At 42.7% G+C, this 142,869-nt stretch overlaps 9 protein-coding genes across 12 annotated transcripts; 5 read left to right on the plus strand and 4 right to left on the minus strand.

Moving 5' to 3' along the window:
• Positions 1-4,328: 4,328 nt before the first annotated feature.
• Positions 4,329-5,233, minus strand: gemin7 (gem (nuclear organelle) associated protein 7). Of its 2 annotated transcripts, none has more exons than XM_036525399.1 (2): positions 5,172-5,233; positions 4,329-4,851 (listed from the first exon to the last, which is right to left on the minus strand). In XM_036525399.1, the coding sequence occupies exon 2, from the start codon at positions 4,838-4,840 to the stop codon at positions 4,454-4,456; it is 387 nt and encodes a 128-aa protein (XP_036381292.1). In that variant the 5' UTR covers positions 4,841-4,851; positions 5,172-5,233; the 3' UTR covers positions 4,329-4,453. The 2 variants fall into 2 exon arrangements, with proteins under 2 accessions (XP_036381292.1, XP_036381293.1); XM_036525400.1 differs by having other exon boundaries at positions 5,153-5,212.
• Positions 4,498-17,700, plus strand: LOC118775462 (potassium channel subfamily K member 13). Its single transcript, XM_036525398.1, has 3 exons — positions 4,498-4,522; positions 12,400-12,714; positions 16,661-17,700. The coding sequence occupies exons 1-3, from the start codon at positions 4,498-4,500 to the stop codon at positions 17,698-17,700; spliced, it is 1,380 nt and encodes a 459-aa protein (XP_036381291.1).
• Positions 17,701-22,756: 5,056 nt separating this feature from the next.
• LOC118774084 (calmodulin-1) lies at positions 22,757-31,732 on the plus strand. The gene is made up of 6 exons (XM_036523208.1): positions 22,757-23,054; positions 25,628-25,658; positions 27,473-27,616; positions 28,441-28,547; positions 29,641-29,776; positions 30,070-31,732. The coding sequence occupies exons 1-6, from the start codon at positions 23,052-23,054 to the stop codon at positions 30,096-30,098; spliced, it is 450 nt and encodes a 149-aa protein (XP_036379101.1). The 5' UTR covers positions 22,757-23,051; the 3' UTR covers positions 30,099-31,732.
• A 3,517-nt stretch (positions 31,733-35,249) lies between these two features.
• On the minus strand, positions 35,250-46,443 carry LOC118775265 (prostacyclin receptor-like). Of its 2 annotated transcripts, XM_036525088.1 has the most exons (3): positions 45,003-46,443; positions 42,893-42,982; positions 35,250-36,377 (listed from the first exon to the last, which is right to left on the minus strand). In XM_036525088.1, the coding sequence occupies exons 1-3, from the start codon at positions 45,777-45,779 to the stop codon at positions 36,117-36,119; spliced, it is 1,128 nt and encodes a 375-aa protein (XP_036380981.1). In that variant the 5' UTR covers positions 45,780-46,443; the 3' UTR covers positions 35,250-36,116. The 2 variants fall into 2 exon arrangements, with proteins under 2 accessions (XP_036380981.1, XP_036380982.1); XM_036525089.1 differs by lacking the exon at positions 42,893-42,982.
• Positions 46,444-52,103: 5,660 nt separating this feature from the next.
• Positions 52,104-61,253, minus strand: ppm1nb (protein phosphatase, Mg2+/Mn2+ dependent, 1Nb (putative)). Its single transcript, XM_036525842.1, has 6 exons — positions 60,487-61,253; positions 59,183-59,754; positions 55,941-56,058; positions 54,688-54,802; positions 53,138-53,201; positions 52,104-52,883 (listed from the first exon to the last, which is right to left on the minus strand). Exons 1-6 carry the CDS (start codon positions 60,875-60,877, stop codon positions 52,854-52,856), a joined length of 1,290 nt encoding a protein of 429 aa, XP_036381735.1. The 5' UTR covers positions 60,878-61,253; the 3' UTR covers positions 52,104-52,853.
• Positions 61,254-64,210: 2,957 nt separating this feature from the next.
• On the plus strand, positions 64,211-73,264 carry LOC118775222 (reticulon-2-like). Of its 2 annotated transcripts, none has more exons than XM_036525021.1 (7): positions 64,211-64,575; positions 67,449-67,656; positions 67,784-67,922; positions 68,491-68,560; positions 68,998-69,044; positions 70,420-70,478; positions 71,551-73,264. In XM_036525021.1, the coding sequence occupies exons 2-7, from the start codon at positions 67,451-67,453 to the stop codon at positions 71,645-71,647; spliced, it is 618 nt and encodes a 205-aa protein (XP_036380914.1). In that variant the 5' UTR covers positions 64,211-64,575; positions 67,449-67,450; the 3' UTR covers positions 71,648-73,264. The 2 variants fall into 2 exon arrangements, with proteins under 2 accessions (XP_036380914.1, XP_036380913.1); XM_036525020.1 differs by having other exon boundaries at positions 64,213-64,267.
• Positions 73,265-75,001: 1,737 nt separating this feature from the next.
• Positions 75,002-81,522, plus strand: LOC118775221 (rho-related GTP-binding protein RhoU-like). The gene is made up of 3 exons (XM_036525018.1): positions 75,002-75,433; positions 76,662-76,720; positions 79,012-81,522. The coding sequence occupies exons 1-3, from the start codon at positions 75,217-75,219 to the stop codon at positions 79,465-79,467; spliced, it is 732 nt and encodes a 243-aa protein (XP_036380911.1). The 5' UTR covers positions 75,002-75,216; the 3' UTR covers positions 79,468-81,522.
• A 24,884-nt stretch (positions 81,523-106,406) lies between these two features.
• LOC118774734 (ras-related protein Rab-4B-like) lies at positions 106,407-115,152 on the plus strand. Its single transcript, XM_036524199.1, has 8 exons — positions 106,407-106,606; positions 111,706-111,786; positions 112,534-112,648; positions 112,885-112,947; positions 113,232-113,386; positions 114,400-114,495; positions 114,670-114,800; positions 114,898-115,152. Exons 1-7 carry the CDS (start codon positions 106,591-106,593, stop codon positions 114,783-114,785), a joined length of 642 nt encoding a protein of 213 aa, XP_036380092.1. The 5' UTR covers positions 106,407-106,590; the 3' UTR covers positions 114,786-114,800; positions 114,898-115,152.
• A 3,798-nt stretch (positions 115,153-118,950) lies between these two features.
• LOC118775377 (AP-2 complex subunit sigma) lies at positions 118,951-126,204 on the minus strand. The gene is made up of 5 exons (XM_036525274.1): positions 126,035-126,204; positions 124,066-124,215; positions 123,089-123,202; positions 121,767-121,826; positions 118,951-120,610 (listed from the first exon to the last, which is right to left on the minus strand). The coding sequence occupies exons 1-5, from the start codon at positions 126,035-126,037 to the stop codon at positions 120,509-120,511; spliced, it is 429 nt and encodes a 142-aa protein (XP_036381167.1). The 5' UTR covers positions 126,038-126,204; the 3' UTR covers positions 118,951-120,508.
• Between the last annotated feature and the right edge of the window lie 16,665 nt (positions 126,205-142,869).

Raw genomic sequence — 142,869 nt, forward strand, 5'->3', positions numbered from 1 at the left:
ACAGCCTGAATGATGCCATGCCACTGTAACAGCTTTATGACTCACTGCCACCTTGCAGGAGGGCTATCAAAGAAAACAGCAGGCTTTGAAAGTGACTTTGATGCCTTTTCCTCTGTCTGTTTCATTACCTGCCTGTAACAGACCAGGCACTGTGGTGTTAAGGCCACCAGCCACACAGAGAGCAGCACCTGCCTCCACCTGCACAGGCATGGCTCAGAATGATGTCACCACAAATCCACTGGTTTGATTGGTTCCTTTTCCTCCATGCCAAGTTAGCTGTTAAACCGATGCAGGAGGTCACTGGAGGTTCCAGAACAAAATGGGACAATTCAACTGAGAGCTCGGAAGAACAGAAGCTGACACACACAGGTGTCCTTAACCCACAAATCCGCATTTATCTCCCAGCTGCGAATCGTCTTTCCCCTACGCGAGCAATCCAGAAGTCTTGGCCGAAACACCCACAGCCTAAAGGATAAAGCATTCATAGGGACTGTTTCACACTGCTTTGTCCACATTTCGGATATCAATGATAGAGGTCATGTGGGACAGGGCAACCCACCTCTACTCCTTTCATATGACCCTGGGGGAACAGTGCCTGATGATCATGAACAGAACTGAGGATCATGGCAGTCTTGTCCAAAAACACCCCTCCACAACCAAAGAGTTAATGACACTATAATATTACTTCCTTTCAGATCTTTAACTGCCACACTATTACATTACAAAATGTATATGCTCAACACTTTATGACATCCAGGTTTCTTTAAAAGACATACATGTATTTTCCATCTGAATATTTATGGTAACCAGCCATACTGGTCTGCTCTCCAGGATATCAGAGTCCCACTCAGGACTTGAAAATGCAACCTTCTGGTGGCAAGCCAAGTCCCTAAACAACTTTACTACACATTTACGTCTGGTGACTGAAAATGAGTGACTGAAATGAGCAATGGTAAGGCAAGACAAGTGCTGCAAAATGGCACAGCTTATCAAATTTGTTTCACGTCTGAACTCATCCACTTTATATGACCCCTGTGCAGTCCAATCTTATATGCCCATCATTTGGCAGTTATGCACAAGCAGTGGAAACGGATGATTGGCCATGCAGAAGACGTTCACATCCAATTGGCTGTGACTTCAGCTTTCTCACATTTCTGTCATTTGAAACGTGGCAGTCACATTCAATGAAAACACTTCTGTTCACTTTTCTATAGTATATAAAATGACATTAAGCAATTCCATGAAAAAAGAAACAAAAAAAGAACCCTTAACAATGGTCTCCACTGGATGTTATGACAAGTCTGCTGTTCTTGGAGACGTCTTGGCACCCATCGTGGCCCTCCGCTTATCGGCGTCGACATTCGAGCGATGGAATTGCAATGGAATTGCATAACATCTAGCATTCGGAGACGGCCCCCATTAACTCCGGTGGCTTTACAATCGCTGGAGAGCCTCCAACATTCCCCACGGGGCGAGTCGAGCAGACCTGGACGCGGCCGGTGACTCAGTCTCCCTCTCCCCGCCATCACAATAGCGCCATTCCAGTAAACACCGCGGGACGAAGCGGGACCCCCCACTCCCGCGGAGACGCAAAACAGCCCGGCGGAAGGCAGAAAGACGACTGGCTTCTGTTGGCGCGGTCGCAAAGCCAAACAGGCGGGCTGTGACAGCTGGAAGGGCCGGGCGATACGGGGCTGAGACAGGGCAAATAAAACAACAGTCCGCCTTCCCTCTGCGTCTAGTGGGGCCGCATTCCACCGTGGGTAAAATAACAAGATGCTTCTCGGGTCAATCACTCTCCAAAAAAGAAAAGAGTCTCCTCCTGCGGTGATGGAAACTAAGAAAGAATTTCTTCAGGCTAATTTAAGGCACAGTGGATGAGACCACAGGTAACAAGGGTGAAACTGACCACTTGCTATCTGTCTGTGCCTCATACTTGCAAACAAAAGGTATTGGCTATTTCTGCCCTTAGTAACTGATCCTGGATCAGAACCAAATATGCCGGGATCAGTACTGAAGGCGATCTAGGATCAGCAGACAGTACCTTGGGCAAAAAAGCACCAGTCCGATACACCTCCATAGGTCCCTGGTGTGAGTGTGGAAAGAGGGCTGCCTCAGGCTGAAACGCACTAATCCGGTCTGGGTTGGGGCAGCTCTGCAGCGCCAGTTGTGGGACAGCGAGCCATTGTGTCGGAGGACAAGGCCACATGGATATAATGGCAGCTCTTTTAACCTCATCTTTCATCTCTGCCAGAGCTCACACCCTGTATGACGGGTCAGTATATAAGCTAAGGAAGACAGACTGTTCCCTGCTTTCCTCTGCCTCGAAGGAGGGGGCCAGACACTCATCAGCTCTTTCTGAATAAACTGCCAGAGCCGTATTTCAGTGACAACGAATCAGACAATGCAGAAAATCTGCCTCTATCACTTGGGTAGATTCAGACAGCTCACAAACCCATTAATTTACAGAAAGCAATATTTAAGGTGACTTCAGTGTTGTGCTGCTTAGGGATTATTACCCTGCTATGGGAGAAATCCCCGAGTCCTCATGGACTACCCCAGACTCGTCCCCAAATCTTGTTCACGCATGATTATGGCATGGACACACTTTGTGAAAACTGTGAAAACTTTGAGTAACACAGATTGGTTTTTCATGAATCATCGATGATTCTGATCACTTTATCAGCAGACTCAAATGCTCCCCGAAGACTAGTCTATTCAAAAAACAATGGCCTTTTTAAATTTAAAAACACAGTTTCAGGACAATATGTACTATAAACACTTTTTATGACAACCAAACCAACAAAATATTTTAACAAGTCAAAAATATTGCCAAACACACTCCATACGCTTTGAATGTCCTTCACAATGGGGTCAAAATCACAACATTAAAAAACACCATGTTGAAAATACAAACAGCAAAATTCATTTCAAGATTCGCTCTTTGGTCTGATAGGCTATGCAGTATATACAGACGGTGGTATCTTTCTGCAGAGAATTTAGATGGAGAAAAAGGTGTGATAAAAAGCATCCTTGTGTATGAAGATTTTTCTCCAAGTCATAACAGACACTTCCCTGTGCTTGACAGGAAGCGAGAGGTCCACAAACAGGAAGCAGAGGAATGTGCTTCCTGTTGGCCTGGACTGGCAGCAGACATAGCAGATTCTTCATGCCACTATGACACCTAGCACCCCCCACCCCCCCGCCTCTCTCTCTCTCTCTTTCTTTCTCTTTCGCAAACACACCCCTGGGGAGGATGTTTTTCCACTGGAGTCAGAGGCAGACTGCCAGGAAAAAAATTAACAAAAGAGAATCACTTTGAACAAAAAGACAAGAGGCGACACCAGAAAAACTGAGAAACTAGCACACTGCAGAGCAAAAGGGCCCTTGCTGTTTCACAGCCCTCCTCGTACTGAACCTCCCATTAATTACACCCTTTCTACTTATTGTTCTCTATTAGTAAGAGATGCATTATGGAGGCAAATGCCTTGATAACAACAACAGTGATAATAATACCACCACTGATGTGTAACTCTGAAGCAGCTGACCTGCTCACCCCCAAGGGTTCAGACACAGCAGATTTCAAATTTACTGGGCCAGCTTTATAATCTGTACTCGGCTATCAGGTGTTACAGTTTCCTTTTCTCTACATACTCACGAACGGCAAGTTCAAATGCAAGTTCTCCCAGCTTACTTCGGTAACACTGCTGAATGAAATGGGGCCCAGTTCCTTGGCAACTGCAAATTCCCAAAAAGACTCAGACCATTTTGCTTATTTGAATCTGTTCTTCCAATTCAGAGGAAACAAAAAAGACTGTCCTTGGCGTACACATGTTAATTCTACCTGTTTACCTCGCCATTTCCATCCAGACCATCCTTTCCAGAAAACAACTCTTTGCTGCTCAGTGCATTTTCTTTTCTTCAAAGACTGTGACGAGCGTTTGGCACCACCTAGTGGCAAAGACTGGCAAATGCGATAGTTGCATTTCTGCCCTCTAAATTTTACTGCTGTTTGCAACCTGGATGGTGTTAGTTAGGTGAAATCTTTAATTGCAACTTTAAGTGGCTAATGATATGATTTCGGTTATGTAATAAGTATAATACAAAAATGTCAACGTATCTACAGAAATAAACAGTTACTCAAATAGTTACTGAACTGAGTGGATGGAACATGTCCGTTGGAGATTCACGCCCAGTCTGCTTCAAGCAGATGACATGTAGCGAAATGGCAAGCAGCTGACATTAAATTAAATGCCGCCCGAACAAGTTAACCCACTAGCTAGCCAGCTGGCAAGAGCAACGTCACGTCTACAGTGTTTGGTAGCAGATTAGTTTATTTTAGTTTAGTACTTTATATTTACAAGAACATTTAACATTTCACAGCCTTCGAACTAGCCAACTCTCTGACCATAGAAAATGTTATTATAGCTATACAACAGACCGAAAAGACATTTCAAAGTTCCAATGAGTATGAAATCACATCTGGGCAACGGATCAATGCTTCCTTCTGTACGCCTAACGGAGTTTGTAGATCTGACACCTGGAAATTAAGCACGTCGATGTCTGAGGCTCCAAACGTGGCTTTCACCTGCACCCTCTCGAACATGTTGAACTGGACTTGTTTTTGGGACATCGCTAGGAGGCTCCTCAGGTAGCGCTCTCGCAGAAACGAGCGTGCACGCTGCTCCTCCCGTAGCACATCAGTGTCTGTTCGCGACTCAGAAGAAGCTGAAATTGTCGTTGGACAAAGAGCGATGTACCGAGGGGAGTTTGGGTCGAAGCCGCGGCTGTTGGGATCTGGTCCGCGGGGTAAGCGTAGCACGGAAACGGGCATCCTCATGGTCGCCGTCTCTGCATAGATAACCAGAAAAGGGACAATCAACTAAATCTGATTGCAAGCAAATCAATTAGCCACAGAGGTTGAGCGCTATTTGTCAAAAGTAACGTTAAACGAAATGGTTCCAAAATTCAGGACAGCTAGCATTATGAAGCATAGAACACTGGCATGTCAACTAGTTAGCTAAATTAGCCAGATTTAAAATTTAGCAAATAAACTTAACTAGGCAATGAACATACATAGCAAGTAGGCTAAACTGTAAAAAAAAATACAATTGCGCACTATAGCTGATTGAAGATGAAATAAATTACGAACAAACAACAATTAACTTTACTTAGCGAGCTCCAACAGAGGAAAAAAACTCAAACGTTGGACGGTGTCTCATCAAAATTCTTCCGCCTCTACAGAAGTGAACTTCAACTCAATGCTTAGTTCCCCCTCATAAAATGTGGCGTGAGCATGCAGCCTTTAGTGCCCTCTAGCGATTTATGTGCAGAAATGCTAGGCAGTCATACACCATAGAAAAGGCACGTTGCAGCTAATTAGTATTGGCAGTGCCAGTAAATAAATTGACTATTTACGTTAGATTACGTTGTGAACGTGTGCAGTAGCTCGCCACATTATGATGTAGCTGCCTAGCTGTCTGCCTTCCTTAATGTGGCAAGTTCAAGTACATAGTGATCTCTCACTTTATAATGCAATCGTGTTTGGTTTTTGTGTCATGTACAAGACAAATGCCCTGGCTTGTCTAATCTACAGTCACCAGACAGGACTAGCCCTCCTTCGGACTGCTTAATAGATGCAATCCTCTATTTACATAGCCTACATTATATTATCAGTTTAAAGGGCTGCACATATAGTGAAGGAATTCAGAGAAACACCTTGCTCAAGGATATTACTCCAAACATGGCCCCATATGGCATCTGAACCTGCAGGCTGGATCAGAAAGGCAGGCAGTGACAGCTACCATACCCAAAATTCATTTTCATTTTTTCTGGCCTTGATGTATGGGGTACTTGTGTGATTATGCACTCCTGCCTTCCCTCAGTTTTCTCATTAAATTCCCTTGTATGTTTTAGCAGGGCCTTACGACAGAGCGTTCTGGTTTCCCCTACCATCAAGTTGTTTTCTTAGTCATTTCTCACTTACATTGAAATCAAACCCTAATTATTTTAATGATCTGATTAGTTTATCTGGCTAATTACCTGGACTATGGAAGTTACAGAGTCACATTATGGTATAATGACAGAATGCGTAATACCAAAATGGGTTCAGCTGATTCCCATGAAGTCTGACTGCAGACAGGCAGGTCTGTCCACAAATGCAGTCACACCCAAAGCAATCTTGTCCAAGTGATGTCATTAACTTAAATCCTAAGTCTAATCCTGGCCTAAACACCAACCCTATCCTGCCTTATCCTAACTGATTTTGTAGAGACAGGCTAGAGGGACATCACATCTGTGGAAATGCTCCCTTTGACGAAATTACCTTTCTGGACAGATATGCTGGTATGATCTGCAGCCAGCACCCCCTATACTCTCACAACATTAGCAATAAGTTCATAGGTCACTTGTTCCCTTTATTGCAGTTCAGTGTTTTATATTGAATGATAAATGTCAGATGAGTACATGTCTTACCCACCAGACAGACCAGAACAGTTCTCACGGCAGTATTATTTCAGCACATGATCATGTGAGCGCTCTCCCTCCTTGGATGTCAGTCAGGTGTCCTTGCTGTGCGGGTTCAGCACCACTTTCTTGGGGACAGCAGCCCTGCCCGTCGCACGCACCGGTGCTGACAATTCCACTTTGACTCTCAAGAGTGACATCTATAGATAAGTAAAGGAACTGCAACTGCAAAATTTGGATCTGACCAGGGCTGGTAGGTAGAAAATCAAAGGTGGGACATAAATGCAGAAAAATGTAGAGTTTAGGCAAATTTGTCATAAGAGTAAGAATAAAGTAATTATTACCTAATTATTACTGACTATTAATAATGAATAATTTAATTTGCAACCTCGAAAGTTCTCATAATTTGTCAGCTGTTTAGGAGATCCTGTGAGATAGTTGTGGGCTCCAGTGGAAAAACATTGTATATGTAATGTGAGATTGGGTAGATTGGTTACCTTAGTCACTGTCTGTCACATATGCCTCTGAGAAGAGCTGGAGAAAGACAGAAAAAGGGAAAAATTCTCAATTCTGATTGGATTGTGGGTCAGAAAGTTCATCCTATCACAATCAAGTGGTGACCCAAGGCTGGAAGAAGAATCTATGATGTAGTTAACCAAAGTAACATGGGGTAACCCTTTCCTGATAAAGAAGCATGTAACCTACACTATGTATCTGTCAGCTGGACAGGCTAGTATTTATCTTCCATTTACTATTTACATGAGGAGAAATCCAGTTTGTACATAAAACTGGATCAAACACCACTAGAGTGATATAAATATGTGTTGAATATTAACAGAAACACCTCTTTGACCTGACCAGCCCAGTTAATTATTTAAAAAAGCATGGAAACTCAGCAATCAGTCAGATTGGGTCATAGATGACGACAAGACAAACCACAAATGTTCGCAGGTAGAAAAAGAACAGAACAGTTCTTGGGGAGGGCAAGGGTGGAAAGAGGACGGCTCATTGATTCAGCCACAGTCGACATGCTAATTAGCAGAGAGCACCTGGGATGAACTGCATCATTCAGACTTAAGATCCCGGAACCTTTGTCAACTTCAAAGACGTTGCACATGTTGACCCCTCATCATTGCAGCGAGACTGCCTGCATCCAAAAATACCACCGTCTGCGCCTTATCTTGTCCTGCACATGACCAACTCATACCACGTGGTTTTGTATCTTTTCATCCCGTGGAGATTTCGGAGGGATATCCGCAGGTGGGAAAACAAATGTTATTTACCTCAATGCTCGGCCTCTCTCTCCAGCAGCTGAGCTCTCCGACCTGCAGTCATTATGAACCCAACAAGAGGAAGGAACTGCCCTCATCCACACAGTTCACACACTGGGGGCAAAGAAGATTAAAGGCAGGAGAAGACAAGAAGGGGAGAACAAAGCTCTTCTATCTGTTATGCAGTGGAGGCAAAGAAAGCTTCTCAATTACAGTGTGTGTTGAAAGAGTTTTACCTCAGTTGTAACTTCAAACAAAATGAACATGAGAATGTGCACAAAGCAATATCAACAGCTCAGAACTTATATACAGAGAGAGAGAGAATGTGAGGGGAAGATGTAGGCCTCCCAATTAAGACGCAGGCTTCAGATGAGTTCCAAATGAGTCAGTAAGAAAAGTGCTTGAGTTGGATGATGAGACAACTAGCTAATATGGCTGAAGAACTATTGGAAGACATCTTTTATTTTTAATTTAAATCATCCCAGAGTTAAAGTGATTTAGAAATGAACCAGTTTATAATAACATCAAAAGCAACTACAAAAAACCTAATAATAAGTCTTGATCTTGTTGTGACATGTGGTCTACCAGACTCTGGTCTAACATTGACAGATTGCTGATAACTTGGTATTTAATGTCTTTACAGGTTAGAAACTTCTGCCTGTTAACACCCCAGATAGTGAGCAACAGTACACTCTCTGAGTGAAAACTCTGATACATCATTGGGAAGAAGGTGCTACTCACAGAGTTGCATTTCAGTAATATGGCCATTTTTGGATCACCACAGTTAAAGACAATAAACATAAAGAATTATGACAAATTACAGGCACTGTGCACACCAGGTGCCCGAGATATGCTGGTATAGGCACACCTGCCAGGCTTGGGAAGGTAAAGCTATGCTCACACTCTAAGGGCTGCCAGGTCAGAGCTGGACTTAGTGATAAAATGCAAAAAGCACAAAGTGGAAAGTGACATTTACATCCCTAAAGAGAAAATGTGCACTGTTTTTTTAGTTCCCCCATTCTCCAGGGACCATATTAAGCTGGTTCCTACTGGATGCCCAGAAGCTATCTGTCACAGCCTGAGGGAATAATACATCTCATTCATTACTCTAAAACTTTGCCATCTCATACAAAACTTTTTGACACTACCGTTTTATTGGAAGGATTTTTAAAATTATTTTTACTCTTTCCTATTATCTATTTTACATCTGCCAGACGTTTGTCATTCCAATAAGGTCATTTATATTGATGTGAATTTGGAGAGAGAGAGAGACAGTTATTCTGGCCTCTGTCATGAGAGTGGTAACAAAGCTTCCAAAAAGCACATCTGTCATTCCTAGAAGCACTGCATGGATACCCTTTAATAGCTCATCTCCCTCCATGTGGCCTCAAACAGAGCTCTCTGGCTTTTAAACAGGATGGGGAGTAAGTCCTGCCATAACGCCTGTCTCCATAGGCCATCAGTAATTCTCTCTGTGCTCTGCTGAGAGTGTGAGGTGAGACAGGCTGCAGAGTGCTGATTACAGGTTAGAGGATAAAGACTGACTCTCCCACTTCCCTTGCGTGCTGCTACAATCAGGGTCTGCATACACAAAGACACACACACACACACGCAGACACACACGCACGTTCAAACGCGCATACACACACGCGGACATGCACAAGTACACATACGCATGTCCAATCGCACACAAATGTGCACACACAAATCAATAAGAACAGTTCATAAATTGTTCATGGTAGCAATTACAGAGAGGCAGAAACTTCAATCACTTGCCATTACAGTTTGCTATAGATTTGGTTTAATAAAAGTGCCACCCTGTGTTTTGATGTTGCCTGCGTTCATCTTTATTCATTGGATCTGCGCCCCGCAACTCAAAACGAAAAATGAATATGTAAGTGACATCAAAAGAGAGGAGTCCTGGATGTCAAAATTAAACAGGCAGGAGCTGATTGCTTTTTACACACGACCGCGACAAGCCACCAACCTCCCCGTTCCCACCCCCCACCTTTTCTTCTCTGCCCATAATTGGATGGACAAGTGCTCCTGGCTCCAGCGCAATTGACACAAACAAGGGATCTCACTGGCGAAACGGGAGGGTGAGTAACCGTAGGCAGTGGAGGACCCGAAAGGGACACGGCCAACCCACCTGCAGCTCCCCATTTTCCTCTGGAGTTAATCCTTCTCATTTACTTGGACAAAGGAACAAAAGGCACGCAGCACCTTTAAAAACACAGGTATGTTATTGTTTGTTTCATTTGTTTTTTTTTGTCCGAGAAATTATGCTTCTAATTTCTGGAGTTTTGAAGATGCTGCTGCATCAGAGATCAGATGCTAAAGTCTGTATTTCCAAATGCATTTGCATAGGAGATAAGTATCACTTATAGTTGACTTATTACTTGTGAATTTATGTCAAAGTTTATGAACTTAAGGTACTGAATTAATCAGTGAATGGAATCATTTCCCAAAGTCTTGTTCTGAAATACACGTAATTGCGATTATGAAATAAAAATATCATATTCATGTTGTCAATTTTGTGTAGAAGGGGAAGTTAATTTTGGGATTTCATCATTTCTTCATTTGAACAAGGCTTTGCATTACAGACGTTAAGAGCTAAGACTTTATTTTCTTCACAATGTGCTGATGGCTTGTAACTTCACATGTCTCCATTATTATGAAACCCGTTTTATAAAATATTATATTAAATAAAAAAAAAATGAATTATTAAATTACATAAGTAAAATTATCGTGAAATAATTACTGCACCAACAATCATAAATATTTAGGACAGAGACACTTGACATATGCACCCAGACTAATTGGACAAAAATATATATAAAGTTGTATAATAAGAGGCATTTGCCTGTACATGTAGGTACTGTAAGCTCTAAGACGGGAAACACAATCAGGTGAATGGAAATTCATTTGTTCGGTAGCATCAAGCACTGTGCCTTCCAACAGCGTGAGCAGATGTTGACATTTGAGACCTTTATTAACATACAGGTTTCTACAGAATGGAAAAACAACATTTACACATGCCCGGATGCACACTGAGAAGCTGATTCAGTGTTTAGCGTATCCGAAAACTAGTCAATGGCCAGAATGGGACCGAACACTCCCGCCACACAGAGGTCGTTTCCGTGTTTGTTAGTCGCTCACTGACAACAGGGTCGGACCACTGCTCATGTAATTACGTATGTAATCCTAAAAAATCAGTTTTTAAGATATTCTGCTCTATCCATCTATTTGTGCTTCTGTTTTTACATGTATATATTTTTCATGAGTGCACATTATGAATATAAGTGTATTTGCTTTCTGAAAAGGCAGTTGAGTATATGACAGTTTGTTACATTTACATTTCTTTATTTGGCAGACACTTTTATCCAAAGCGACTTACAAGTAAGTTAGAGTACAACACAAGCAAAAAACCGTAAGGAGTCAGTCAAACACAGTTAAGTTCCTCTTGTTGTAATAATGTGCCCCAAAAGTTACATTTTTCTTTTCACAGGCATGACTAAAGCAGCCAGAGGGTCATGCTTGTTTAAGCAGCGCAGCAAGGAGTATATTGGAATGATATGGTTCCTGCCGTCTCTGGTGTGAGCAAGGAATGGAGTATGGCAAGTAAATTAAATAGCAAAGACCTTCATGCAACTGGACTGAACCCCTCAGTCAGACCACAACAGCAGCACTGACTGTGAGGGCACACTGCTGGATATCTGAAACCGAAGCAGACCACCGCTAGCTGCCCCTGGTAACAGTGACAGTATGAATGGTTTTCCAGCAATAATGAGCCTACAAGCATTCGGATGCCACGGTGCTTTGCGTGTGGTGAGCTTTGTTTGTAGTTGATCAGGAGGGCAACACTTTCAGTGACAAGGACCATGTGTAGGTTAGTCAAAAGGTTAATGCTGAAGACGGGTGACCTCACAGTGACCGTGGCTCTGTAACATGGGACACAACGTGCCTTTTTGGCTCCACGGAGAGCGCTGCATGAGCACCCACTGGACCGCTTGTGGTCACGGTCACGTTCATAGTCACGTAACCTCTGCAGCCTCTGGCCCTAATTCAGATAACCACAACCTTCAGAATTCCAAGTCCTCTTCAAACTGCTCCCTGCCATTCACTTCGCTCTGGTCATGGTGAATCTCATTCTGATGTCCCACAGAAGCAAGCTGGAGAGAACAGCACATGGTGCTGCCCACTGCTGATCAGGCTCTGCCGGGTCATTTTTGGTTTGGAATGAACAAGACATCCTCTGTTCTTACATTTCCAACCATTGGCTAATTGCGTGGATTTTTTCCACTCATCAATTTCTTTTTGATTTGCACCTTATTTTATAAACGCTCATCTCATTTCATGCATGTGTGTACGTGTTTGCATTGCTTCACATGTATGTCATGCTCTCACCATTTGTGTGGCGCCCCCCCCCCTGTGGTTATGAATATAATTAATTATTTTATTTTTTCAGTTTGCACTTGGAATTATTTCATAAACATATAATTTCATGCTTTTGTGTGTTTGTATTTCTTCCTGTGTATGTGACACGTCGCCGCTTGTGTGGCGCCCCCTTGTGGTTGTGACTGTGCATTTGTTCCCACCCTGGTACCTTGGGGAGCCCTGATGGCACGCAGGCGAGGTGCTGGTGGTGGCAGTGATGCCTGTTGCTGCTCCTCGCTGCGCCTGAACGAGGATAACGCCCGCTTCTGCCTGCTGGCGGCACTCATTCTCCTGTACCTGCTGTGCGGCGCGGCCGTCTTCTCGGCCTTGGAGCACCCTTCCGAACTGCGGGCGCGGAGGCACTGGGACGAGAGGCTGGGAAACTTCACCCGGCAGCACCAGGTCAGCCTGCAGGCCCTGCGCACCCTTCTGCGGCAGTACGAGGAGGCCAACACAGCAGGCATCCGTGTGGACACCCTGCGGCCCCGTTGGGACTTCTCCGGGGCCTTCTACTTCGTCGGCACGGTGGTCTCCACCATCGGTGAGCGGGGGGAGTGCCTCATCTCCCAGGCTCCTTTCTTCAGGACTGGGCTCAGACTTTGTGGAAAGCAGAGGCTCAAATTTAACAAAGGGCACAGCTCAGCAAACGCTGATCGATCAGAAATTGGCACTTTTGACTTTAGGACCAAAAATGCAGGGGGTCAAACTTCCCTAACACCCCCCCAGCCAACCCCATCACTCCCATGCCCTGTCACGTACATGCCTGCCCTCTCTCATACTTCTTTGGCAGCATTTTGGGATAGGCACAACTGAGTCTGACTATTGGTTTTGGGTGAAAAAAACAGTTTGGCCTAACAGATGAATGTCAAAGGCAAGGCTGGGTGCAACAGGTGGCGAGGGAGTGACTGGAGTCCTGCCCTTTGTGAAGCACACCTTTCATGTTACTTTCATGTCACTGAGCTCAGGTGTAGTCAAAAGGGAGAGGCAGGGACACACAGGCAAGGGAAGGCATTAATGTATTAATTAATTCGAGGAGCAGGGAGTACAATGGATAAGATAATATGTTCATCTCCAATTCTGCCTTTATTAGCAAAAGAGGCCTCGGAGAAACAATCATCATGTCTCTCCTTTTCTCTCATCGACTTTCTCTCCTTCATCTTTTCCTACCTTTTCATTTTTTATGTCCATGTTTTATTTACTCTTATTGTCATTCAATATTCAGTGCTGTCTTGAGACTGAAAAGGAATAACTAAGCAAGTAATAATTAACTGTTTACTGGAAACTATATACATAAAAGAGAGTGAAGACAAAAAGGATATAGAGAAATAAGGATAAAGTTGGCAACCATAGAGGGAAAAGATCTTCAGCATCCTGTTCAGTTCAACATATATCCATACGAAAGTAACAGATATCCTATTGTCCAACAATCTGAATTTTGTAAGGATAAAGGCTACATCACACACACACACGCACACACACACACACACACACACACACACATACTTTTTGATTTATTACTTTGATTCTCATAGTTTTTCTGTTATTTGTTTAACAATTTAACAAGATTTATTATGAAATAGTGTGCCGTATGTCATTTTATTGCTGCCCACACTATAATAGTCTGAATTCAAGACAAAAACCATATGCAGAGACTGTCAGAGTTCAACTTCACATCTTTTTTAAATGTGTTTTTGGCAGCTGTGCATTTCATCTCCATCTGTTGTCAGCAGTCCAAAAAAGTTTTCTTGCCTCTCTGGCTGTGAGCGATTAACTGACCGTCTTGCATACTATGTTCTCTAACTACTAATCCTCTGTTTTCACCCCCACATTATTTGTGTAATCATTTGTTGGTCACATGAAACTCTGGCTCACTATAAAAACCGATGCGAGGGAAACTTTCCTTTTTATGAAGAAAACAGATTGCTGTGCACTTCTCCTTCACACAACTGTTAACATGCTCTGTAGAAGTATGCCAGCCTCCCCTGAAGTGCCACAAGCAGGTGCAGCCTTGGCTATGGGAGTTTTTATCTTTTCACTTTAAATACATAAGAGCCATTTTGAATTTAGCAGAAATGTTGATGGTGAAAACTTCAAATTGAACAATTAATCAATGAGTTGGGCTTGACTGTCTTGGATACAATTGCCACGTAACAGTAGAGGTCATATTAGACTGATGCATATGGGTGGGAATGTTGCAAAAAAGCCATTTTTAACTATTAAAGAGCAGGGCTTTGTAAGAAGTATCTTTGCTTACCAGTCATGTGTTTGGCCAGACAGCGCGTCTGGTGACAAACCGTGCTGTGAAGAAAGACCAAACAATCAAAAGCGGTGGGTGATTCATCCGCTCAATCGGCGCAGTCAGGGGCGGGCCACGCATGCTTATCTCATTTAAGCACCTGGTCGTAACCCTACTTTCATAAGGCTGTCTGAACGAGGCAGGCGCCTGACGCACAACTGGTAAGAGAGGCTTCACAGACAAGGGCTGGCGGGTGCTCAGCACTGAGAAGGAGGCGTGACGGGGTTGCATCGCGCCGGTCTGGCTGTGCTGCAGTAAGTAATAGTGGGGATGCGGAGTGACATCCAAACTGCCGCTGGAGGAAGGCGCGGCCCTCTTCACACACAGCGGGCACACTTCCGTAATTAGTGGATATGTTCCAGTTGACCCCTCTGGGCCAATCACAGATGGGTCCATGCCATAGGGGAAGAGCAATACATCCCATGCAATGTGTTTCCATGGATACATGCATCCGTTACCGTCTCTGTTCCAATGCAGTCCACTTGATGCATAATTACCAAAAATAACATTTTAAATTATTATGGATATCCTCATGAGCATTTAAAATGATAAATCAGGTAATATGTATAAACACACAATGGGCAATGTTAAGCTTTTTCAATGACATAGACCCAGGATGACATAGACTGCAAGATTATGTACTGGTCATGTGCATTATGTTATGTTATGTTATGTCTGTTTTACCATTTCTTACTGTGATAAGTAGAAAATACTTTCATTTGAACCACATGAACCTAAGTTTTAAAAAGCATACCTCCTGATTTTTAAATTAATGATAGCCTGGATGGAGGCCACATACACACTGTCACGTATTTTGGTTTCCTCAACCTTTACAGTTCTGCATTAGTTGCTGTATCTTCTTCTTCAGTATGATTTAATCAGAGCCATTGATTTTCCCCCAGAAAACTGGCTTACCTGAAAACAGATAAACATGAATGCATGATTTTTTGAAAATTTTGATGTAAAGCTATCAGATGCAGCAGTGCCTGCTACTTGAAGTTTGACATGCTATGGATAACTGCATCTAATTTTTTGAGTGTTCCCACCTGCCTTCATTTGACTCAGCCTGCATTATAGAGATATTCTGAGATAGGACACATCTTTACTGATGTAACCTATTAAGCTGGCAGTTTGGAGATGAATGAGATAACATTTTATTCATTTATTAATGTGAGTATAATGGGCAGTCAGGTACAAGCTGTAGGTGTTGAGAGAGCAAGAGAAAAATAAAGAGAGAGTGAGTAATTATTATTGAGTACGGTGGAGTAATTATCAGACTGAATGGTCAAAAATGCTTGACCTTGAACTTTAATTTACATCATTTATTGAAGTAATATTGGTCATTCTACTGTGGAGCTAAGGATCTCATTCATGTTTCTCATATCAGATAATCAACTCTTTTGAAGTTGCTTCTTGGTCCTATTGGTATTATAGCACTCTATTCTACCAGTTATAACACGGCAAAGGATAGCAGATATATCCCTCAGTGTGAAGAATACCACCATTTAAGTCTGTATGAATTATGCTGTAAGCATATGTCACCCTATGGCAGCCTTAATGATAGCTAGGCAAACAAAGATATAACTGAGGCATTTATGAAAGCTGGCTAATTTCATTTTGATTGAAAAAGACTTGTGGCTTTTATCTTCATGCACAATGCTAACTTGTCTGTGCCCAGATGGGGGTATGCAATCAGAGCAGGATTTCAGAAGTGAATAGTAGCCTCTACAATCAAACCGACCTAATTATAGTTTTGTCTTATGTTACACCTTGTTAATCCTTCTTTCACTATTTTATTTAGAACTGACTCTGCTAAAGTAGCCAACTATGCCCTTGAATGTGCTGTTTTGTCATTTGCCAGAAACATACACATTAACCTCTTTTCCACCATCTCAACTCACTCAACTTGCACAGTAACGTTCCAGATAGAAGTTTCAGGGAATCATACCTAAAGCTGATTTGATTATTGTTCGCTCAGCTCACAGCATTTAGCAGATGCACTCTGAACTGAAATTCCCTTTCTCTTTGATTTATTCTTCTTTCGGTTTTCTTCACCTGCAACAGCACAGTTCATGATATAAATGTTTCCCTGTACCACTGTTTAATGTGGCAGGGACATCATATCTATTTTGATGGGGCTTTTGTAAAAAGGTTTCCTTTGATTTTATTGTAATCCTTCTCTCCCTACCAGGATTCGGAATGACGACCCCAGCCACCAATGGCGGTAAGATCTTCCTCATCTTCTACGGCCTGATAGGCTGCGCGGCCACCATCCTCTTCTTCAACCTCTTCCTGGAGCGCATCATCACCATGCTGGCCTACATCATGCGCTGGTGCCACGAGAGGCAGGTGCGACGCAGCGGGGCGGGGCCGGGGGAGGCGGAGCCGAGGCGGGAGGAGGACAGCCTGGAGGAGTGGAAGCCTTCGGTGTACTACGTGATGCTGATCCTCGGGGCGGCGGCCCTGCTGATCGCCTGCAGCGCCTCCGCCCTCTACTCCACCATGGAGGACTGGGGCTACTTCGAGTCGCTCTACTTCTGCTTCGTGGCCTTCAGCACCATCGGCTTCGGCGACCTGGTGAGCAGCCAGCGGGAGCGCTACGCGGCACAGGAGGCCTACCGGCTGGGCAACTGCCTCTTCATCCTCACCGGCGTCTGCTGCATCTACTCCCTCTTCAACGTCATCTCCATCGTCATCAAGCAAACACTCAACTGGATCCTGGGGAAGCTGGACTGCAGGCGGCACCCCTGCCCCTGCCCCTGCCCCGGCCCGTGCCCGTGCCTGCCCCCACGGAGGCACCGGCGGCTCTGCTGCTGCTGCCCCTGCCTCCCCAGCAAACGGTCGCGCCACCAGCTGCACCCCCTGCCGGGCCAGCGCCGGCTCCAGCACCACAGCCGCAACGCCGTGCAGCCCGCGCCCCTCCCAGACTCGCTCGGCAAGCACCGCCGTGCTGACGTCTCCATGGAGACAGTGTGCGACAGCGAGACGGACGCCGGGGGCGGGGCCGATGCTGTCTATGGCGCCGGGCGCCGTCTCTCGGGAGAGATGATCTCGGTCAAGGACTTCATGGCCACCAACAAAGTGTCGCTGGCCATCCTGCAGAAACAGCTGTCTGAGACAGCTCACGGGGGTCCCCGGCAGAGCCATGTCCGCCACAATGGCTTCTCCGGTGGAGTGGGGGCCTTTGCCATCATGAACAACCGTCTGCAGGAGACCAGTGTGGATAGGTAGCTACACACCCTACAAAGTCCTCTCAAGACTCCACATATGATTGTCTGTTGTCTGTTTCAGGCTCCAGACAGTGAAATAGGAGCATTACATAAATAGAGTTTCAGAATAAATTCTTACTTTCACAATGATCATATCCTGCAAGCACAAATTTTTGCTCTGTATATCTTCACCCGATTTAAGGAGGGTGAAATGGACTCATGCAGGATCCATTTTTATGTTGATATATAAAATGTAACGAATATGAAGACTAACTTGAGTGCTGCTAAATGTTCCTACATCTGATTAAAGGCACTTTTCTCTCTGGCCTAGTGGTGTAAGTGGTAAATGGAAAGCAGTCTTGTAAGACCAAAACTGGTGTGGAATAAGGAATCTCTTGTGATTTGGAATGACCTTAGCTGCAAACAGCAGAGCCAACTAGCTGGTCAACAGTTGGTTCAGTTGGTCAGTTATTTCAGCAATATTGCACGTTTAACTGAAGAGGTCCATTCTGATGGTTTTGAACCAGCTTTGCTCAGTCAGAACTCAGTCATTGTTTTTGTCTGTCTGTCAAATAGTTTAATGTGGTTACAAGGCAAACAGCTGACACCTGGATAAAAAAAAAAACTTCTGAAAGATAAGATTCAGCCAACTCCTGAAATAGACCTACAGGTGTATTTGCCAAAAACAAACATAAAAAGCCCTTTCTGCAGTGAAAGAAAATAAGTATGCTGTGATAATAAATAAGAATATCATGCTTTTTAATTCATTGTAGTTTTAGAAGGCTGTTGTCTGCGTGTTGAATAGAGTTGCTTGCCTTTTAAGATAATGGTCTGTTATTAATCATGTAATTTATTTTCTGTATATATATATATATATCAATCCAACAAAGAAAAAAATATTTTCATAGTCACTGTCAATACGGTTGTGTTTGCTGTTCGTTTGCTTTAACTTGTGATAATATTACAATCATTTAAAACACCAGCACAGTTTAACCTCATCTGTGTTATTCTGCAATGAAACAGATTCTATAAAGTAGAAATAAAATCATTGTTACTTAATCTACAAGCCTTTACATGTCAGTAATTATTGCAGTGAGGGGTGAGATTTCCCTTCTTTTTATCGCAAATGTGCACAAAAAAATAAATACAAAATAAAAAGCTTCACAAGGGTTTGCTGTCAGTGTCATAACCTTTTTCTGCCAGACAACCGAAGCCTGTATGTCACTGCCTCTGCATATCTGCAGATATCATTTCTCCAGACAAGGCATGATCTGAGATTGCAAAGTATACCAGGCATGCCTGATTTTCAGACCTTCATGAAGGAGAGCGTACTTGAATGTTTGAATATTCTTCAGCTGAGCGATTATAATGAATCGGATCGTTTCAATTGCATATTGCTCCATTGTATCCGTCTGCAAGAGTGTCCGAGTTGCTGAAGTGATTGGCTCTTAGGGTACGCAATCAGACAGCGCTCTGAAGAGCGTGCTTCAGAGGCACTTGAAGGAAACATGCTGATTGTGAGAGTTTTACATATGCTGCCCTAACACTGTGAGGAAAAACTGGGGAGAGAGGAAGGGGTCACATCCATAACTACTGAATCAAATGACTGGCTAAATTCAGCAATGATATACAGCAATGATATTCCTCCCCTTCTGTTGGGAACATTTACTGTGGTTTCTTTGTAAGTCATCCCATGGCAAATCAAGCACGGTCCTCTATGTACATTCTCTTCAAATCTGGTGTCTTTTAGGTTGAATATCTTACATTGTGGTTCAAAGCACACAAGCAGGCAGGCAAACCTCACTAGGATTTTTTCTTGCCAGTTCGGTGTCCGGAAAGAATTTATTTTACCGGACAAATTTGAAGGCCTAATGTACACCAGGTTGATGAAAGAACCTCAATATTAGCCACTAAAATGTAGGCTATTACGAAACATCTGTAACCTATAACATGAGTAGCCTGTTTAAAAAAAGTCTAGGCCTACATGGCGTTAAATGTAGGCTATAGGCTACCAGGTAACATTTTATTTTCTCCTTTTTTTCATTGCGGCAAATTCCTCTGCTGCCGACTTTAAATCAAACGTGTCCATTGCAGCTTGCAACGCACATAAGCTGCATCCGATTTGGCAGAGAGAAGCCCCTCTCTGCTGGCACGCTTGACGTGGGCAAAACAGAGGCAATTTTAGCCAGTGTAGCCCAATCGGGGTACAGCTCGCCGAACTCATAAATAAGCACGTTTTGCTCTTGCTGTCAAAACGCAAATGTCCTGTTTAGGGATAGCCTAATTTTTAATTTATCTTTTTTTTTTTCTTGGGAATTTCACAGTACATTTGCGTACAGGGCAGTAGAGAATAGATCTCACTCCCACTTGTTTGGTTCAGCTTTTATTTAAAACCTAATAAATGCAACTTAGCAACTAATCAAGGACTTCAATCAAGCACCTCTTAAGTATAAAAAAAATTATTCCAACTGAGAATATTTCAGTCGCTTACCCCTGTGCAGGCAGTGTATAGACATATCTTGAGTGTAAAACCTGGAAGGACAACACCACCTCTTGGAGAGTAAGGATCATTACATTTAGAGATAAGAAAATCTGCTGTGCATATGTGTTTTGGCTGATTTTTAATCATTCCTGATCTTGCTTGCAGATTGCTAATTTAGGTTCATTAATGTCTAGGTTCATTTCAAGGCAATTATTGATCCCGATAATTAACATTATATGTTGCAAGGTGAATTTTTTTCTTCCGGTGAAATTTTAATCAACATTTTCCAAAATGGTCAAATTGACTATTGGAAGTGAAAGATCACCTGAAATTGAGCAAATAATTTTGTTCAATTTGTCATTTGAAACACAGGTTCAAAGTACTCATACAATTTAAAAATAGTTACTTAAGGACAATTCTCTTGCATTAATAAAAGTTTCATAACTGACGTTTTGGGGGATGGGAAATTCCAGTATGATATGCCTGCTCTGCACCAATCCTAACCAGTAAATCATGTATTTGTACAGCCTGCTAACCTCTCCTTCCTGTTGCATCAGCTGTTTGTGCATCCCACCTCCTCCCCTTTCATCCCTTCCTGCTCCTCTCCTCTCACCTGCAGGTCTTCGTACTGGACAGTATTCAAGGATCTTCTTTCTGGCTTTGACCTTCTCCCTGCTTGGAACCAGGGTTCTGTAGTCCTTGTCCTATGGCCAAGACTGGCCCTTTTTGCTCCAGAATCCAAGGGTGGCGGGACTCTCAATGCTGTCCTACAGCTGGGTTTATGTGCTTGCCTCCCTGGAGGACCGCACAATCAAGTCAAACCAAAGATCCCAGCAGACCTGCTTGCCATTTATTTTAATGCTGTACCTTTCCACTAATAAATACCCTTACATTTATTTCAGTCATCCTGGCCCCTTGATCTGAAAATCCATATTCAGAAACTGGAAAACATCCCAACCTGCGTGATAAGGTGAATAACCTCATCAGAACAGTCTATTAACCTTATTTGGCCACAGTTATATCTGAGAGGTGTGAGGCTTTAAAATTCAGACATATCATTCCTGAGAAACCATTTCTCTTTACAGAATGAGCGGTATTGATACTCAGTCATAGACACACATTTGCCCATGGAAACATTCACACTTAAAGATTAAGGACCCACAATATCACCAGTATGATATTTTAATATAATCCAAAATCAAAGGGTGACAAATTCATAAATCATCCAAAAAATGAACCTCAGTCATACCGGTAAAGGGCAATTTTGAATTTTCAGTACGACAATATTCAGATTAAGATGGGCACTCACATTTAAGAGGGCATGTCTTATTCATCTTTCAACAGCAAGGTATTCACATGGAGTACCGGGGTAGGTGACTTCTGAAACATGCAATGACAAGCAATGAAAAAAAGATGATATAGACTAAACGTCAAAGGACCACATGGCCCTTGTGGACACACTGTTTCAGACTCCTTCTATCCTTACCTTAAATCACTATTTTTGTGAGATCTTAACTCTTGCCCATAAGTGTCATCTTTACAGATGGCCGTCCAACCACAATCTGTGGACTAGTGGTAGTCTACAAGCTCCAGTAAAAGAGTACAGGGATATATACATACAGAAATGATAAAAAAGACACCTTAGATATTCTTCTGTTGGTAAATATACCAGTGATTGAGTACAACGTGTAACTAAGAAGAACCTCTCGATAAGGGAAAGTCTAAAACTTTTAATTCAAATTGTAGTAAAATACTGAATTTTTCAAACTGGCTCTTCTTGATGCCTCTTTTTTTTTTTACCACAAAATATTTATACACTAGCATGTGTCATATATACACAAACAGTAGGTTTGTGCAATGTTTTACTGTGTAAAGATAAGTTTAATTATTTAAAGTATTTTGATATTTCCCCATCTATCGTATAATTGTTGATATTATTTCTGATGTTAACAACATTAACATACCATTAATAAATACATTTCTGAAGTACACTTTTGCGTTTCTCACTCAATAGGGCAGAAGACACAAGGACATACCTGCAAATATAATAAAATTTCGAGTATACGTAAGCCTAAAATACAATTTAGAAAATAATTACAAAAGTAAGTAACTGGCTAGTTACAACTTAATCGCGCGTCAATGTGCTGCAATAGTTAAACCCAATTTTGACGCATTGCAGGTAACAACTAGCCAATTACCGACGCCGTTTCTCTTTCTCTAGCTTATCCGAACCAATAAGAACGAGTGTTGCATTTCCGCCGCAAAGGACTGTCTTCCTTTGTGCAAGAACTTAAAGTTGGCACTGGGGAAACCGGCTGTTTTGCCTTTTAATTAAGTGGAGACAAGTATTTTGTAAGTCTCTCTCCCACGCGTTTCTTGCATATATTGTAAAATAATTCATTAAAACAGAGAACAGAGAACCTCTCCGCAGTATATCAATAGCTAAAGTAGCTTACATATGTTCGTACGTAGTGCTCCACTGCGCTTTTGGCGTAGAAATGGTGGTGTTAAGTAAAACAAGCTTTTTGCGCACTCTGCAGTATCTCTACGCCCGGCGTGCAAATAGTGCAAGCTGTCTGTTTTATTATTGCTGAGCAGTGGAGCAATTTCAATAAAAGCGGTGCTAAGTCAATGATGCGTAAATAAATTGTTGTATGCTGGCGCACTTACGGGCTGCAGTTTCTGAAAGGATAGGTTCATGTGAGGTAAATGATGTCACGGGGCGGAGGGACATAGTACAAATGATGGTACGTGGGGAGTGAAGAGAACGAGAGTTCCCGGGTAACTTTGTATTAGCTACGGTAACTTAGAGCACCTGTAATAATCGCATAGAACCGGCTGTTTCCCCAGTGCACCGTTGTCAAGGCTTTCAAAGACACAACAGACATAAAATGGTGAGTGTAACGCATGTAAGTTATATGATCAGCCATTTTAGGTTATAGCTATAGATTCTACAAAATAAATGATAACATGTCGTTTGGGCGACAGGTTGAAATTCAGAGCATGTCTGATTTGCATCAGATGGCACCTAACATTATCCAGTTAAGCGGTGATGTTTTGGTGTGTTAACTGAAATATACTACGTAACGTAAACATAGTAGCTAGATAACGTTAGCAAACAAACATTAGCTGTTAAGTGACGTTTTATAGACGATAACTAGCGTGCAGTTAGCTTGCTCGCTTGCTGCCATATTCTCCATTAGCTTGTGGTTGTATGGAGAAGCGCTTGTTATATGGCGTGCTAGCCAGCTAACGTTAATTCTTACGTAACGTCAAGTAGCTAGTTGCTAGTTGACAGGTAAGTGAAGAGGAAACGATTCAAACACAGGAGATGAATCTGACAGCTCCCTTTTCCCTTGTGTTAGCTGCTAACGTTAGCTATGTACTGTAACTAACGTTGCAGTAGCCAGCTAGCTGTCACACACGCAGTTTTTGTAGGTTCAGAGTGCGGAAGGGGCGGGGGTGGGGGGAATTTATATTTTCAATGCAGCTGGATAGCTTGCCTTGGGTCGGTAGCTCTTTATCTGGCTGACGGTTCATAGCTATATTAGGTAGATAACACTATGGTCATTTCTTCTGTTGAACTTGCCACTTTATGTACTAGAGAGCAAGGTATACGTAACTCCTTAGCTGCTCCAGCTAGATGTAGATGTATGCGATTTTCTTGATCGGTTGAAGATGTGAACTAGCTAACCAGCGACATAACGTGTTGGGGGCGTAGCGAATGTGGTTTAAAAATAGACAACCTGTGCCATCTTGTACATATCCATACATTAGCCGAGACTGTCACTGTGGCCAAGAAATAGCAAGCTGGCTAGCCAGCTAGCTATAATTTTCTGGTGTTTCATTACACGGGGATTGTGTTACTGGCTAGCTGGTTGTGAAGCTAGCTAATGCCTTTAATGATGGGAGCAAATGTAAGATAGCAGTAAATAAACGATGAATGCAGAGGATGCCCTAAATGTTACAGCCAGAAATTCATTTGTTTCAGTTAGCCTGCCAGCTAATTATTAAGGTAATTTGAGTTAACATGTCCGCTTGCTAGCCTTTTCTGTCTACTTAGCGTGGCTGTATTACTCTGTTGCACGTTAGCAAATTAGCTTGATGTGTTGCAAGCCGGCGAGAGTTGAGATGTGCAACAAGATTATATTCTGGGATTTACTTATAACACGTAAACAATAATAGTAGCCACAGCACACGCTATGGGCTAGCTAACTCGGCATGGCTCCGAATCCTTTGCCCGTCGTCTTGTGATGCAGTGTTCCGTCAACATTTGATGCTTTGCAGCCGACAGATGTGGAAGATTCGGTGATGTTGCGTATTGCAGCAGACGGCTGCGGTGCAGCTCGTTGTTCGTGAATGATCTCTCACCCCCTCCCCTCGCATTGAACCAAATCATGGCTGCTGCAGTCGGTTGGCACTCGGAGCCGCAGTACACGCGTACCAGCTGAACGCGAACAAAACTGCCGGTACCGTGTTCAGTTTTAAATAACTCATGGCTTACCTACTGACACCCGTTGTATTAAAATACTTAAGTTTGTGATTTTGTTGTTGTTGTTTAATGAGCTTTGACCACCACTAAGTCTGAATGCAGGATGATCTTGCAGATACTGATTATATAGTGACTTGCACGACTAGTTGTAATGATTTTCTGAAAATACAAATCATATATGATATAATATATAGCTATAGCACGTTTATTGGGGAGGCGCTTTGGAAGTAACTTGGACATTTTTAAATTAGGGCGACCCCGTTAACTGTCTCATCCATTGTTGATTCTGCAGCGTGTGATTTGTGCTGCAGACACAACATTAACCGCTGCCCTGGATATTAAACTAAGGCCAGACAGCACAAATCCTCAGGTTGAACCATGCGACAAGCATGGTAATCTCTTGCACTGCTAATGTACAGTGTCCCAGGTCCTCTGCCTTAATCTGGACATTGAAAGGTGCCTGTTCAACCTGGAGATTCTCCCATGAGTTCTTAGTGCAGTCTAGATTGTAGAAGCGATCCTAATTTCTGCCTTGTAAAATTGAAGTCATTTTGCGACAGTTGGGAATAGGTTCTTGCTACATTAATTAAAGTAAAAATAGTCATTAGGTGTTTAAAGTATGTGGAACACTTTTTTGTATATGTATATGAAACTTTTAGTATATTAAATTGCTTTTAATCATTTCCACAGAATAATTTGCAAAGAAAACAAATGTGTACATCTTCTGTCACCTCCTCAAGCAATATGTTTACGATCATGTTCCTACAGTCCTGCTGATATCATTCTAGTTACTTCAGTAGAAGCATCTGTAGGTCTTTTATCACACCTTTCGTTTCTGGAGTGCGTGTGAGTGTGACGGTGTGTTCCGCAGGTGTGCTTGGCTGCTGTCTAGGGCCTTAGTGTTGACTCTAGCTGCCTATCTGACTGCCAGCAAAGTCTGTCCTTGAACTGTTTCCTGTTCCCTTGTTTCTTCAGGCAGACCAGCTGACAGAAGAGCAGATCGCCGGTAAGTATCCTCTCACCCTGTGAAATTGCTTCTGCAGCATGTATTGAAGGTTTGGTTTCTTTGCGAGTTGTTTTCTCTGAAAAACACACAAAAACAAGAAACATCTCCTCATCTCAAAGTAACAGAGGAAATACCATTGCAAATTGTATAGAAAAAACAATGACTTTTATTTGAATGCCCATTCAGTGAAACCCAGAGAAGCGTTGGGTGGATGTAGGACAGGATATTCCTCTTGTGGGGGGCATGGACCCTCAGGGGCAATATACACAAAGTGTATTTGTGTGTCAAGACAATGCACTCACACTCAGTGGGACGTATCACTGCTCCATGCGTCCTGCCACCTTATTACATTTAATGAGCACAGCACAAAAACAGACTTCCGTTTTCTTGTACCATTGTTGTATTCTTCAAGAGTTTTTGAGCCATGTGTTGCTCATCCAACTGCCAGAGAAAATGTGTACGCATTACTGTTTTGCACACAACCACAAAATACCAGCTTAGAATGAATGCGAGGCGATCAAAGCAAATACCTCTGATGGCCGCCACAGTTTTGGGCTGGCTCGCTGATTGATGTTGAGGAGATCCGTTTGTAATGACATTAAGCAACATTTGTTGCAGCTTACAAAGAGGACATTGTCATACAGTAACCACCCATCCTCCATTTAAAACCATGTTCACTGAACAGTGTCAGCAGTGAAACACTTTGCACGGTGAGTTTTGGTGGCATTTTATCTTCCCTTCACATGTAAAACTTTAAAGGTTATCACCATACAGATGAATTCGTACTTGTTTTACCTTTTTTTCCTTGATAACCAAATTAAGTATGACACTTGCATTCCTTGTGCATTGAGGCCTGCTTGGAGCCTCTGCCAGCAACAGTCACAGAAAGAACTTGGTGTGGTTGCTGTAAGTTCTAAGCATAACATGTGATAAGCATGTGATTGCTATGCCCAATGTAGGCACATTAACCCTACAAACCCTACATTTCCATTGCCATTTCCAACCCTACTTTCATGACCAGATGTGTAACTCCTGCATTCCCTCTGTCCTCCATATAGGATTTTCCAGTGCTGCCTATGCATGCTCTATTAGACCCCACGCCTTTTAGAATGCTCATAATGAGCCAGCAAGTCAAAGCAAAGCAAACCAGCTGAAGCTCCAGCAAGACAGACAGACTTCCATGTTACGTGCACTGAGCTGACTGTCTGGCCCAAATGAGGAGGATCTGTGTTGAAATAAGAGGTGGTTGTAGGAGCAGAGCTATAAAGCTGGACGAAAGCCGTCCTCCAGCTGCGCTTCCCACCCCTTTCAGTTCATTATTGAGTAAAATGGCTGAACTCGAGGATTTGCTCATGTTGTTTTATTAGCCTGTGCTGTTTGCACCAGGAAAGGAAAGTTAAGGGCAATTTCAGTTTCTTGGTCATTTTTGGCTCCTGTTAGGAATTCATGAATGGTGTCCTGTTGATACTACCCAGAGGTGGAAAACCCCGGCTTCAGAAAGTAAAAGTCCTGCCACGTATTTATTCCACCCATGCACTACACCAGCTGAATTTAATTAGCACAACTCTTCAGCCAGGTAGAGGAGCTAATTAGTGAAATCACCTTGTTTAGTGAATGGCTAGAACAAATACATGGTAGGACTTTTACTTTCTGAAGCCGGGGTTTTCCACCTCTGATACTACCTCTGAATAAGTCAGTCTTCACTGGCAGCTTTAAGTGCTGCTCCCAGGTGTTGAATTAAGACCCATTCAAGTGGAAGTACCCCACAACCATGTCATCAATGGGCTTTTTTTTTTTTTTTTTTTTTGCTACAGAATTCAAGGAGGCCTTCTCGCTGTTTGACAAGGATGGCGATGGGACCATCACCACCAAGGAGCTGGGCACTGTCATGCGCTCTCTGGGCCAGAACCCCACAGAGGCGGAGCTACAGGACATGATCAACGAGGTGGATGCTGACGGTGAGGGCTCGGGTCCGGCCACCTGTTGTTCATTACCTCAGCACAGGGTGTACATGTGAACGTACCAGGTGACCGTAGCTGGCACTAAACGATGCCCCTTCCCCCCCAACGCCCCTCTGAGGTCAAACTGCAGAGCAGCAAGTATCAGTGCCTTGTTTGTTTCTTAAGCTCCGAGAACGTTTTTAAAAAACAGACAGAAAGTTATACATGCTAGGTGGCTAGCCATGACTGTTATTCTTGGCCAAGTGAGAGATGATAAAATGTTTTGGCAGGAATAAAGCTGTGGCATTTACAGTTAGGTGGGGAAGCGCTTTGGATTACACACTGCATGAACTCATCCTGGCTTCAGAACAATTATGGCAAATAAACAGTGGATCAGAGACCTTAATTCACACTTTAATGCAGGCACCTGAAAGTCTTGCATGGTTCAGCTGGCTTTAGACATGAAATGTAATATAAAGTAGAAGTTGGAAAATCCTAAATGCCCTTAATATTGTATAATAATTCTAAATGGGCCTAGGCAGATTTTCCTGCTGCCTGGAGGAGTGTGTGGCTTAGAGAAACTTGCTTGGAGACCCAGAGGGCTTTAGGGCATAGAGCATTCTGCTTTGCTAGTTACGTGCAGCTAAATGCTAGCTAAATTTGATTCTGTTGACATGTTTTTTAGCGGTCAGTTGGCCTGTAACCGGGGTGTGATTTGCTTAGGGGTTCAGGTGTAGCCTCACAGAGTTAGGGTGTGCACCATGTCCTTTCCAGTCATCCTTTCCAAGCATCAGCATGTGGATTGTAGTGCAGTGTTGTATTGACATACATCTTCTACACAGGCAATGGAACTATCGACTTCCCGGAGTTCCTGACCATGATGGCGAGAAAGATGAAGGACACGGACAGCGAAGAAGAGATCAGAGAAGCCTTCAGAGTCTTTGACAAGGTGAGGGTGCCCACAGCAGGTAATGGGAAGGGGTCAAGAGTTCCTTTTTTTTGTTTTGCTTTTTTGCATACGTCTGAAAGCAGCTGGTTTCCATGCTGTCTGTGTTCTTTTTGTTGTCCTTCTTTGAGGTTGGATCAGTTGAAAACATGGGGGACCGCTTCTCTCTTCTCCTTTAGCACCACCTTTGTTACACTCTTACTGCAGGCCAGCCGTTTTAGAAAACATGGCTCATGTGAAAGGGCTTTCTTTACAGTGAATAAACCAAGGACACTACAGGTTTCTGACTCTGTGGTAGTAGTAGCCAGCGAGTGATTCACTGGATGGGGACCTGTTGTGTTGGCTGTGTTCCGTAGTTTATGCAGCCCTCACTAACATTATCCCTGTTGAGGCAAATCGAACGCCCCTGGGAATGTTTGAGTGATGGTCAAGATCCAGCTGATTATCCAGTACTGCCGGCCAGCGTGGTAGCTGCAGCACCAGGGCAGTGTTGTGGTCATAGTACTGGCCAGGTCAGAGGCACCCCCCTCCTGTCACAGCCGGATAGCTGCTAATCTGATAACTGCTAACTCTGTTGAGCTGGTCTCACACGTCCCGATCGGTAGGCCCTCCTGGATAAAGTGACTTCAGTTAATCCCCAGGTCACTCCATAAAAGGAAAGTTGAATGTTTTTTTAGGGCATTCTGTAAATTGAGAACGTTAAGAATAGGTGTGGCTTGGGATAGACCTAAAATTGGTTTAAAAAAAGAAGCCAAAATGAGGAAAAGTTTTATATGCCTATATCTTTATATTTATGTGACTGTTCCAGTGTTATCTTCTTAAATTTACAAGTAAACAAGTACAGCAGAATGAGCAGCAAACAACTACTTGAAAAGCAACACTAGTAATCTAGTCTCAAAGACAGTTAAGATAAACTAATACAAATCATCAGCAAACTACTAAATGTAAGTACAAATTCATTTGAACATTTTACTCTTATTTCTTTTTTTAATGCAGCATAAGTCTGCAGTCCATGAATGCATGTTGAATAGCCACATGTTTCGTTTGATCGGTAGTACTGAAGGAGCTTGCAACTCAACCCACCTGCTTCCTACAGGATGGAAATGGCTACATCAGTGCTGCAGAGCTGCGTCACGTCATGACCAACCTGGGGGAGAAGCTGACGGACGAGGAGGTGGACGAGATGATCCGCGAGGCCGACATCGACGGGGACGGCCAGGTCAACTACGAAGGTGAGCTCCTGTGTTCCTTTGATTTCCAGTGCAACATCCGTCTGTCCATCCACGTGCATGTCTTCTGGCACCAAAATCCAAGGGAAATAAAAGTCAAAGATCTTTGATTGATTTAAAGTCTTTTTTTCTGAAGTAGGCTAGTTTTGTGTTGAAAATGCTTGCTGACTGTACGTAAGAGGGTAAACCATGATGAATAACGAGGATTGTCTCTGTGATCCCACAGTACGACTGCATACTTGCATCCACCTGTTCTGTGCCCAAATGGTTACTCTGTTTTCTTTGTTCTTTTGCAGAGTTCGTGCAAATGATGACTGCAAAGTGAAGCGTTTTTTTTCCCTCTTTTCTTATGTTGCCTGTTCTCCTTCAATCACTCTGTCTATTAAGAAAATCGAAACAACCAAAACAAAAAAAGCTACAAAAAAAAATCATAAATGTTACAATTCTGTAAATGTGGTTTCAAATTCAAACTACTTCTGAGGCATCTGTCAACAAAAAAACAACAAAAAATGCAGAACAGTCCTAAGAGGAGTGAACTGACAAAGCTTAGCTGCATGAGATCTTTATTCCTGGATAAACCCATCTTTCCCAGATGGCGGATGAATTTGGAGAAATTTGAGGGAGGGTGGGGGAATTGCAAAAGCCAAAAAAAGAGACAGAAATCAATGACGGATGCAATTTTTGTTTTTCTTCGTCTACAAGAGCGGCTTTTCATCCACGCCTTTTCTGTTGGTAACCATTTAACCGTACAGCTTGCAAGAAGCGGCGCTGTTTCAAGCAAATGACAAAAACAATCTTGCATGTACCTTTTCTGGCGGTTTAATGTCGTTACAGTGAGAGGTCCTGATCCTGCGGTTGAGTGGAAAGCCTGGATTGTGAAACAGACAGGAGTTACTAGCATAACTATCTGTACAACCTGTACAGTTTTACTGAGGTTTGGCACAACCCAGACAGAGTACAGATCCGGTAGGGTTATGGGTTCGATGCCTTGTGTGCTTGAGGAGGGTGTGATGTGAAAAGAAAAGAAAACACTTCTTGTAATAAACTTTACAGCAAACCTTTCTTTTTTTTTAGTTCCTTCATGGATATTTTTCTTAACCAAGTTGCAGCATCAGTCCAGAGCCGGAGTGTTCTTGTTCTCTAAAACGTATAGTTTGAAATGGTTTACAGAGACCTGAAGTTGGAGAGAGCATTGCTGTAAATGTCTGATCATAAAACAAAATCAGGACACAAATGTTAAGCTTTTTAGAGGTGCAACAAAAAAAAAATCAACTTGTAAATTTAGTGCATTGCCTAACATTAGCGTGATAGTATGGCTTGTGACTTTATCCTTTTGGTTTTAACATGTGCCATAATCATGAGCCTCAACTTTTTTTTTGCAAGATGACTTTTAGTCAATAGCTAAATACTATAAATATATATAATACACATATATTTGCACTTTTGTGTACAAGAAAATGATTGACAATGTTCTGATCAAGAAGAAAAACCAAATTTGCTGTTGCTGCTGCTGTTTCGGTCGCGGTGTTGTGGTTTGTCGGATCCTCATGTCGCGTTACCAGTGCTGCACAGGTTGCTCCATGCTCTGCTTACAGCACATCTGAACAGTTCCACCTTCTGGGGATTTAAAGAATAAAGCAGAAAGAAAAACTAAATTTATGGACTTCCTCTGAGGTTTTTTTTTTTTTTTAATTTGTTAGGTTTTCAAGCATTTCTTTTCAGTGTTTAAAAGGAGTTGGTTTATGAAGAAATGAATTCTATGAAGCTCTTAACGTCATGATTCTTAGCTCAGTGTCCTTAAGGGGGTTAGATGTACAGAAAGAGGGGGGAGGGGGGAGGAGAAAAGGACCTGATTGGTTGGTAGCTAAAATCTGTGGAAGTTAATGTCCAAACTAATGTCCAAACTGTGAAATATCAATGTTTTCCAATAAAAAAAAATTAATAAAATTTACTACCTGATCACGGTCTTATCTGCCTGAATTTAAAATACAGTCATGTATATATTGGCATGCAATATATGGTAGTATATACATGGTATGTAAAAGATGCATTGTTATATTAAATAAAATATCAAATGGTTGTTTTTTCTGCTTGGGTGTATTTGAATACATTGAATGTGTGTGCTGAAACGCTCTTCTGTGCCCAGTGTTCAGCTGAGTGGACTCTCCTGTTACTCCATGTTGTTGGATGGCTTGATGACCAAGTCTCCAAACCTTGAGCATTGGATGGGTCACATGTGTGGGTCTTAGTGCAAAGGAGCTATCCTGGGCAGCTGGGTCTATATTTGGCGACTCAGACTTTTGCTGAAGACTGAGCTGGGGTAATCCTTGTTAGCAGTTTTGAAGCAGCCCGTACCTGGCCTCTGCCTCTTCTTTTCCGTATAGATGGTGACGGGCAGGGATTGGCTATAGAGAGGGGCACATAGAACAAATGATTCCAGCCAACAAACTGGGAAACCACAAAAGTTTGGGTGAATTCACAGTGAAGCGTCTGGAGTGTGCCGTGGAAGATGGCAAATGGGAAACCCGTTTGTCATCATTGTGGGCTTTGTGGTGTCACACAGACAAGTCAAGTCTTGTGAAAAAAACCACCTCTCATGGGAAATGATGTTATCCATGAGATGTATGGGGAAGGTGTTGTTTTTGAGTCTACCTGTACCTGGGTCACATAAGTCTCATACATAGCTTGAGAAGCATTCTAGCCCAGTGCATTAACTTCATTTTAGCAAAAGGTTATGGGTTTAAATCAGATGTGATGCTACTGTGATGTTGACCCTTATTAATATTACCATTGGAATATAATTATAATATGGTTTTAATTGATTTGGGAGAGAAGAGCGTTCACCATCTTAATACATGTACCCAACTCTACCTTTACTCAGTTACAATATAACCTGGATACAGCATTTTTTCCTGCTGTTACAAAGTGCCACATACCAAGCCCTTCTCCTATCGGTTTTATCTAGCATATTCCTCCTTTTCTCTCAAGCTCCGCCTCTCCTCTCCACTTCCTGGACTTGTTCTGAGAACCACGTGTGCTCCCTTTCCCGGAGTGCAGACAAAAAGAACAACGTGTTCCTGTACCAGACATTGTGTTTTGCATATACATTTATAGCATCGCACAAATTCTTAAGTGTGAAATTCTTCTGTGTGTTATGATGCCTACTAATAGCAAAAATACATTGCGTTACTTTTATAGCTTGATGCAGGCCACTCTTTAACACGAGTTGTCCTTCATACTGTGCACATGCCAGTTATTATTTCTTGTGATTGCTTAGTACAGTTCTGGCCAACAAACTTTAAATATCTGTTGCTCATCCTGATTCTCTGGTAACCCAGCATGCTGAGTTATAAATCTGAACACTTGATGGTGCTGTATCACCAGACTGAACAATATTGAGTCCTTTTTGTGGTTCTCTCTTTCCTTTTGAAAGCCCCATGATCTCCCCATTTTTAACTGTCCCTGTATTGGAGTCCAATATAACCATCGCTCAATCTAGACTGTTCTGCAGTGCAGAGCAGTTAAGGATGAACACACAAGGGCACATTATGTGAGTGCATTTTACTAATGTATTTGTTGGTTCGAACAATTATGTTTGTGTAGGTGTAATAGATTTGATGCTGAGTGCTTGTCACGCAAGGTGAATGCAATCAGTGCAATGCGCTCTGCACAGAAGCTAGCCCAGAGGTTATGAACCTGTTATAGCAGCACTTACAAGAGGAATACAGCACTTTTACTGGGCCGGATTTGTCATCAGCTCCAGAAGACAGTCCTTGGGTTCGTGTGACTGTAACTGACCGCAGCTCTGTGAGGCATCTGTTTTTGCTGAGGGGCTCCATCAGCAGAGCACGGCAGCGAAGGTAACGGGCCCGCTGCCATATCTGAGGTTATGAGCTGTCGATCGAGAGACCTCAGACACTCGTGGTTTGAGATGACTATCACCCACATTTTGTAGCCCCGTGTCTGCGTGCGATGTCTGATCATCACACCACACCCCCAACAGCCGTCACTCTGCCTTCCAATGACGACCCGAGAAGGTCGAAAAGGGAGAGCAGCCTGCTTCACATGTATAGGTTTATTCCTACAATTGCATTACTAGCTTGCAGTGTGCCATCTGAAAAGTGAGTCTTGTTCTAACAAGAGCCCCCCCCCCCAACCACTTCATCTGGGGTCCAAAGCACACACACTAGGCTGCTGCTAAGCAAAATGTGTATGTTAAGATACATCTACATCCACTTTGTGGGGGTGTGACTGTGCAGGAAACCCCCAACCTCAGCCTCCCACGGCAGAGACTACCCACCATTACCCAGATCCGTTCACTTGTAGAGTCAGCACACTCACAAACACATCCTGTGCTGTTATGCTTCATGTGTGGGTAGGCAGTGGGGCTCTGATCAGCACGCAGGGCCTGCTGTGTGTGGATGGTGGTCAAGGTTCGTTTGAAAGACTGTTTTATCCAAGAGAAAACCCCTCGACCTTTTCCACAATGCCTCCCTGCGTGTGTCATTTTGTGGAACATGAGAGACCTTGAGAAAATACACAGAAGTATTTGTTGCACAAACATGTTTTCCCGTACTGCAGGTGAAGTGGTAATTTGATTTAAATGATGATGCAACTGACTGAAATAATCATCGCTTCTGAAGTGTTTCAGTGGAGCGTGGGGGCACCTATGCTGATTTTTATTCTCTCAGTTAATATGTTTTTTGGATATCACACCTCCCTCAAACATTTAATGAGTACATATGTAAAAATAACTCCGCCAGTCAAAGTATTAATATCAATTTGACACCCACTCACAACTCACATTTTAGGCGACATTGCCGTACACCTTCTGAAGAGGGAAAAATTCCAAATGAATGCTACTCATTATCTCCTCTGGTCTTTCTATTGTGCTACCAGCTAATGATTCTCTCGTGAAAGCAAGTGCTCAGATGAATCAGGAGCTTGACTTCTTCCATCTGTGTGGTGTGAGGAATTCAGAGAATAAACATGCTAACTTTAACATCTTACCTCAAACCTGAATATCAATAATCAATCAGCCAACCAAGCATGTATTGCAATTGGGGTAGGAAGATGGTGTGTTAGGAAAGTGCATTTGCACTGAAAACAGCAGCATGCTAATATAGCTAATTAAATCTGCATAGTGTTTCTAATTTTTATTAACTACTCAATTAAATGATCCAAGCAGAGTTCTTGAAGTCAGTGAGATCCTATAATGAAAAAAGATAAGAACAAAGATAGTATGGATTCAAGAATTAAAAGTAGCAGACAAAATGAATTATAAAATAGATGACAACAATAAGAAAGAATACTTACAAATAAAAGAACGATACATAACCCAAAGATGACAGCATTTGTTCAGAATATCAACTATGAAAACATTAATTATCACAAGTCAATAGGAACAGGGTTTGATAACTATCTTTGTTAGTAGTCTCATAACATAATTTTGAAGGATGATATCAATTTGGGAGCATGTAGTCATGTAGTATACCAGAACAGAATAGAAGTGCGCTGGGTAATATTGTTTGGACATAACTGTGTAAAACTCTTATTCTTCCTTTTGGATATAGTAGTCATTTTATATCTGACTTCACAATCACATTTTCAATAATTAACAACAAATTTGCAAACAACTATTGGATTTTATGGTGGATATTCTGTGCCATCATAAACTAATTTGCCTATTGTATTGAATGCTAGGTTCTCAGTTCATCTATTAATGCCAGACAGTAGGAAGCTTGTGAATGCTGTCACACGATAAGGTTGTCATTCAAAGATGGAGAATAGTGGTCAACTGACTGGAGTAAAATGTGGATGGAGCAAGTTAATGAGTCAGTTATGCAGGTCCACTGTATGTGCAGTACATCCAAATGAAGCACAGTCCAAAATCTGCCCCTATGTGCAGTATGAATATCCAGCTGGTTAGTCTGTGTGCAGGGGACTTATGGTTGGTCAACAGGACTACTTATGTCACTTGATTGATGACTCCTCCTTATGAATGAGACACATGAGTGGGGATGCCGTCAAGCGCTCATCTTCCTTGGCACCCTGGTCTGACCTGTAGGCATAACTGTCCCATTGGAGCACGCACAGATGCAAATATCAGTGCCTGTCCCTTTCCAGCATAGGATTGTTCCATGGGGCTATCCGAAAAACTGCAGTTCTTCTCTACACAAGTTGGGTGTATACTATATTAAGTCCGAATGGTGAAACACTGGGTTCCTCGTGCATGCAATTGCTGGTGGTGATCAATCTGATTGTGTGATGTAGCGTTTGGATGGAAACAAATGGCAGAAACACCTCCGGCCGCTCTGGCGCCAGGGTTTGCCTACCCCCCGCCTTACGATCCCAGCTCTCCCAAAGGGAGGATGGTAGAGGTGAAGATCTGGCCGGTATTGAGGGGCATGGATGAGGGTGGGTCGGATGGGGCTCTGGGACCACGGAGGCAGCAGCGAAGCAGGGAGTGGAGGCGCTGGAAGACAACCTTGCGGAAGATGATGAAGACCCAGGGGTCCAGGATGGGGTTGAGAGAGAAGAAGCGCAAGGCCAAGAGCATCTTCTGGTCATTGGCTGGCAAGATGGCACAGACAAAGCCACAGACCTGAGACAGACAGAGACGTAGTGTGAGAATAAGTCTAACACCTAGACACATGCCACGTGAGATATAAGTAAGAGGGAAGGGGTTGATAGTGTTATTACTCGGGTATATTGATAAAGGACACACATATGCATACTATGTAGTTTTGATTGGGGAAAAAGATTTCAGAGAAAGATTTGCAGTGCAAAGCACTTTTACACTGTTACAGAGGAACGAAAAAGACTGTAGCAACTATGAACCAAATTTGCCAGAGAAGGTCTGAAAATAAGAGCAGGACGCCAGAGGAATTTTACAGACACGAGAAAGGAGCTGTTTTACAGAACGCAGTGAAAAATCTGTTCACATACAACTTCATTACAGCAAACAGGAAGTGCAAGGTGCTCAGCTTATCATTGATCTAGCACTGAGCAACCTGGCAGTTCTGCTTTATGTGCTTCACCAAGGGTGCCTTCATAAATTGCTTGGTGGTAGGGCAGCAGTGCGGAGTAGTGGTAAGAGCAGGGCTTGCTGTGTAGATGCTGCCAGCTTGAAGTCCCCTTCGGAGCACTGTTGTTGTACCCTTGGGGATGGTACTTAACCTGAACTGCCTCAGGAAAAATCTAGCTGTAGAAATACAGAACATGTGAGACTGTTATCTGTGTAAGCTGCTCTAGATAAAAGCATCTGCTAAGCATATGTAATAACAGTGAGCTATGACCCTGAATAAAACTAAACATACTACGCCATACAACGGAGGCAGGTGAGGAGTTAAATAAAGGAATCAGACCTAAATTAGCATGTCAGATTCAATCACGCTTTTCACATCTATATACGTGCTATGATTTGCACCATCAAAGAAGAGGAACGTACAGCTGAGCTGTGCCTTCTGTCAGGCAGTATATCACATGCATAGCTAATACAGTTTGTCTGTAAAGATCGGTGGCTTTCCAGTGGCTGTGCATTTGGATGGGAGTTCAACATTGAGATGGTCTGTTTGTTTACTCTTGTCTGAGACATGGAAGAGATATCAGCCTAAGGCCTGCCGGAGGGAGGGTAAACAGCCCAGTGGCGAGACAGTCTCCAAGCAACTTTAAATTCTCCTGACATTCAGTCTTCAGGAAGTAAAGAAGAGATGGGGAGATACAATTCCTGGCATCTTTAAACCATACCAACACTGAAAACTGAAGGGAAGAGGGATGAACTCAGATGGTTTTTTTAATTTTAATTAGGTAAATCAGGTGGTTGAAGTGCCTATCAGGAAGTAACACCCACAGGAAGTAGTTAATTTGTTCAGTTGCAGCATTGTGGAGATCTTTTATGTGCCACACAGACCAAACCGAAGGTACAAACTCCTTAAAAGGAAATATATTCAGCACCATCCATTCGCAGATGAATGCATTAATGTATTGTCCAAGTTGAATGCGAGGTCTAAAGCACGTGCCTCAGTGGAACATCTCGAAAGAGCTGGTGGGATGAAAACTTACTTTGCCCTGCTTGCATTTTTCTGAAATAGAGGGTGATTTCCTGTTTTTACTTTCACAGTAATTTAACAGTACTGTTTTCAATTGATTTTTATCATTAGTTCATTTTTTTTAATTCAGCTGGCTGTAGCGAAATTTCATTTATACATATATATATCTTGATGACTCATGCTGATGCATACTCTTGTTAGTAAAATGTAGAAAATTACTTTAATGGAGTTATGTCCTTTTATTTTCCCTTCACTAAGGAAGTGTTACAGAGTCTAACAACAAACACACACACACACATTCACGCGCACACACGCACACACACACACACTCACTCAAGGCCGTGGTTGTTGAAATGCGTGGGAGGCAGATTGTGCGAGACATGGCAGCTTCATCATATTTCAAATTTCAAAATGTCTTTCTGCCTCTTCTTATCTGTCACATCTGTCACTTGCTCTCCCTGAGATCTACCTTCCCTGCCAGTCACCGCAGTTATAGATATGCTTCCCTGACCCCCCCCCCAGCAAACCCCTTCCCCCCACCAGTGGTTGCTGAAATTCATTGATTGTCTTATGAAGCCAGTCTGTATGACACATAGATGTCACAATTCACTGTGCAAAAGTAGTGAACAACCCCCCTAGAATGGGGAGCACTTTGGAGGGAAAGGCAGAGGTACAGTAGGTAGGAGAGGTTGTATGACGGTGTGTAGCCAGTAGCAACTTCCTAGGAAATCTGAAGGTCTTTAGGGTAAAGAAGCTACTTTGCTTGTTCAATACTGGTGTTAGTTTGTTCTCCCATATTGGCTACATGTCAATAGAATACTATTTCTTTTTTACAAATGTGAAAAAAAGGTATATTAACTGGTGAACAAAGTTTAATTACTGATTTTGTTACTCATTTTGTGTTGTTTTGGTCTACCCTAAGGAAAATTTCCTTTGTCTCAGTTCAGTTTCAGTTCCCATTACCCAAACCATTCCTAGGCTAGTCGTAGATTTAATAATTAGGTGAAATGCAGCATTTCTGATGATAGAGATGATAGAGGAGGAACATTCAATGAACCAAAGATGTGGTGTTTGTAAATAATGCAGTAAGGCTTGCTGCCTGCCTGCAAAAGAGCAACCATGTGCTGCACATATTGTGCCACCCTTGTGTTTTTGTTTTGTTCCCAGAGATTTGATTATTAGAGTTCTAAACAAGATGGCGCAGGTTCCAAACAAGATGGCGCCACTGATGGCAGCCTCGGTACAATGCTCTCTAGTACTTTCTTTGTTTTTGTTTATTCTCTGTGTGTTTGGTTATTCAAACCCGACTACTTTCACTAGAGAAGAACTGCTTAACATTAGGCAGTTCACTCCAGATAGTTTTTCACCAGTTTTCACAAACCCAGAAAGTTTTTTGGAGATCTTAGTTGGAAGAACAGCAGCTCTCTGGGGGACATGGAGGAGACGTATAATCTGTATATTGCTTGTATATTGTGGATTGTCTGTAAATAAAATGTACATTGTCTGTATTTTGTCTGTATCACAGAGACACCAACGACCGGAACCAAATTCCTTGTGTGTGCTAACATACTCGGCCAATAAATCTGATTCTGATTCTGATTCTGATCTGATAATGCTGAGGGTTGTTCATATTTCCTTGTCCTGTATACTTTTATTATAACACATTGATATGATTCAATCATATTAACATTTGCCTTCGGCTGGTAATTCCTACTAAGATGGAGAGTAAAACGAAACCCCTGTTAATTATTACATCTGCATGCATGGTGGTATAGTTCTGTGTGGGGGTTGGGTTTACTGATGACATAATGGACAAAAAAAGTGGAACAACCTTTGGAAGCAAACCAGCTGATGATTTGGTTTAAATATGATGGTTTCCAGCACCACAGAGGGTAACTGCAACTCAGTGTAATGTGACAGTCCATCTGTCATTGTAACATCCAATGGCTAAGGATGCAAGTGAGCATGCAGCTCTGGCTGAGTACCTGGAAGGACGTGAGAGGGTACATGTGAGTGAGTGAGAAAGAACAGAGAGAAGATTGCCCAAGAAGTGGGCAGACTTGATATAAAGCCTGTGTCACTGTGATACATCGGGGGGCTGAAATATATGCAGTGAGCATAGTTGCCAAATCATTAGTACTCAACTTTGTCAGTTTATATTTTTATGTATTATTACAAACTACTTCATAAAATTGATGGCACCCACCCACTGAGGAATGTATGGTCCTCAGTTTGAATATCACTACTGAAGGTATGTTGCTAATTGCTGACTGACAGGATCTCTGTAAGTAAAGTTGACACACAAATAAAGGCAACCTCAACAAGCACCACTGCTCTTACCACACTAGCATGCACACATATTGTGCGTTATATTTAACAGTATACTGCTTGTCATTAGTGCCATTTAAAGTACACCAGTAACCTTTGTAAGATTTTGGTCCAAACTTCAGTTGTCACTTTGGCCGCAGCTAGCCGTTGCGGCAATTGATACTCCAAAGAAACCGGTGATGGGTGATTGAGAACTGTTCTTGCTAGGCAAGATAATCTAATTACCACACCTCCTATATTTCACCACATGTACTGTCACTCTCAAGTTGATGGTTATTTAATTATTGTCTATCCTGATCAAAGCTCTGTATCAGTATAAAGAATGCTTTCAGCGAACCCTCATGGTTCATATTGACTCCGCTGAACCACAAGTGCATTTGACGTTTTTCTGACAACTACGACAGGCTGATTCACGGATGGAACACCCAGCGTGGCGACAGGGACATTTCCTTCCTCCTGCTCCTCATGATCAGCCTGACGAAGAAGAAGATGTGGGATTGTCACGAACGTCTAGTGAAAAAGAACATTGTACCTAGTGCAGCTGGTGTCTGCAATAAAGAGGCACAGAAGGTCGTTTATGCCTGCAGCCATCAAACTATACAACTCTTCCCCTCTCTGCTGCAACATGGGATTGACTGGCACCTGATGCCCTGTGCTGTCCCCCCCATACACATAATCTTTGCACATGGGACAATAACTGTTCTCTAGCTATCTGGTCAGGATTTGCACTATACAGTTATCATTGTTATGCACATTGTACAACAACTGTTTTTCTACTGCACTTTCATACTGTATAATAGCAATAACCTTACTCTTGTTTATTCTTGTTTCATAATTCATTATATACTATGTATATAATCATAGCACAACGATGATAACTTCTCTATCTCACTATTCTCATTTATTTATTATATGACAACTACAGAAGTACTGCACAACGCATAATTGCACAAACATCTTTCTATTTGTTGTATTTTATACCTCTCTATTTATTTTATTCAATTTATTCTTTTGTTGTTTTTGATGTGTGCCGGACGGTGCAGTTGTGACACTCAAATTTCCTTCAGGATTAATAAAGTATTTCTTATTCTTATTCTTAAGTGTTCTATGCTCTGAAGTTTAGAGTTAGGAAAGACGTTGTACAGTGGAGTTACCATTCAACCTGAGAAAATGAAAAGGCCTGTTCACCCTACTACAATAACACCCCCCCCCCCCCCCACACACACACACACACACACACACACACACACACACACACACACACAAACAAACACAAGTACGCATAATAGAACTCATGGTTCCTTTCACTGTCACTATTATGAATATCCCCATGGCCTGGCTGTGCAAAATATCCATGAAAAAAGCACTACATTCTCCTGTTGTATCCCAGAAACTTACTCTTGGGCAATACCCTCTGTGTGCAAGACTGTTATAAGGCAGAAACTGTTCAGATGACACCACAGTTTTGAGGTAGAGCTGCTGGAGAATTATCAAGGTTTCTGGAGCAGAATTGTGGGAAAGGTGTTTAACGCAAAACTGCAGTCAAATCTTGAAAAATTTCAGGGTAGGGTCATGAGAACTGACAGCATTGATTTCACACAAACATAAGGGAAGTAGGTAAATTAAAAAAATATAGCACATAAAAAAACACTACCAACTGCTGCTTATATGCATCAAAGATAACAGAAAGTAAACTGGTTACCATGGACCCCACAGTGTGAACTGCCCAGAAGAGTGTGCCGTATAAAGGATGTTTACTGTAACAGAGAAGGGTCTCCACCTCCCCAGGGGGGGTTTGTGCTGTAACACTTCACAGCTGTCTGAAGTATGTCTTTAAACTCATGCTTCTATTTTTAGGTAAAGAGTGGGAAATCCAAAAAAAAAAAAAATTCAAGTAAGTGGAATTCCACATTGTTTATTTGTCCTTGTTCTGCTAAGCCACCAATTCAGTGGAAACTTGGTTTGGACTCATTTTTGACACATTGTTTCATTTTCATGAAAAAAATATAACCCTAGGATTCCAATCATTAAAAAAAACTGTTACAGCTGCTTATTCTTTCTATACCTTTATTTTACCAGGAAGTCCCGTTGAGATCAAAAATCTCTTTTACAAGAGAGACCTGGCCAAGATAGTAGCCGTGCAAACTCACAACATATTAAAAATACAACATATATACAAAAATCCACAACAAAAAACAGCTATTTAAACTCAATGCCCTCTTATGGACCTCAGATATGGAAAACATCCTCATGTTTGCATATGGTATATGTAAGTTTGTGATAGAGATAGAGATTGTGTGCATATATTTGCACAGCATGTTTACAAGGATCATGTGTGGATGTGAATGCAAACTGCATTTCTCAGCTGTGTTTTCCTGCTCATGTGTCTATAGTGTGAACAAATGCCACAAGTACTGCATGTACAGAGTTTGTGACAGCGTATTAATGCACAGTATGGTCCCAGTTATAATGCGTATCCAACTTGAACAACTAAATAGTTAGTTATTTTTTTGTATTGTCATTGGTGAATTCCTACATAATTACATTTTTTCTTTTCAATACCACTTTAAAAACCACTGTGGCTTTGCCTTAATTTACACCCCTGTGGACTGTAACTATGATCCTCCAAAATATCCCTGCCAAAGGTAAAGTAGATGAACCAACAGAAACCAAGAGCCATGTTGTGCTGTGACCTTGTGCCTAATGACTAAAGCTAAATGGGGCTGGTCATGGTTAGTACCTGGACTGAAGACTTCCTGGGCTTCCACAGGAGTGATGGGGACTGCCTGTAGGAGATGGCACCTTCCAAATCAGACGTTAAACCAACATCCTGAGGGGGGTCATCAGAAATTCTATGTAACGTATCTCAAAGGGTAGGGAAGAGGAGGTCCTGGCCAGTCTGGCATTCTAAATTCTTAATCTGGCCTTTTAAATCAGGAGTGGGTCTCATAACCCAAAGGCTGCTGGTTAGATTCTCAAGCGTGGTACTGTCGTTATATCCCTGAGTAACTGAATTACCTGCAGTTGCTTCAGTAAATAATACAGTAATAAATATGTTATCCTTAGTAGTTACAAATATAAAAGCTGACGTCACAATGCACTTTGCACACTTTGTGACGTTAGCAAAAGCCCTGCATCTGAAGTTACAGCAACAATGACAAGAACATTGTCCACAAAAGGATAGTAATGTGGGGAAAAACTAACAGCCAGAAAACACAATGTGGGCAATGAAAGCTGAGTCTGTGACTCTTTGGGTCAGTTGTTTCCCATTTATATACAATGAGTACCTTATGTTCAGGGAGACATTGAAATTAAACTATGCAAATTCTGACAACGTTTAAAGGGCAATGCATGACTAAAAACCAGGACAGAAAGCACTGAGGAAAAGATGACAGCAAATCTTGCAGTAAAAAGATCTGGAATTTACAGTTTTCATTCTATTCAGAGATGTTCCGCAGTTGCTTTTCAGTGGTTTTTTGAGCAAAGTGATGATCTCACAGAGGCTAAAAATGTTTGCCCTCCGCTGCATGGGAATTAATCTTGCTAAACACTGTCAGATGTTTCAGTCATTTCCACAATTGCGCTGTGTGAGAAAAAGACTGGTGGATGAGTTCCTATGAAAGACTGACTATGTTAGCTTGGGCGGGGACCTTTTACAAAGAATAAAGGAGTAGATAAACAAACTGCACATCAAAATTGCATTTCAGATCAAACCTATACGCACGCACACAGCTCACGGAACCACACAAACAGCCCCTCACAAGGAAACCGATATCATATCTTGCCATATTTGTTTCTCCTCCACAACTACACCTTACAGCAATCCCCTAAAAGGGCTCTATCCTTCCTTATGAACAAAAAAGGCATGTAGAAATAACAAAATGAAAATGTGTGAAGGAAATGGACACAGGCAGAATCAGAAATAACCACCAAACATTTGATTCCTTTTGAAAGGTAATGAACATAAAAGTACTGACCCAACACCTCTACAGAAACCTGGTTTGCTCTATGGAAAAAAAATATATGATGTCTATAACATCTAAATTAAGACACAACAGAACAGGTTACAGTTGTAAGGCAACTCTTCCCTGACCTGCTCTGAACCAGAAAATTTGCTGAGCTTAATGGAGGATGGTGTCTTAGTTAGCATGTCCCTTTTGTCTGAGCAAACAAAACAGCATTTGCCACACGGAGCCAAGGCTTTTGAGTTATAGTCATAACAAAGAGCTAGTACTTTGCATAATGAAATTAAAAGATAAAAAAGAAAAAACACAAAAATCATTTAAAAAGGAAATATATTACACATGCAGGTGAACATGGTACATGACAAGCAGATGTGTGGTTGACACCTGAATGATCAAGACCTGGTGTTGCTGATCCAGAGAGCGCTGAAGCAGGGCTAGTGCAAAACAACCTGAATATCACAATCATGTGGAAAAGCAAGGAAATTAAAAAAGAGACACATATTATCTGACAGACAGAAAGAATTACAGACAAGTAGATGACAGATATATGATGGCCGGACTGACAGGTGTAGACAGGCTCTGAAAGAGGGGCCCAGACAGACAGATAGACACCTGACAGAGAGCAAGTGGTCCTTACAGATTAAGGGGTCCAGACAGACAAACAGATGCAGGGAATGAAGGATCCTTACAGACACAGACAGAGAATGAGGGGTCATTATAGACAGAAAGGCAAACACAGAGTGAGGGGTTCAGATAGGGAGGGGTTTAGACAGAGAGAGAGGGTTTCAGGCAGAGATTACGGGGTTCAGACAGAGAGAGAAGGGTTCAGACAAAGAGTGAAGGGTTCAGACCGAGAGAGACGGGTTCAAATCTGAGGGCACTCACAGTCAGCGGCAGGGTGCAGATAATGAAGATGATGGTCATAGAGCCCAGCAGCACCAGGTGGTCCAGCTCCTCCTCGCCGCGGCGGAACCACGGCACCCCCTTCCTCGCCGCAGGGCCCTGCCGGACCAGGTGGCTGTGGTACATGCGGCATAGGCTCACGATGACCGAGGTGTTGCACAGGCAGATCGCCGTGATCAGGAGCGCCATGACCGAGATGTAGGCAAGGGAGATGGCCAGCTCCTTCCCCTCCATCCGGAGGAAGCACCAGGTCCCCGGGCAGTACTGCTTGTACGGGACCCGGACTAGCAGGGGGAGTGAGCAGAAGGAGCCGGAGAGGAGGTAGACCAGTGTCAGGGCGACCTTGGCGAAGCTCGTCCGCATGTGCTTGGAGTAGATGTAGGGATGGCTGATGGCCAGACAGCGCTCCACGGCCATGGCGAACAGGATGAGCATGGAGGCCAGACCGAAGAACGTCATGGAGAAGGCTAAGACGTTGCAGAAGCCCCGGCTACCCGCCGGGCCCGCCAGGCCCACCAGGGAGGTGTTGCGGGCATAGGCGATGAAGGCAGGCGGGCTGACCACGCAGGTGCCCAGCAGGTCAGTCAGCACCAGAGCCGTCACCAGGATGGAGAAGACGGACGCCTTGCCCGGACGTCCCCTCTGGTGCACGCCCAGGATAACCAGTGCCATCAGGTTCCCCACCACCCCGGCGGCGAACATCATCACGCTCAAAACGGGGTCTCCGTCACTGTGGATCTGGGTACTGTTATCGCACATGCCTCCCAGTGTCTGACATGGTGCAGTGCAGAGGCAGAGGGAGAGACTGTGCGCGAGCGTATGTGCTTGCGTTAATGTGTGTGTGTCTGAGTGAATGCACGTGCGCGTGTGTGTGCACTTGCATGTGCAATTGGTGCTCAGTATGCAAAACAAGCACACAGATCTGATTTTTCAAAGGCTGGAATCCTCCCACCCACACCGGGAGACAATTACCGAGTTCTCGTGAATCTTAAAGTCACACTTTTGCCGTCCACCGTTGATGGCGAGGAGTTCGAATTAGATGCCTAGAGATGACTGGCACATGTCAATCATCAAACTGCTAAATCCCATCGTGTATGTTTCAGTATCTCCGCTTTTTCCAGTGTATTTGCAAGATGCTATTTTAGAAGATTCACAAAGTCCAGAACATTTGCAGGTTGTGTTTCTGGCTTTCTCCCAGAACAGGTATCACTTCCTTTTTCTCGTAGCAGTCGTATTTGCTGTAATTTCCTGGTCATCCTCAATGGTAACTCGCTGTCACGAACGTATTCTGGATTGCTGTAAACTCAATATATTAGTCTCTTGCATTTCAGAAACTCTTCTCTGCCCTGTCAATACTATATAGTGCCTGGTTGTTCGCAGCAGGCTCGACAGTTACGAAAGTTCTAAGCACTCGCGGTCTTTCACTCTGTATGAATAGATGTGCGACTGTAGACTGTCGTTTTATCAAGCTTGCTGCTGCCCGCTGTTCACATAATTACTCGATGAAACATCTCAGTGGTTAAACCTTCTGTAGGCGTGCACTTCATGGTAGCGGAATAATGCTGGATAAAGATGTCATTTATGTCAACCACCTCGAGCTATTTTCTCGAAGATTGTCAAATGTCACACATAATTATTGTATATGACACGATTATATTACACGTTTGTATTAGTTTCCAAACCGCTTTCTTCCGGTCTAATGTTAAGTAGCCAAGTTGGAAATGGGTGCTAACTTGTAATTCTAGAGAAAAAAAATCTGGATATGCGCTAATAATTTGGAGGAAAAGAACTGTATTTAATATCATACAACTTACATGAAAGTGTGAAAATGAGGCTCCTGAAGGTTGATGGGTAAAGAACGGACTTCAATTCAACGTTTGATATTCGATGGGTTTTTTTTATCTGTGTTTTTTTTTTTTTCGTACTTTGACATGTCAAGGCTACCAGCTCTCATTTCATCTATTGATGCAGTTCGTTTTGTCACTTGACTTCAAAATAGGAAAATAACGCTTATCGTTTTCGTTACGGGACACGCGACAAAACCTTAAGGTTAATTTGATCAGAACTTTCATCGTTTTCCGATATGGCCTACAGTTATGGGGTCTCGTATGAACTGTGCAAATGCAAACATTTCACTAAAATTTAAAGTTTGTGGTAAAGTGACTCAACACTGGCAATTTTAAATCGGGTTCCGTTCTGGCGCATCAACATCAGTTACAGTAAAGCTAGATAGAGTAAGGATAAAAAAAAAATGATAGTGGTCCCCAGTGTATTCAGCTGCCAGTAAAACTGATGTTATTGGTAGCACTGTGTGAGACATACGTAGTAAAACCGCACCAAAAGTATGCTGGAACTGAACTGGTTAGTCCCAGTACAGCTCCTGTGGTTGGTGTATGCCTGATCGTCTGAAGAACAGGCAGAGTTTTGAATCCTCCTATGTCATAATTCACGGGCATGGTGCTTTTTGCTGGCAAACCAGAGAGTGTAAAGATGATCTTACGGTGTGCAGTCTTGAAACATGTCTCCTGTGTGTCTAAAATGCAGTCATAAATGATCTGATGCCTGTCTCCATTTAAAGTTTAACAATGAACAACACATAAAAATTCCAGATGACCAAAGGTCAACAAGAGTCTAAGAGGGATGGAATTTTAGTGGAACTGACACATTCAGTACGAATTTGTCCCTATATCAAATGTATAAAACATTACAACAGGTAGTCTGATAAGTCATTTCCCCAGAAAGTATCTCATGTGGGCTTGCTAAGCCAAACTGATTTAATGCTTTGTATAGAAAAAGCAAAGTCACAGGACAGCAGGACTAAAATGCCCTGATCACAAGGGAGATGTTGTACCGGTTTTGAGCAAAATGTTAGTACTTAACATACTTAAAACTTAAAACTTACTCTTTGAAAGTGATTTTGTGTCCTTTCACACACAAGCACCAGTACATTTTTTTTTTTTTTTTTGAAAAATGGGGAGGAGTGAAAACAGGATTGGAAACAGATGATATTTGTTGCGTAATCCTATTTAGAACCAATAGCGTAGATCATTGAGACATTCCAGAAGGACCTAATTAAAAGTGTGTAGCACTTCTCTGTCTCCTCCAAGTTTTTCATTTCCTCTCACACACACAGACACAGAGCAAACCAGTGTCCACTCACATGACTTCTAAACACAGCCTTCAGAATAACACATAAAAAACTTTAAATTACCCACAAAATGAGCAGTCATTCTTTGCATGTATTGTTTTAGAAATATTTAATGAATAGCCTACCATTACAGTGTATATACAAACTATGATAACATTATTTATATAGTTATTTTTCTATGGTATGTTAGGATGTATAATTATTATATTATGAGAAGGTATTTTCATTGTGTTTTTCAAAGCAAATTTATCAGAAGCGATTGCATGTTTCTTCATGATTGTAGTAAGTTTCTATCTATCTAGAGTCAAACGGCACTTGATTGCTATTTGCTGAAACAGTAGCAGACCGATAAACACACATCCGGATGAACGTGGTGTGATGCACGTACTTAAATCGCCCGCCAAGCACTGACTTAAATATAGGAAGTGTTTTTCAGGTCGCACTGCTTTGGTCTTGCGAGCACCACAAGGGGGCGCTTGATCACACAATCACTGTATGCGAGGGGTGCAGCACATTCCGGCATTTTATAAGCCAGATAATAAAAAAAAAAATAATTGCCAAAACAGAAATGAATGCCAAATGACCATCATCGTTTCACCCTTTTAAATATAATAATTGAAGAGCAGTGGCTCACAGGGCAAAGGAAGGTGATGCACAAATGAACCTCCCTGAACCAACCTGATTTTTCCATTATCAGGTTCCCCATCCAAATATATTTAATTTGTTCTGTTCTGCCTATTGTTTCTGCTTAATTGCATGAAACTGATTAACTATCTGATTACCACTGCAATAGCACCCCTTTCGTGTTCTGTCTCTGTTAAATGACAGAAAAATCAATCAGCTTTAGCTCACACAAGACTTTACCATATCAACTCATTGCTGACTTGCTGCCTTCCAGGTTTTTGCTGGGTAATACCTGTCATGTGGCAGTGTTTTCTGTGCTGTGAGGCTGTGATAAGACTGTGCCATTAAGTGAGGGTGGGGTGTGTGAGGCTGTTTGTTGTTGCTGACAGCAGGGAAGGTCCCCACAGACAGAAGAGCCCACACCTTTCCTGATTGATAAAACCATAGAAGGTTAAACCGTGCTCTCTGGGTCGCAATGTGCTGGAAGCTGAAGTCAGGGCGCCAGACTTTGACTGTGATCGCATGCGTCATGAGAGATCAACAGATTCAGCTCGGTCAAGGGCATCTGATGAGGGACTGATGGCGTTTTCTTACTCTCTATACCAAAACCTTTTATTCTTAGCAACATCATGTGTGGTGCAGTGACGTCATTAGAAAATGATAATGCATTTTTTTGTGCTGTATAAGTCATGGGAAATGAATTGAACAGTCATAACTTACCTCAAAGTTTGTTCCTCTGTTTGGAACACGGGTCTGGTCCTGCACTCCAATTTTGGGTTGCACTGCTCTGTTACCTTGTCACATCACCTTGGTTGTATGGCCTGCAGCTAATTGGTGCAATATTCCTTCCAGTACCCTTCAAAAATTCAGTCACTCCACTGAAGCAGAGAGGTCAGCAGTCAGGATCTTGTTCGGTGTCCATAAAAAGACATGCTGACAGTAATATTTGAGATTTCCCTTCAATGATCTAAATAAATTCTCCTTCATGTGCCATCATGTACAGTATTTCTTTAATGACTCCGTACATACTTTTGGTGCATTTTTTAAAACTATCTCCACAAAAAAACAAAACTGTGTTCCCTAACACCCTCTTGCGAAACATGTTTTACATATAAAACGTACAACTCAAGTCATTGTGTTTTTTTTTGGGTTTTTTTGCTGGTCATTTCTGCAACTTCCACAGCTGGTCCAGAATCTGTCTCTGGGTCTCTGTTAAGCATTCTGTGGTACCGATCCCAGAGACAAGGCAGTATGGTGGAAGGGAGCAATGGGGATTTCTCAACCCTTTACCAAAAAGGTTCAACCATTGACTGAGCCCTTCTAACAGGTCAGCAGTTGGTTGCGAAGAGACTTGGTCTAAGTCATGTCACCTTTACTGATAACACAACAGTATAAACATTTACTATTTCATTGAAACTGGTATAGGCCCTCGTAACTGAGTGTAGCCTAAAGTACATGACATGTTCAAACACTGTCACTGTCTCTTTTTGTTTCTGAAAATTGACTATAATGTGATTTTATCTTTTTGTGATTATTTTATCTGACCCTTTTGCTATCATGAGCTTAGATGTTGTTGAAACAGTAGGGCTCACAGTGGAACACCCTGAAAATGGCCTCTCATAAATCTTGATTAGAAGTCCCCGAGGGAACATGGAGCTAACAGCATGAGACATCTTTAGTTTGTTCACTCCGTTTGAAAGGCAGATTAATTATGACCAGGGTTGTAATTATTCTTAGTGCACCTGAAGTGGGATTTTTCCATTCCCATGTCAGAGACTGCTCTTCTTCTCTCTATCTGACAACTGTAAAGCACTGGAAACCCAAACATGCTTCAGTACAACCCTGGAACCAGTTACTCAGTACGAAATCTTGTCTTCCCTTCAGACTTCATAGAAAAATGTATTGCCCAGGATACTCTCAGGGATACTGTGCTGTTGGTCATGCTGTCAGGTGCAAAATTTCTATGTAGCTTTCATTCAAGACATGTACTGCAGTAATTTCCCTCTCTGTTCAGTGCTTTGAAATCAATTAAATAAATTCAATTAATAACAATCATCATCATCATCATCTTCAAATAAGTCAAAAGTCACATTCTCCTGACTGAAATAAATGGCTTATTTATTCACTCATTTTGTTTGCTAGGAACTAAAATATTTGAGAACAACAAAGAGAACAACATATTTATAGGAAGCATAGTACAATATACAATGTAACATATGCAATGAAAGTCCAAATGGGAACCTGTCTTGTCCAAACGAGTGACTTTCTACATCTATTCAAATAATTCATGATCAGAGTAGTAAGTCCAAGGGAAAGATATTGTAAACAGCTGCCTGCAGAAACAGGTCAACCAAGCTGTAAATCTGTATGTGTGTGTGTGTGTGTGTGTGTGTGTTTGCACCACCAGTGAGATTTAGTCTCTTTATGAAATGATTATTTCAACACATGAAAAACAATCAAACATTTTCAATCTTAAGTCGACTCATTTGAACAATACAGTTGTTTTTAAATAAAGTGCACATATATGTAATATCGTACAGCAATTCAACAGTTGGTCTGCTGAATGTCTGAGCTTAAATTTGGAATATTTACAATATATTGTTTTTCTTCTAATGAACACTGCTAGACAGAGTAAGGCAACACAGTACAGGATGTAGAAACAGACCCATGGGATCAAGTGTTTTGAAAACCTTAGGAAGGGTACAAGTGCAGGAACAGGGTGAAGTACTGTTAAGGTGGCGAACTGCAGAGCAGTGCAGGAGAGTACCTTCATGTACTTCCACTCCACAGTCTGAACCACCTTAAAATGTCAGAGGCAGTCTCTGTATGATTACTTAAGTATATAGACAGGATTGTGACCGACAGATGCCACTGATATCCTCAGTTTTCTTCAGTCCAGATGCACATTCATCTTTACAACAGAAGGGCTTGTGAAACAACATCATTGCTGTAGGACGTTGTAATTTGCCTTTCATACCAATGTCAAAGATATTGATTCTAGTGCTGGAAATTTCCCTAACTTTATCATTTTTTTCCAGCTGACCCATGTTGGTCGCACAGAAAAGAACATTTTTATATATTGAAACCATATTTGGCCCCACATTGTTTTAAATGCATTTTTGCACAGTTAATAAATATTTCTTAAAGTTAAAATGCACTGCTACTCATTAGTTAGCAACCAATGAACAGTTGGTAACAGGTAATAAGTAACCAAGAAAATGCTAAATTGATTCTTTATATACGTTTTGAAAATTTGACCTCTTGCATGTTGAGAGGTCAAACCACTGTTTTAAATAAGTGTGTAGCTTTAGTATTAATTTACTTTTTTCACCATATACCCACTCCCTGAACAAAGTGGTAAAGAGACAACCAAGACTGAAAAAGTACTTTCTGTTTGCTACCTGTTAACTTCCTGTTACCTTTTTTGCTGTTATAAATAATTCATACTTAAATAAAAATGATAATTCCTGTCCTGTTTGCTAACTATATACACAGGTATGTGATATATGAAAACAAAAGCCTCAAATTTGGCAAATTATTGCTGTGGTGAAAGGCTCTATAAAATGATTGGCAGCTCAGTGTGAATGAACATGTTTTAAATCAAGGTTCAGATTAGCCTAATGTAATTTTTTTTTTTTTTTTTGCTAAAATTCACAAATCTCTTTTGTAAACTAGGGCAAACATGAACCTCATATAACAAATAGAGATACTGGCAGAATTTAGATGCATATTTTGCCAGGCACTGTACATGTACAGACACTCTAAAAAATGCCAGTGTAGTATTTGTCATATTTCATAAACTGAACAAATAAAAAAGGAAATGCATGTTAACCAAATTTCTCTCCAAATTAAATGTGCTCTGTGGTGAATTGGATTTTCCCAGACAGCACTGACTGTGTTTGCTTCATCTTGGTGCTGACTGGTTGGTCCGGACCTCCTCCTGTGCATATCTCTCCATTTGTAATTGGCGGGGAACTCAGCCGCGAGGCGGAGCTTCTCTTCTTGGCTAGACTGGGAGATGGAATGTGAAGCTGAAGATTCTGTTTCCATGGGAACTACCCCTACAAGGAGTCTTCAGAGCCACCAAGGTCCTGAAACGGCAGACAAGTTGAAAATGTCGTCACCGTCACCACTGGATACCGCATTTCATTTATCATGCGTCACTATTGATTGCTAAGCAGAGGTATTAACCCAATGTTTCCATGCAGTCACTTTGCAGTAAAATCATTTATTGCCTACAAGTTACCCACAAACAACACTTCAAACACAATCTATTCCAGTAATCATGAGTATTACTACCCAGGGAATTAGTTATGCTGAAGTGACTTTATCCTACAAGACTTACAAGGGGCACCCGGGGTTTCCGAGCCTCTTTCTGTTGGTAATAGGCAGCGATGATGCAGTTTCTCCTGAAATATAGAAAAAAAATGGGGTTAAAGACATACTGATTTTCCCTTTCACTTCATGCCTTCCATTAAATCAAATCACTTTCTCTGTCCTCTCACACCTGGCCCTCATTGATGTGATTAGGAGAAGAGGTCATGTTTATGTGACCCCATGCTTCCGCTCCATACTCCTGCTCCTGTCTTCCTCCAGAGACATGCACAGATCATTTTCAGGTTGTTAGTGATGTGAATTCAGGAAAGGCACCTCAAAACTGATTAACCACTTCAACCTTCTTCATCTTCAAGTACCTTCATCTCAGTCATTCTGACTGATTGTGTACCACACCCTGTATATTTGGATAGTTTGCAGATGTGGATGTGTCATGGCAGTTGGTTTAAGGGAGGAAACCGTTCGGATGTTGGGGGCAGGGAGTGTCAGTGTCTGGCGTTGCCAGACTCTTTGGAGTGCACACATTTAAGCGGGGTCAACTCCTGACCAACTACGGCCAGGGCAGCCACACATCAAGTGTCTCTGTAAGATCCAATATAAGGAATCAACAACCTCCTGCCTGCCAAGGTGCCCAAGAAACACCTGATAACCAGATCAGTGCCAGGATAAAGGTGCCAGAGCTTTCTGGACTCATGTCAGCTTGGTGCTAAATGACCAAAATCAGCGCCAAAAACAGCTCCTGCCTGTTGGACAAAAGCAAACTGGTGCTTCTAGTAAGGAGCCATGGTCTGGGCGGTTCCCACAGTATGGCAGGCGGAGGATTATCATCCATGCTGGGTTTTGTAAGTAGACTCCCTGAGTCTACACCAATGCACCGTTTGCAGGCCGTCCTGACAAATCCACGCAGAATGCAATATGTTCAGAGCAGCACTGCACGTGTGTTCTAAACCCCACCAAACAGCCCCCATCGCCCCCCAGACTGCTCTCCCAGGGCTGACAGCAGATAAAGAGCTCCTTTAATTGTAAAATCTCACCCTTAGTGTTATTAGATATTACAGGGTACTAACCCCACATGCCTGCAAAGCCTCCTTTCCCTTAAAACACCCCATGTCCCCTTAGGTCAAACACCACCTGTCTCCTATCTGTGCCAAGAACTTGATCATGGCACCGTGGGGGATTGGGTCTTCTGCTCTCTGGCACTACTCTGCAGGAAGGCGCTTCCAGACAAGCCCTTTCTACTGTGCGGCTTAAATCAAGCCTTAGAACGCAGCCTCATCATCCTGCTCTTATGCTAGTAGCTCTCCTGAGATTTTCACAGCAGCTGCTGTATTGCTGCTGATTTTCATTGCTGTTGCCCTAAGGTGTTTGCTGCTCCAGTGTGATAGCTGTCACATACTTACTATATATGCTTTTATTGTATTTGTGCACTATTAATGTTCCACATTGTCATTCTGTGCTACTGCACAAATGTGCCCTGGTGCTCTGTGCTGCCACTACTACCCTATAACATAATCCTACACTGCTCTCATGTCCTCTGCCACCAAATCATTTGCCACTCACTTGCTGGTGATGCCGCCCCCTGGTGGTAGGCCAGGGATGTTTGCTGCTGCCAATTCGTTCAACACGTACAGCAGGTCTGGCTCCTCGTCCCTTGCTCTCAGCTCTTCAAAGATGTCTGTAGCACAAGAGAGGGGGACAGAGGTGGATACAAGGCAAAGGAAGACTCCAAGGTAGCTCAGACAAATGCATATACTTTAACCTAGCAAGGTCTTAGAGTGACAGCACAGATCATCTGGTGGAAACACACATGTGGATTGGTACCAGTTCAGTGGAGGCATTACTATAGTTTACTGTACTGATAGTAAATGAATGTAGTATGGAAAAAGTGAGTGAGAGAGAGAGAGAGAGAGAAAGAGACAGAGAGAGAGAGAATGTGCTTAAGAGTGCTTCTCAGTATCAGCCCTGTAGCCCTCGCCTGTGTGCTGGGCTTTTTTCCAGCCAGGGCTGCCAGTCAGAATCCAAAATCTGAGACAACGTGATGTCATCTGTCAGCCACAAAAGCCAAAACTATCATGCTACATGGCCGAAATAAAAGATCTCAGCGATATTTTGTTTGGAAAAAGCAAAAATGAAAACAATCTGTCTGGTCAGAAATGAGTCTGCTTTACAATTATAGCTCAGAATGCAAGTTTTTGCTAATTTGGCCTTTTTGTTTTTGTAAAACTGGATGTGATTTTTGGGGAAAAAATCCAAAAAAGCTAAAATGCCAGTCGACTTTACAATCACCTCAGTCAATATTGTGTAGCCCTGGTTTCAGTCTCATGATCATTTAAGGTCATAGACAACAGGCTTGTGAGGGCATCTTTTCTATATCTGGCTTTAAAACTGACTGTAACAGACTGCAGGTTTGGCTCATCACCACTGGCATTTTCTGTAAGCTCTTTGTATTCCACAGGCAGGTGTTCAGTTTCAATGAGCAGGTGTCGATCAGAATGTGGGATCTCAGTATGATATCACCTGTTATTCAATCAGTAAATCCATCAGGCTCATTTCACCCCTCTCTAATGCCATTTCGGTATTTGCCATGGAGCAAAACACAAAACGTGAAAGCATTCCTTGCCTGACAACTGAACTGGATGAAAAGCATGTCCTAAATTGAATCATGACGCACATATCTATTTCCGAGACTGTGTGGGCTAAGGGGTCAAATTGTCATGTTTCTGACGCAGCTCAGTTACTGGCTCATTACGAGAGCCTGCATAGACACATCTGCAGTGCCTGAGCACTCCCAGACGCTCTCATTGGCACTGTACCTGCCACTTTGGTCTCGATGAGGTCCTCCAGCTCAGCCTCCCTCCGCAGTGCCTCGGGGGACACCCGGGGGGCGCCAGGGAAGCAGACGATCATGATGCTGATGTTGTCCAGACTGCCCTGAGGAAGGAAGCAGGGAGGGGAGGGCGGGGTCACTGTGCAGCTCTGATCAGCAGGACGATGAAGGACAGTGTGAAAGGCATGGCCAGAGGTCTCCAGGGGGTGTGTGTGGGTTCATGTCCAATCAGAGGGGGAAGTTTTATCTAGCAATATTTGAGGGATTATGTGTGGTTCTAGTGCCAGCCCCAAAAGTGAGTACAAATTCATAAGGACAGGAAAATCAATTACTTATTTAAAAAGTGGCTTCGTAAAATATAGAAATTTAATATGCTGATCCCACTTTGACAAAGATGTACAACAACTAACCATGCTGAGGTTCACCTCTCAGAGTGAATTTTAAATGAGCAAGGATCTAATAAAAAAAAATCACCAGAGGCAGTCTGAAGAAGTATTTATGGCACCCAGCTTCTGACTGGAAGGTTCACTTCTTAGACAGGAAGCTGCTATATTGCACTTGAACAAGGGGCTCAACACAGACTGCTTGGGGGAAATCATTTGGTTGCTTGGTGAAAAATATTTCTGTGTAAATATAAGTTACGCAAGTTGCCCTGGTTGGGGGTCTTCTGGTAAGCTCCCGCCTCATCTCCACAGGCCTTGCTGCAGTGGGTTGGATTGGTTTGAGAATTTGTACAGGGTCTATTTCCGGATTAGCTCTATAATCCCTTCCTGACTTCGGCCATGATGCCCTGATTACATTAAGATGCGCATAATACTTCTGTTAAGCAAACAGCACACTGTAAGCTCATTTGTTCAAGTGTTGTTCAAGTTCAGTGTGCACGGCAATCACGAGTGCCAAAGTGCCCTCTGCAAAGTCTCCTTTTTAGCAGCAGCAATTTGAAATGTAAAAAACTTGATTGAACCCACTTACTGCTCCTATGAATGTTGTTTTGACGTGAATGCCTACTACCTTCGGAGCACTTCAGAGTTCTCTCTCCCTTTTATAGAATACTCTTACCCTGTTTCTTAATGGGATTAGGCTTTTTTTAGGATTATTTTTCAAGACCAACTCTAACAGACTCCGCACGTCTGCTCCAGATTTGGCCCTTTAAGTCTGTTCCCACCACTCTGATACTTGCGTCCCTGGCCGTGTCCTGCTTTGGCAAGCAGGGGAATGTGAGCTGGACCTGACAGTGTGACCTAACTGCATTATTCTCAGATTCTTAACATTGCATTTAATCACAATATTCGATGTGCATTTGTATGAACAAGAAATACGCTTAGTTCCAAGAACCTCTCTCATTCATGACTGCGTCAGGACCAGCAGTAGGCCACCTAAGGCCAAAATTTCAAGTTGTTGTGATTCAGAATTTACCAAAAAAATGTAAGCGCTTTAAATGCCAGTCATGCATTCATTTCTATTTCATCCAGTGCTCTAAAAAGTTGAAATCTTCAGTCAAAGATATTCTGAGTAATACTGGTACTTATTGTTCTCATTAATTATGCAGAAATGTATCAAAATCAGCACACTAGAGAGGTATAGCACTACGTTAAGTGTCTTAATGGATAATTATTGAAATAAATAGTATTTTTTCATTTAAAATATCTATATTTATCATTTCTTAACCATTTGATGCCAACTTTAATTTATACATAATTCATAATAACAACTGAAAAAAAATTAGGTATTTTTAATATTAGGTGCATAGATGTGGATATACTTGCAGTCAGGACCCGTTGCCAATGGAACTAGGACCAAACAATGAAGAGGATTACAAAGTGTGATGTCATGAAGAGAGCTGGCATGATTTGGGGGACCTGGTGGCGGAGGCAACCTTGTGCACAAACTGAGAGAGCAGGGTGTATTCCTGTTCTGCTCACTTTGATAAATCTCCATGCAGCTCTGAGGCGAGGCTGGACTTATTTGCCCAGCAGAGGTTGGCATTCTGCCATTGGGGCCTCATGGTTCAACCAGTGCAACGTGCTCGAGAGGCTTAGAGGTCAGACTAATTCCTTCACCTGGATCAAGGTTGTTTTGGCGCACACTGTTCACAGACATATTAGCATGAGGCTGACATGAGTGAACCTGAACCAGAGGAACTTGTACCTAAATGGTTGCAGGTTTGATTCCCAAGCACAGTACTGGCATTGTACCCTTGTGCAGGATACGCAACCTGAATTGCTCCAACGTACAAGACTCTTAATAGTTACTGAAATGGTTTGCATGTCAAAGGAAAAGCACACTTCTGAAGTAACATCTTTCTATGTCTACTTGTACATAAATTGCACAGAGAAACTGTTTACTGTCCATGTTCTCCCAGAAGGATCTCTTCTTTTGTAAATGAACATTTTATATGTGGCAAAGCACTGACATACAATGTATACTTTTATACTTTTAATCAAAGTTCTTGTAACTAACAGAATTTGAATGAAAAATGTGTCAAGATTATTGACAGGTGACCTCATTTGTGATGTAACGATGGAGTTAATGTGCTTAAGAAGACATGCAAATGTGGTTATTCTCACTGTTGCTCTTCTGTACCAGTTAAGGGTTAGTGTCCTTTCAGACGGGCTGTGATAAGCCTGTTAAGGCAAGCCAGCTCCTACTTCTTACCCGAGCTTAGAAATTCCTATGGAATCAGCTCTCTCTGCTGCAGCATTAATCTACATGTGCACATCTCTGAATTGTGGATCAATCACCACAAGCACAGCGTATCTCTCCAGAGAGCCCATGAGCAGCACAATAGAGCTCCAGAGAGAGAGGGCAAGCTCCAGCTCTGGTTAAACTACAGTGCAACCTCACCCAACCAACCAAACACTACAGCTCAGATTCAATCTGCAGTTTGACTTCTAAATAAATGCAAGTGTTACATTCAATTAAAAAAAAAAACTATTCATTCAGTTAGTTTTTGTGATGATGTGCTTGTCTCTAACTGTGAGTCAAAGTTAAGGATGAATATGGAATAAATCCAGCCCTGTTGTCATGACTGAAGTTGTATTCAGTTTTCAGGCCTGACCTAGCTGTTGTTTTCTGCCCGATCGCCAGGTACATGGTGGCTTTATTAATAACAACTTTTCCATAATGCAAAGCAAACTTCTAAGGCTTGCATGCTCACCCCTGCCTCCTTCCCACTCATGTTCACAAGCACCCTCTAGAATTGACCATCACCGTCCCACAAGCACTGACCTTATACAGGCAGAGGTCGATGACCTGGGAGCAGACCTCCCGCAGGTCTGCACAGACCAGCAGACGGCTGCGGACGAACGCGCAGAGGTCCTCGTTGCCGATGGTGTCCCACACGCCGTCGCAGGCCAGCACCACGAACTCGTCGCCAGGCGAGCGCTCCAGCTCGCACACCTCCGGCTCGGGCGACACCATCTGCTCGGTCTCGGGGCGCCAGTCCGCCTCCTTGTAGCTGAAGTCGCCCAGCGCGCGGGAGACGGCCAGGGAGCCGTTGATGCGCTGCATGGCGACGGTGCCGCCAGCGTTCTGGATGCGCTCCAGCTCGCGCGGGTTGTAGGGCTTGTGGTCCTCGGTGTAGAAGCAGACGCGCCCGTCGCGGCACAGCAGCGCCCGCGAGTCGCCGCAGTTGATGAAGTAGGTGTGGCGCGGCGACAGCAGCACGGCCACCACGGTGGAGCCGCCGCGGTCCCAGCCCTCGCGCCGCGCCACGGCGTGCATGTGCCGGTCGATGTGCAGGAAGCCCTCCCGGATCCCCTTGCTCACCTGCTCCTTGTCCTCCTTCGCCTTGATCGCCCCTGGGGAATGAGAAAGGGGCCCGTTTTGCTGTGAGATGCGGAGCACTCGGTCAGAGACGGCCTTACTAGGGGTGTGCTGTGCTCCCATTCAGTGAGAGGCTTCATCTAGGGCACAAAACTGTGTCAGATCTGTTTCCCCAAATGGGAGGAACTGGCTGAATAATACATAATGGTCACATACCTAAAATGGACACACAGTCAACATACATTCGAAAATGTCCAATTTGGAGTATGTTATCTTGCATTGGTGCTTTGTTATGGCAGCAAAGTTCGACACTTTTTTACATCTTTGTCTCTTATTACAGTCCATACATAAAATGAATGGCTAATAATTTCTTCCTCTGCTAACAGCAGTATTTGCATGTGTAAATAATTGAATTGTATTTTTTATCTGTTTATCACCAACATAAATGGCAAATGTCTGATCCGTGCAAGCAATCAACCTGAAACACTGTTGTTGCAGTGTTAAATGTGAACATAATCCATCTGTAACACTATTGTTGCAGTCTTAACTTCACATAATCAACAGGAAACACTGTTTCTGCAGTGTCAACTAGGCACGTAGTCTACCTGAAACACTACTGTTTCAGTTTTATCTGTGCACATAATCAACCTGAAACACTGTTGTGGCAGTCTTAACTGCCTACCTAGTCAATGTGAAACACTGCTGTGGTGCTGGTCAAAAGCAAATCATGCCATAGCTGCCGGAGGGTGTCTGGAGGCATTAGTCACCTGTGGCCAGTATGTATTCCAGCAGGTTTTGGGAGCAGTACTGTGCCACCGCGCTCCCGGCATGCCCGTCATAGATGGCGAAGAAGCCCCAGTTGGTCAACTCGCCGCCCAGCTCGGGGAAGCAGTTGTGGTCATCCTCCATGTGAGCCCTCCAGCCTTGCATGCTGGCCAGGGCGTAGCTGACGCCCCACTTGACATGCCCCTCCACCAGGTGCTTCTCCAGGACAGGCCGATCCAGGTAGGGGCTGGGAACTGCCTCCTCTTCCCCCTCCTCTTCCTCCCCCTCAGCTCGGCCCCCTCGGAAGAACGAGGTGACCATCTTCTCCGTCCCCTTGACCAACTGCCGGACGAAGGCGGGCACCTCCACGCTGCCTCTCCTGGCAGTTCTCATGGCTGTTCGTTTTCCCTCTTTCTTTTCTTCTTTCTCTCCTTCTGCCTGTCTGCTCCTTCTCTCTCTCCTCCTTTTCCCTGCTCCACTCTCCTCTCCACAGGCCAGTGCCTCGCTCAAGTTTGGCGTGTCGCTCTCAGCCGTGTGTGGAATTCAGAGATGGAAGAACTCAGAGCATGGCTGGACAGGGAGGGTGATGCAGAGTGGTTTGGACAGTGCGGTGGGTTCACTCCAGATTGGCTGACCTCCACCTCTCCTCGCTCTCTGTCCTTTTGGGGTGTTTTCTGGACAGCTCCCCCCAACTGCATTTGTCTTTGTCCTGCCCTCTGCCGTCCTGCGTCTCCTCTCCCTCTCTGTGTCTCAGTACATTTCCTTCACTCACCAGCCTCCCTGGCTGTGCTATTTCCCTGCCTTGCCTGTGATTGGCCAGGCTATTTCTGTGCACCTATCCCTGGGCACGCTCATCCTTCTTTTCTCTCTCTCTCTCTCTCTCTCTTCTCTCTCTCTCTCCCCCCCTCCTCCCCTCCCTCTCTTGCGCTTTACTGCTCTCTCGGTTAATCTCCTCCATTGATGAGTTTGGATACTGGATGTCCACCCTGCAGATTACAGCCCCGCCAGTGTTTCATAAGAGCCTAAAAATACTGCAGAGACGAGAGTGAAACAGAGGAATTGATGTCACATTCGCAAACCTTCAGAGCACGTTATAGTGATTTGTGAGTCAGCGCAGCCTTTGCCTGTGTAACACATGCCTTGAGCGGAGACCATCAGTGACGCACTTAAGTGAACCTGACCTCCAGGGTTTATTTCATGTACACGCCTCAAAAGTGTGTGTGTGTGTGTGTGTGTGTGTGCTGAGTGAACAATTTGTTACATAATAAAAAGTGAATATAGAAATAAATGCACTATCACACCACATCCCCTCACAGAAATGGCACATAGGATGAGTTACATTCAGTATGAGATACATTCAGTATTTACTACAGTTAATTTACAAAAGGATTGTCAAATTTACTGTTCCTTTTTTGCAGTGGAGTTTTGAAATATAGGCTGTCTCTATTTATGGTTCAAAAACTGTGACTATAGTATTGTGTTATATGCAAAAATATGTGGTTTCACCTTAGAGAACAGCATGATATACTGTGAACATAAGTGATATTCAAAGAAGTTACAAATATTCATTTATGTAAACAGACTTAAAATGACTATCATTGAAATCTGAAAAATTCTGGAAAAAATTAATTTAGTTCATAACTGCACCATGGGACTGACCAATTGACCATACTTAGGCAGCTGAAAGACATGTATTATAGCACTGGATTATGCATGATGTGGAATCAGATTAAATGACCAACGACAAACCTCACCCTAATCATTGACAAATGTATAGTCAAACACTGGTTTATGATTCATGATTTGTAATCAGAGGGACAGGATGGCAGTTTGCATAATCCCTGCCTTTGAGTTTGATGTGTAATCCCCCCCAGACTGTCTAACCCAATTCCACTGACAGTGGCAGCAGGGCTATTGCTCACCACACTGACTTCTGAAATCCACTGTTTTGCCACCCTGACAACCTCATTTCCCAGGAATCCATTTTCCATGAATTAAGTCTACACTTTTTTTCCCTTTTCAGGGTTTTTTTAATGAACATAACATTTAAGTACAGTGCTTTCACAGACAGCGTCTGATATCACATCTTAGTTGAATACTAGAACACTAATAATATCTATTTGTTTCACAATTTAGACACAAGTCCATCATGAGCAGGTCCACAAGCTAATCTCTTTGGTTTTTCTGGTGAGGTCTGGGTTAGGTTTGACCCCCACCCTGACACTAGCAACGGCAGCACATTCACCCTTTAACATTTTAGACTGACCTTTTTACCCTTCCATTTCCATACATGTGTGATCTTGATGTGTGTATATGTACATATGATCTGGACCCTGACTCTTTACACTGTCTTGTGCAGGGTAGTGGGTTAGTGCTGTTGTAATTTTTGTGTCAGGTCTGTAATCAGCTGGCTTTTTGTCTACACCATTTGAAAGTTGCTTGGGAACAAAATTATATTATATACACAAAAGGCAAGGCAAACTCACACTCAATCCCAAACCCTGTACCCCTCTCTTTTGGTCTGTTATACTCCCCTTTCCTCCCTAACATACAATTGAAAGGGTGGGGAGGGGGGAGCTTGGGAGAGTAAATTCATTGCACTTTCGTTTGTCAAGCACGTGCTTGCTGGAAGTGTGGGACAAGTACTCCTTTTATAACAGATTATGGATGCCATCCTTAGACCAAGCCAATGTGCCAACCCCTAGAATTTTACTGAGAGAGGGAACAGTGATACAAACAGAGATATCAGTAAATTATAGATTTCTTTCTTTAAACTGTTACTAGCAAATTACACATACTCATATGTAAAAGGTAGGTAACTAACTGCTAGACATACTACAGAGTTGCCTTTATTTCAAAACGAGATTGATTAAAACAGTAACCATATTAAACAATATAGTGGTGGCAATCTATGGTCAGATATTTATTTATTTGCTTGTTTGAAGAAGTAATGACATTAGCTATATTTACCTCCTTGATTATAAGGTACAAAACGTGATATTTCTTAGCTAATTAATTATATTAATCTATACTGTCAGGCTTAGAATAAATGTGACTATACAGTTTGTGGCTAACAATTTTTATTCTTCAACAGCACTGCAACTTATCAACTTGTGTAGTTTGCAAGCTTATGCAAAAAGTGTGGCATCTGAATAATATTACACAAATGAAATTTGGCAGCTTTTTGCATGCAGAAACATTAGCTAATCAAAAGTATTAACATGATATTTGGAAGGACAAAAACATGTATTAGATGGACTCACTGTGACCCCAGCAAATGGAAAAAAAGCAGTTTCAGATAATGAATCAGTCAACGCTCAAAATAGAAAATAAATAAACAAAAACAAATCCTTGTCTTCTGTGATCACAATCATGTCCTTGTGTGTGTCTCAGTCAGACTTCAGTATGTGACTTGGGGGGGGGGGGGGGGGGGGGGGGCTGGTACTTTGAGTGCTATCTCCATAGTGATGATGCCCCAGGTGTCAGTTAGAGAATGGGTCAATTGCATGCAAAAGATCTCAGAGGAGACTGCCAATCTTGTCTGTCTGCACTGACACACAGATATCTCGAGTTCCCCTCCACTCAGTGCACATGCATGTGTGTGAGAGAGTGTGTGAGTGTATGGTGGGGGGGTGTGCACAATCAGCCAGATATAATTACACCAACTGGGCTCTTTACTGCTGACGGCGCTGGGGCAGCCAAAAACAGCTCAGAGGGAAGGGGGATAGCAGGGCGGCTGGGCGAGGGGCTTCGTTACAGAAGCAGCCAAGATGGCCAGCAAAGGTGAGGTGTACAGACCAAGGAACGCAGGCACCGGGGCAGCAGTCAGTCCGAAAGGCATTCGGGGCAGCTTGCAGTGGGAGCTTCAGTGACGGTTCTGCACAGGACACTTTGGTTGGGGACCAGACTGGGGCGTGGTGGGCCGGTCTCACGCGTGTCTGGAAGCTTCTTCATTGGAGCCACCCTGACCTGTTGGGGCTACTATTTTGGGGGGTCATTTCGTAGCTGGACTTTCGGACTTCCTACTTGTCGTCAGGATTTACAGGGCTAACTGATCGGTGAGAAAGCAGACCTAGGGTCAGAATAGTGAGGTGAGCCCTCATGACTGTAAGAATTGTGCTGGGATGTCTGTGACTTGATTGTGGCTTTAGATTTTTGGCTGTGTTAGAACTCATTACAGGGGAAGCATTGATATATATGTGTGTGGATGTGTGTGTGGGAAAGCTTTCCTTTGTAAGGTGAAAGATTCCATTGCCTTCAGTGTAATAAGACGATCTGCAGCTGTAGATTTGCACCTGTGGTAATGAGTGTTAAGTCATATGAAGCCCCTGCTATCTTGGTTATAGAAACAGGCTTCAATTCTGATGGCGTAATCTCATTTGTATGTGCATCTGTGTGTGTGTGTGTGTGTGTGTGTGTGTGTGTGTGGGTGAGAGTGTGTGTAGATCTAAGTGCTTCTGAATGCTCAACTCAGCTGTTCTGAAATACACATGCAATTAAACTGTCATTACAGTTGCCTTCAGCGAAATGGAATTGAAATATTGTAGTATCTTTATTATACATATAGTACAAACATGCATCTGGTAAAGCACTTAAAGTAACTAATACTGATACATGTGTATATAAATAAGGGTAAATCAGAGTGCATGGAAAGATGCTTTACATAAACCAATATGTGAATAGTAAATTTAAATTGTAGAGAGTATGTATATCTTCAGAAAATGGTGTGTAGTAGAAGTAGCAGCACAGATATATTGTACTATAATGAGATATTCAGCTCCCATATTCCTTATTTATTTATGTTAGGGCATGTAAGTAATCATTACCACTATGGCAGCAGTGTGGTGTAGTAGTAAAGAGTAGGACTTGTAACCGAAAGGTTTGATTCCCCGCAGGGGCACTGTTGTACCCTTGGGCAAGGTACTTAGCCTAAAAATTGCCTCAGTAAATATCCAGTTATATAAATGAACAAAATTGTAACCTATGCAAATTATAACCTCTGGATAAGAGCATTTGCTAAATGACCATAATGTAATGTAATTAGTGATGGTGAATAAAGTGCAGCCAGAGGCCTCCTGTCATCACCTCTGCATGAACAGGTGGCTTCCAATGTGGCTTTCCTTACTGACTTTTAGAAACATACAGAGTAGATTCCCCTGATGTCTCACCAAATTGATTCCCTCCAACTCTTCAACTCCCCTGGTTTCACACTCAGGTTTTGGTTGCAGCAATGGAGACAGCTCCATGGAGGTGATGATGTGTTGCTCACTGAATGTTACTTGTGCCTTGAGGCTTTACATGCTGTTTAACACGTGTTATCGAGTGAGACTTTAATGATACTGAACTCGGAGCTTGGGTAGTGAATTTTGGTATCCTAAGGCAAAAATGTAAAGGCTTCCTACTAAGGCGTCAATCCCAACAAAATCTCAGTATACTTTGTCTCAGAGTGTTTCATATCTAATATTTGACATCTGAAACATAATTGAAATTCCCAGACTCTTTTTGTTTGTAGGCTGAATATTTTTCTCAGCTGTTGGTTGACCTCTTTATATAAGAGACTTCAGTGGATGAAGTGATGCAGCCTGCAGTCACTTGTCTCCTGCATAAGGCATTGGGTCTCTGGGTGTATCAGCATCAGCTGACCCAGCTGATGCTTGGTTTTAACCTCAGTTTCAGGTGCAGACTACAAAGCACCCTGGTGAAAGCCACAGATGCAGGCTGGTAGAAATGTATACTTCATAAATCAGGTTTTTCACTTTTCTCAAAAACAGGGAGTATGTAAAAAGGAGCGAATCCCTAATGTGTGGATTTTGAAAAAATTATGAGGGAGAGATGAACTCTTGCAAAAAAAAAATGTACAGTATACATTTTAATAGCTTATATTAAAATGTATACTGACACAGAAAAAAAAATGTTTCAGCCATACAATAGTGGTAAAGGCTTACAAAACTCTTGAGGTTGTTTTATCTGATTTCAGGCATCTTCAACAATGAGGAATCATAACCTTCTTTTATGTAATGAATGAGGACTCTGCCTATGACTCATCCATGTAAAACCGTAGAAAAGAATGGCCAGACTGCTGTGAATGGGGGTGTACTGACATGCAAAAAGGACACAGCTGGTCCAATCAAATCGAAAAGCTACTGTGACGTCATCTCCCTGTGAGATGGAAAGTGGTGTTCTACAGCCAATGGCAGAGTCCTACAGTAGCTCGTGCTGTCGTTCTGACAGTAAGGTGAGGGCAATGCAGTGGTGAAACGTTATGAGAACGTTACGTGCTGGCTGTGGTGTGACTGAAGAGCAGAGCAGAGGAGGGTAGACCAGGCATACAGGGAAGGCGGTAGTGAGTACTGTCAGCAGGTGCTTTTAGTGGCAATGTTTAGCGTCAGAGACCCACTACCCTGGTCTCCCTTCCAACCCCCTCCCATCCTGTCTATATTAAGCACAGCCTGAATTCCTCACAGCTCCTCTGCCCACTTGCTCCCAGCAGCCAAGGAATACTGCTGCTCTGTTTTTGCAAGGTCCATTTGGAACATGATTGACCCCTGAACTTGCTGTAGAAGGAAGGCAGCAAACCCAAGTGTAATTTTAAAAGTGTGCTTAGGATCATGATGTTACTGTACTCCATCTGTACCACACAGATCCACTGACTGAAAGAAATAGAATCCTGTGCACCAGAGGCTGCCAAAAGTCTTCATACTGCCTGTCTCTCTCCCTCTCTCCTCGTCCAATTTCTGTCTGTGACATGGGGTCAATCTCCAACTCTTTGTGAAGGAAAATGGACTTGGATTAGAACAACTCTCTCTGTCTCTCTGTTTTCTGTCTTCGTCCATTTCTCCTCACACCCTCCTTCCTTCTGTCCTTTTTTCTCATGCTTATTCCCCTCCTCTATCCCTCCTCCTTTCCACATTCCCTTCATTCCTTTCCCTTCCTATCATCCCTCTCTCCTCCCTTCTTTCCTCAGTGATGGACCTGATCTACTGGCGGGAAATGGAGCGGACAGGGATCGTGTTCACGGGGCTGGTGGTGGGTCTGCTCTGCATGTTCCAGCTCAGCGCCATCACCGTGGTCTCTCATCTCTCCCTGGCTGTGATGTGCTTCACCGTTCCCGTGCGCCTCCTCTTCAAGGTCCTGGAGCTGCTGCGCTGGAGCAGTGGGGCCCACCCTTTCCAGTGAGTGCACTTAAAAACAGCCCTGCTTGGTCCTTCCAGCACCCCATCTCCTGCCCCACTCGCTCTGTCAGGTGTGAATCAATTCAAACATGTTTGTGTGTGTGTGTGTCTGGGTCTCCTTCTCCAGGTCCTTCCTGGACACTGACAGCACGCTGACGGAGGATCAGACTGTGTTTTACGTTCACCGCATTGTTGTCATGTTGGCCACTGGCGTCACGGAAGTCAATCGGTTGCTTTTCGTCGCCAGCCTGTTCGACACGCTCAAGGTATGAATCCGCATTTTAAAAAAAGTAGGCTTACATTCTGTGATGCTCCCTCTCTGTTCCTGCCTCTCCTCCCCACCAGTCTGGTCCAGTCTGGCTGTCGGAAAGTTACATTATGTCCATCATACCCAGAAATCTTTTTTTTAAAAAAGCCAGCAGCCATACCTTTCTGTAGGCATCTTCTGTCTGATGACTGAAGCTAAGTGGAGCTGGGCTTGCTTCTTATATGGATGGAAGACCTCCTGGTAAAGCCAGGTTGCTGCTGGAAAGGATATTTGTAGGGCAGTAGAGGACTGTTAACTTTGGGTTATAAACACATCTCCTTACCTGCAACACCATGCTGCCATCCACTGTAACAGTACACGTGAAAGGGAAAAGTAAATTATCCCAGAAGAGCATTGTGTGTGCCTCCATGCAATTTGAGGTAGAATAATTCACAACCATACACAACCTGGCAGCTGAAATGTTGCTGACATGAAATTCACATATTTGTCATTATGGTTTGTCACTGATAACACTAGTCTTTGCACGGTTCTTCAATGACTGTGTTAAATATGTGTTCTGTTTTCAGTTCATTTTGCTGATGTACCTATTGACCTACGTGGGAGTTCTCTGCAATGGCCTCACCCTGCTGATCATTGGTAAGGCCCTCTTGTTGACTCCAAAACAGCCATTGCATATGCTGATGGACACTGCTGCACCCACTCCACTGAATCCTCTCTGCTTCTGTTCACCTTAATTCCAGAGTCACCCCTAAGCAAACCTGTTTGGAAAACTTATTGTTCCCACTGGCTTCACATTCACTCCACTTCATCCTGACACTACATTCATTCTGCGACCAAACCTATTCCACTTTTTTTCAGACACCAACTGCAAGTCACTCCTGTTCCACACTGACATCAAAAAGGTTTATGGTTGATAACATCAGGTTGTATTTGCAGGTTTTAGTAATTTAACATCAATAATAATTATGTCAGTTATATTATGAATGTCTGCCAGAATAGGTAAATGTCCAGTGCTTTGAGTAACATCTGCATATGTAAAGGGCATCTCCTTTCCTCCTTGTCCTGTGTATCAGGTGTGATTTGTGTCTTCTCCCTGCCCCTGTTCTACAAACGACAACAGGTAGGTCCTTTAGTTTCTCGCCTGAAACCTTTTCACCTCCACAGCCCAGCCACACTGAAAATCAGGATTTGGGAGGTGCTAAACGTGCAAATGCTCTCTGAGATAATAAATAATGGCCCACAGCCAACATAATTCCCTTCATTTTCGTTTTGACCTTCTGCTGCCGACAGAACTGATGCCGCAATAGCCGTTATTCAAGGGGATTCAATCAGTCTTTCAGGCACCCAACTGTCATTTCTCAGAAAAAAAAAATTCGGTGAGTTATTACCTTTTCCCAGGACAGCCCTCCATCATGTGGGGAAATCATTTAGGTAGTGGAAGCAGATTAAAAGCCGGGTCTGGGATTGGCTGGAGTCGGTGGGTCCTGCAGGGCTTGAGCCCCTCCCGCAGGTGGCGTCTGGTGACCTCATGCTTTGGGCAGACACCTGTCTGTGTTGAGTTAGCGCTGTTTACTGGCCTCTTCTCCGTGGTCCTTGGCCTGTGCATGGTACTGCTGGTGTGTTACCACATGTCCCTGCACCTGTCGTTTCAGCCAGCCCTAACTCAAATCCCATCACCTCCTCGCTTCCTCATCCTTTATGTCTGGCTTGTGACAAAACCCCTCTCTGAAAAAAGGCCAAGCAAAAAAGCAGAGAGTACCTTGTACTTGTGTAGTATTTTTAAATATACATTATTTTTATATAGAGATTTTTCCAATTCACTGATCACAAAGTGAGAATAAGTAGTTAAAATAATCCTGTCGTTCCCATCTGAGGTAAGTGGAGTCAAGGTATTGATAGCTAGTTAGTCTAATACTGCTCAAAAGTAATTAGACTGCTAGGCAGCCTACAACTGTATCTATTGGACTGTGCTTAGAGTCTGGTAATGCTGGCAGTTTGTCTAAATTGCAAGTTGCCAAATTACTCCCTCACGGAAATGATTTTTTAACTTTGAACTGGATTCAGTACACATGACAATGGCCCAAACTGGCACCAATAAGTTTCCAGGATCCTGCATTTGTGGTCTACTGTAATACATTTATCAGATACCTCTTATTTAGAGAGTCTTTTTCTGGCATTTGGACACAGAATATCCAACCCTTACCACTGTAAAACCATTTAGAATTGTCACATGGCTAAAACCATGATCAGTTAGCATGATGACTGTTACTATGGATAGCTCAGGAGCTCTGGGAACTCTAAATTAATTATCAAATGACCACAGCCGACCTATTTAATCTCTTGATTTAATCCTTTGATCAGACACTGTACAAGCTCCATCAGAATCTGACATTCTGGACCAGAACCAGACACTTGGTAACTCCAACACCAAGCTGTGCAGTTGTACTGAGAGCCACAGCATCTGTAACTCAGTCTGCCCTCTCTTTGTGTGACAGGAACGGATCGACAAGGTTGTGAGGGCAGTCACGTCTTGTACAAAAAAAATCAAAAACCTGTAAGTACTGGGCTGAATCTTTCTGTCTGCATTCCATTCTATAGACCTGCTAATGTCTATGATGATGAAGATGAATGTGATTATTATTATTATTATTATTATTATTATTATTATTCGTAGAGGTGCTGCAAGAAGGGGTATGCATTAATTACAATAACAAATGCAACATCCAATAAAATCTACATAACCTTTACATCTGCATTGCATTGTCATTTAGCAGATGCTCAGACGCTTTTATACAAAGCGATTTACATAGGTTACAATTTTTACATTTATACAGCTGAATATTTACTGTACAATACTGGGTTAAATACCTTGTCCAAGGATACAAAAGCAATGCGTCAGTGGGTAATCAAACCAGCAACCTTTTTGTTACGAGTGCTGCTCCTTGCCACTGTGCTACACTGCCACCCATATACTGCTGGAATCAAATTCACATCTGAATGCGTTTTTAAGAGCAGAACGCTACATTAGTTAAAGTGGAATCAAACTGAAAATTGAGCCATTTAAACAAATGTTAAATGAGTTCAGAAATGATCAGAGTGAGGAGAAAATCCACCATGAGGGCACATGAATATTTGACTTAATGGGGCACATCAAATGAAACATGGATTACTGAAAATAGAGAGTAGAAAGATTTTTAAGGGACCTCATATTTAGGAACTAACAAATCTCCCAACCCTTAATGTTAGTAGACAGTTAATTCCATTATCAGGGGGGCTAGAGCAGAGAAAGACTGAGACTGAGATATAGATGTGGGAGAGGAAGAGTAACAGAACAGAACAGGGAAAAATCTCTAATTAACCCAGACCAGTGTTAATGCGGGAAACAGAATCTCGTCTATCTTAAATCTGGTTAAATACAAAGGTTAAAAAACAGGGTCCTTTTCCAATAATTTTGTGATGCCATTTACATGGTATATGGTGTATTTGATAAGCATAATATGCCAAGGGTCCAATCTTCAACTATTGTCATATTTTAAAAAATCCTCATGCTTTGATTCTCTTAAATTCCATAACCACTCCGCAAATTTACATAAACTCATTTTCCTCCTTTTCATTTTGCTCCACAGATTTCGGCAGTTGGCTCAGATGGCCAAACGCACCCCTGCTCCTGCACCCCCACCCCCACCCACACACGGACCCAAATCCAGAACCAAATCAAAATAAGGATAGGGAGAAAATGCAGGGCTACAGGCTGTCACTCATTTGTCTTAACGCAATAGCCTGTGTGCAGGGACTGGTGAGGCGGGGTCTGCTGAGTCACAATTGGGTGGGAGGTTCTTGGGTGTGTGTGTTTTTTTAATCTTTTCATATAAGAAAGTGCTTTGATGGGGAGACTGATTTAAAATAGTGGCATCATGGACTTTGGTCGTGGAAGTATTTACAGATAGAATTAATCTGGTTCGGTATTCAAATTAGGTTCATCCTGGTGTCAAATCAAACAATTAGACCGGTCATGGACATGTGCAGTTTCTGAGAGAGCCAGAGCCAGTTTTTGCTAGTGTTATTCAGCTATTGTTACTTCTGCAGGAGTAACTGCTGCAGTACTGGGTGAATGCAGGCCTCTCGTCCAAATATAACAGCTTCAATGAAGTAATTCAATGATGAGCATTGAATAGAAAACCAGAAACCAAAGACTTAAATTTGTATGTGTGTGTGTGTGTGTGGTATGGTGGGGGGGGAACTGCTTTTCAGAAGCACTATTAAACTACTTTGTTCTTTCTTTTATGCACTTTGCCCCATAAAATTACAGCAATCTTTAATCTCATAGTGACTGTCCCTAGAAAGCAATCCCAAAGTGGCAGCAGTAGGAGCCGTGATCAGATGGTGTTTCTGTCATTCGGGTCATGGCAAGGGGCTCTCTGTGTGCCAGTAACTGTGTGCACGTCTTTGTTCATAATCTGAGGAGCTGTGGCAGAGTCGGGAGGTTAGATGCTTAGTGTAAGGTACTCACCTCTCAGGCTGTAAGGAATCAGCCAGTCTCAGTCCGGAACACCGCGTCATAATGGATCAGCCTCGGTGCATTGCTTACATGGGATAGGATGGCCTTTCTCGGGCCATGGTCCACTCACAACTGCCAAATTCTCTCTTGTCTGTGCCTTCACCCACCCCTGCCCAGAGGCATATGTGACTGACAATTACCAGGCAACTCATGCTGAATACAAATGCAAGGTGTGGCAGGCTAAAGCAAGATACATTGCCAGACATAAAGGTCTTCACACGTGATGTGTGTGAGCCAGGTTATGTCAGAACAGGGACAGGAGAAAAAACGTGATCGCCATCAAGCACCTGAGTTGGGAAACAGATCATCCAGTCCACGCTTTAATTACTCCCATCAGTTCCCCCTAACTGGACAGATTATGCCACCGTGGCCCCTGTCCAGATGGACATGGACACCAGAATGGCTTGTAAACACCTCTCCTGACCTCTGTAAAAACAAGGGATATGAAAACTTGGCTGTCACATTTTAAGTCTCTAATCAGCTCACCCTTAATCACATTCTACAGCTTGTGAGAATGTGGCAGTTGTTTATAGTTTTTACCCTTGTACTGACGTTCAGGAGAAGTTGCAGGGTTGCCAACATGCTTTTAAAGAATGCCTAGGTATCACTGAGGCAGTAGGTGTGAGCCATTGACATGTAACTAAGCCCTACCCCTCCCCCCTGAATCCTGGAAAGACTGACTGTCCTCTCTGCATAGAGATTTCTGCCCCTCATTGTCATGTGATTGCTCTAGCACTCTCTTTGTCTTTCAAACTGTCATGGCAATTTGTGCAGACACAGTTCTTGTCAGCACATACATGTGTGTGATTGCCCAGCCACTGACTGCTCTCCCATTGTTGCAGTGATCATCATGGTGCTTTTAACATGGTCCTAGCAGCCTTGAATTGTGGTAAAATAGCATGATAGTGTCTTCAGTGCTTGGATTATTTTAATGCTACCCATTTGTTACTAATGACAAAGGCAGGACCATTCCAGTCCTGAAAGGTCAGTGTGGTTTCTTCCATATATAGTATGAGTCTTTTATTTAGCAACCAAACAGATATAAATTCAGAGACAGCTATAACCCTGAAAGTATTGAATGGTCCAACCCTGTGCTATAATAACAAACTGCTGCAATGAGGCTGCCTTGGACCCACATTTGCTACCTCAAATATATCCTGAGACTGACTGGGAGAGGGAGGCTTTGGATGTCTTTCAGAAACCTTGCTGCAAATTTTGTTCTAAAATGAGAAATCACCCCTGGTGGACTGGGGGGAGTCAGTATTCATCCTCACTGCACTGGTGATGATTAAAGTACTGTACCATAGACACAGGAATGAAACTGTTAAACCCAAACCGAAAGAGAAGTCTTAATACAGGAGTCCATATCTGAATATGATGACTTGTATAATACTGATCAATCAATTCTTTTGTATTGTTAAAAAGCAAAGGGATATGGTGTTTCTTGCAATAAATGTAAAATGCTGAAGTAAAAAATATATGCAGTTCTGTCTGGTGTTTGTTGTACATTGCTTATGATGTGCTTTTTTCTACCCACCTTGAATGGACGTATCACAAGTATGATAATAATAACTTTACATTTCTGAAACTGGTAATTACTCTGCTTGACCCACACAAACATGCTTCTGTCTTCAGTCTAGACAGGTAATGAACGCATTGTTGAAGACAACACTTCTGCACAGCAGGGGCTGTCAATGTGTACCTGTAAAATGGAGGGTAGGGACGGCGCTTGGTAACGATACAACACCCTCTTTTCTTTGAATGATAATACACTTCTTATCTCGTCCAGCCCCCAACACCAATTGACGCGGTTTCATATGCTAATGTGAGGAATCTTACACTCTCCTCTCTCATTCCTGTATCACTCTAACTGCTCTACCACCAAATTACTTATCCCAGGGGGAAAAAAGTATTCTCCATATTATAAAACTACTGTGCATAGACTGAGAATTTCTGTAACTGTTCAGGAAGCGCGTCTTTCTAGTCTCCATCCACAAGGTGGCGAGCGATGCCGGCGATCGGCAAGGCGAGAATCTGGCTAAATTCAGAGCAACTGAATCCCCAGCTCTCAAAGCGAAATACTTTGCCATTTCGAAAAAGACGAGACAATGTGTGTTTACAGGTCTAAAATGTATTTATTTATTTATTTATTTAAATAGTCGACGTAGAAGCGTTGCACAACCCTAGATATAAACTAAAGTCGCAGGTACATAAAACAGATAGTGAACACTTAAACAATGTGTCAGTCAGCTTTTGTAAAATTTTCAATAACGTTGGTGAGATAGATCTTTTTTTTTCTTGGTTATGTATTTCATCGTGGATTAGTGAGGTGAATAACCAATAAACCAGCAATTGCTGTCATAAGGTACGTTCAGTTAATAGAAGTGCAGTTGGTGATGCAGTTTTGCACCTTCAAATGCGCGCGCTTGTTTTGGCCGGGGAGGAGATAGGCAAATTAGGATAGGTTTAAATCCCAAACCTTGCCTTCAACCGGTCGAGATCTCAGCGGGAGCGGTGCAGCTGCTGGAGTTGTCGGTGCTGATTGTAAAAAAGGGAAGCGACTATAGTTTTCGACCTGATTCTTTTAAGATCTATTTGGTATCCATGCACTTATGCAATGAAAACCAAAATGTATTTTTGTGACAGGTTGCGTTAAATTAAATCAGGGTATTTTAATGGTATGAGCGAAACTCATTTTGGTTCAGGGGAAAGCATCTGAACCGTGCGTTAAAGGATGCCATTTATAATTACAACCGATTATAGTGCATCGATGGCTCCTCCTGTACCCCCTCATAGCCCTCTAGCCAACGACTCCGGTGAGGGTAAAGAACGGGTGCTCAAGTGTGTACTACTCGGGGACGGAGCTGTGGGAAAGACGAGCCTAGTTGTCAGCTATACCACCAATGGCTATCCGACAAAGTACGTGCCCACAGCGTTCGACGACTTCTCAGGTAAGCCACTTTTTAAAGCCTGTTGGCATATCCAGTGATACGACCAGTTTTTAATCAAACAACCTGCAACCTACCATATTGTTTTAGAAACTAATTTCGAACGTTGACTTCTCTGTGTCATCGATTCTGTAGAGATTAAGTACGCACGCTTACAGGCATTGTGGTGCATGGCGTATTAGGGAGGATACAAATAGGTAATGTAATTGTAATTTTTATTCTTAGTAGCAGTAGGTGTGCTTGTAGTAGCAGCAGCTGCAGTAGTAGTGTGTGCACCCCTGGTGCGGATGCCACGCGCCTGTAGCGTTGTCCGCTGAGGCGTTGCCAGGGCATGATGGAACCTAAACCACTGTCAGCCCTTTTATGTTTCCTAACATTAAAACACACAGCAACCGTCGTTAGGCCGTTTATTTTGAACTCCTGAATGAAATTTCCCATTTAATAGAGAAATAAGATTTGATTTCAAACGTGAGAAGATGTAGCCAAGGAAACCCTGCATAATACCCTTAGCCTCCACACAATCGCCTAAGCAAATATTACTCAATCCACTTCCTCTCTTTATAGAATAGATCTGACCTGAGACCACTGATTTTAGAAAAGGAATGCCATGCCTCAGGCAGTATAGAGTGTATTTTTTGTGTCAGAGGGGAGTCTAACATTAACAGTTTAATTAACAGATTAATGTACACTTAGTGAAACTTTCACAAACATGGTATAATTCGTGTAAGTGGTGAGGAGTTTTATTGCTGTAATTGAATTTTAATTTTTTGAAAGCAAGACTTTTGTGATAAAAACTCTAATAATACAGTTCAGTTGGTATTGTGCTATGTACCATGTTTCAAAAATCAACATGTTTTTTTGTCAGCCATACATACAGTTCATATGACATGAAAAACAGCAGAACTGGGAAGTCAAACACACTGGAAGCATTTGTGCTCTTGCCTAGTTTGTTCACAGTGGAAAGTATTAGAGAGTTTGTATAATCACACAATGTAATGACTGGTTGGTACAGAGGTCAGATGTAGTGTCCTGTCCTTTGAGAATTCAAAGGACAGGACACTATGGAGGGGAAAATCAGTCAAGACAGGGGTGACTGGGCCTGCCTCTGATCTTGTGTGGTGGGCATCCTTATGCGTTTTCCCCCAGCAGCTATGAATGAATTCATAGCATCATGCCATGTCTTGCTGTGGTAGCAGGTGTGACCATCTCTCTCTCTTTCTTTATGATGCAGCGGTGGTACAGGTGGATGGGAACCCAGTGCGGCTACAGCTCTGTGACACAGCAGGGCAGGTGAGGACTCCCAAATGCACACACTTGCCCATATGTATACACACACTTCCCTCACTGTCACATACACGAACGCAGAAATGCACACACACACATGCACACACATTTTAACATCATAATCACACTACAGAAGGAAACAAGCAAGCCAGCAGAGGTTGTATGCTGTAGTTTACGCTCATGGGTTATGTGTCCGGAATGGCGGCGACTCTGTTGTTCATCCTTGGGTTCCATTACTTTTCCACCCTCCCACCTGTAGCTGTGTACTAGATGCAGTGATCACCAGCTTTGCCTGGCACCTTAGCAGCTATGAAGCCTGATCTCTCCACAGGCTCATGTCGAGACACCTTGGCTCTGAGATCCCGAAGTGCAGTGGGAGCACAACCTGGGGTATGCCAGTGACGCTGCTTTTTAGCATGGGAGGAAGCTATTTAGAAAGGGAGCGAATGGCTCAAGCATTCAGCTCCCATTAATCACCATAAACTGGAGGCAGCATCAAGTTGAGTGGTGACTGTGAGGGAGGAAAGAGAAACAGATGAGGTACAGCCCTGCTTGTTTTGGGCTGCGCAGACTTGAACAAAAGAAGAGAAATTGCCAGATCGGCCCTCAGGCACAGGTTGTCTCTCCAAGTTTTCTGACGTTCATTTAAGAAGGGAGGGGTTCTGTGGCTGTGCCACTTTCCAGGCCTCCGCAGTGTTATTAAGTTAGACTTGATTGTGAGTGCTGTGGCTTCCTACCCCTCATCTTATAATTTAGTCGCTGTCAGCTTACTTATTGTACACTTTGTTCTGTATTGCTGACACAAGTTCAACACATTTTGTCAGTTCCGCACATCGTTTCCAGACGAAGAATAGCTCTATTGTTCTTGAATCAGTAGCACTGCTGGTCACCTGATCCAAGCAAGTTAGTTTCCTGAAGTCATCCATAGCTTTTTTTACATTCCAAACTCTGTATTTATGTCTAAATCTGTAGTAAATCAGGTCAATAATGTGCTTCTGCATATATATGTCATGTATAGTACATGTAAAGAGCATATCCTGGGACTTAAAATAAACATGGTCACGAAATGTGTGGCATGTCACAGTGTGAATTACAGATGTGGCGTCATCAGATTTATTACTATAAGCAGTAATCTGAAAAAGTGAGAATCTTCAAGCACAACAAACAGCTGTGTGAAAATGCCAGCTCTTCCTTCCTGGGCAGCTGTTCCTGACAACACAGCAAAAAAGGCTCCTGCGTCACACTCAGGCAGAAGCAGATACGAAATAAGGATGTCACACAAATTAAGATGTCTTTTCTGGGAGAGCTTTGGGTCTTCGTTGAGTGCATACCAAACTCCCATGTGGCCACAGATAGACAAGCTAGAGCAAACAGCTCCAGATAAGAACTCTGGCACACACACAGACAATATAAATCCCATTCACTAATGCCAAACATGTGCACCGTCAGCATACAGAACAAATTGTACAGGTTTTCTGCCATGGAACTGCTGGATCTGGGGCTGACAAACCACACAAGTTTTGAAATTCAGGAGTTGGGGCATCTGTCAACACTTCTAGATGATTACTAGCTGCATTATTATTACTATGAAGGGATTACGTGAACTCCTGTAATCTCACTAAAGGCCAGTTAGCTTTCTGTCCTCTGCTTAATTTCAGTGTGTGCTTGATGTTCTGGTGCCAGTGTGGCTTATGTCTTCCCTGGCCATTTTTTATTCGTCATAATGGCAGACTCATGGCAGTGTGATTCTGGTGAAAATTTCCAATAGAAATAGCCTAGCAGCTTGTAGGCACTGTTTTTACTTGCAAGCTTCTGCAAGATACAGCTGTTTGGCTGTGTTATTTTAGCATGCATGCACTGAATATCAACAGATGTATAAGGGCTGTTATTAAGTATAAAAGAAGACTATGTGCTGTAGTTCCAGGTACAGCCAAGGAGATGTCCCCGTATCTGTGAAATGAGACTGTGTTGTCAAAAGGGTCTGCATTGAATGGGGCAATGATTTTGGAATGACTAAAAGTGCTGGTTAAATTGAACAGTGGAGTGGAACTCCTCAGCACAAGAAGAATAGTGGCCAGTTGTTGGAGGGCAGGGATAGGATACGGGTGGAGGTGTTGTATGCATTGGATTACCTATATAAGGCGTACACACACAAACATAATTGTAATGAATGTCACATGATCAGCTACAATGTGTGTAGAGTGCATTTCCTTTTAATTCATCACAGCCCGTCATTTTTTCCTTCCACGTCTCACACTTGTCCTCTTCTTCCTCCTCCCTCTAATCCCTGCCCCCAGGACGAGTTCGACAAGCTGCGTCACTTCTGCTACTCACACACGGACGCACTGCTCCTGTGCTTCAGCGTGGTCAGCCCCGCCTCCTTCCAGAACGTGTGGGAGAAGTGGCTTCCAGAGATCCGCCGGCGCTGCCCGCTCACGCCCGTGCTCCTGGTGGGCACCCAGTCCGACCTGCGGCAGGACGTCAAGGTGCTGATCGAGCTGGCCCGCCGGCGGGAGCTGCCTGTCCCCGAGGCCGACGCCCGCGCCCTGGCCGAGAAGGTCGGCGCCGTGGCGTACGTGGAGTGCTCGGCGCTGACGCAGAAGAACCTGAAGGAGGTGTTCGACGGCGCCATCACTGCTGGACTACGCCACGCCGAGAAGCGGGCGAGGAAGGAGCTCAAGGTTCACAGCACAGCCAATAAGATGAGAATGCTGTCCAAGTCCTGGTGGAAGAAGTATGTCTGCATCCAGTGACACCAAGGGGTGGGGGAGGGGGACTCTCACGCTAACACACAGACTCTTATACTGGAGCGGTGACAGGAACGCAAGAGAACTACAATGAATGTGCTGTCTAAAAAACATAAGATTGGATTGGAGGTTGGCTCCTTAAAAGATGATGCTGGAAAGAGCGCTGAATCATGGTCAGTTAATCTTGCAACAGGAAGATCTGGTCTTCGTGGGCAGAAAATTAAGATGTCCCTTGAAAACTTTGTTACACAGTGCATCTTCTGCCTGCCATCCGAAAGCTACATGGTCTAAAATGAACTTCTGTAAATGGCATGGACATAGACCTATGGCAGTTGGAGAATAAAAAGGATTTTTTTTTATTTGTATTTGGGCATACCTTTAGTTCTTTGCCTCTTTCAGATCATTTAGTGAGTACTGCATTCATTATCCAGCTCTTAAACCCTCCACTGCTTTCTTGAGAACAATGAGTTCAGAGAATGTAACTTTGTTTCAGTTTGAATTGTTGATAATTCCAATGGGTTTCAATTGTGATACATCAGAGAACATGGTGTAAAAGCTTATCTTTCATTAATGCTATACTAATATGTTGTGACTGTCAAACCATGTTTACCTTGCCTGGCACACATGTGCCATCCCATCTGGGTTGATCCCTCATCAGTTCTTAGACATTCGGACAAGACAAAGGGCTGTATCAGCTTTGTTGGAGCTGAGATAGCTAAGTCTCAGACCTTGTGACAATGGCTTTATCGAAACCGACCTAGATGGCAGTTCTTCTGGACTGATTTTGACTGTTCATTTCCTGTAATGACACTGGCCAATCAAGTCAATCCACAGCCTCAGTCTTGGAGGCCAGGTGTCCATTTTATTTAGGAAAGTCACTTCTGGGTAGGTTCACGCAATTTTTCGTGACAGTCCCTGGGGTCCAAATGTTTTAGGCCATTGGTTCATAACATTGGTTGATTGAATCTGTTTGAGTGTTTGTAAATTAAGTGTTATGTTGGTATTAAACCTGCCTACTGGATGGTGTAAATGTTGAGTATTTTAGCATCCGATCCCCCTGCAACAGAATAGTGGTGGCATCAATGTAACCAAATTGTTTCTCCCTCCTGGAAATGACAGGTGATGTTTATTTATTCATTTATTTATTTATTTGGTTGAATTCTTGAGAGGAACTTGAAATTGTTTGTCTGAAATGTGTGTTCTCTTGGGTCATTCCAAGAATCACAAGACCAGCATGGTTGGTAGATCTTTTTTTACACTGAACCCAACTACAGTGGAACAGCTGTCTAAATTCCGCCAGTCACAGTCTGCAAATTTAAATCTGTAAATTAGAAATGTATCTATTTAATGTGTCCTGCAACAACATGGGTGCTGAGATGGAGGGTGGCGTGCAGCTAAAGAGAACTTATGTGCTAAGACTTGTTCTTATTAGTACTTCATTCTTAATGTTGGTAAGACCCTGTTCTTAGAGTGGGGTGGTCTTTGGTCATAGCTGCATGTCCTGTCCTCACTTCACACCTCTTTAATGTGCAGACATAGGCCCTGCTGAAGCAACAAGCGTTACATGACCCATTACATACTGTAGTCAGTCACTTTACCCTACTAGTCTGATTGATCTGTCCTTCTCACCCCACCTCTGTCTTTTTCTCTCTGTCTGAAGTTTTGGTTTGCTTTGTGTTATTGGTATGGCGAAATCAATGCTTATGTTGCCAAAGCATTATGCAAAAATGATATATGTGGCCAATGACAGTGATAATGAAGAACAACAACAAATTGCGTTCATTGTTCACTCACCCCCTCAGCTGATAGCAGGCAGTGACATACTGCGCCATCAGTATACAACCCTCGCCTCTCTTAAGGTCTTCTCTGTCTCTCTTTTCTATCATTCTCTTATTCTCCAACATGTCATCTACCCAAGAAAGTATCCCAGAGCCTTTTGGCCAGGGAACATTGACCAAGTTCCTTCCCAGCTGACTCAGGGATTTCAAATTTTTTATTCCCTCTGGGAAATGTAACCTGTTTGTGATAATGCAATATAAAATGTACTAAAATAAATACATTTTATTTGACTGACTGATATTGTTTTGTTTTATTTTTGTCACCAGAAACAACCAATGGAGTTGACTATTAGCTGTAGTTGGCTGGGTATTTGATAACCCCATTCCTTCATCTCTCGCTCTTCCCGTGGTCATCTTTTCACGTGTTGTATTGTGTTTAACTTTTACAAAACTGGGTTTGGATTTGTGATTTGTCTTATAGTCTACACCTCTTTACGGTTGCATACTAGGTTCAACCTGTAAGTATATTGCACTGACTCCATTATATTCTATGCAAATAACTCATTGTTTTACACAATAAGTACAAGATTGCAGACAGTGGTACCACATACCATGTAGCAAAACTACCACATAAAAATTACACTTAAGGGCAAGAAGAGACCATAGTCGGGGACTGGAGTACAGTCTGAAGAGGTGGATCTACAGTCTTCAACGGCAGATGGCCGCAGTAATAACCGCAACGGTAAGCTTGTTCCACCACACAAGGGCCAAGATGGACAGAGGACACAACCAGGATGCGGAGCCACGAGACGGGAATCCTAATGATAGCCCCCTGCCCAAACAGGAGTCTCCTGTCCCACTATGACCTCTGACTTCTGGAGCTGTTTCTCCGCCCAGTGGCAGAGACCACACTGGAAGTCCCCAGTACACAAGCTGCTCTCATTTTTAACTCTGATATGCAGATGAAGTGGAATCCATAAAGACGGTTCAGTATGAAATCATCAGCGAATCAGCAGTCTTGTGTTGTCAGTGTTCATGCACTGTCCCCTCCACAGAGTGCAGCGCAGTGTTAGCCCTGTGAGCCCATTACGGCAGTGTCAGCCCTGTGAGCCCATTACGGCAGTGTCAGCCCTGTGAGCCCATTACGGCAGTGTTAGCCCTATAGCTCGATGCAGCAGTGTCAGCCTTGTGAGCCCATTACAGCAGTGTTAGCCCTGTGAGCCCATTACGGCAGTGTCAGCCCTGTGAGCCCATTACGGCAGTGTCAGCCCTGTGAGCCCATTACGGCAGTGTTAGCCCTGTGAGCCCATTACAGCAGTGTTAGCCCTGTGAGCCCCTTATGGCAGTGTCAGCCCTGTGAGCCCATTACAGCAGCGTTAGCCCTGTGAGCCCATTACGGCAGTGTCAGCCCTGTGAGCCCATTACGGCAGTGTCAGCCCTGTGAGCCCATTACAGCAGCGTTAGCCCTGTGAGCCCCTTATGGCAGTGTCAGCCCTGTGAGCCCATTACGGCAGTGTCAGCCCTGTGAGCCCATTACGGCAGTGTTAGCCCTGTGAGCCCCTTACGGCAGTGTTAGCCCTGTGAGCCCATTACTGCAGCGTTAGCCCTGTGAGCCCCTTACAGCAGTGTCAGCCCTGTGAGCCCATTACGGCAGTGTTAGCCCTGTGAGCCCATTACGGCAGTGTTAGCCCTGTGAGCCCATTACGGCAGTGTCAGCCCTGTGAGCCCATTACGGCAGTGTTAGCCCTGTGAGCCCATTACGGCAGTGTCAGCCCTGTGAGCCCATTACGGCAGTGTTAGCCCTATAGCTCAATGCAGCAGTCTTAGCTCTTTGAGCTCATTACAACAGTATTAGTTCTGTGAGCTCATTACAGCAATGCTTCTCATTTTTTTCTTAGTTTTCTATTATCAAAGAAGGATATGGTGGTGAAGCATACAGCCATTCATAAAGCGTATAAATTGTATTTAAAATCTAAGATGATAACAATGGTTCCTATTTCAGATGTTACATTTTTTCAATGGAGTGTGTTCAGCAGGGTGAAATTAGTCAGACAGCAGTCTTTCTGTTTGCACAATATAAGACTGTAAGTTACCCAGTATTCTCTCCTTCATTACACAACAATTACAATGCAATCAGATGACAATGTGTTGCTCATCTTTTTGTTAACCACAATAGACAGCTACATAAACTACCTATGCAACATGTCTGTCTGGGTAAAAATGGGCAAATGGCAATAAACAAACAAATTACTGGTGAAAGAATGTGGTGTCTGCTTCTGTTGTAACAGCTGTGAGATGGGGTTGGTAGTGATTTACCAGTTTACGAGTTGGTGTGTTTGTATCATTGTTGGGAACAGAGAAAGCGTGTACATGAAATGGGTGTGTTTTGATAATTGTGGCCTCTGAGGTCTACATTTAGGATACACAGGTAATTTGACTGAAAGCACCTTCCATTGTCTGAGTCAAAGTAGCCGAATTAGCCTGGCTCGAACTGGTTTATTTTGGATCTCCAGGTGTAGGAATGAGCTGTCTGATTTTTAAAAGAATCAGCCTTAACCCTATCCTTAATTGCTACCCGCCTGATAACTCTTCTCCTTCTTTTGTATTGTAACTTTTTAGGAGACAGAGGACATTTAGTGGGGCTGCTGCAAATGACAGGTACAAAAAGGCCAACCTTTGTTATGTTCTGTGCTTGTATATTCTAAAACTTGAATATGGGTGTATGTCAGACAAAGTAAACACCGAACATTGCACTGTGTGCAATAATTCTCTTCTGCTCACTGCATATAAAACCCTTCATTGACTTGGACCTTTGTACTTGCAGGATCCGGGTGGACCCTGTGCTCCCAGTCTCACTCTGCATTCAGCAACCACTCATCTGCTGGTCTCTCACTCCTCTAAGACCAGGAGGGGGAGGAACTTTTATTTGTTCTACACGTCAACTTTGCAACTTTTCTTCCCACTGATTTAACTTACGGAATCATTTAACTAACACCTTTGAAAGAAAAAATCAAGACATTTAATCACTGCTGCATTTTAAAATAACATGGTCACTGTCAAATCATGCCATCAAACAAAAATAATCAAAACAGGGTGTGCAATGGTTACTTTCTCATACTTAGATAATCCAAATAGCAATGAACAAGGTTTACAAGGTTTGTAACCTACATTGTAGTACTTATTTACAATTATGCATAGTAAGCATTCCCTATGTTGCAGTGAAACTCGTATGGGCAATGCTGTCGTAGGGAGACATTACTGCAGATACATTCTGAATTGATTTAGTGATCTGCATGCCTTGTAATAAGTATTTGAACATTGTAGTAATATGTGGTGGCTGCATTCTGAGAATTCTGCTTGTGATTTAGAGTTTTGCACTCTGTATGTAAGCACAGCAATTTGTGTCTTACAGTAAAAAATTTGCAAGTCAGTTGGCTCTTTGTGTTCAGAGTTTTGGACAATGAAACTGTTATGAGAATTGAATCAAAGCAATTGTAAAATACTGTAAACAGAATGCTTCTTTAGCTTCAAAGATCTTTTTTTCTGGTACTGAAAGCAACAACCCCAGCTCAGGTGAGAGTAAGTTTTCACCTGGGTATCTCTGGTAAACAATGATTTTGCAATAACCAAACATCCTTGTGTTAGTGCAGAAGTTGCACTCCAGGGCAGGGTTTTATTTGGGCTTGTCCATATTTGTCTACATAGTTTAGTATTTCTCTAATTTGCATAAATCATTTTTTCACACAATCTGTGTTTAATGTCATGTCCAGAATGCTTTGTTGGCCTGCTTGTGGCAGTCCGCTGGCGTGGTCTTATCTGATTGGTCCATGAAGCTGTTTTGTTTGAGTGGAGTGTGCTGGTGGGAAGAGCTCACGTGTTATTGCTTGTCAATCTCAGCATCCCTCTTTCCCTCCCTCTCTCTTTGTTTCAGTGGATTGTTTTGTTAGCGTTTCCTCCACTGTTTGCTCAGACCCCATGCTTTGATCTCCTTCCCAGTGAAATATACCCCCCCCCCCACACACACACACAACAGTGAAGCCTTGATGTTTCCAAACAGTTCTCTGTAAGAGAGGTCAGGGCAGGTAGACTTGGCTGTGTTTCCTGTCGACCCCTTTTGTCAATTACTAAAAGGGACAAAGCAGTGCGCAAGAGTTCGACATCACTTTGACAGGCGTAATTCTCGGACTTCTCAAAGTAAACACATACAGTCTTGGTCTGTCAGTCCAGCCCATTCACGCCTTGTAAAGGCATGTTCAGGAGACCCTCACCATGCACAGATTTGTCATTCTAGGTTTTCAGCATTCACACCAGGCACTTCCTGTTCCCAGCGTCAATCTTTATTCTCCGGCTGCACAGCACTGGGCCCAGCCTCACTCCTTTACATTGAGTTTGCACAGTGCTCATGTTACAGTATTAATGCACACATATGAAATGTATTACTTGTTTATTACACTATTATGTTGTTTTTATGCTGAGAACACTGTTTTGTGTCAAGAACAAATCCCTTCTTTATTATTGGTAGACCATTTGTGGATTTTCCCTTTTTTTGATTGGAAAACGAGACCTTTACTTTGATTTGACAGTGTGTGACCTCTTCTCTGCAGATCTCTGCCAGCGGCTAATTTCATGTAAGATACTGTGTGGGTCTGCCCTTTAGCTTCCTGTTTTTGATAAACAACCTGGACTCTGTGTTAGAAAGACAAGTTCTCATCTCACATGCTCTTGATCCATATATGTAACTATACGTTGTGGGTCAACAAACTGAAAAAGTATCTGTGTATCTGTGTCAAGGCTGTACAGAGCATTATTCCAACCATTTTCACAAAGCTGAGGGAAAATTTTGGTACTGTGTGAATATCAGTTATGTGACCGGACTTCTTTCTTCAAGGAAAGACAATGGATTATGTCAGAATAAGTGAAATGCTGCTAAAATACATTAATGTGCTCTTGATCACACACATGATTTAGCAGATTTTACTAAGAAAATAATCTGTTCTGGTGAAACGCTACATAAATATTTACCTATTTACATTGTCATTTACATTTAGTTGTTTGTGTCAATACATCAGGCAGTGCTATAATAATCCCTTATAATACATTGGGATATACATGTTTACTAAAACCTTGTGGAAAACAGCCCTTACCTCTGGATTCAGTCAACATTTACCTTTATCTTTGATTCTGGGGTGATACCTTCATTCTTTGCAAACACAGTTCCAGCGAGTTCAGCAATCAATAAAAAAGATAACTTTTGCATGTAGTCAGAGTCAAGGACAAAGCTTGATTGATCCTAAGGGTTGAAGTCATCAGCTGGGAGAGAGGTTGGTAGACCTCTCTGCAGAAGTCTTTTTTTTTAAAAAAAAGGGATTGCAAGGGTTTGGGTTTGAGGTTATCAAGATGGAAGGTGCCTTCCTTACTCCATGATTCTTACATTTCTGTGAACTCATACAGTAAGCACTTAAACTGTATGTTAGTCTTTTGATAACATATTAAAGGTTAAAAAAGTCCTTTTGAATATAACTGACATTTGGTGGCTGTGCCAAAATGGCGTTTGTGAAAGGCTGTGAGCGCGGAAGGCCTTATTATGAATTTTGGTGAACTCTGTTATGTAAGTCTGCACCTCTCAAACAATTGCTCTTCACACAGTGTGGAGTAAGGACTCCACTGTGTTGTGGCTAACACCTGCCACAGCTCTTGATTTATCTCAGTAACAAGGCCCTCTGTCCCTGGGTATAAATGGACCGTGGCTGCTTCTGCTTCTGCAAGTTTGAGCCTGTAGCCTTTAAAAGCCCTGCTCAGTCTCTCTGAGAGGGACTCTCTGTGCCCTTTTTTTTCTGTTCATCCTCTTTCACACTGCACGTACATCCCTGGCTCTATTGTATGAGTGGGGATTGTCCTTTCAGTTGGAGAAGTAACTGCTTCCTCCTCATTATAACTGAGGAAGCTTTTAGTGTGATTGTGATTCAGATCCAAAGCACCAAAATGGTATGATGTTTTAATTAGGACCAACCGCAGCTCTTTTTTATTCTCCAGTGCCTTTGAAGCTGTAGAACAGGGCCCTGACCTCTGACCCGGTCTCCTCTGGTCAGGATGTGCCAATCCTGGAAGTAACACTGATTGGACGTTGGTGACCTCTGACTCCTGGCACAGTCCAGACTGCATGGCTATGTCTGTGCTTCTAGCACAGCTAATGTGTAATACTCTCACAATATTGTTGTGACTTGCTAACATTGAAACAATGTTTCAATGAGTGACATTGTGAGGGTTGTCTGTGTAGAGAGGACTCTGCTGTGTAGCGAAAGTCATGTGATGTGCATAGTAAATCATTCACAAAAACTAGTTTCTGTCCTCTGTTAACTTACCATGTCATTTTTCTTTTATATTTAAAAGCATGTAAGAAGCCAGATAAGCTCTACATTCTAAATGGGATACCATGTATAGTTTGCTACACGAGAAGAGGGAGCACGTGTGTTTTAGCTTGTTGTGGTGTGTGGGTTAACACTGTTGGCTTTTCTGTCAGGCTATGGGACACATATTTGATGAAAGGCTTAAATCGATCAAAGACTCATTTCCCTTGTCCCATTTAGCACATAGCCTTCACAGTAAAACAGTAATACAGGGCTGTGTCTTTTCATAGTTTGTGAGCTGGAAGAGAAAAGGGGTTAATCTTGTTAGCAGCTAATCCCCTCTCCCTTTTCTTCTTATGCAGAATGCATGTTAAAGAAAGTTTAAGAAAGTTAAAGACTGAAATAAAAGAGAAAGAAATGTGGAATGTGGAAAAATGGAATATGAACTGCACACAAACTGCATGAAGACCTTGCCGCTTACTTTCCTTGATCTGCCCTCATCATCTGAGCCTGGAATATCAGTTATAGACTTTCCTTACTTCAAGCCGTCTTCCCATTTTCCAGCAGCTGTGTGTGTGTGTGTGTGTGTGTGTGTGTGTGTGCATATGTGTGCATATGTGTGTGTCTGCTTGTTTGCCCATCTCTGTGCTGAATCACGTTCACTCATGAGCTGCACAAGGCCTGGCATGAATCCAGCTGAGGCAGCTTTCATCACTGCAGTCTTCTGGCCTGCAATCCCAGCATGCACTGCATGCAGCCCACAGACCCTCACTGTCCCCTTGCATCCCTGGTGTACTGCTAAATACGCTCCACATGACAGAGTGGACACTTTTCTGGTACTTCTATATAGCAGAGTGGACATTTCCCCAGGTTACATTAAGGTTGACTGGACATTTTTGCAGCGTCTGTTTCTTCAAGGCAGAGTGAGCACTCCTCTCAGTTTATAGCTACTTTTACTCTCATCTGTTACCCCACATATTAGTCCATAATTTCTGCAATGCTTTCTCAGGAGCCAATAAACACAATATTCGAGATTGTTCAGTAAAACTACTGGAAAATGCTGCATTAGTTGAAAACATTTGTAAAGTAGAAAAAAAAAACTGACAGAGTTTTATTCCATGCCTCAGGCTATATGAAAGAGGCTTTCACGTCTGTTTTTTCCTCCTTTTCTTTTCCACACAATCCTTTCACTTAAACTCTCTCTCTGTACACCAACCCAACCCTCCATTAACACAGGGCAGCAGACTGTCTCCACAGCACAGACTCTAAGCAGCATGCCTTTCAAATGACCCCTTGCTCAAACATTGGACAGCTGCATGCATGTCCAGGTAATGACGTCAGACAAATCTGTTCGTGCTGTTCCCCTGAGTGATCACAAGCCCTATGTGCGAGCTCAGTTTATTTATTTTTTTTGTTCACGTTCCTGTTTATGGTGTGTAATTTCACCTGTCCATGGCAATAAATCTCTTTGCATTTGAAGTTTTTTCAAGAATTCCATTACTCCTCCACTTTCTCAATTTAAAAAACATGGCATGTAAATTATTGATGTGCGCTAGAATTCCAAAGGTCGAGTCTTCATGAATAAATGGTCCTGTGTTTCTTGTCATAATTACCTGGACAGAGCATTTAAATAAACATGCACAGCCAAGCTGGAGGCAAGAGCTCATGTCCATAAGTGTCTGCACTTTTCTCACACGCTTTTCAGCTAACCTTTGACCTCTAATCTCCCAAAAGGGTCCTCTGCCAGGGACCACCCAGCCTGCTGCTAACAGCCCAGTGAGGGGCAAAGGGCAAGGTGCAGTTTAGACCACTCTGTCAAAGAAGGGGCATCTAACATTAGCACTGAGGGCAAGATTGCCATAATGTATCTGATTGCTTTCACTATGAAGAGGGGAAGATGGTCCGGATTGTTGTTTAAATAGGCCCTGCTAATTTACTCACTGGGGGTTTCATTCATAATGTTTCATTCATAATAATACAGTCACAAATACATACCAATGTACTACAAAATGAATGTGAATCAAAACGTTAGCTAACCTCTTGAGTATTGCTCTTTGGTTAATGCACAGTACAGATTTTTGACGACTAAAGTTGTGTATTCAATATTCATGAACACGAACAGACTCATCCACTTAGATCAATCATACGTTCTATCACTTTATACTTTTACTTTCTGGAAAACATTGCATCTGTATTGCTGGAAGTCAGAGAGACAGATGAACAGAAGTGTTGGTGACAACCACGGTGAGGACACGGCAACATGACTTTGAATGTCCAGGGAAGAAAAGAAAGTGAAATGGAATCCTAGGAAGGCTGTTGTAAATCTCAGCCTTTGTCACCTGCCTTGCCAAACAATGCTCTCATAGATGTTGTAGCAGCCCAATAAAAACACTGTCAGATTTTGCCCCCCCCCCCCCCCCCCCCCAAAAAAGGCAGGAAACTCACGTTACCCAATGCTGGAGGGCAGGGTTTAATGACACCTCAAGTGACTCAAACTGGACTTGAGGAGGCTCAGATTTTCCCTTTAAAAGAGGTTCACGTGAGAATTAACAGGATCAGACCCACACCCTGCCAAATCTCAGATTAACCCACATAACCCATGTTCAAGTCAGCCTGGCAGCAAAAACGCACTGCTTAACAGCTCTGTTGTTACTTTCAAACATATCCAACTCTTTGGAGCTAAAAAATAAAACCCAAGACAGGCAATTTAACCAATTAAATTTTCTGCTTTTATACTCCCCCAAGCTGAACTGGACTGCATGGTAAATTCTGTAACTGAGTCAACTGGTCAAAACAAACAATATTTGCCCACTTCAGTAAAATGCTCATTATGTCATTGCTGATAGGTAAACTTGAAAAGGGAGACAAAGCAGCAACACAAACAACAACACCTGATCCTTCAGTGTGGTGCTGAAGCGTGTGTGAGCACAGCTCCTGAAACTGCCACATGCTCTCTTCCCACGGGAGGAAACTGACTTGGAGCCACAGTGACAGGTATATTGAGACTTGTGTCTACCACACACACACACACACACACACACACAGAGGCAGCAGGATGTGGGAATGTGCCTGTGGGCATCGGAGAGGCCCGGGAAACAGTGAGATGCAGAGCATGCAAGCTGAAACAATGGGTGCGGTGTGTATCAGTGAAGTAGCCAGGGGAGATCAGCTTACCTGCTCTGCCAGTGAGCAAAGCCTCAAAACATTGTTAACAAGAAGAGCTTTAATTACAGTGATTCATGGGGAATTCATAGGAAATAGGCACTCTGGGAGTGGGGAGTATGTGTGTGTGTGTGTGTGTATGTGTATGTACACATGCACAGGTGGGCTTGCGTACATGTGTGGGATGTACATATATGTGTGTGTATGTGCATGTATGCATGCACGTGTGTCTGGTGTGAGTGTGTGTGTGTGTGTGTGTGTGTGTGCTTGGGGGGGGGGGTCAATTGTTTTATGAAGGGTAATGTTTTATGATTAAATATCAGTAATTACATGAAACAGAAAGCTACTTAGTGAAAGTTTGCTTACATCTCCTACAATCTGCTGCAGTCTGACTTCCTCCCATGTACTCATGTATAGTTTTCACATCCCGAATGTCACGTGCTGAAAAGGGCTGGGTAGTATGCCCTACTGAGTGGTGTTACTGAATGGGGCCAGATGCAGAGACAGCATTGATCTCATGTGGTTCTCGAGTGGTTCTCACAGAAAACAATGACTTCCTGTTTTCAATCCACTGCTAAATCTTGTGGTGAGTTACTGCCAGCCAGGTGTGTTGGCCTTTTGTCTGATATGCTAAATAGACAAACATATGATGAAGTGGAGAGACCAGCTGGGGACAGAATTCAACCTCTATCTTCTGAACATGCCAGCATGCTGTACATTTTGAGCCCTGAATCTAAAAAAACGCAACAAAGTCTAATGTGTGATGTTCAGAAAGTAATTTGAGAGGTCCTCCGTTCGTCTTGTGTAAAACGTCAGTCCCATTTGGATTACAATCTAGCTCTCAAGTAGCACCTCTGTGAATTTTTTTATTTGATTAAAATGACTTTGGTTGTACACAATTACACTGTTGCCCTCAAAACCCCTCCCCACCCCATCAACAATGCCTTCCAATTCCTGGCACACACAAACACGTTCTTCTTTCCTTGGATTTCAGAAAAGAGGTCAAGTTGCACATGAGCAGGAAAAATAACAGATTTGTTTTCATCCAAAGTAGAGCAAAGGCTGTTTCAGCCATGGGAGAGGGAGAAAGAAGGGGTAAGAGAGATGGAGGGAGTTATTTCTACATTTTGGTGTCCTAAATAGGCCACACAAGATATCCCTTCTTGTGACGTTTGTTGTAATTAAAACTGAGGCACAGAGAGATGAGGCAATAACTCAAACACCAGGAACACTTTTTTGGAGGATTCTGGGTAATCCACTAACAGGACACACCTCTGTCAGTTTGACCCAGAGACAAAGATCAGAAACAGAAATTATACGGCTGGTTTCACAGCAAAGGCTGGCGGTAATCCGACGTTAGCCCGTGTGACCGTGCATGCCGGTTGCCCAGTGGTTGCAAAGACTAATTGGGCCAGGTCTGTTCTAAAGGAAAAAGTAAAAATGAAAAAAATGAAATAGCAGGCAGAACCTCACCGGTGAATCATCACCTTTCAGGTATAAATCTCCTCTGTCCTTTCCTGGTAAGGCGTGGAGTATCAGAAGATGTGTGTGGAAACATGCTTGTGCTTGGAGCCCCACCCAAACTGGATTACACACCTTCAGTCCTGGCTGGAACACACTGCTCTCTGATACCACAGCGAGGGACTCACTCATAGCGGAAGACAAAGCATCCAGTCTGGACCAGAACACTGTGCAAGTATCCCTCTTAAGTGAGGTAAAATAGTGCTGGGGGGCGAGGAGGGTCCAGAAATCATGAATGCAGGGACTCATGCCAAAGCAGATTACAGGCCTTTACCACTTCAGGGACTGGTGCTGGGCTAATGTTCGGCAAAGTTTATGCCATTTTTTTTTGCAATGTCATAGTTGTCACCATGTCAGGCAGCAATATTGAGAGAAAGCTCTGTGTTTGATCCCTTATAAGATCAGCACTGAATGAAATGTAAATGTATGTAGTGTCATACCTTGGTGGATCAGAGCCCTGTACCATTTTCCTGGGTCACAGGGAAGACGCCCAGCTCCTCACCCCACCCCCGTCAGGGATGGCATGACCCCACTGTGGCCTCACTGAGCCCAGCAGGGGGTGCATCACCCCCTAAAGAGAGGGCAAGTGTGAAAGTGTGATCTTATTGCACTCATTCCAACACAGGGAGCTCCCAGCTTCACACCTGCCCTGCTCCCAGCTTCACACTTTGAATCATACCCGTTTCACACTGTCAAACCCTGCAGTGAACGCTCTGCCATGAGACTGAAGATGGGGATAGGTGTGAAAGTGAATGTAATTAGCATGTGGATTGTTAATGTCTTTAGCGGCTCCTCTCAGGACAGCTGCTGTTGGCATTTTTACCACAGAGCAGCACAGCAACATTTTGCAAATGCCCAGTTCTGATCAAGAATCCCTTGCAATTTAACATTAATATCATCTTCAGTTGAAATGGGAATAAATGATCAACCACAGGTTAGCAAGTGAGCTGGTACCTGATTTTATTCATATTTTAATGCCGCATTCCAAATCGCTGGATTTTTACAGTGTCACATTTTAACAGAAGAGGCCGTTCTGTCCTTAATGTTCTATCATTCTGTCCTTAAGTCCAACACGAAAGCAAAACACTGCTGACCGCTTATCTAGATAGATATGTAATATGCCCAAGGCCTTTCTGTCCAGATCTAGCAGCTCTGTCAGCTCAGAAAACATTCTCACTATGTTTCTGGGTTAATCAAAAGCAAAATCTTTTAATCTTGGTTCAGTGCATTAAAAACACCATTGCTAAGTGCACATGGCGGTGCTGAGAAATGCACTCAGTGTATGCTGATGTCTGAAGAAATGTCTCCTTGAGAAAAAAATGCATCATGGTCCTAATCTTCCTTTTTCCTGAATACTGTAGAGATGTATGCCTCTCCCTCTTTAACTCTTATTCTAGCACTGAATTCCTTGTGACACACTTCAGAGGAAATCATTGTTTGCCAGTACAGATGTATCATATTTAACACAGATTGATTTTCAGTTCAACATGAATTGACAGGACTCCTAGGTCAGCATTTGTTGTGTAATCATGCCTCAGCTATGAAGCTCAGAAAGAACATGGATGTGGGGTGTGTCTGTCCTGAGCTCAGACACAGAGGTGCATTATAGGTCTTTGGGTTCCAGGTTGCAAGTCTGGGAGTTTAGGGACTGTGGGAATAACTTGGGTGCAGCCCTGGAACCACCCAGGTCACAGCTCTGTGGTAAATCTGGGTGAGGGGCACTGGGCTGAGCGTGGGTAAGAAGAGGGCCTCCCAAGCAACTGGCCTCCGAAGCAGCTGCAGGTGTCACTTGCGGACCAAGAAAATAAGCTAAGTATTGCTTTTGAAGCATATAAGAATATGCAGAACATTGTGACTTGGCTTGTACCTGCAATGTGTGAGTGCAACGTGTTTCAATCTCAGCTCTTCAGCCAGAACTATTTGATGGATAGTGGGAAACACTTGAAGTGGCAAGGATTGCCGTAAGAGTCAAGCAAATGCACTAAGTGCATTAAAGAAAAAACCCACACACACAGTGCATATGAAAAGTAAGGCTGCACGCATCATAGAAATAATAGAAAATTAGAATGAAATAATAATTTGTATAATACAGTACAAGAACATACAATTACTTCCATTTTAAAAATCTTAAAATCTTAAATCATCTTAGAATAGCTAAGTAGGCACAAGAAGCCAAGACAACCTAGAGGGATGACCACAAAATTCCAGGACAAGTTCAACCTTTGGCAGTTTGGCAACAGGTCAGGATTTCAGAGAGTTATTCTCACAATGAGCCACTGAAACACAGATGCGTTTTTTGACGTGATTTCATAGTATTTCTAAAACAGGTCAAATGATAAAACAGCCTGGATTGAAATAAGGGGCCAAGGACTGAGAGTGTGACACCATTGTCAATTCTGAAACTTGCCAAGCATGTCAGTCTTCATATATGCATTTAAACAGCACAGGTATGAGCAGGTATTACAGGGAGTGTGTGTGTGTGTGTGTGGGGGGGGGGGGGGGGGGGGGGGGGGGTTGTCAGCACCCATGAATTTCCAGGGAGGAACAGCCACGGGGGGAAAGAGCCCTCGACAGCTCGCTGTCTCTTGCATGATGTCATCTTTCAACCCACAGCCGCAGGCACCTTCCATCCCATAAAACACTAATTATGCCTGATTTATCCCCTCCTGCTCATCCTCGGCTAGAAGAGAAGAAAGTAAAAGGCTTTTCACTGATGCTGTAATTCTATATTATTTCATCCCAGCCTCCATTGGGTCCACATCTTAAATAAACAAGCGCCCCATAAACTACAGGCATATTCCAAGAGAGCGCACTCACTGTTTTTTTCCTTTGTCATTGACACAATCCCTGGGTTGGGCATCTCCCTTGAGGACAAGGGTATAACAGCCCTTTGAAGGAAACACTGGTGCTTCCCGTTTTTACAAGTTCTGGCTAGAAGGAACTGTAGAAACAATATTAGCATGTTGCAAAGATCTGTCTTGGATTGATGTTACGGTACAACTTGAATGTTGTCCAGTCTTTGCCATCAAAACAAAACTGACTTCAGGGTCACACAACGTGGGGATATTTGGTCATTTCTGTTATGATAGTGCTTTCCCATTCAGGGTTTGAACCCATAACCCTCTCCAAGTGTATTAACAGCCAAGCCATAACTTTGCCATAACTTATCACATGCGGTAATTGTTGAATGTATCACAGAGTGCTTTCCTCATTTGAACTCTGCAGGGGCCTGGGTGTAGCCATTCCTTCATGGGCAGAGAACTTGAACTTGACCTTTGAGCTTGACTGGCAGATTTCAAGGAGGAATTGATTACAACGCTCCCTGGGCAGTTGTGAACATGTGGTGGGTTACAGTTACAAAACAAAAACATTTATCTGAAAAGACTGTTTTGTTGATGTTAATGAGGCATGCAGTATACTTAAGTGTTAAACCTGGGCCCTACATATGTTTAGTCTCTTTTTGTGCTTGCATACTGAGTTATCTGTACGTGTGTCTGTGTGCACGTGTTTGGGTTTCTTAATATCCATGTTTTGTGTGTGTGTGTATGCATGCATGTGTCTGCATTACTGTATATGTGTGTATGTGTGTACATGTATACAGCATGCATGTGTGTAAGCATGTATGAATGTATGCACTTGTGTGCGTGTGCATGATTGTGCGTGTGTGTGTGTACATGTGTGCGTGTGTGTGCATGTGTGAATTTGTGTTAGTGTATGTATGCATGTGTGTGTGCACACCTTTCCGTGTGTGTGTAAGGGGCCAGTGAGTGAGTGTGTGTGTGTGTGTGTGTGTGTGAGCACACCTTTCCCGGTGTATAAGGGACAAGTGAGTGGGTGTGTGGAGGGGGTTATGTAACCAAGCTGTACTGTATGGACCCATGTGTTCAGGCACAGAGCTCTGGGGCATCTCTCTCCAAGCTGTGACATGTTGGATGCAGGTTGCTGTGTTTAGGTTGCTCTCTCTAGCATTCCTGCTCCTCTCTGCATCAATGAGTCCCATTCACTCTAACAGACCCCCACCGTGTCCTTGGCCCAGGCCCAAAGGGGCCTCTCTTACCTAGTTTTTCCAGTGAGCGTCAGAGACTCACCTCTGGGGAAAGCACTCAGATTAATGGAGCCCCTTTCACCATTGCACAATGACTGTGTTTTGACACCTGTATCAAAGATCTTAAATAAATTTTTGTAGGCAAAATGTAGCTCATTCACAAAATATTAATAAGCAATAAATCATTTTCCCAAATAAGTATGTTTATTATTTCTATGTTGCTGTGCTGTTAACATTACTGAAAAAACATCCAAATCAACTGACCACAGTAAGCATAATATCAACCAATCACAAAGTGATTGGTTGATATTAGAATGATGTTAATTGTAATTCTCAAAGAATGATTTTATATGATTAAACTGAAATAATTCAGAAATTCTACTTGCAAATGTTTACAGAATTCTGCAAAATATCTGCAGTTGTGATTTAATTGGTTGGCACTTTGTCTAACAGAAAGATATCAAACTGCACATCCCACCAATCCTAAAATGAATCACACAGAAATTTGAAAGGGCTGAGACTGCAAGAACTATACAGGTGTTTTCAAAGCCTCGGTCACAGTGGGGGAGTTATCAATCGATCTACTATACAATAAAATGAGTGAAGAGCAGGTTAATGGGGATTTTTATTGCAGTCGATGTACCTTATGTCAAATCTAGGCATCATAAATCAACTGTTAAGTACACAGAGGAGGTCTTCAAGGAAAGACTGATTAATTATGCAGCTGAATCACGGGAAATCTGGCTGGTTTTTGCCGGGAGTCATGTTGTGGCAGGCGCCAGTCGTAGTGTACAGTCACAGGGCAAGTGCTCACTCCCAGCAGGCTGCATAAATCTACTGAGGATATGTTTGAACAGGGTGGCGAGCAGGAACATGGTGTTAACAAAAGCTGTCCGTGGATTGGTTAATAACCAAAGAGCACCCATTCTGCTTGAAACGCACACGCTGGTGAGTCATTCAGCCTTGCCAGAGGTTTTGAAAAATATGCCAGTAGGGAGGGAGGCAGGCACACAGGGGAACATTAGGGCCATTTGCAAGAAATATTTAGCAAATGATTCCACCTTTAAATGTCAAAACCTTAGACTTTAATGTTGAAAACTTTGATTTCACTGGAGCAAAGTGGAAGATGTCGGTTTGGCTGACCTTTGTAGACTGTGGGCGGAGCAGGTAGTTCACATGGAGATACTAGCTTGGCCCCAAAGCACTCCATAGTCTTTGCCCCAGCTAACAACGCATTATGTTTCCACGATTACCACGGCAACGATGTGAAAATACCATGATATGTGTGATTTTTCAAGAGATGGGACTCCACTGTAAGCGGTCTCCAGGTTACCTAAATAAAGCTCTGCATTTCAACTTTTGTGGTACAGGGATCACTTCAATAGACATAAATTCTATTTCTAGTTGACTGACTATGTGAGAGGGAATTCTTAAGTCTATGATATAAGATATATGATATACATACACACATTTTCATATTTGCCACACTGACCCATAAAAACTCAACAACATCCTGAATCCTCACTTCACGTGATCATGCTATAAGGTAAATTAGCAGCAGCATGTTTTTCATTTTTGCTGCTGTGTTACAGGTTTGGCACACTGGTCCATCCAACAAAACGTGCTCTTGTTGTGCCTCCAGCAGTCGGTAAACCAGATCGCCCTGACAGCCTAATCTCGTCAGGGCTGATTAAAATGCCGCTAATTCCATCAGTTAACCGGGCACCATTGATGAGACCTGTCTCCCACGCTGGGCAAGTTGGGGAGGGGCTGTAGTTCCTCACACCTCACCAATACCCCCCCAACACACACACAGAGTTCCCATGTCAACGGAGCAAACAGGAGGGCTTTAGGTTCTGTTCAACAGAAGCCAGCCCCACCCCTTCTCTTTACTTTGCTAATCCCACTACCCTCCCCTTCATTTTGTCCATTCACCCACTCCACCACCCCCACCCTCCCTTCAGGAAGCACCCCTGCCAGGGGCTGCTTGTCAAATCTAAGCCCTGGCTTCAGAGGCCTACCATACCATTGATGTGGGAACATATTGATTAAATGTAGGCCTTCAAGCTAAACCCAGCTTATGTCAGCCCAAGGAACCATCCCTGCCAGCATTAGATGGAGTTCAGAGCAAGGGTGTGGGTGTGAACACCCTCAGAGAATTGGGTGTGCTGTGTGGGATGCAGGAGTTACACAGTGGAAACTAAACCTCACCTACACTGAGAAAAGCAAAAAGGCAGCCAACAGTAGCCAATTTACATTTCTCTTCTGCCTGCTGGGCGCAGCAATTCTGGATTGGGCTTGGTTAGTAGTTGGATGTGACCTCCTTGGGAAACCAGGTTGCTCATGGAAGTGGTGTTGGTGGGCCAGTAGGGGGCAGTCTTCCCTTTGGGCCAAGCAGAAAACCAATACCCTAATGCAGTGATAGGCCTATAGAAGCTGTGCTGTAGGAGATGCCATATTTCAGATAAGACCCAGAGAGGTCCCATGGCATTTTTCATAACGAGTACAAGGATTTCTCAGTATCTTCCAGTCTGACTCTGTTAGTATGGGTATCTGGTCATATCCCAATTAATTATCTAGACTGCACCTCAATTACTTGTCTGGCTGAGATTTTGGAAACTATGTCACTTTTACTAAATATTTCAGAACACCAATCATATATTGTAACATTTCTCTTCAAGCATACATGCATTTCCCATGATATACAACCATCATGTAAAATGTTAAATACGAAGAAACAGATTGGATTAGACCCTTCGCCAGTGGTGCGGTGCAGTAGTTTGCAGCTGGGGAACTGAAATTACAACCAGTAAGCAACGGATCTAAACCTCCAGGGGGAACAGCTGCTGCATGCCTGAGCAAGGTGGTAAACCTGTGTTATTTGTGTCAAATTTCCAGCTAAATTCATAGAATATGTGTGTCAGTGTCAGTTATGGAAGCTGCTGAGGGCAAGGATATCTGCTAGGAAAATAAGTTACATAATATGAATGTTACTGTTCAGAGGGAATGAAGACTACCCAAATACCTGAGCCCCACTTCATCACAGTGCATCCATGTTCACTGCTGCAGTCATTCAGTCCAGCACTGATCGTGTGTGTGTGTATGTGTGTGAACATGTGTTTGTGTGTATGTGTGTGTGTTTCTGTGTGTGTGTGTGTGTGTGTGTGTGTGTGTGTGTATGAATATGCATTTGCGTGTATGTGTGTGTGTGGTTGTGTGAATACAATGCAAGTCAGAGGATTTAGTAGCAAAGCACAACATCCCAAGAAAGTAAAAACACAGGACACACTGACACTGCACAAAGCATACCGCCCCCTTCCATTGATGTGAATTACAGGGAACCAGCAGTAACACATCTGTTATTACAGTGCTAACTGCCACGTGCTCATAGGCGGCCTCTGCAGTCAATGTTGGGAGAAGAGAGGGGCTGTTAGGAGGGAAGAAAATGACAAAATACGGTTTGCCAAGTGTTTGACTGAGAAAGCCCTTTGAAGACATTTGGAGTTCATAATTAGAGGTGTTTTGGGACAGGGGAGTGCACTGGCCCCACCATCCCATTGATGAACCTTGAACTGAAGGTGTGGTGCAGTGTCAGCTTTGCCAGAGAGATGTGACAGATATACAGTCTTACTGCAGCCTGCAGCTGTAACACAAGAGTAGTAAAGCTGGTGTGTGTATGTGTTTGGGTGTATGTATATGTGTGTATATGTGTGTGGCTGTTTGCAGTTGCATGTATGTGTGCGTTTGTGTCAGTGATTGTGAGTGTGTGTGCATGTGTATGCGTATGATGTCTGTGTGTACGTGTGTCGGCATGCGAGTGTATGTGTGCGTATATCTGTGTGTGCTCGTGTGTGCGCATATGCATGTGTACGTGTAGGTGTGGCACTATTGCAGGGGCCTCTGGGACTGACAGCAATGTCAGCTGCTGACTCTCAGGCTGTTTAGGGGCTGTCAGCTCAATTCATGTCGGGACCAGTAAGGATGCCCAGTCTACTTCTCCGCCTCATGGAAAACTTATGTAATTTTCCTACATATTCACTCCCAGGTGTGCAGCCTGGGTCAGTCCCTAGTTTATGTGTAACTATGGAAGGTGTGTATTTCATTCATAATAGAATTATGAAAGTAATGTTTGAAACTTAGAGTTGAAATGTAGTGTTGAGAGAGGTTGGTGAGTTAATATACTTTGAATGTTTTGTACTCCCCTCTGAGACATATTATTGATTATTGAACCAATGCAATATGAAGTAGGGCCTTAGCAATTATTGGATTAAACAACTCACAATTTCTCAGACATATTTAATTTTATATTACAATAGTGATTCGTACTGGGAAAACATGGATATATTAGAGTACGGGTATGTATTTATCAATAAACTAACTTTTTTTTGTTTGCGCACAGTAGGGGTAATCCTTAAAACCGTCTCTGAGGGAAATCGTAGCTCACAATCGACAATATAGTCATGCACAATAAGGCTGTGGTGATTCCTCTGTGCCATTGCAGGGCGTCAAATATATGAGGATAACTACCTGATCTAGAATACACATGTAGCAGAGCTGAAAGTGGTAGCTTGTGAGTCCTACGTAGAGCTGATAGGGTAACAGGTAGCAGCAGAGCACTTACATTGGTGACGTCACTACCTAAGACTTGATTAACCAGCATCATTGCCTATGGAGCTAGGGGCAAATTGTCTTCAGCTCACCTGTTAACAATGCTGGTCATTAGAGTTTAGTCATGCAACGAGAACAGGAGTGTGGAGTTGCTGACCTTTTTCATGTTTGTTACACACAAGTTCACTGCGCGGTATTGTAATTAGGGTTGCCACCCGTCCGGTTTTAACCTGGACAGTCCGGTTTCAAGGCTATATGTCCGGGTGTCCGCTTATGACTGTCATTTGTCCGGTTTTTGCAATGTTCTCTCTGGGGGGAAAAACAAGCAATAAAATCATGTGGTCAGGTCGTTGACTTTAAGTGTGTTATTGCATAGGGGTGTCCGGTTTTGGCTTGTTGAAAAGGTGGCAACTGTAATTGTAATTACTACCATCACTGTCAGTGTACTGCTCAGATCCGCTGGTATGTAAGGCGTCAAGTATGTATGTCAAGTCCCATTGTTAAGTCAGAGAGAAAGTTGAATATTGTAGGCTGTTAATCAGAGTACACAGTCAGGTTTTTCGCTGTTGTTGTCTCTCAGTAATATGCCATGTCCTGATGTGCTGATTCTCAGTGATCTGTGACCTACTGACAGCATTGAGGAGTCTTGAGGAGAGACAGATAACGTTATCACTGCAGTGTCTCCCCTGGATTCATTTCCGTGGAGCTGCGGGCACTGCTTATCCATCCACCTCTGATAAAAGGATGTGTTTGGAAGAGATGTTTTTCCCTTTTCTTTTTATGCTTTCTCATCCCTCACCCTCCCTCCCTCTCTCCTTCTATAATTATTTCCTTTTTTTATTTCATCCTTTACCGTACTGTTGTCTAACTTTACTTATCTTTCGCCCTCTCATTTTGAGTCTGTTGCTCTCATCCTTCTTCCTCATTCTGCAGAGTGGTGTGATCTGCCTTATTTTAGACCCTCACACCCTTTAATATGCTCCATGCTCTGCCTCTGTTTGATCCTCCTACCTCCTGGTGCATTCAGTATTGTGCCTAGAATTAAAATGGATGGCAATGGACAATGTTTTTGAGTGACCCATTCATTTTAATACACGATAATCTATATGTGCGTCTCTGTCATTTACATTTAGTCATTTGGCTTCCGAAACTGCATTCAAGAGGGTTAAGCAATTAGCTGCACAGATATTAAAACATTAGTGCCATGCTGTCCTTGCAGGATAAGTGTTTCATCAGCAGGACAAACAGGTATTAATGTGAACAGCTACACATAACATGCAGTGTCTGCTCAAATGCCATTCAGCAGTCTCCTCACTCCCTATCAGTGACAGACTTTACTGTCAGTGCATACTCATGTTCTGTCAATGCATTTAAATTAGAGTGACATAATCATTTCATTCCACCTCTCTCATTCACCTGCTTTTGGGGTTAGCAATGTACCAGCTGTGTACCAGCGTTCACAATCAGCTTGTATATGCTTACAGAAAGGAGACGGACGTCTCTGAAGTGCATTTATTATGGATGTTTCTTCCCTGATGTTTAGCAGACATGGTATGGAAACATCATTCAAAGTGCATTTCCTTTTTCAGCTGTGGAACAGCCCGGGTCGCCCCTCAGGTCCTAATCCCCCGCTTTTGCTAAAGGGAGGACAATGGCCCTGTTTGTCTCTTCTTTGTCCGCAGAAGAATTCCGCTGACAAACAGCAGTGCGCCTTTAAAGGCAGGCTGATCCCTTCCATTACTGCGAGCCACTGGGGTGCACGCAGAGGCAACAACATATAAGGAAACCAAAGGGATGAGCCTTACTGTTTCAGATCCCTTTACATTAAAGCTGTTTTCAGAGCCCAGCTATTTGAACTGGCTTTACATTCTTCGTAATTATTTTCTCTTTTTTAAAATTTTTACTTGATCTATATAATTATCTATTGTTTTCCAATGTGCACTAAATCATTTTTTATAAGTGCATTAATTGCCTCCTCTTTATTTATTTTTTTATATTCCAATCATGAACTGTTTGTTCATTTATTTATTTTTCACCCCAGCAAGTGAGACCACAAGCCAAACCATGACATTTTAAATATTTGAGGTCTTCATAAGCGATCATTAGCTTGGTGCCAAATTAAAAGCCAATCTAAATACTTGAAATTCAGAAATTTCTTTTTCATAGTTTTATGTTTGCTGTATGTATTTTCAGTTTATCCAGCACAAACTCTTCCCATCAACAAATCTTACAGATTCCAGTGCTTATATGATCTGATTTCCTTGTAGGTTCTCCCCAGCAAGTTCTCTACATAAAATTATTATGCACACCAAAGGAATAGATTCTCTGACATTTTAATGGATTTTAACACAACTGACGTGTAAAGTGGGTACCTGTCTTGCATCTACAAGTACAGATTCATTTCATTTCTTTCAAAGACATGTTTTGAAATATCATATTACATATTACATATTACACTTTTTACATTATCAGCATTCATATGATATAGTGATAAATGGGATATGATCAAATTTAGTGGGTGATCTCTTTTTAAATTGCTAAAGGAACAAACAGCTTGTTTATTCATGTTTTGAGTCAGGTTTTTTTTTCAGGCTTCTAAGCATGCCCCCAAAACATACTGACCACACTGAGAAATTTGTGTTCAATTAATGGCGCTCACATGACCACAGTATGAGGAGCTGGAGCCTAATCATGGTTCACGTGAACATTCAATTACTGATCTAGAGTTCCACAGTAACCCTTCTGCAAACACAGAGACAATATATATATATATATATATATATATATATATATATATCACTTTTCTATTAAGCAGAGGAGTGGTTATTGCACACTGACTGCTGCTTACATGGGTCACAGATTGTAGAAATGACTCAGGGGTCTAGATACGCATATCAACTGGAGTTTGGCCTGTCAGCTTGGGTTTGATAGCATTTCTGGTGCAAGCCCAAAGCATAAATGAACTGGATTCAATCCAACATGTGGAAGTTGTTTGTTACAGAAAAACAAGGCAAGCCTTCATGGATATTACAAGGCAGGGAAAGGGTGGAGACTAAGTTAATGGAGCATGGACATGCTCCACGTTTACATCAAATCTTATTTAGATCTCACATTTGCAAATGATCACATCTTACTCATTTAGATTGGATCTGAAAAACAACAATAACAACAACATTTCACGTGTGTGATCAGGGAGCAGTCTTGTCCCAGTTCTAAAAATTTGTGGTTCCTGGAATTTGTGGGAACCAGCGCAAACGCGAGAGGGAAGCTGTGTCCAAAGGCATCTGTGATGCACGGCTCTGCCATGGCATCTGTGTATCATTGCAGCAATTGTTCATCTCACCGGAACTGCTACACTAGCAGAGCCCAAAGCAAGCCTCAGCACAAAGAGCACAGGAGTGCTAATGACAGGGATTTGGATCCGCCTACAGTCATAAATCAGTGTGATCTGGACAACGAACAAATCAGAGGAAAGAACACACACACAAACACATACACATACACACACATGTACACACACACACACACACACACAAGCATATGCATACCCATGCACAAACACACAAATGCATGAACATACACATGAACGTATGTATGTGCACACGCATGCACGCACACACACACACACACACACACACACACACACACACACACACACACACACACATTCATATATAAACTCATACTATGTACATACTCCTAAAAATGCAATGAAAATATTTCATTTGCAGTTACAATGTACATGTAATTTGTATCCAAAGTGTGGAGTTTCTTTTACCATTGGTCCTGACTGCATCACTGCCGGGGGATTCATGCATGAGATAAAAAAAAAAAATGATACAACTGGATACAATCAGTGTTCAGTTACTACGGCCACTCACGGAGACTTTACGAGGGGCGCCTGTGATTCGTCTGCATGCTATAATGCAGCAGTCGAAATTCATAAAAGCAGAAGAGAGAAGAAACATTATATATACATAGCATTGTGAAATTCTGTTACAGCAGGAAAGCAGAAAAATGTTCTTTTGGGATGAGCTTGAGCACATCTGAGGAATATAAACCACAAAAGCATGAATGAAAATGACCCTCGATGATGTTTTGGTGCCAATCAGCAGGTCTGTAATGGAATCAGAAAAAGACTAGCACAATTTCCGGTGACCGTGACTTGAAAAAATGGACAGAGCACATGAAAGCTCACAGATGGGTTTTGGAAGAGACGGCTGAACAGATGGAAACATAATGACACGTGATTGGCTCAACCACATTATGACCTTTTCCCCCACAGTCCTCTGCTATGAGCTGGGGCAAAACAACAACGTGAGTTATTTACTGAAGGCTCATGGGAGATCTGCTAAGGTCCATTTTTCTTCTGCACCCTGATGAAGGTGTGCATTGGTACTAAGGTTTTGGAGTTACGCTGATTATAATTATGGATGTAATATTATCATTGTTGGTATTATCATTATTGGATTGCATGCTCAGCATGTGAGAATTAACATAGATGAGGAGGAGGCAGGGGGGAAATTCTGACTCAACACGCACTGCACAATTGGCAAACTTGGCAAGCCATTGCACATCATGTTAGCTGGACGTCATCTCACTAAACTGGATACTTGGCAAGCGTGCACCGCACAGCTAGTAAAGGTGCATGCACATAAGGGTTTGCAATACATCACACCCGTGATGTTATCGCTTTACTGTGTCCAAAAGTCGATGCTTGCATGTTTCTAACATGATAACGTTTCAGAGCTAAATCCCTAAATGTGGCAGTGTGTGGGTGATCACGAGTGGGATTGGAGAGAGGGTCATGATTATCTTTTCTGACAGAATAATTCTACTTGTGTGCTGCTTCTTCTTTGAAGAAAGTCACTCTGCTTTGAAAGCTGTCTTTTTTCCAAGGTCCTTCCATTGAAACATATCTCATTCCCTCCTCTGTGTGGGACGTTCCGACACAAGCGGAGAAGACAGCTTTGCCCAGGCAGAGAGGGCCTCCAAGGCCAGCAGGTGATGAATAGCAGAGTCCTCCACTGCTATCATCTAGGTTGCCTTTCGTTTTCCTGATTCTCCACCCCCGTCAAAGACATGTTACAAAGATTAAAGGGAGAGAATCTGGGATGATAAGTATGTATCATCATCTTATGAGGATATCAATGTGTTGTGAAGGTTGTTTAAAATGGTCTACACATTAGCACGCAGCACCAGTCTATAGACAAACTAAGGTCGATTCACTGGTTTGACCACTGACCAGCAGAATGACAGTGGTCAGTGTGCTCCATCTCCTCCACCCTCTGCATGTGAGAGGTAGTCTGATTTTTGGCAGAGGCTCTTACACGGAACGAAGCCTTTCCAACATTTAGACAAGTCTGCCCTCGTATGGTCAAATATTACTACTACACGGGTTGCTTTCAGGGGTGCAGCAAAACATAAACAGTTTGCGTCCTGACGTAGCCTCCAGTCGTCACCACGTTTAGTTGCGTTGCTTTTGGTATGTAGGAAGCGGTGTGGCGGACAGCCCTATGAGGGAATCGGACTAGCTAATTATTTTGTTGGATGATAACCACAGTTATTACACCACTTTATTGCGTTTTAAATCGACAAGATATCAAGTCTTTGACGTCAAAAGGCCGGCTGATTTTGACTCCAAGTCGTCGGTGCGAACGGACATAAGATGTCTGAAACGTACGGTATGTCATGGTGACTGTTGTAGCCATGTAGTTTGCCGAGCTGAATCACACCTCAGACTAGGCTAATGTTTTAGCTGTCTGTCTGGTTAGCTGAGTTAGCAGTCCAACAGTATGAAGTAATATTATTTTGATGACATTTGTGCATTTGGCTGTAGGGCTTACGTTGTCTCAAAAGCATTGCAACGAACAAGCTCGTTAATGTAGCTATCCAGACTTACATGTCACGAGCAATTTCTCAACTTGATAGCTAACGTTGATTTGCTAGGTATTAGTAGTAGCTACGACTGAAGTTTACCCAGGTGTCAGTGCCGGATGTTATAGTGATCTCTTGTTTCCTCTTTCATTTCTTGCATGCTGTAGGCTGGCTTTATGGGGCATCAATTTGGTTATATAGCTAACTAGCCAGGTATAGCTAGCCGCCAAGTAAAATAGCTGGCCTTGTACCTTGATCGCTGTTTAGAAAGCTTAGTAACATCTGTCTACGTTGCGTTACTGTGGACTTCCTCGTTTTGTCGGTCAGAGAAATCCCCCAAACGTTTTTGCGGCTGTCTCTGCGAGATTTCTTTCTCTTCTGTGTCAACTGCATTTACAAAACCACGTTACACTTTTTTCGTGAAAGTGACCACAGTTCGAACAACCCGTCCTGAAAATAGCTTATACAGGGCTTTACTGTGTCTCTCTTAAGGAGATCGCATGTGCGAGGTTGTGCTTTCAGCACAGCATGTATGTATAATCTGACAGATTTGGAAAGGACACGCAATCAAAACAAGCACATCGCGGTTGCTCGTGCAAAGTGACTGCTGGTACGTGTACTTTTCTTCAGGGTCTGTAGAGCCTGCTACTCACAATACGTTTAGCTATTGCTAGCCGTGACGCTGAGCCAGTGAGTTGAACGACTTGGGCATGGTTTCCCAAACTTTGTCCTAAGTGCATCCTGTGTGTGGATTTTCAATCCGTAAATTGAGTGTAAGGACATTATTAATATATTTGAATCCCTCGAAGTTTTGCACTTGCTTTGGTGATTGAGTCAGGTGGAATTGCAGTGGAGTTCTTAATGTTGAAAAATGTGGGCATCTGGTTTGGTTTCTGAAATGAAACCACTGCCCGTCTGAGAATCAGTGCAATACAGAATTCAGAGACAAAGCAAGTGGAGGTTAAACTGAGCCTCTGACTCGACCCACGTGGCTGTGTGATTATTAAAGATCCCGTGGCAGGGCTCCCGAGTAGCTCAGTGATTAAGGTGCTCCCCTTGAGTGCAGGTTGAACTCTACAGTCCAGGTTCAATCTCAGCTGCCTCATTAACCAATGGTGACCGGGACCCCAGACCAGCAGAACAAACTGACTTTATTATGCCAGGGGTAGAGGTGGGTAGGTCAGACAGGGTCCCCTCAACTGCCTGCTCTCGGGCACCCTGCGATTTGTCAAACTCATGCATGTTGGGCTGTTTGGGTGACATTAGCAGCATCGCACCTGTCCTCCACTTCACTGTAATTCATGAGATGAGCCAAATATGTAATTGGCTATTTCAAAATAGGCTTGCATAAAGGGGAAAAAATTAAGACATCCCATGGTACTTATAGGAGTCAGGGTGTTAACCTCAGGGTCCTGTTCAAATTCCCAAACGTGTAAGTCCAGTCTTGTAGCCTAATCATTTCCAGGCATCTGATGGGCTATACACTCCTGCATTCCCTACACACTTTAATTCCTCAGGCCATCACTGCAAATGAGGAATTAGTTCTCAGTTAACTTTCCTGGTCATGTAAAGGTTTATATAAAAAGGAACAATAGTCTGGCTGGTACAAAAATTCCCAGCCACAGAAAGATCGTAACACTGCATTTGAGAAGCCCTGTTTTGAGCTACCGTTGTTATAATGCAATGTGGTATACTCTCCTTCAGGCTCATTCTGAATGGAGCAGTATTGGAAATTTTATAACTTAATAGTTTTATTACAGGATCTGGCTGTGTCCTGAGAAACATTTTATTCCCTGACCATGTCAGGTGGTATTTATAGATTCTTCTCACAAACACAGACCCTGGATCAGTTTCAGTATAACCGAGTTTCACATGATTGAGGATGGGTAAGCTGATCCCAGGTAAGGGCACATTTGCCCGATTAAACTCAATCAACGTTTAAATTCCAGAATTAACAGAGGGAAGAGAGGCCGTTCACTCTCTTCCTCTGAAGAGTTACCTAGTCTGAAGCAAAAACACAGCTCCTGGAAGGATTGGAGTAAAGCACTCTTATTGTTTGATTTTTTTGTTAGTGTAAATATGATGAATGTAGTACTTACAAGGTTTGCACTCTTGTCTAGAGCAACTTATAAAGCAGTGATACAGAGTGCATCTAATAAAGTAGCATGAACAGCAGCAGACGGAGAAGACAACAGACTGCCTCTGCAGCATGGTAAACACTCTTTGACGCTTCAGCTTTCAGGGAGTGGGGGAGTTTAATGGTTCTTGTTAGCCTGTTCTAAAAAGAGCCAAGAGTTGAGTCACAGATGTCAAGAGCATTTTGCCTTCCTGCAGACTGAGGAGGCACAGTGCTTTTTGCTCCCAGAATGGCCAGGTGCTCATTTGTTCCTTTGACTGGTCACACGCCTGTATTTAATGTGCCAGTGATTAGACAGGTGAAAGTTGTTAAGCAATGGCTGGTTTAATTGCACAGTTACAGACAGACAGAGACAATGGCAGCTAAGCTGTTCTAAATGCAGTTGGTTGAAATGAGTTCAATCATGGTTACAAATGGAAAATGGAAAATGATCGCATGATCCTGAAGATATTTACAGACATTCAACAATAATGAATCCAACACATTTGATTTTTGGGGACAGGTGGAAGTTCTCTTTCAAATATATACTGCTTTTACAAGCTACAGTGTCTTGATGATATGATCTCTGCACCTTTCTCAGACATGGCTGTATATTACACCTGATGTTGCTCCATGCCTGTGCTGTCCCAGCCCAGGCCATCGGGTCATTTATTAGCTTGTTATTGGCCTTATTGGGTTGAAGGGAATAGAGTGCTGGGAGATTCAGTTACCTGCAGAACGGCGGCCGTTGCTTTGATCTAGTGTTGTCTCCAGCTGGCTGCTGTGACAGGCAAGCTGACAGTGTCCCTGGTTCCCTGAACTCCAGGCTCTGTTGTCTTTGTTGGTATGTGTACACAGGCTACACCCCTTGAGTCAGCTCTTCATGTCCATAGAGAAAGCAGGGTGTTACTGTCACAGTCTAAAAAAGGCATAGATCAGTCTTCTAGCATTCCAGTCTGATTTGTAATCTGTATTGGGTCTTTAGTTCAGCTGCCAGCGACTGTTTCATGATACACACACGCATCAGTGAATGTGAGCTGAACTAGGAGCAATTTTTATTGCTTTGTGGTTATGTTTAGGCTAGCTCATGTAAATGAACTTTATCATAGTCAGGCACCATGTAAATCTTAGGGCATGTTCTGTAGCCTGGTGAAGTTCTCCACCCTCTGACACACACAGCCAGACACAATGTCTGTCTCTGGAGAGCTTTGCAAGTTCCATCACTGAACATGGGGAAGGTACACCTAATTAGTTAAACTGCATTAAGTAATTTATTCTATACTTTTAATCTTATTTCACTTAACAATATGTGTCTGTTTCTTGACTGTTGTTTCATGCTTGTCATGGTAGGTGAGATTGTGTTTTATGTATCCTGTTACGAATGTGATTGTAAAGCTGAAATAATTTGAAATGACCAAAGTGCAGAACTGAAATGGCTTAAATGAAATGATTAGAAATGGCAGATATAAAAGACTGCAGTAATTAGGAAAGACTGAAATAAATGCAAATGACTGAAATGAGACTGAAATGATCAGTAAGAGGGGTGTTTAGCAGTAGTTTTGGACTGGCTGTGTCGGATGCTGAGAGAGTCAGTGGGGCTGCTTTCATGTCCCTCCAGCTGGTGGAACAGGGGCTGAGACTCAGTGCTGCCAGTGAGCAGCCGTTCTCTGTCCCCACTCCTGTTGTTTGCCCTCCTCCCGGTCTACAGCTCTGCTGGCCTTGCCTGCCGGCCATGTGTCTGAGACCAGCAGAGAGGGGCTGGCCTGACGCACCAGGGAAATTGTCTGCTGTGGGGCCGGGCGCCCTCTTGCAGACTGTGCAGTCAGCATCGAGATGCCTGAGTGGGCGGGGCTGTGACTATTCTCTTTCTCTGTCCTCTGGTGTCGGCCTCCCTTGCCCATTCCCATTTGGCCAAGATGACTGTATATCAGTCTTTGGAGCCAGCCCTATCTGTCCTGCCCGGTTCTAGAGCGCATTCCACATCCCACACAGAACAGCAGGCAGAATTTATGGCGACGGTCTGCAGGCGAGCTCACCGCAGGGCCGTGTAGACAGGGATGCTTGAGTCAGCCGAATGACATCAACACTGCTGAAAGATGAGCAGCACTCACTGCGTGTAAGAATTACATCCCCGCCCCAGTCATAGCTGAGCCCGTTTGTTTTTCGGGAAGTGTTTTATCCGACTGTGTTGTGTGTCTGCCATGTCAGAGGTCCCTGCAGAGGTCACAGACTGTGCACTGCACAGTGGACTGCCCTGCCTCAAAGGTGTGGCCGTGTGGGCGTGACAGAGTGATGACAGTCACATCAGGATCGACTAATGTTGGTTACAGTGATGTGGAGAGGAGTGATGTGTGTCACACACATGCACACATACGCAGTACCCACTCCGTGACAGTTACAATGCCGCACATTAAAAATTAAGAATTCTAAATAAACCACAGAAATTTCTTGGGGGTGCTATGGCTATCCTAGGGGTAGCTACAGCACCCCCGAGTCCCTCCCTGGCGCCGCCCATGGCTCCACCCCTTAAACCAGTTTAAGTTTTTGTCTTTTATTTCCAGTAGTTTTGCAGCATGGTGGGAGAACTCTTTCAGAGCCTTTTTTAGAGCACTAAGTCAAAGTCAGGGTTGGCTTTGGAAGGACGAATGCTCTTTATTTTAACGCAGGGCTTTCATTGACGAATGGTTGCACAAGTTTTTGCAAGCCAGGTGTGGATGTGCCTTTAGGCCTCCAGTCCTCTGCACGAGCACGTTGCGGTGTTGACATTTCTACCCCTCTTTTTTTTCTCAGATTTCCTCTTCAAGTTCCTGGTGATTGGCAGTGCTGGGACAGGGAAGTCCTGCCTCCTCCACCAGTTCATCGAGAGCAAGTGTAAGCGGCAATGTTTTTATCACTACTTGTAGTTTCTGCACCAGACTAATGATCCACGGTGAGGATTCCGGTTAGATAAACTATGGTCAGTTTATCCAACTGGAATCCTATCTCAAACCCTACTGTGAAAAAATTTCAGACTGATCTGTAGGGAGTGCTTGATGGTAGATTGAGTGTAGATTCCTCTTCTCTAATCTGGCAAGGAACGATAGGAAACTCCAGTCCTCCAGCACGTACATGGGGAGTATGTTCACACTCAACTGTGTTTGTCCAGAATAAAATGAGATTAAATTAAATTATTTTTTATTATATTTTTTGTTTGCTATAGAACTGTTAAATGTGATGTTGTAAGGGAACAGCGGGATGAGATACCCATTAAAGTACCATAAATATAAATATATTTTGGTGTGAATCACACTCACTAAAGTGGATACGATAGTTTATTAGATAGCACCCCTATAATAATTACATTACATTGCATTCATTAATAAGATCCATAGTGCACTGTGTACACTGTCTTGGCTTGATGGTGACGATTGCCGGTAATTAAATGATGATTGTTTTTAAGGATTTAAAGTCTCATCTCAGTGTTCCACTTCCCAAATGAATGACCCTATTGGCAAATGGGTTTTATCAGTAGCATTCCCTATAAGCACAGTGGATTTGGTTAACTGCAAGAAAAAGTGCCGTGGCACTCTTGTGTGACCACAGTGTCACAGTTCACAGTTCCTTGTCTCCCCACTACAGTCAAGCAGGACTCTAACCACACCATCGGGGTGGAGTTTGGCTCCCGCGTGGTCAACGTCGGGGGGAAGACAGTGAAGCTGCAGATCTGGGACACTGCTGGGCAGGAACGCTTCAGGTAAACGGCTGCTGTTGGTCAGCGGGCTGGAAGGAAATAGCTCTAATACTCAGGTCATTAGCCGAACAAGCAAAGTTCTTTTGAAGGATTGCAGTGAGACGCAGATGACATTTAAGGGATGTGAGCATAGCAGAGTATATAATATAGTAATATATTTATATTGTATTCTAGTTTTATTATGTAGCTGTGTATTGATTGTAGGGAAGGAATGCTCATTTGCATATCTACGCCCCCAGGTCTGTGACACGCAGTTACTACCGTGGAGCAGCAGGAGCTTTGCTCGTTTATGACATCACAAGGTAAGAAGGCAGGCAGCTGAGAAGGACATCACAGCAGAAGGGTCTCACAGCATTGGGTAGAGATGGACTGTCTAACGACACATGTGTGCGCACGCGCACACACACACACACACACACACACACACACATACTGAAATGCACATGCATACACATGCTCTCACACTGACAAGCATGCACACTGGGAAAAAAACCTGGGGGAACTATCCTAATGCATTCAGACTGGTTCTGTGATGATCAGGGGCTCAGCGTGGGCAGAGAATATCCCTGTGCGTCTGTCCCTGCAGCCGAGAAACGTACAACGCCCTGACGAACTGGCTGACAGACGCACGCACCCTGGCCAGCCCCAACATCGTCATCATCCTGTGCGGGAACAAGAAGGACCTAGACGCTGACCGGGAGGTGACCTTCCTGGAGGCCTCGCGATTCGCCCAAGAGAACGGTAACACCACCCGTCCCCACAGCAGCACTGTGGCTCACTCCTCCAAATAAATGGTAAAATTATCCATATTACAATGGCTTTGCCCAGAAATATCAAGGCTACAGTTTTGAGGAAGAGTGGAAGAGAGAGGAAGGAAGAGTGTGTGTCATAGTACAATACTAACTGTGGGGGGAAAACAGCAAAACACTATTAATCTGTATCAGTATTGATAATTAGTATTAGTATCATGTTTATACTCATACATTTGAAAGAAATGGGGTCTGGAACCACAATACTATGGGTTTTAGTAGCTTTGCCTAGCTTAATCTGGATTGTTGCAGTGGAATGAAGAATACTTAAGAATGCCATCTAAGTGGCCCTGGATAAAGGTGTATACTGAGAAAATCATTGCAGGATGATTGGCACTACTCTACTCATGTCATCGTTAGTATTAATGATCGTTGGTGCTACTCTACTTGCAGCACTCATCCAAGCAATTAACAAGTGGCTGACGAATCGCAGGATCACGGGCGAATGATGCGGCTAGCTTTGAACCGGGCCATAGGGCTCAGTCTGTGCTCAAAGTGAACAGCTTACCAAAAGAGCAAATCGGAATCCGCCAGCTGTCAGTTTGAGTGGCCAATCTCTGGCACTTCCCTGCACCCAGCTTTCACTTCCCTGTCCCCACTCAGTCCGGCACTGGATTAGCTGCTGGCCTTAAACCCAGACGGCTGGGGCAGCGTTAGAGAAGGTTTTCTGAGCCTTACGGGTGTGTTAGGGTTTTTTTTCCCTCCCTGAAACAGGAACCTAATATGACCCTTTGATAAAACTCATTTCATTTCCTTTATAGCATTCATATATAACAATATGAATAGAGGTAATACAACAGAAGCACATGCAAGGAGAATGTGAAAAATGCTGTCACCCTCTGTCTCCCTGTTGGTAGTTTGGTAGCTGTGCTGACTGTGTACTTTTGTGCTGGCTGTGCGGTAACTGTGTTAGCTGTGTTGACCATGGCAACTGTGATTGCGCAGAGCTGATGTTCCTGGAGACCAGCGCTCTGACTGGGGAGAATGTGGAGGAGGCATTCCTCAAGTGCGCCCGGACCATTCTCAACAAAATCGAGTCAGGTAAGCACGCTGCAAAGTGTGTGTGTTTGTGTGGGCATGCTTGCGCGCTTGTGTGTTTGAATGTTTTTTTGTGGGCATGCTTGTGTGTGTGTGTGTGTGTGTGAGTGTGTTTGTGTGGGCTTTCTTGTGTGTGTATGTGTGTTTCTGCCCTCTCACACATGCGTGTCACCGCAGGTGAGTTGGACCCGGAGCGGATGGGATCAGGGATCCAGTACGGAGACGCGTCTCTGAGGCAGCTCCGACAGCCCCGTGGTACTGCAGCACAGAACAGACAGCAGTGCAGCTGCTAGGGGCGCCCCCTCCAGGTCAGTACTGCACAGTGCAGCTCTGCATCAGAGTGTATTTCTGTCACGGTCATGTGTATTTCACACAACTGTGTTTTTGTCTCGCTCTTTCTCTCAGCGTGCAGGACCCCTCTCCCATTCTGCACCCTCCCCCCCTTTGAGGAACCTGGGTCCTTCTCCTCAAAGTCATTCTGCAACCTCTGACCTCTGTTGCCCTCTGACCTTTGACCTCCAACAAGGGATTCACCTCTCAGCCCTGTGGGAGAGTGCTGGAGCTTGGTGCCTGGGCTGGTGGAACCCGCCAGGTCACAGGGGGGTGCCTCAGTACCGCACACATGGGACAGGGTTAAAGACTGGGGGGGGGGGGTGTGGGTACCATGGTACCCTCCATGGTGATCCTTATTCACACACATTCCACAACTGCAGGGCGCAAAGCAAAGAGATGTCAGAGAGATTTTTCAGATTTTTAAAAATGCCTGGAGTCATTGATGTTTGTCTGTGTGTAACGTCAGTCACAGTGGAACAGCCTGCCCTTTTATGCAGTCGTACAGTGTTTTTAAGAACTGAAAGAAATGTGAAGGATCCCCTGGGTCTTCTGTTCCTCCTGTGGCCTTTCTGTCTCACTTCAGTGGTGTGAGATTCAACCTTTGGTGGCTTTCACAACCCCCAAATATAACAAAGCCATTTTTCTGTTTTTTTTTTTTTTTTCCCCCATCCCTGTTGACCATGCTTGGTGAAAGCTAGTGGCAAGTATCAACCCTTTGCCAACTACATACCCATTGCTCCAGATGGTAGCCACAAAACACTGATCAGAAAACAGTTTACCCAACCCTACTTCCAACCCCACCTGTTTTATGCAAAAAGTGATCCTGTATCAGAGCTTTCCTCACCATCTGTACAATCTGCTGTGTTGTTCTCCTTTCGCTTGCATTGATGTTCGTGATACGTTTTGCACACATTCCCTGTAAATTGCTTTTAAAGTATCATCTGTGAACAGTGGGCAGTTTAGCGTCTTTTTGATGAAAAAGACAGCGAGCAGTCCATCTGTAACAACTGACTGGACATTACCTCTTTTGTAGGGAGGCCGGGCTAGGAGTACATTAAATATCACTTACCCATACTTCGAAATAGGCAGTCATTGATGCTGAACTGAACAGTTGATGTTGGAGAGCTGATATCAGTTCAGATAACATTCTAACATGATCATTGATTGAGTAAATTAAGAGGAAGTTCTGTGTTGAGCACTGAAGATTGGTCTTAGACATTTAAACTTAAACTGAAGTAGAAATGGATCAGTGTAATCACTGCTCCAGACACACAGAATGTTGGTGGATTAATACTGTTCCATATTTTTTTGTCTTCTCTCAGACAAAGGTCAGTGATGCTCTCCTTTTGTGGTCTTTGCTTTTGTCAGTAGTCCAGAGCATTTCTGTTTAACGGTATATTGAGAGGGGTGCTTTTTGAAGAGCATGCTCCAAGCACAAAGACAAGGTGATGTCCTCAAGGCAAAAAAGCTCTTGTACAAAACATATCTCCTGACATAATCACTCCAACCACACTGACCAAGTGGTGATTATCCTACAACAGTACAATTTTATCTGCATATTCACCTTTTGTATATCCTACCCCATATTTTCTGTTACAGTTAACCTGGTGTTTCAAGAGAGAAGATTGAAGGGATTTAAGAAACCAGTTCCTTTAGAAGCGTTAGGATGATGTTATAGTGAAAAATGTTTATATTTTAAGGTGATACCTATCTGACACCAGTTGTGCTACTGCAAATGAATCCATAAGAATCCTGCACTAAGACAAGAATATGGAGTTCAGATAAGGAGGATTTAAACAGTTGAGTTCATGGCTTGTCTGCCTGTGTTATATAATGGTTGTCTGGCAGCTAAAGCTAGAAGCACAGAGGGGCCCTGGATTTTGGTGAGCCAGTCAAGAGGACAAGGCAGTTGCTGTGCCAGTGTGCACAGTGTCCAAAACCAGTGGCTGTGTGGTGTTTGCAACTCATAACAGTCCAATTTCAGTCTTTTATTTTCATTTTGTCTTTTTATTTGTGTTTTCTCTGAAGTGCACTCTTGAGTTTTAGATACTGAAACTAAAAAGAACTTTACAGTAAGTTGAACTGTTATTTTTTAAATTAATGGCATTTTCGGTAAAATAATGTATATAAAATGACAAACAAAATCACAAACATATAAAATAATCATTACATATTCTTGAATAACAGGGTTTGTGAAGCCTTTGTGATCTTATATTCAGATTTCCTAAACATTACTCTTCCCTTTTTGTGTTGATCAGCACTTTCCCAAACATAAGAGCTTTAAACAAAGAATGAAGCATTTACTTTCCTGAACACCTCTGTCTGTTGTGGTGTTTTGCAGTTAGCACTATAATAGAGTGACCTTGTGAATGTAGTCCATATGACTTGTTTTGTCAATTTCGCCATCCTTATCGTCATAGAAATGATCCCGAATTACGGCATTTAATATAATTCCTTCATTGTTGTCATGATACTGAATATCCAAATGAACCATACTGTAAATATGATTCGAGATTTTGTGGGGGTGGGTGGGGAGGATGGGGGGGTTGCTTGTGAATTATAAAGATTAAGGACAAGGCCTACAGTTTTCTCTTGTTTATTGCTTTTATTTTTTTAAGACGTGTGGTTGCTATTTATATTGTGTTAACTGTCCATGCACTGTAGGTACCTGCTCTCTGGAAGCAATAAAAGGGACTGTTGCTAAGGCTTCAGAGGCTAACGTGAGGCGGATTGCGGAGTTTCCTGTGTGCGCACATGTACTACTTTGTGTGTCTCTGCGGCAGCTGCCACCATCTCTTGTTTTGCGCAACTTGTTATGGGAGGGAAGCTCTCCATAGGCTGACAGAATCTCTGTGGAGCTTTCATTGACTATGTACAGAGTCCCTAAGGCCTGAAAAATGGGCTCCTTTCAGCATAGTACCTGAGACAGCCTAACCGAACATCATCCCACAACTGTCAGACAAAGGATTTAGACACAAGCACAGCTGGTGCAGGCAGGAGGGAGGTCGACCCAAACAGCACAGATATACTGGAGCTGTGAGACTTCGACCTGCAATTGCATTTGTTCTTTTTCGCTGTTTGCCTGTCATCAAAGTCATAGAGAAGTTGGTGAAGGAACTTGTTCTGTGTCCTATCAGAAACCACAGGGATCAACTTTGACCCATTAGTCGTGAACAGATTTATGTGGCTGACTTTCAAAACATACTTATGTCTGTTGATTAACAAGAGGGTGACTTTCAGAAAGTTTGTGGAGGCAGGAAATTCATTGCACAACGCTGACTTTAACCCTGTAGAGTTTGCCACTAGATGGCAGTATGCTAGAGATGGACATTCATTTTCTTTTTAAATTGTCGTTTCAAAATGAAATGATAGTTACACATTTAGTTTGTGCCAGTAACTGTTGATTTAACTGGAGGGAGACAACTGAATTTCCAATTTACATCCTCTAAAACTGAAGTCAGTATTGTGTGTGTATATTTTTGACAAGATATTTATGTGCTCAGTGCAGTTAAAACATAGGTAAATGACAAATAATTTCTGAAACTCAAAGGGTTTGTTGCATTTCCATTTTCTCCTGTCTGCAACAGCAAAACAAGTCCTACTGATGATACTCATGAGACAACAAGTACAAATACAAAAATCAACTCACTGTCTTGAGCTCTCATCAGCTATTAGTGTAAGAAAACAAGAAATGCAATTAAAGATTTAAAAGTATCAAAAGCAAACTCCTGGTCTACATCTGCTCATTCCCATTTGTCCTGTGGAATCTTTGTTTCTTTGCCCCTGGTATGATACTGCCAGTACACACAGTGTTTTATAAAACTAGGAGAGCTTTCCAAATGTGCTTGTGTTCTTGCTTATTATGGCTAAAAAGAGCTTTTCAATTTATGACACTGACTATCTTAAAAATAACAACTTCAACAAAAACATACCATTTTGTTATGAAGATATCCTTTAAAAGACCTCATGGGAAATGTCAGTCACCCCAACAACATGGCTTATCCATCCAAACACTTCTGGATTTGTGTTCTCAGAACTATCATAGGTGCCTTTCAATGAAATAAAACGTCTCTATTAAAACTGTTTTAAGAGTACTGCATAATTTTATTTTGTAGCATATATACATGTAAACATAAATTTAATGGCATCAGTCAACATGGATTTACAAGCAATAAAGATGACAAACCAAACAAACATCTTCCATAAAAATCACTAGTGGTTGGGGAGTGTAAGAATATTGGCGGCTACATCACTTTTTAACCATGTATTTGACAAAAAGAATAAGGAAATTTTTAAACATTGTTTTCAGTTTGCCATACAAATGGTTGGTGGCGTTGCTGTGACATCCACTGCACAATAAACTCAGCATGCACAACACTAATGTGGCAGTAGCACATAATGTTATCACATTTCTTTTACATTGTAACTACGTTATCAGACTATTACGACAACTGTGGCTAATTAAAAGATTCCCAACTAGCAGAGTATGAATAATGAATACATATTTTCCAGTGAGTGGTGGAGTACAACCAAACGTGCTTCTGTGAGCAAGGGAAATCTAGCTTTATGTATTTTTATTCATTATAATGAGTGAGCACTGCGATTCACAAAGTGGGGTGCTGAATGAAATGCTTGCATTCAGGATAAAATTAAACTAATATTCACACAGATCCTTGCACATAACCCTTAAATCCAATTTCAAATTCCTGTCAGGTGTTTGAAGCAACATAATTTTACTTTTTTCATTAGTTTAAAGAATACAGTGTAGCTTCATTAAGCCTCATTCTTGGTTTACAACTTTCTTAGCTTATGGGAGAACTGAATTACGACATAATGTCTTGGAAGGCTTCAGACTGTTACAAATTTGGTGACGTATCCCACGAGCGGCCAGTCTGTCTTGCTACATTGACCCTGGACATGGTGAACCTCTATGGATCCTTCTGCAATTCAAAGAGTGCCCTCAGTTCAGCGTCCCTTAGGACTCTAGCCCACCTCACATGACACTCAGCAATGATAACTTGCTTCACTATGGGTGAGAACTTCAGGCATTGGCTGCAAGATTGTACCATCACACTACTCTGCCAGAGACATATATAAGGCAGAGGTGACGTTGCTACTATACAGATGGTGCCATTGAAATATGGGACTTCCAGACTCCAGCTCTTAAGAAGCAGAAAGGAACTGGGATGCATATTAAAATTATTCTTATCATACCAGAAGAGGGGTGTTGCTTGTTAAGCATTTAACTGTCATATAAAGAGATGCAAGCCTGAGTCTATCCCCTAAAGAGCAGAGCTGCTGAGAGGTAGGACATGAAGACACAGAAAGGAAAAAAGCACTTAAGTAATATTCCCACTATAAGTGCACAATACAAAAAAAGATTGTAATATTACGAAAAAAAGCATGTGTTTTTTGCTCAATGGAGCTCTTATAGATTCCTTTCTTATTTTGTCCATTTTATTTCAATGTGCTCAAACAAGAACAGCTGGCTCCATACTGTTAAAGGAAGGTGGTGTTTCTAGAAGGCCTTTGAAACCAATGGCTCTACACCAGTAGAGCAGATAGACAGACCCCAAGCGCTGACCCTAGACCTGTTTCAGCTTCAAACACATAATGGCGAGGTAAGGGTCAGGGTTAGTAGAGCTGATCCTGGATAAACACCTGGGGGTCAGAATCCCCAGAGCTACTCCAGCGACTGCAGCATTAGCAGCTGTTTCAGCACTTTGGTCTGGCTGGTCTCCCGGATCTCGCCCGCCAGGAACATCTCATCCACCACTGTGTACACCTGAGAGAGGATATGGCATAGGTACAGGTAGAGGCTGTTAGAGCAACTCACACCTCCGGTCTCACCTGAAAACTCTCACCTGGGTTGGGCTGCATGACCTGCTGCTATTTTGTGGATAGGCATTCACCTCACCTGGTGCTGCAGGCGTGGATCGGGTGCTGAACTAAAAGGTGACCCTTGAACTCGCGTGCTTACGGGCTTTGAGACCTGGAAGTGCCCATCTCTGCCTTGTCCATTAAAGCTCAGTCCAGGTCCAAAGTTACACTTTTGCTCTTACTTTCACATTGTGTGGTAACTCTGCTCCCTACAGTTCATCAACCTGCACTTCATCTTTTTTTGGCACAAATACATATGCTTACTAAAGCGCATACACTCGGACCCTCAGATTTGCACTAAAAAACTCAAAGTAGTGCAGCCTATAACCTTCCACACTGTTGCAATTGCAGTTCATGGATTAAATATTTCTATCAATGCTATAACTATATGAAGAAGGAACTGTATATTTACTGTAACACACTGTATTATGGCCACACGTCTGCCACATGATTTAATGCTTTTTTAAAGAGTACTCAAGACTGGCTTGAGTGCCAACAAGCAGCGGAGTCTCAGGCTCTGTGCTTACTGGGCAAGGTTCAAAATTATGAATAGTTATGCCAGCACATACAATGTATTCCATAAAACACATTAGATTTGAATTTTTGACCCCAGTCCTCATTAAACATATTGAAAATCAAGCCCTTAGATGGACATAACAGTGTGTTAACAGTACTATGACATTTGACTGGGAATATTGTTTTAACTGATTCAGGGACATTGTAAAGTTTGTGTTGCTTTTGAAGAGTCTGGTTCTTCCAGGTGCGGACAGCATTACCTTTCAGTTCACAGAAAAATACATCACTGGTAACTGAGGCAGAAAGAGCTAAATGAAATTACCTGCATCTGTTCCCTCAGCTACCAGTCGAAACTGAAGTAGATGAGCTTAATTTAAGTGACAGATTGCTTTAATTACGCATTGAATAACTGTTGCTATTACACTGGTCTACTGCTATAATGCCACAGAAATAACTCACTTGATGTCAATGCTGTCAGTTTCATTTTTTGCCACCAGGGATCAGTATTTTATCACAAGAAAAGGAATTGCCCTAATGGTCCTTACCTTATAGAAGTTGAACACCAGGTCTAATTCACAAACATTGTGGAAATACTCATTCAAAACCTAAGAGAAATAAAAATATATTCATAAATAAAGTATATGTTAAATGTTTCTCAGAGATCACAGGATTCAATTTCTAGTAAAGGCCAAATTTATCCACAAGGTTATCTCTTCAGCCAGGGGTGGTCCCCTCCTCATCAGGCCAAGCACAGCCCCACAGAAATACATTCCATTTGACTTGTGTTCACACAGATGATGTTGCTTCAGCCCTGTCTGCATATACAGCAAGGTTTCAGCACCAATGCACTGTACCAGGACAGATGACATCCCAGAATTCCAGGCTACAGAACTCTAGCATTAAACATCTGTGGTTATGTGAGCGTTTGCTTCCTCTCACGGCTGCACTCCCTCTGCTCCTTCAGCTGGGAACAGAATGTGACTGTGCCCTGCAGAGGCCTTCCTGTGTCATAGGTACAGTAAGAAGTCCACGGCTGGTTTGGCTAAAACAGAGGTGCTGTCTTTCCCTTGGACAAGGTACTCGGTCTCAACTTCTTATGTAAATATCCAGTTCTCCAAATATACATTGAGTAAAATGCATCTATCTTGGATTACGATCAAAACAGATGAAGGCAAATATATAGCACCAAACAAACAATAACAGATCACATTTGCCGAATATCACTTCAGCATTCAATCATCACTGAAAGATTCTCGAAGTTGGGCATTTTTACAGTATGTTAAACAGAAATATGTTCTTTTAAAACATGTTCTTCCAAGCGGCTTTAGTTACCAGTTTAGGACCAGCAGTCTTCCAGTCAGAGAGTCATCTCTGTCTAGACTTGTTTTGCATATTTGCAAATGTGTCAAAGACACCACATTTTGCATGTCTCTCTCTCTGGCAGACTTCAGGACAGCAGACTCTCTCTTGGGTCAGTCCTACTATTCTGTCAAGCACATGGATGGAGGAGCATGTTTTGTTAGGAATCTCTTTAAATTACACTAAAATAATAAGATAATTTCTATACTGTGATTCTGGTTGCATTTTTGCACTGCAGACTCAACATGACCACAGTGCAATGTACAGTATAGTTTCAATTTTTTTTTGACATACGATTGGATCTCACAGGTATGTCCTTCCCAGCCTTCTTTAACTTACGCTTGGATCATAGACACAACCATCCTGTGTGTGTGAGCGTGTGTGTGTGTGTTTGTCTTAATGAGTGAGTATGACTGACTGTGTGCATGCTTGAGTGAGTGAAATAGTGTGCAAGAATGTATGTACGCATGTCTGTGTGTGTGTGTAGGCACACATGTGCTCCTCTTACTTCTACAAAGTTGTGAATGGCCTCCAGGTATGCCAGGTTGTTGTCGGTCACGTCCACGCAGATACAGAAGTACAGACCTGCATACCGTCTGTAGATGATCTTAAAGTTTCTGAACTGAAGAAAAGCAGGAGGTTGAGAAAGTCACCAGTGGATCAACATGTTCTGAAATGTGGTTGATTGTCTTTAACATGGCCTTAAACCATGCACTAAGTTAATGAACATCAGTCTCTCATAGTGCGGTATGAAAATGAATTGTAATCAATGTGGAATTGTAATCGATGTGTCTGTGTGACGCTATACTGGTGTAATGGTCTGCTATGGTGTCTGTACGCTTAAAAATGATCAGGGCTCAATGAAATCTGCAAAAAATGGTTCTATTCTGCTCTATTTCTGCAATATTAGTACTGCAATCTGACACAGTCCTTATTATTGTTATTATCAGTAGCAGTATGTAATTTAACTGCCATTTTCCCACAGTGACTTGAAACATGACATTAAAGCATACAGCAACAGTGCTATGTAAACACAAAGAAATGCAAGGATATTACATAAAACAGTCACGCTTAACACAATGACACAATAATGTGTGGTTTCACAATACTGCAATCACAACAAGAATTCTACACAACTGTATAACATAGAAGTCACCATATAAACTCAGAATAGTCATTTGGCCTTATGACACCCCCCAAATCCCAACCCTGCCCAACCCTTCTCATGAAGGATTCACAGAGATGAACTATAAGGTCTTTGTGTCTTATTACAGGTCTCAGATTTGATAGTAATACTAACCAAAGCTCCCCCATTTCTGAAATACTTATATAGTGAATGCAGGAAGCTGCTGGGAAAAGTAATGTATACTAGTTAGCCTTCAGGTGCTACATGTGAGAAACAAACCCCTTGATGTGAGATATGACGGGCAGAATTGTGACCCGTGTGGACACGCACAGGCACCCAGGTAACAGGCCGCGCCATACCTCCACGAAGTTGGTGTGCTTGGCATCGCGCACGGTCACCACGGCGTGCACCTCCTCGATCAGCTTCTGTTTCTCGTCATCGTCAAACTGCATGTACCACTTGGCCAGCCTTGTTTTCCCTGCGCGGTTCTGAATCAGGATAAAGCGGATCTGACAGAGAATGAGAGAAACAGTGAGAGCGCTTTGCACCTCCATGTGTTACAGCAGCTCGGGACAGATCGTTAGTTTCTTGATGTGATAACATACAGTACATTAGCCTAAAAAAGGGGTCAGAATCAAGAGATTATGGACTGCTACAAAAAAGGGGTGAAGAGGGAACACTGGTAAAGGAGCAAGCTACAAAAGCACTGTTGGTTGTGTAGCTTGCAAGTGACCTCTTGGTTTATGTCCACCACCCCAAAGCATTCAAACGCCAGAACTTTAAAAGCGAATCAGGATTCCTCCTTGTCCTTTCCCACTTTGTCCTGCTTTATTCGTGGTGTTCTAAAATTAACTCTACAAACACACAGGCGCACAATGCTTCAATGGTGTGCACAGTAGTGAGAAGCAACATGTAAACTGGCAGTGGCTCTGAGACTCGACACATAAACCTTAGCAATAGGAAACTAGCCCGACCCGCTTCAGCGCGAGCCTTGTAAATGACGTAATTTGTGGGTTAAACTTCCCACATCTGCAAACTATGCAGGCTGCCCCATGACTTGCCTGGCTGGGGTTCATACAGGAAAAGGGAGTGCAGCTGCTCCGGACGCACGCGCTTACACTGGACGTATACATATAATTTCCATTTCCTGGGATTTGTAGTTGCTTGCAATAAGTGAGCTGCAAACATATAGTTGCGATATTTTTAAAGAATAATAAATTCAGTTTGAGACTCTTCTTATACTAAGAAATGAATAGATGACTCAGACATCATGGCTTAATTGGCACCTAGCCTTTGATGTAAAACATCCCACACACACGACTTTATCGTATAAGGCTGGCTACTGCTGGTTAGGTATTTTATTTAAAGTTACGGAAAACAAATGGAAACTTGACAGTGCATCAATTGCTAACAGTACTTACGGATGAGAGCTTGACAACGAATATGCAAGAATCTTCAAAGACATAAGATGCGACCGAGCTGAATAGACTGAATGACTGAATGCCATCTCTACATTCATATGCTATCAGTTCTTTGTTGAAAATGTGTTATTGGGTATGTGTGTGACTACAATGATAAAGGCTGCCCAACAAATGCTTAATATCTGTCCCATGAATAAAATACTGCATTTAGTCGAACATCTCCAGGTTACTCTTTTGTTTACGGGGCTGAAATGAACAGAAAAATTTTCCTTCCATCAAAACACATTTCCAACAAGTCATACCTGTACGAAATTATTGACCACAATTCGTTTACCTGTACTAAACCCAGATCAGTATTCAGTTAATAGGCCATTCAAACCTAACCAGGTACCCTTGCTAGATAGCTCGGTAATTGAATCAGCAGGAAGGACAACCTTCATTAACAGCGGGTCACCATGACCAGGTAACGTCACCATCCCACTGGTATTTAAAATCAGCATATTTGATAAAACAGCTCGTTAACCAGCTAGCTACGATATAACTAGATTAAAATTGTAAGTCAAGACATGTTCAGCTAATTCGGGGGCAACTATAGCTCGCTGGTCGCTACAAGTGTGTCACTAGAACCACGCATACGTACGGTGGATTCGAGCTACGTTGTAAACATAACACGGTTTACTACTATGTAATTATTTGCAACCACAAGCTCATAAACACCTGTCGTCAAGTAATACATTTTTATTAAACCGATATTTAGCTAGCAAGAATCAAGTTAGGAAGGTGTTTGATGAAGGTTCAATTCTGCTTCAGGAAATCATAGTAGACTTGAGTAGACTCAAGTGATGACACCAAGCCAGCCAGCTAGCTATGTATACGACCGCCTCTTCATATTAATCCAGTATCTTACCATCGTATGGCCTGTTTGAGGTTGTTCTATTTGTTGAATGATTCAATGATCAGTGACAATCCTGGCAGCTTTCAATTTGGACGAATTCTTGAATTCATTCGCCTGTTTTGAATTCTGCGGATTCTGCGATTTCCACCACGCAGGATATCAAGGAAACGACCTTTGCTTACCGGGCGTCATGGGAAATGTAGTTTGAAATCCCTTCGTATGGATTTCGCAGGGGAAATACTGTATATATAAATGAAGCATGCACGCACATTCTAACTAAGCCATACCTTATATCAAGTATCAAGTTATTTACCAGGGTCAGTTTCTTCTGGAGTTAAAGCTGATCCATTGTGCTAACACAGTTCGAAGTAGCTCAGCCAAAATGTTAGTGTTCGGAGGACAATTATGCCATTAATCATCGATCACATCGTCACATCTGTGCTGACCGTGATTGTGGCATTGTATGTCCATAGTAGAATCGTGTAGTAAGGAATGTCAATTTTATATTTATAACATTTGTAACAATAATGCCTAAGGTAGATTAGCTAATGCTAGATAGCAATGATTTATGAATCCGTGTGGCCTGATATGAACTAACTAATGTCAGAGAAAATGCGGGTTATGAAAAAAAAAATCATTTGTAGCGAGCGAATAACGTGTATTTTTTATGTAGCTGCACAGCAAGCTAGCAAGCACAATTATAAGTGACAGCAGTCGCACTAATGTTTCTGCAATGTTCCGCTTTTAGGCACTGACAAACGTTTGCAGCTAGTTAGCCGTATTTTTGTCTGAGATTTTTAGCTGAGAACCCATTACAATGAGGAAACTAGCAACATTTCTACGTATCGGAATGTCAGTAACATTGGTGTAGGCCCTAGTTGTCCACTCATTCATTAAGAAAGTTCCGGCCAGGAACTCCCTTGTCAAGGGAACTGTTTATGATAGCCTTCGCTACAAGACCGTCTGCGCTCATTATCACTGACTGGCAAGTGCTGGCTGGATCCGTATATATCTCGATGTTCATACGCAGCTTAGTAGGCCTAACCATTAAAGTTCAAGCTACTTTATGTCTGTGAATTCTTGTAGGCTATTCATCAGTTATACACGTTCCATTAACTTCGTTGTCGAATCGTGTCAAGTAAAATCACACCTTGATTCTTATTTTTATATGGGTGTAACTTGGTTGAAAATATGACTGTAATCCCCTTAGTTTGGTGGGAAAAGACAGGACTTTCCCCATTATAATCAATGGGAAGTGGCTGCGGTGCGCTAGCCTCCATTCTGGTGTCTGCAACTTCTGATTCGCTCTACCTCTCCAGTCTCTATATAATCTATAATATACGATCTCTTTTACAGCTCCCCAGTATACCTAGCCCTTAGCCATGTATGGCTGATGTTAGCTAGCTCATTCTCCCACACACTCCCCGTTAGCAACATTAGGTAGGCCATGAAGTATTCAACGCTGGATAGTTTGCTAAAAACGTTTGATATTTGTTGAACGATCAAACGATAATTTCTTAGTGAGGAAAGCCTTACATGAGAAAGCAAACGTCTGATATTTGTTGGACGATCAAACGAGAATTTCTTTGTGAGCAAAGCAATACATGAGAAAGCTAACAGGGAGTCCTTATTACAAAGTAGCCTACCGAAATGTAGCACAGAATGCGTAAACAGATTTCGATACTCGGTAGTAGGCTACTGACGTTATTCGGTCGGTGCTTTAGAAGTACCGAGCCTCGATACCCAGCCCTAGGCATGTATGTCACTTTGCTTTGTTTGCTGCCCACCGCCCGTATGTTTCATTATGATGATTGATCCAGTTTGCATGAAGTACAACTTAATTAAGGCCCGAACACCAGCATAACCTAACACTACTGTTGCTGTGATAATGAGCCAAGGAAAACGGCATTGCTCCATCTGTAAATTGGATGCAGAAATGTGTAAATATGTAAACTACGATTGTGGCATTTGCTATGCAAAAAAAAAGTTGAAAAACTTGAAAAACTTGTACCTGAGTATGAATGGAGAGTCACATACGTCTTTAGTAGCCTACTGCATGACAGTGTAGGCTTAGATATAGGCTACATAAAATATATCATGCATAGATTAACAGAATCAAATAAACATGTGTGAGATGTTTTTTCCTACATCAACCACATCTGTAATACATAACACGCTGTAAACAATACAAGACTGTTCGCATGATGACATCACTGGTAACCTCTTGGTCTTATTTTTTAAAATAAAACTCTGTCCCAAATTATGCAATTTCTTACTTACTTCGTCAATTCTCGGAATACAGCCTATTTCTGTAATCCAGTCACGCATTCATAATTTATGACAAGAGAGAACAGCTGTTGGTGATTTTATGTTACTGTGCACTACTGTTCAGTAAAATCTCTTCTGCGCCTAAATGAGCACCAGTTGGCTACTGTATCATGCGTAGTCAAGAAAACACAAACAACCATGCTTTGGCAAACTGTGATGATTATATTTTGAAAGCAGTCGAAAAAAGAACAAACAACGTTGAGAGTATTTTTGCTCTTGAAAACTGCTAAAAACCTATGTGCTGTTCATGCGTAAAGTTGTTAGCTTTCGATAGCTACTTTAGCATTCGCGGTGGAGTGTGAATTGTGTCAGCATCCACATTTTGAGGAGTGTGTTGTAATTGTGTCCATGCGCCACTGGGCGAGTCTCCGCCGTCCCTGTCTCGGTTTAGCTCCCCTTTTTTTCCTTGGGTTCGGGAAAAGGGCCGCCATTATTGGGAAGCTGAAAAAACACACTTTCACGCACGCAGTCTCTCAGTAAAACGCACATATCCGAGGACAAAATACTGAGGGTTTGCACTGTTCAGCAAGGAAACGGAGCAGAGCAGTCATGTGAATGTACACGATCAACTCTGCATATTATGGGCACAACAAAGGAAATAATTATTGGTCAAAATCAACGTGGTGAGCCCAGAGGAAGACAGTGAAACAAGCTTTTTAACGCCCCCTCTTTCTTACGAGAAAAAAATAGTGAACGGGGCATAGGGGGACGTAATAGGGTTTTCGGTTGTTTAGTTTTACCACCGAGAAGAACAACACAAAATGGTACAGAAAACTTCGTGCGAATGAAATGGAGACTTGATTAAGAAAATCTGTCAGCCAACCGAAAATAAGGAAATACGGCTGCCCGTGTGCCTACCAGGGGTCTATTTTCACACTCTTTATTAATTTATTTACGGAACCGGCTAGGATTGCTGCTTGCACGAGCCTGAGAGAAAACCTGCAAAAAGGAAATCAAGGAGGCGACAGGAATGCAATGGTATGTGTGCGTTTTGCTCTCGTTTTAGTTTCTAACACTAAAAAGGAAAACACGATTTAAGCCAAAAGACGGAACGGAAAGAAGAATGGTTGGTCAGTAGTGCTATGTGTTTTTTTATTGCAAGTTGTCCGTGAGGGTTTAAGTGATAGATTTGGGGTGAGCGGGTGAAAGTGTGTCGGACACAGACACGGCGAACAGGCTACGATCTGCAGTTTCATTCTGTGGACTAGAGGCCTGCGGTGGCTTGGAGTGGGTTTTCGCGTCTTGTCTTCAATTTCTTTCTCTGTTTTTAGTTGTATTGCGAATACAATGAATGTCACTCTATCATGTGATTTTCAGAATCGATTATGTACTCAGTGTCTTTCTGTTCAGATATTTTTTGGATGGGCCGTGCATCATTTTGTTACAGGATAGAGGGCGGCAGTGTCTGACATTTGTTTTCTGATGTTTAATATTAAAATTGTATTTATTTTGCTTGCCCATATTCGGCCCGTGGCGACAAGACTGCGAATATGTAGGCTAACATTGATTGTATCCATGCCTTTGTAAATGTTGAAACAGTGGTAAATGATTGCTTGCAATAATTCATTGCTTTGCTACAATAGGCAGCGACTGACGGCGTTTTATCTTGAGAGGAAAAAACAGTCTAAGGAGACGGACCAGGCCCCTCTTTCGTAGACAGATTTGCGTTTAGATTGGACGCCTTATTTTGTTTTATCGCAGGTTTGATAGTATGTTTTCCACCTCGCTATAGACTACTGTCTAAACGTAGCTTCCTTATTGTTTAAATACAAGGTTAATACGTTACATTTCTTACTTGTCGGTACTATTGTTGTAGCTTGTATAGCTGTTTCAGAAGTGAGTGGCAGTTGCTGCCAAGTCATGCCTAAAACAATATTGCTCTCCCTAATAGACTACTGAAATAGGTAAAGTAATAAATTAGTTGACCAACAACCTAGAATCAGCTCCGAGGTCTTCCCGGATCTCTAAAACGAGTAGTATTTTTTATTTCAGTGGATAAACATCACCAAGGCAACTTGGGGTGGGAAGGAAAGCATATTTCAGATCAGTCGAGACATTTGCTTTCTCGTAACGACACTGATGGCTGAAACCGGGCCAACCGCACAGTCTCATTGGACACCACGGCTGTAACTAGTGCTCCGCAACGGAAAATGTCAGCGATACACAATTAAACATATATCATCCGTGCATTTTAAAAACATCTGGCAAATTCTCATATTTACGAACGTTGTTAGCTAAAAAGAAACTCCAAAGAGTACTACTCATAGGCAGTCATGCTCTGCTCGTTAGGCTGTTGAGGTTTAAGTTGGTAATAAAACTTGGTGAAGCTTCTGCGTAGCCAATGCTGTCTTTTTTAATCCACTGCATGTTGTCAATTTATGTTAACAGTACCGCAGCAGCACTGTGGGTGAGTGTAGCCTACCCATGAAACATTGTAGCTCCTACTAATTCCCGTCGCACACAGATACTTGTCCGGGTCACCGTATTTATTAGTCGCTGGATGTTCCTGGCCGCGAGCGAAGTCCGCATTGTGACAACTCTAGAAACGGAACGCAGTGCTTTATTAGATTAGATTATCTGTTGTCTTTGGCGACTTTGATTTCAGTTGTGTTCGCATAACAGTACCCAACAGTCGCAGTCAACCCCAATCTAAGACCGTCATGTCTCGTATGGCCATCTATTAACAATTTTAGCTTGCTTCTCTTTTGGTTTTAGTTTGTGGAGTCTCTTTTGTTGGTTTCTAAAACGATTGATCCAGACATCAGACAGTTAAGTTTGAATGTGAATACCGGTTTCCGTCTCCGGCTTGTACTGTAGTAAGCAACAGAAGAACATACATTGCGTGGAGAGACATACAACCGCATACGTAAGATTTTATTAGGTTATTACTAGTTTGCTTAGTACTTGTTAGGTTATTTACTCGTTCTATTCCATTGTACCCAGGTTAAGGAATGGTGGTTACCAAGAATGGATGTTTCTTGTAGGAATATCAGCATGGAACTGCAGACTTCAGAATGGGTATATGACCAGTTAAACCCACATAGGGATGGAATGTTTATTTTTATTTCTTCATTTTCTAGTTTACTTGGTAAACAGTGGTAATCAATTTGTTAGTGAAGGCATTTGAAACAGGCAAATAGTAGGACTCAAGTCTGCCTTGGTGGTGAAGATGGTTTGTGCTTGGGGAAAAATGAGACCACATGCCACGTTCCTCGCCGAAGGTCATGCCACCAGAACTGTATCAGGTCAAAGGGAACAGATAAGAGGAAGGCTAAATCTGCTTTCATTTCTTTTGTCTGGTTGTGTCTTTGTAACAGATTTTCAGTTAAGCTCTCTTGGAGCAAGGAGGGCAGTTGTACAGTAGCTGTCACATAACTTTTAGGATGAACATGTACTGAAGGGCAAAACCACAGGAAAACCAACTCTCTGGGGACCAGCATTGACAGACTTCCTTTCCTGATTTGTGACCGATATGCTTATTATCTTGTTGAACTGTGGGCTAGTCATCCACCAAAGCAATGCAGCTAGCTATGCTAATGATGTAATGTGATATGGTGGTCTCTCAATTGTAAATTATTCTATACAAGTCCATTGTAAGTGATTTGATGCAACTGCTACTGCACTAATACACAGTTTTAACATTTGAGAACTTGCACTGCTCTATCATGATTGATACTTTATCATGTTTATTCATAGAGCTATAGTACTGAGCAGATCCAAATTGAAGGCATTTGCATGTCGACTGAATTCAGTTGCAAAAAGTTAGGCAGATAAGTGGACCGTTTTGATGTATCCTTGCGGAGGTATTTGACAGTTCTCGGACCTAGGATGAAAACATTTTAATTAGTTCTTGAAGATTAGTCTCTTAAAACCTAATACATCTCCACATTGCTTCTTATTATTGCCATATAAATAGAGTTTACTTACTGCGTGAAACCTTGGTAGAGCACATTGTGAATCTGCATTGAAAGACCAAAGTGGTCTATATGTGCAGTTTCAGAAATGGAATGAAACTGGCTCGGTTTTATTAATATTATTTATTTATACATAGTACACCTAGTTGGATCTGGCAATACATGGATTGAGAGACACTGCCATATGCTGTCTTTCCAATGGATGTATTTGTAATTTAGGGGAGGTGCACGTGGACCCATTATCAACACGCCTCAAGTCCTGCTTGAGGGTGGTCAGTGTGCACCCCTAGGGCTTGGTTAAAGAGAGAAAAAAAAAGTGAAGTTGAAATGACATCATAGAAGCCTGGGATGTACTTCAGGGTAATTAGGCCTGTAGGCTGGTTGGTGCGGTGTGTGTGATTCAAGGAGACCAGAGAACTTGTCAAAAATATGTTCAACCTGAAAGGTGACCTTGCTGTCCCCTTATGCATAATAGATTCTGAAAACAGGTAAGTAATCATATCATCAAAAGCACTGATAAAAATCATCTGGCTGAAATGTTTGCCACTTTTATATCACCCTTAGCACATGGGTCTTTTTGCACTTTGGATGTAATAAAATATATTTCAGCTACAGATCTTTGCCTAAAGTTCATTTATTTTGGTGGGATTTTTAGCCCCAAACAGTTGTGGTGTTTGTCTGCTTGTGTGCCTTTGTTTGATTCTTCAAACTGATGCACCTGTGGCAACATCAGGAATCTATTGTTTGGTTCTGTGCCTACCACTGCCAGCAAACATTTTGTTACTTGATGATCAGATAATGTCATGTGTATCACAGGCTTGTCATGTGCATCACAGGTGAAAATTGCTTCTTGAGCTTTCTCTGCTCTGGAACCTTGACTCTTTTGTAGATGAGTGTTCAGTACACGCCATGCAACATAAGCTGTGGAGGTTTTGACCAGAGTTTTACTGTAAGGTTCTGGTCAGGGACATAACCATAATTTCTGTGCGGCAGCCTCAAAAAGTATCACCGTCAAGGCTGTACCCAAAAGTACAAACACTGTTGTAATAAATTGGAAATATTGCAGTAAGCTGAATAACCTTAGAGCCATATGGCTGTATAATGAAAATTAAGAGCATCTTAAACATCATCTTGGAGATCAGCTGTTTGAGATGTAGCAATACTCTTATTTTTCATCATTTAAAAATCTATATTTGATTTTTACATGATCATTGGATTTTTTTTTCTGGGGGAAAAAATAAACTGTTTGAGAATCAAAGCCAAGGAGAGTGGGTGGTTGGATGTACCAATTCTAGCATATGCTAGGTCAGGACAAGAAATGTCTTTTCTTATGTTGGCTGATAATTTCAAGCTGTCGTTTCAAGCTGACATTTTTTGCCAAGCCTAAAAAGATTTTACTTTATTATCACCCCTCTGTAGATCTGTAGAATATTGAAGTGCTTTGCCTTATTCCTTTAGGTAGACATATCATGGATTAAGAAAGCAGAAGCAAGATGGCAAGGGGTTAAAATAGTTAGCCTTTAATGGTGAAAGGTCATTTAACAACCATATAACAGCATTTTAAAACACAAATAGAAAAGAGGCTATTCAGTAATATGGCACTTATCACATATGGCACAATAGGAGTATAACCTTTTATCCTCCTTTTCATTTTAAATTGCTTTGTGTTTTCAACACCAGCGATTTTATTTGTTATTGAAGTTTTAACCCACATTAAGTAAAAGTAGCCATAAAAGACTGACAAAATAATAAAAAAGTGAAAGGACTGATATGCACAGTGAAGCCAATGAGTGGTGGTCTGCAGTGTTGTTAGTTGCTGGGACACCAGACTCAGTGCTTTCAGTAGGGTGGTGCCTCACATCCTTCCAAATCTTGCAGCGTTTTATACTGCTAGCAAAAATTTGTTCACCTATGATGGGTAGCATCTGTCAAGCAGTACCCCCTAGATGTACCAACTTGAAAGACGTGTCAAAACGCAACCGTTGCGCTGGTTTCAGTCCTCAACTGTGCCAACGTTTCGGAGGCCTTGGCATTAAAGGCTAATTCTTCCATCCTACTACTGTCCATTAGTAAGAGGGACAGCACATCTTGCTTTTCCACATCATGCTGGAGGCTCACCTCATACCAACCAACTGTCTAAAACTAGCAAAGGGTTTTGAGGAGCTCCATTTTGAACGTATGGTTTTAACTGCATTTGATTTAACCATTTCATTTATGTAGCCGATGTTGTTGGCTTCTGTTGTGACATGACGTTGATGTGTCATATTGTGATGTCACTTTGATGTGTCCTGCTCTGTTATTCCTGTAGGCCTGCAGTACATCCATGGGTGTCATTCTCAGTGTCTAGTGTCTGAACAAAGTGTCTGAGGGGCTTGAGCTTGCTGTTGCATTGTGTTTTCAGATGGCTAAACAAGGTGATGAGAGAGAGAAGGAGAGAGAGAGGGATAGAAAGAGGGAGAGAGAGAGGGAGAGAGAGAGGGAGAGAGAGAGAGAGGGAGAGAGAGAGGGAGAGAGAGAGGGAGAGAGAGAGGGAGAGAGAGGAAGAGAGAGAGAGAGAGAGAGGAAGAGAGAGAGAGAGAGAGGGAGAGAGAGGAAAAGAGAGAGAGAGAGAGGAAGAGAGAGAGAGTAGAATCTGCTGCAATATGACATAAAAATTGAAGGGTTTTTTTCCCCAAGGTGAAATTGCAGGCTTTCAAAAGAAAACATTTGCTCTGATCCCATTCATTAGGCTATAAATTGCAGGGAAGAACACTAGCTGTTTCATTACTAGACCAGGCTGGTTGACATGTGCGTCCAACCAAATGCGTTCCCTGAGTTTGATGCTTCCAGAGATCAAACTTGCTTCCCCTTTAGTGGTCGCTTGAGCTGTTTGTCTGAAAAACGCAGTAGAACACATGGGAATGTTTCCGTGAAGGTTAGACATGGGGCATTGAATTAAACTCACTCTGATCTGATACCCAGAACCCGTGTGAAAATGTGATTGGAAGGTTCTTGTGTCCTGCAGTAATGTCATGGCATAGCTCATGGACAGAAGAGCTCCAGCCTCTAGTGGGGTGGCTTTCGTTCCTCTGGTCCATCCTGACAACGTGACACGATGCTGGAAACTGTCCCCTCACTGCGGTACCTCCAGTTAGTTGATTAATTAAACTGCAGCCTGGAGCCAAACGAGCTGAGGCTCGTTACAGATTCAAGGTCTCCATGCACTTTTAGCAGGCTCACTCAGCTGAGAGGGCAGTTTGTTTTTGTTTCTGTACTGACAGTGTAGGGTGCTGTGTTAAATCTCCAGGTGCTGGAAGATGGATGCTGTGGGTGGGACCTTCTCTTAGAGAGGGGAAAAATGAATTTGTCCCTGCAGGGAGATACTGACAGAGCCTCACCGTCGGGGAAACATAGGCAGGCTGGCTCAGTCAGTCTGAGACTGAACTTTTGCCTCTCCAGTGTGACTGCATTCATGGGGAATTCACAAAATGACCATAAGGTGTCAACAATAGTCATATGTAGAGGCAGTTAATAAGTATCGCCATTTGGGGTCAGTGACCCGAAGGATTGAGGTTTGAATCCAATGGGAAGGCACAGCTGTGTGAGAAACTTGAATTCCTTTAGCTGGGAAAATGTAAGCTCTATACACACTTGCTGCTTGGAAAGAAAATCAGCCTAACATGAGGATCATCTATGGTTTCATCTTGGTGGTGGTGATTGGCTGAGATCTGCCGTTACCTGTCCCAATCCCCCCCCCCCATTTCCTCCAAACCGGGTGTGATGAGATGAGGTTCATCGCATCCTGGTCACGGAGCTCAGGGAAGCCTTCCTGCTTATCATAATAGTTGTGCCATTTGCCCGAGCAACAGCCCCGGTGTGAGGGCCTCGCCTCTGGGGAACTGGCAGACCGGTGCTGTCGGTCCTGACCTGCTCCGGCCTGCCTCTGAGGACTCGTTATTAAAGTGTGGTAATTGGGCACATACGCTGCAATCGGAAGCCACAGAGCCCTTGGTATTTAGGCAGCGTAACAATGCCGGTCACATATGGCTAAGACCAAGCTCTTCAGATTTGCTGTTAATTTATGCGCGAAGCGGCCGTCTCTCCCCCCCACCCCCCCTTGTCCTCATTTCTTTGTTTTTAGATGCCGTAGACAAGGCCAAATAACCAGACCTGGGTTCATTAGCAAATATCAGTTCCAATTACAGCAGGCAGTGTTTCAGTCCAAATTATGTTGGAGGGACGTACTGGAAAAATACTGCAGCCCACACGGAGCTGACAGGAGGAGGAATAACACATTGTGTGAACACCTCATTCAGACCTGTGAAGGACAGGCTGCCTTGGTCCATCTCCGGGGACTTCACCAGGAGACATTAGCTTAACTTGTACAATGTCATCGGTGGAGTTAAAAAGAATATGTGTTTGCCACTTGTTTCCCTATTACCCCTCAGTCTAGCCTGAAATATTGTGGCAAGGGGAATTGTGCAATGTTCTAATTCATCAAAGCTTTTGCTAGAATGCGCGTAATGCGTCTCTTATTGTTAACTGCAGGGCTCACAGGTGTAATTGAAACTCAGTATGTAGCTGAAGTAATTTATGAGTAGCACATTTCAGGATGTTTTTAAAATCTGTTAAACATTGATTAGCTGTACAACAGACAGAAGTTGTTTCTTAATCTTGATATTGAGAGTATTTCCAAGCATGAAAAAATATGCCCACATCCTGGTTTAGTGGTCTTGTGGCTTTACTGGGATGTGGTATATTTTGTGGGTTCACTTTGAGTCACAATACAACCTGAACCTGGCCTCTCTGCATGACACATTGCACTGTTGACAGAATTAGGGGAGAGTGTCTTTAATGGGTTGTCCTAATAACCAAGCCCAGCCATGCCTTGGTCACCAAAAAGGCTCTGAATGCTGAAAGGATGAGAAGCGTCTGTCACAGGGTCACAAATTAAGGGGTGTTGCGTTCATGACACCCTTACCACACGTTTTCTCTGCACCTGTCTGTCAGGTGTGAGAAGTTGCACACTGTCGAGAGTGTAGTTCTGCCTTAGCTCTTAAGTATATAGGTCTTGATTGGGTGGTAACATGAATACAGATTTCTGTTTGACATCTCTTCACTTATCCCAACTTGTCTGAGAAAGAAAATTATGTTAGTGCCAGTAACATAAAAGTGAAAGTGTTTCCTGAACTGTAGCATTAATATATAATGGTTAAACAGTATAATAATGACTAGGTAAATCTGAATCGGTCAGACTTATATATAAAATGGTATAAATGGTAATTGTCAAAGGACTGGGAAAACTGGCAAACACAAGGACCACATTTTGAGAATCACTGCCTCAGTAAATCACTTCATTGATGTGTTTCATAGCAACTGTTGGTGATAATACCTTCGAATGGAACATTTCCCAACAGTTTTACAACTAAATTCCCAGAGTGTGACATTGAAAAGAAATGCCACAATGGAATGGGATATAGCATAAGACTTTATTTTCACCATGAGGAAAAAAGATAAGAGTTTGATTTCAACTGGAAGCCTGTGTTTAATAGAGCAAGGAACCGATTACAGGGGCTTTAGAACTCAGAGCCTAGATTATGTTACTGTGCCTTGAATGGTGGCCTTGTTTGAAACGGGATTACACTCAAAAAACTGCATTCTCAAATGATTTCATTTGAATTTCTTTTAGGAAGTGAGCTGGGGTTGAACTCTTATGGCCGGCTGGTGTCTTCCGCCCAGATTATCAGTGGCCATCAAAATCTTTCCGTGACTGTATAGGGAAAATAGGGACAATCCCAAAGAGTGATAGTCCTCCTGTGGAGCCCCCACAGTGGAGATCTTTGGAGCTTTGCCCTTTTGAAACAATATAGAGGACACCCTCACTATTGAAGTGTTTGTGATTCAGAGTTGGGAATATTTGCGCCAGTTAGCACTCCGTGTTCCCTTCTGCATTCTCTGTTCCCTGGCTACATGGTGCTGCTTGTTTTTCCCTTCTTTTGTATAAGCACGCACCCCAACTTTGGAATTGGCAGAGATACATGTTAGGCTTGCCTTCACTGCAATGATCAGTACTCTTCCACAGGAGCACAGAAGCACAACAATTGCAATCCTCCAGTGCACTTGTGTGCACGAGTCCCACGATGCACTAGGAGAACAGAAGCATATCCTTGATAAGTGTTCCTCCGTGATGTCAGCTGAGTGACTTGTAGGCGCCTAACAGGTCACAGGGTATGGGATAGCGGTGAGCTGAGGGACCCCTGCAGACACACCCAACTCTACCCCAGTGGAACAAAGCCAGTTTCTGCAGGCACTGTGGGCTCATAGTCAGTGTTGGCTGGTGATGCAGCTGGACTCAAACCTAGGCTGTAGGGTTCAGCTCAAATGACAGAGCCACTTGGGAGATTTTTCTTGAAAAATTAACCATAGGGGATCAAGTCCTGTTGCATTCAGAAATTAGTTATTTGTTGGTCAGAGCAAGCCAATTTATTTGTGGTAGACAATATTGTCACATTATGACAGTACAAGAATGTCAGTGTACAAGACTTCAGGACAGATCTTTTGGTTGATTCATGAGCTCTGAACAGATTGATCACCAAGTGACGTGATCAAACGGAAAACTGGGAGACAAACCGTTTACTCAGAATGCAGTGGAATGCAGCAAAAATTGGTGTGATGTGATGACTCTTGACAAAAATATTTCGTGAACCATCCCCTCCAGAACCCAGTCAATTTCCAGGTGAGGGTGTCAAAGGCCTGTGACACTTTTCCAGTCGAATTAAATGTTGCAAGAATATTCAGCTTGCTGTTCCCCAGAGACCTATTCATGCTGAGTGTGTGATTTCAGATGTGGAAGTCAAACTCTCCTCACAAAGATTTCAGCTTTGAGTTTCTTTTACCTTTTGAGTATCCACACCTCTCCATTATCCACCCCTGCAGCTTCACCATACATTACTGTATTTGTCTCCCACACCTATAGAAATAAACATATACACTCTACTAATAACTTAATTTCTCCATGTATCACTAATTGTATATTTAAAGAATATTTCAAATATATCAAAATGTTAAGTTTCAGTTTTTCCCCACTGTTTTCCAGGCTTTTCATGCATTAGACTGCCTCAGTATAGAATATTTCAGGTCTGATTGGCATTGTGATTCATGCTGTGTCTTGTTTTGCTATTTTTAGGACACAGTAATTCACTGGGAATTACCAAAATTCCCTGGGTAGATGTCAGTGAGATCTATGAGATTTAAGCCTTTGTTTATCTGCAAAATTTGGATGTTTGAAATAAATATTTATTGTGCTACAGCAATGTGTGACTGGTTTCTCTTTGTGTAAAAACCTTTGATGAAGGGCTTTTCTGTGTTCATACTTCTAAATTTAATTGAAATACCTAACCACGGTAATCCGTCTGTAAGATGATGCTGTAATCCTTTCAGTATATGTCCCCAAAAAATAAGGAGTCAAAAAATATCTGATGTCATTCAGACAGTATTGTTCTGCTTGTGGAGTGTGCTCCTGTTGACTGCCGGGTGACCAACACATTTATACACAGGGTGGCTAGCTGACCTTAAGTGATGAGGTCATCCCATGATGTACCACAGTCATATCCCAAGATGCAGTCATGAAACCGTCACGTGGTTCCTGTCATGTACTGAGGCTCATATTCATATTTCTTTTATTGCAGTGGTTACGTTACAGAGTTCAGATGCAGTAATATTTTTGTTTCCTCTGTCCCTCATCTCACCCCTCTGCTACCATATCCCCACTTGAACACCTGTGAATTTGTCATTTGTAATTCCTGTCTTTTGTTTTTTTTTGTGTCTCGTGTTGAGATTGTGCCACCTGGCTGTTCATTGAGTTCACGCAGAGAATTCAAGGTGGATCCCGCCTTTGAGATTACGCACAATTTTTAAGAGCACTCAAGCATTGTTTATAATAGTTAGACAAAAAAAAAAACATAATGTGAATGGGATTATCATAGAGAGAGATTTGATCATAACTTGACAAAATTACAAGGGTCAAAATGGAGTTTTCGTATATTTTAATATTCTACCATGAGATGAATAAGTGATGAGCATTCAACTATTTGTTAATTGTCAGAAAAGTAAAGATCTGGCAATTGTGATCGATTGTCTCATCAATGTCTATGAAGGAAACCCAGAGGACTCTGCATAAAAGAACAGGATTCATTGATACTGTTAATTTCCTATCTTGAATGCTTGAGTGAACGCAGATCTCTTTGCAGCAAGAACCGTAATTTACTCAGAGCTGGAGTTTCATTGAGTGCTTGAGGAAACAGGAGGCTTTGGTTGTTTGAAAGTTCCTGAGCTTGAGCTCTTTAAAATGTTCAAAGTATTCATTCATAAAAGACCTGACTTCTTGAATTCAGTGGTGCCCAAGATTTGAATTCATTTAGACAAAGCCCTGATTCAAAGAACACAAAATAAGTTGTGAGTGATAAAAATGAAAACAATGAGCCAGCCCATAACCAGAGAATGTTTACTTGACCTGCTGTCAAGTAAACACAGTTATTTAATTTGTGACTTATTATGTCCTTAAAAACAGATTTGTATATAAGCAGCCCTTATTTTACCTAGCAAGACAGGTAAAACAGGATGTATACAGTGTGGTTCTATATGATCTGTTCAATTTGCATAGTATCTGCCACACAAAACTGTCTTTATCCTTTCAGATTCCTTTCAGCTCATTCAAAATGAAAAGACAACATCCACCTGTGTTTATCACAACACTATGGCTGTGTCCTTAATTGCACACTAGCATGCCAGAGTTATTAGAAAGAACGTTCACACACAATAGTATAGATAGTGTACTGTGCTTTGGAGGATCCAGATATGATGCTACAGTTGCCCCAAAAAAGAATGATGTAGTGGCATCACACTGTGCATGAAGTGTTTCAGTGCTCAATTAAAGAGAAGAGCTAATTGGTTAGAGTTTCAGAATGAGGAAAAAAGGCTGAAAATTTGAGCGGTAGTCCATCGGTAATGTACAAATGTTACTGGACAGGTAGCTTACAAGCAGTAGTATTTATGGAATACTGCATTTATTTTCAATCTGTTTTAGGTATTAAGGTAGCATAGGTCATTTGGTGCATGGTTGCGTAAGATTACTCAGCAGTTGCACTGTTCAAGAGAACAAAATATATAATCAGCATGAACGTTGCGAAATCATGAGTGCGAGTGAATCATTAAGTGTGAGTCTCAGGGTTTTTGCGAGCTGAAGGCATTGCTTCTCAGTGTGTCATCCGAGTGAGGGCTGGTTCTGAAGCGGCCTGTACAATGGCAAGTTCTTCAGATCTTCAGATGGGAGATTGCAGGAAGTTTTCGACAAACGGCAGAACACGTCAGTCCGTACTGCACTTTTCTGAATTTCCCATAATTTTCCTGGGTGTCACATGACAGGGAATTTGAATCAGCAAAACCATGCTGTTACTAGCTATGGAAAATGTGCTGAAACTGTCTTTGACTTGGGCTCAATTCTGTGTTTATCTCACTGAATGAGGCATGGTTTTAGTTGCAGAGTGCATTTAGAGTTCATCCTCTGAAGAAGTCTGTTATTCGAGTAAGAGGTGGGACGAGTGCCAGCATGAGGTTACAGCTACCTGCCAGAGATGTTCAAAAGCTGTGATTTGATTTTTAAGGCCAAAATATCACACCTGATTTTTTTTAGTTCACGTAAAGGTGATTCTATTTTCGCAACTTCATTGGCTGGTACTGCTGTCTTTCTGTGTGTGATGTACATGATTAGCTGGTCTGAGCTGACAGATGATTTGTGTCAGTTTGACTGTTAAAAGCTGTTTATGTTGCTGTCTCTACTCGTGTGGCTGCATTTGCCTTTGGTTCCATATTGTTCAAAACTGGTGAAAGGTTGGCTTTTTTCATGGCTCTTGTTGTATCACCCTTGAAAGAAACAGATAAAGGGTTCCCCTAATCAAGACCCGGCTGAAATGGGTGGTGATCTGCTGTCTCTGTACTCTGTAGGAATTATTATATTGTCAGATTGGAGATTAGCAAAGCAGATTTAAGCAGATTTAAACAGGACCTGATTTTGTGCTGGAGATGTGAGAGTCCCCAAAAGAGAGAATTTCCGAGAATGGGTGACTCAGTTATTGCCACAATTTCCTTTCTGTGTACGTTGCTAAAGATCGCAAATGATACAGCAGTAATTCGATTTTTTTTTCTTTTGAAATACTGTTTCTTATTAGGAGCAAATATAGCACTGCACCAAAAGTGTTCCTGGACAAGCAAACACATATGGAGGCCTTTTTTTACATTACATTCTTTTTTTTATTTCATACTTTGCTAAACAGGGCAGAACATATTTCTGCTGAGTTTGTGGTTTACAAATATTTGTTATTTTTACATTTAATATTAATATTTTTACATTTAATATTTTACATTTAATATTTAATATTACATTGAGCCAGCTGGTAGTTGAGGTATTGGTTAAGGCACACACATACACACACACCTGCAGGTAAGGGGGAGAGAGAGGGATAACCGCACTTACCTCTGGAGGAAGGTGCAAGTCGGGTTGATTTACATCCTCAACTGCAGCTGGATAACGGGACACATTTTGAGACTACATTAGTATTTGTGGTCTGT

This window comes from Megalops cyprinoides, chromosome 3 (assembly GCF_013368585.1).
Source record: "Megalops cyprinoides isolate fMegCyp1 chromosome 3, fMegCyp1.pri, whole genome shotgun sequence".
Lineage (NCBI taxonomy): Eukaryota > Metazoa > Chordata > Actinopteri > Elopiformes > Megalopidae > Megalops > Megalops cyprinoides.

What these genes read in the sequence shown, in the direction of transcription:
- LOC118775462 (XM_036525398.1), top strand. Translation starts at nt 4,498, where the DNA reads ATGCTTCCTTCTGTACGCCTAACGG. An exon ending in TCCTTCTGTACGCCTAACGG is followed by an intron (nt 4,523 to 12,399) that starts AGTTTGTAGATC and finishes GTGATGCCTGTT; the next exon opens with GCTGCTCCTCGCTGCGCCTG. An exon ending in CACGGTGGTCTCCACCATCG is followed by an intron (nt 12,715 to 16,660) that starts GTGAGCGGGGGG and finishes TCTCCCTACCAG; the next exon opens with GATTCGGAATGACGACCCCA.
- gemin7 (XM_036525399.1), bottom strand. Translation starts at nt 4,840, where the DNA reads ATGAGGATGCCCGTTTCCGTGCTACGCTTACCCCGCGGACCAGATCCC.
- LOC118774084 (XM_036523208.1), top strand. An exon ending in GACAGAAGAGCAGATCGCCG is followed by an intron (nt 25,659 to 27,472) that starts GTAAGTATCCTC and finishes TTTTTGCTACAG; the next exon opens with AATTCAAGGAGGCCTTCTCG. An exon ending in CGGCCAGGTCAACTACGAAG is followed by an intron (nt 29,777 to 30,069) that starts GTGAGCTCCTGT and finishes GTTCTTTTGCAG; the next exon opens with AGTTCGTGCAAATGATGACT.
- LOC118775265 (XM_036525088.1), bottom strand. Translation starts at nt 45,779, where the DNA reads ATGTGCGATAACAGTACCCAGATCCACAGTGACGGAGACCCCGTTTTG. An exon ending in TCTGCACCCTGCCGCTGACT is followed by an intron (nt 42,983 to 45,002) that starts GTGAGTGCCCTC and finishes GACCCCCCTCAG; the next exon opens with GATGTTGGTTTAACGTCTGA. An exon ending in CCAGGAAGTCTTCAGTCCAG is followed by an intron (nt 36,378 to 42,892) that starts GTACTAACCATG and finishes TGTCTGTCTCAG; the next exon opens with GTCTGTGGCTTTGTCTGTGC.
- ppm1nb (XM_036525842.1), bottom strand. Translation starts at nt 60,877, where the DNA reads ATGAGAACTGCCAGGAGAGGCAGCGTGGAGGTGCCCGCCTTCGTCCGG. An exon ending in GGAATACATACTGGCCACAG is followed by an intron (nt 59,755 to 60,486) that starts GTGACTAATGCC and finishes CTCATTCCCCAG; the next exon opens with GGGCGATCAAGGCGAAGGAG. An exon ending in GGGGGCGGCATCACCAGCAA is followed by an intron (nt 53,202 to 54,687) that starts GTGAGTGGCAAA and finishes TCTATATTTCAG; the next exon opens with GAGAAACTGCATCATCGCTG.
- LOC118775222 (XM_036525020.1), top strand. An exon ending in TGTTCTACAAACGACAACAG is followed by an intron (nt 69,045 to 70,419) that starts GTAGGTCCTTTA and finishes TTTGTGTGACAG; the next exon opens with GAACGGATCGACAAGGTTGT. An exon ending in ACAAAAAAAATCAAAAACCT is followed by an intron (nt 70,479 to 71,550) that starts GTAAGTACTGGG and finishes TTTGCTCCACAG; the next exon opens with ATTTCGGCAGTTGGCTCAGA.
- LOC118775221 (XM_036525018.1), top strand. Translation starts at nt 75,217, where the DNA reads ATGCCATTTATAATTACAACCGATTATAGTGCATCGATGGCTCCTCCT. An exon ending in AGCGTTCGACGACTTCTCAG is followed by an intron (nt 75,434 to 76,661) that starts GTAAGCCACTTT and finishes TTTATGATGCAG; the next exon opens with CGGTGGTACAGGTGGATGGG. An exon ending in TCTGTGACACAGCAGGGCAG is followed by an intron (nt 76,721 to 79,011) that starts GTGAGGACTCCC and finishes CCCTGCCCCCAG; the next exon opens with GACGAGTTCGACAAGCTGCG.
- LOC118774734 (XM_036524199.1), top strand. An exon ending in CCAGTTCATCGAGAGCAAGT is followed by an intron (nt 111,787 to 112,533) that starts GTAAGCGGCAAT and finishes TCCCCACTACAG; the next exon opens with TCAAGCAGGACTCTAACCAC. An exon ending in GCGATTCGCCCAAGAGAACG is followed by an intron (nt 113,387 to 114,399) that starts GTAACACCACCC and finishes GTGATTGCGCAG; the next exon opens with AGCTGATGTTCCTGGAGACC.
- LOC118775377 (XM_036525274.1), bottom strand. An exon ending in CCATTCACAACTTTGTAGAA is followed by an intron (nt 121,827 to 123,088) that starts GTAAGAGGAGCA and finishes TATTTCTCTTAG; the next exon opens with GTTTTGAATGAGTATTTCCA. An exon ending in TGGTGTTCAACTTCTATAAG is followed by an intron (nt 120,611 to 121,766) that starts GTAAGGACCATT and finishes ATCCTCTCTCAG; the next exon opens with GTGTACACAGTGGTGGATGA.